At 38.6% G+C, this 144179-nt stretch overlaps 6 protein-coding genes, 4 long non-coding RNA genes and 3 pseudogenes across 15 annotated transcripts; 5 read left to right on the forward strand and 8 right to left on the reverse strand.

The window, feature by feature from the left end:
- Nucleotides 1-13778: 13778 nt before the first annotated feature.
- LOC148915029 (uncharacterized) lies at nucleotides 13779-19396 on the forward strand. Its single transcript, XM_089043383.1, is given in 6 exon segments — nucleotides 13779-14405; nucleotides 14408-16377; nucleotides 16380-17290; nucleotides 17515-17817; nucleotides 17886-18087; nucleotides 18716-19396. Coding segments are annotated over 6 exon segments (4545 nt in total). The 5' UTR covers nucleotides 13779-13927.
- A 6807-nt stretch (nucleotides 19397-26203) lies between these two features.
- MYB60 (myb domain protein 60) lies at nucleotides 26204-27976 on the forward strand. Its single transcript, XM_008242348.3, has 3 exons — nucleotides 26204-26643; nucleotides 26797-26926; nucleotides 27074-27976. Exons 1-3 carry the CDS (start codon nucleotides 26511-26513, stop codon nucleotides 27771-27773), a joined length of 963 nt encoding a protein of 320 aa, XP_008240570.1. The 5' UTR covers nucleotides 26204-26510; the 3' UTR covers nucleotides 27774-27976.
- Nucleotides 27977-31190: 3214 nt separating this feature from the next.
- Nucleotides 31191-38600, reverse strand: LOC103339069 (S-sulfo-L-cysteine synthase (O-acetyl-L-serine-dependent), chloroplastic). Its single transcript, XM_008242347.3, has 10 exons — nucleotides 38389-38600; nucleotides 37792-37901; nucleotides 37350-37407; nucleotides 36871-37134; nucleotides 36617-36754; nucleotides 36040-36091; nucleotides 35879-35928; nucleotides 33217-33276; nucleotides 32972-33052; nucleotides 31191-31556 (listed from the first exon to the last, which is right to left on the reverse strand). The coding sequence occupies exons 2-10, from the start codon at nucleotides 37881-37883 to the stop codon at nucleotides 31467-31469; spliced, it is 885 nt and encodes a 294-aa protein (XP_008240569.3). The 5' UTR covers nucleotides 37884-37901; nucleotides 38389-38600; the 3' UTR covers nucleotides 31191-31466.
- An 11676-nt stretch (nucleotides 38601-50276) lies between these two features.
- Nucleotides 50277-53626, reverse strand: LOC148915030 (uncharacterized). 2 transcript variants are annotated; one of them, XR_016123007.1, is made up of 5 exons: nucleotides 53260-53626; nucleotides 53020-53130; nucleotides 52699-52881; nucleotides 51322-51395; nucleotides 50277-50413 (listed from the first exon to the last, which is right to left on the reverse strand). It is a non-coding gene; the product is annotated as an uncharacterized LOC148915030 (long non-coding RNA). The 2 variants fall into 2 exon arrangements; XR_016123006.1 differs by having other exon boundaries at nucleotides 50279-50735.
- Nucleotides 53627-61955: 8329 nt separating this feature from the next.
- Nucleotides 61956-65539, reverse strand: LOC148915031 (DNA replication licensing factor MCM2-like). Of its 5 annotated transcripts, XM_089043590.1 has the most exons (10): nucleotides 65363-65539; nucleotides 65200-65266; nucleotides 65036-65080; nucleotides 64730-64899; nucleotides 64454-64625; nucleotides 63776-64289; nucleotides 63294-63395; nucleotides 63062-63132; nucleotides 62426-62523; nucleotides 61956-62180 (listed from the first exon to the last, which is right to left on the reverse strand). In XM_089043590.1, the coding sequence occupies exons 4-6, from the start codon at nucleotides 64814-64816 to the stop codon at nucleotides 64138-64140; spliced, it is 411 nt and encodes a 136-aa protein (XP_088899716.1). In that variant the 5' UTR covers nucleotides 64817-64899; nucleotides 65036-65080; nucleotides 65200-65266; nucleotides 65363-65539; the 3' UTR covers nucleotides 61956-62180; nucleotides 62426-62523; nucleotides 63062-63132; nucleotides 63294-63395; nucleotides 63776-64137. The 5 variants fall into 5 exon arrangements, with proteins under 5 accessions (XP_088899716.1, XP_088899717.1, XP_088899719.1 ...); XM_089043591.1 differs by lacking the exon at nucleotides 63062-63132; XM_089043593.1 differs by lacking the exon at nucleotides 62426-62523.
- Nucleotides 65540-74705: 9166 nt separating this feature from the next.
- On the forward strand, nucleotides 74706-75843 carry LOC148915032 (uncharacterized). The gene is made up of 3 exons (XM_089043384.1): nucleotides 74706-75120; nucleotides 75380-75483; nucleotides 75589-75843. Exons 1-3 carry the CDS (start codon nucleotides 74706-74708, stop codon nucleotides 75841-75843), a joined length of 774 nt encoding a protein of 257 aa, XP_088899510.1.
- A 2899-nt stretch (nucleotides 75844-78742) lies between these two features.
- Nucleotides 78743-81208, forward strand: LOC148915033 (uncharacterized). The gene is given in 3 exon segments (XM_089043128.1): nucleotides 78743-79939; nucleotides 79941-80832; nucleotides 80835-81208. Coding segments are annotated over 3 exon segments (2463 nt in total).
- A 276-nt stretch (nucleotides 81209-81484) lies between these two features.
- LOC103322313 (DNA repair protein XRCC3 homolog pseudogene) lies at nucleotides 81485-82366 on the reverse strand (annotated as a pseudogene).
- Nucleotides 82367-84735: 2369 nt separating this feature from the next.
- Nucleotides 84736-85334, forward strand: LOC148915034 (uncharacterized; annotated as a pseudogene).
- Nucleotides 85335-86281: 947 nt separating this feature from the next.
- Nucleotides 86282-87091, reverse strand: LOC103343222 (elongation factor 2 pseudogene; annotated as a pseudogene).
- Nucleotides 87092-87282: 191 nt separating this feature from the next.
- Nucleotides 87283-88234, reverse strand: LOC148915035 (uncharacterized). The gene is made up of 3 exons (XR_016122496.1): nucleotides 87883-88234; nucleotides 87661-87802; nucleotides 87283-87580 (listed from the first exon to the last, which is right to left on the reverse strand). It is a non-coding gene; the product is annotated as an uncharacterized LOC148915035 (long non-coding RNA).
- Nucleotides 88235-88299: 65 nt separating this feature from the next.
- On the reverse strand, nucleotides 88300-88724 carry LOC148915036 (uncharacterized). The gene is made up of 3 exons (XR_016122531.1): nucleotides 88606-88724; nucleotides 88410-88506; nucleotides 88300-88325 (listed from the first exon to the last, which is right to left on the reverse strand). It is a non-coding gene; the product is annotated as an uncharacterized LOC148915036 (long non-coding RNA).
- A 1183-nt stretch (nucleotides 88725-89907) lies between these two features.
- LOC148915037 (uncharacterized) lies at nucleotides 89908-91393 on the reverse strand. The gene is made up of 4 exons (XR_016122821.1): nucleotides 91013-91393; nucleotides 90735-90919; nucleotides 90040-90189; nucleotides 89908-89950 (listed from the first exon to the last, which is right to left on the reverse strand). It is a non-coding gene; the product is annotated as an uncharacterized LOC148915037 (long non-coding RNA).
- Between the last annotated feature and the right edge of the window lie 52786 nt (nucleotides 91394-144179).

Here is a 144179-nt window from a genome sequence, read left to right on the forward strand (position 1 = left end):
TTAGACATAAAAAGGGTAAAGGAACTGGGAGCAAAAGAATTTCATGGTGGTACTGATCCTGCTGAGGCTGATGCTTGGCTTACCGATGTCGAGCGGATATTTGAAGTCCTCCAATGTCCTGATGGAGATAAGGTTCGCTACGCCTTCTTCTTGAAGGGGAATGCATATTATTGGTGGAAGACGGTTCGAAGAGGTTATGTAAACCCTGCTGTCATTAGTTGGGAAGAGTTTCAAGGGCATTCTTTGATCGTTCTATCCGCATACTTACAAGACTACGAAGAAGGCTGAGTTTCTGCATCCGAGGCGTGGTTCCATGTCGTGTTCGAGTATGAGCACAAATTTAATGAGCTGTCTCGGTTTGCACCTGAATTGGTAATTACGAGTATAAGTGCCCGCTTTGAACAGTGTCTGTGGCTCGATATTCAGCAAAGGGTCATCGCTACGACATATCCCACCATGAGAGCCTTGGCCCAAGCAGAGTGGTGGCGAAGGCGATAATCTGGGTGCCGACGTGAGGCGCCGCAGAGGCTCATCTCGGTTTTGGTGGGCCCAATGTGGTCCATCAAAGAGGGGAGGATCTAGCTCGATTCTGAGTAGTGGATGGTCCGGAGGACGGGACCGGTTCCAGAGGGGGTCCGGTTCTCGACCGTTCGGAGCCACCTTGGGACAAATCGGGGCGTAGCCAGGATCCTCAAAGGCCGCCATCAGAACTTGTTATAATCAGGCAGCGAGGACATGTGAGGAAGGATTGCCCGAACCGTGGGCAGCTAGTGGCTCAGTCGAGGGGCGGAGTGACATGTTTTCAATGTGGGCAAGTAGGGCACTATAAGAGTGAGTGTCCCTTCTTGCTGTTGGTGGTAATGCGGAGACTGGGGCCCACTGGGCAAGGCAGCGAGCTCGTAGTCGACACAGAGTGGCGCATCGTCGCTCTGCAGCGGGTTCGTCATCGAGTGGTGGAGTGCAGTCCACTTTTGGGCAGAGGCGGTAGGGGCCGAGGGGTCTGGCCCGACGCTCTACTACGCAAGCCCGGGTATTCTCGATGACACAGCAGGAGGCGCAAGCGACACCCGATGTTATCACTGGTATGATCCCTATTTTTGGTTACCTTGCTCGTGTTTTAATAGATCCCGGGGCCACCCATTCCTTCATCGCCCATAGTTTCTCACCTTATGCCAGTGTTAGACCGACACCCATGGCAGGGAATTTTAGTATCTCGTTGCCTACGGGCGATGTTCTGTTTGCGGACATGGTTTTCACGGATTGTTATGTTCAAGTGGGTGATGCCATGTTGGAAGCTGATTTGATTCCCTTGGAATTAGTTGACCTTGACATTATCTTAGGAATGGATTGGCTGGAAAAGCATCGTGCGTCGGTGGATTGTTTCCGGAAAGAAGTTGTGTTCAAAAGTCCTGGACAACCTGAAGTAATATTCCATGGAGAACGTAGAATTCTCCCATCTTGTTTTATTTCTGCCGTAAGGGCAAAAAAGTTACTCCAGAAGGGTTGTGCGGGATATTTAGCTCATATCATTGATACTCAAGGGTCCACTTTGACTCTGGAAGATATTCCTGTGGTTTGTGAATTTTTAGATGTTTTTCCTGATGATCTTCCTGGTTTGCCCCCCCAGAGAGAAACCGAATTCACTATTGAACTTCTTCCAGGAACGAATCCAATTTATCAAGCCCCTTATCGAATGGCACCAGCAGAATTGCGTGAGTTGAAGACTCAATTGCAGGAGTTGGTGGACCTTGGGTTCATTCGACCTAGTGTCTCCCCTTGGGGTGCACCGGTATTATTTGTAAGGAAAAAGGATGGAAGTATGAGACTTTGTATCGATTACAGGCAATTGAACAAGGTGACAGTGCGTAATCGATATCCTTTGCCTCGAATTGATGACTTGTTCGATCAGTTGAAGGGTGCCAAATATTTTTCTAAGATTGATCTGAGATCGGGATATCATCAACTCAGAGTACGGGAAGATGATATTCCCAAGACAGCATTTAGGACTCGTTATGGTCATTACGAGTTCTTGGTGATGCCTTTCGGATTGACAAATGCACCGGCAGCGTTTATGGATCTCATGAACAGAGTGTTCCGACCTTATTTGGATCGTTTTGTGATTGTATTCATAGACGATATTCTGGTTTATTCCCGCACTTTGGAGGGTCATAAGAAACATCTGCGATTAGTATTGAAGACTTTAAGAAGAAAGAAGCTTTATGCTAAATTTAGTAAATGTCAGTTTTGGTTGGATAGAGTGGAATTCCTTGGACATGTTATATCAGCAGAAGGAATTTATGTGGACCCTCGCAAAGTAGAAGCAGTTGTGAATTGGGTGCAACCCACAAGTGTAACAGAGATACGGAGTTTCCGGGTTAGCGGGTTACTATCGTCGATTTGTAGAAGGGTTTTCTTCGATAGCAGCACCTCTTACTCGGTTAACGAGGAAGGATGTTAAGTTTGATTGGACGGAGGAGTGCGAGCAGAGTTTTCAGGAGCTGAAGAAGCGGTTAACCACCGCACCTGTTCTAGCTCTTCCGGATAACTCGGGGCACTTTGTGATCTATAGTGACGCATCTTTACAAGGCTTGGGATGTGTTCTGATGCAACATGACCGGGTAATTGCTTATGCCTCAAGGCAACTCAAGAAGCATGAGCAGAATTACCCTGTCCATGACTTGGAACTTGCCGCAGTGGTGTTCGCGCTTAAAATCTGGCGGCATTACTTGTATGGTGAGACGTGTCAGATTTTCACTGATCACAAGAGCCTCAAGTACTTTTTCACTCAAAGGGAGTTGAATATGAGACAACGACGTTGGCTGGAATTGATTAAAGATTATGACTGTACGATTGAATATCATCCCGGTCGAGCTAATGTGGTAGCTGATGCACTAAGTAGGAATGTTGGTGGAAGTTTAGCTCATCTCAGAATGGTCTATCTTCCGCTATTGTTAGAACTGCGAAAAGATGGTGTGGAGTTGGAAATGACTCCTCGGGGAGGTATGCTTGCTAGTGTGCAGGTGAGGCCTATTTTGGTTGAGCGGGTGATTGCAGCACAATTGAGAGATCCTAATCTTTGTATGCTAAGGTCGGAAGTAGAGAATGGTACACGGACGGATTATGCAATAAGGAAGGATGGAGCTTTGGTAGCTGGAACTCGTCTTTGTGTACCCAAGCACGATGAAGACTTGAAACGAGAAATCATGGAAGAAGCGCACTGTTCTACTTACTCTATGCATCCGGGAAGTACTAAGATGTATCGGACTTTACGGGAGTACTACTCGTGGCCACATATGAAAGGAGATATTGCTCAGTATGTGAGCAAATGTCTGATTTGTCAACAAGTGAAAGCGGAACGACAGAAACCGTCCGGACTCATGCAACCACTTCCGATCCCTGAATGGAAGTGGGAGTTTATCACAATGGACTTCGTTTTCAAACTCCCACGTACTTCAAAGGGGCATGACGGAATTTGGGTGATTGTTGATCGACTCACCAAGTCCGCCCATTTTCTACCTATAAAAGAAACCTATTCCTTGTCAAGGCTGGCAAAACTCTTTGTAGATGAGGTTGTGAGGTTGCACGGAGCTCCTGTGTCTATTGTGTCGGACAGGGATGCAAGGTTCACATCTCATTTCTGGAAGTGTTTAAATGAGGCTATGGGTACTAAGTTACATTTTAGTACTGCTTTCCACCCACAGACTGATGGACAATCGGAAAGAACCATTCAGACCTTGGAAGACATGTTGAGGTCTTGTATTTTACAACTAAAAGACAGTTGGGATACTCACCTTGCGTTGGTGGAGTTTGCTTATAATAATAGCTATCATTCAAGTATTGAGATGGCTCCGTATGAAGCTCTATATGGAAAAATGTGTAGAACTCCTGTTTGCTGGAATGAAGTAGGTGAAAGGAAGCTGGAAAAGGTAGAAAGTATTCAAGCCACAACTGAGAAGGTGAAAATGATTAAAGAGAAGTTGAAAACCGCACAAGATCGACAGAAGAGTTACGCGGATAACCGATCCAAGGATCTTGAGTTTGCAGTTGGAGATTGGGTGTTCTTGAAGTTATCTCCTTGGAAGGGTGTGATGAGGTTCGGTAAACGCGGGAAGTTAAGCCCTCGTTATATTGGGCCTTATGAGATCACTGAACGCATTGGACCAGTTGCCTATAGACTTGCCTTACCTCCAGAACTATCTCGGATTCATGATGTATTTCATGTATCCATGTTAAGGAAGTACATGCCTGATCCCTCTCATATTTTGGAGCACCAACCTATGGAGTTGAGTGAAGATTTGACGTACGAGGAACAACCTGTACAGATCTTGGATAGGAAAGAGCAGAAGTTGCGCTCCAGATCCATTCCTGTGGTGAAAGTATTGTGGAGAAGTCAAACTGTTGAAGAGGCTACTTGGGAACCCGAGGCGCAAATGCGGGCTGAATATCCTTATCTCTTCAATTAACAGGTATGTAAATTTCGGGGACGAAATTTTTATAAGGGGGGTAGGTTGTAACACCCCGACTCTGTTTAATTTCCAATGCGAATGGTAAAACTAAATTAAAATATGAAATTACGAAACTACCCTTGGGGTAGGGTCTTTCGGTCATTTTCTTGTCCGGAAGGATTTTGGGACCACAAGTGGTTTGGTTGCGTAGGTGGTTCTGAGATGAATTCGTGGACAGGCGGTAGGCTTGAATCGAAGTTATACCGAGGTTTTGGCGATAAAATTTCCTTCGGTGGCAAAACCGTAAATAACTCAAAAAGGGTTTTTGTCAAAATAAAATCAGATTTTCTTTTTTATTTTTCTTTCTCTCTCTCTCTCTCTCTCTCTCTCTCTCTCTCTCCTGCGAAGTTCCTCCCTCCCGCGAGCACACCTCTTCCGATCGGTGCAACCACCGATTCCGGCAACCACCGACCGTGATACCGTGCTAAACAGACCGGCCAGGCCCCACCGTCACACCCCAGCCAAGCTCCGTCGGTAACAGCCGCGAATTTCGCCGAAATTGCAGAAATCCGGTGGTTTTTCCCGATTTTTCAAACCGCTCGTTCTCTCTCATTTCTTCACCAAATTGGACGTATAAGGTATGGATTTCTACCTATTTTCCGTGCTCTAGCTGATGGTTGGATAGGATTGCATTGATTTTGAGCGTAGGAGGTCTGATTTTCGACTTAGGTTTTGGCCGGATTTCGGGATGAAATTCCGGCCACTTCCGGTCAGTTTTTGGGGTGGGCCCAAGAACAAAAGTGACTCCAAATAGGGTGTTACATCTAGGATAGGAGTCTGGGGCTGAGATTTTGAGATTTTCCGGCCAAGCCTAATCGCTTTGGACACCCGCTTGCTGCCAGCGCGTGTGGCGGCGCGTGGGCAAGTGTGGTGGAGCTGTAAATCATTCCAGTGTGATCCTTAGGTTGTCACGAGCGCGTAGGATTTCGCGGATCTCGATTCCGAGGTCGTTTGACAATCGAACCAATTATCGCATATTGGGCGTTATTCGGGTTCGATATGTCCCAACCGTTGGATCGTTTTCAAACTGAAATATGTTCCTCTAGATACCCTTAGGATCGTGTAGGATTCGACGGATCGTAAAACGGAGTCCCGGATACTCCGGAAAGGCTAACCTAGGGTGAGGGTTTCCGTAACCGTCCAATTGGGCGATCGTGAGCGATCTAATCGTCCGTTTCGGACCAAATGTATAGGACGTGTATCCTAGACTTCGTCAAACCTATAGAAACTCCCGGGAAGCTAGGGTTTTATTTTAAAGTTCTGTTTTGAAGCGCTTGACGTTAATCGTATTTTTATATTCTGAATCAGGTACTCACCCAACATACGCAGCAGCGGACCTCTAAGGGTCAAGCTGTGTGGGATTACTTGTGAGTGGACTTTTTCTTTTGAAACTCAGTATGATTTCATTTATGGAATTGTGGCATATAGTTTTGTTTTGTTTATCAAGAAATGTTTATATGCTCGAATGAACGTTTAAGGTTTTTATAAACCTTATTATGATATTTGAATTCCGAGAAAACATATTTGCATGCGTCTATGCATGGGGTACGTGATGGTTGGCATGGACTATGGTAAGGTAACATTTGCTTTGCTGGTTGGAATGCGTTAAGCACTAATTCATGTACCTCCCCTGATCTGATTTTGATTACGGATATTGAGTACTTTTGAAATTATGAGAACTCAGAACATCCTTGAGGGGATGTTGCTGTGGACCCTGGATTTGGGGTAGTCTGCGCGCGTAGGACTGGTATTTCAGCGTACAAGCTTTGACTGTCGGCTGTGCGTGCTGGCTGAGAGTTCGTTCCCCAGTTGGACGGCTCGTTCCCTAGACACATGGTGAATTGAGGAATGGCTCTGCCATGTGGACTAGTCAAACAGTCCCCCGGTTGGATTGTTTCCCTGGTACAAGTAAATATTGGTTATGTTATTATTATTATTATTATTCTATGTATTATTATTATTATTATTCTATTACATCATATATTTAGTAGGTCTATTATTGTATGTTTGTATGAATGTTTATGAGAGTCTAACCTCTCGGAACTCTTAATTTGAGTGGTGGGCTTCGTGAAGTATTATTCACGGATTACGGATTTGAGATCCGGTATAAAGGTGTTAATATCTATGCATGTGTTGTTTATGTTGTTTTGTTACACTTATGGTTTTCTTGCATATAAAATGTGGGGGTTACATTATTTTGTTTTCACTTGAACTAAACTTGGTTTTTTTGTCCACTCACAACTTTCTGCTTTTGCGCCACCAAGAGCCGAGTTTTGCGATTGAGCCGACCGGTGCATTTTGGAATCGAGTCTTCGTAGAGACTCTTGGTACCTTTTCCTTTCAATGACGATATTTGGTTGTATTTTGAATTCTGTAGTTATGCTCAGACGCCATCGAGGGTTTAATTTTGTAAGGCCGGAGGCCTTGTTTGTAAATTATTGTATCGCTCAGAAAGCATGCTGCCAGTTGGTTGTTTTTAATCTGTAAATTTTGAGCAGTTGAATTGGGAAATGTTCAATTTCTGAGGAGACTCTGCCAAATTTTTGGTAGAAAGTCTCGATTTTAGTAGATGGGCCCGGCATCGGATGATGTCAGTAATTAAGGCGGGTCTGCTCTGTGTTCCAAGGAATTTCGACGGGCCGGTCTGTCACAAATGCTTCGGCAGTTTTCATGGATTTAATGAATCGAGTTTTTCGCCTTATCTGGATCAATTTGTGATTGTGTTCATTGATGATATTCTCATTTATTCATCATCTCAAGAAGAGCATGAACAACACTTGTCAATTGTTCTACAGACATTGAGAGAACACGTTATTTGCCAAGCTAATAAGTGTGAATTTTGGTGACAGAAGTGAAATTTTTAGGACATGTTATTTCAAAAGAAGGCATTGCCGTGGATCCTACAAAAGTAGAAGCAGTGTTGAATTGGAGACAGCCGAAAAATGTTCACGAGATTCGAAGTTTTCTTGGTTTAGCTGGCTATTATAGGAAATTTATCAAGGATTTTTCTCAGATAGCTAATCCAATGACCAAATTGACACAAAAAGGAGTTAAGTTTATTTGGGATGATAAATGTGAGGAAGCATTTCAAGAGTTAAAAACTCGATTAACATCAGCACCTGTGTTAATTATACCAGAAAGAGGTGTAAGTTATATAGTGTATACTGATGCATCATTGCATGGTTTAGGATGTGTTTTGATGCAATCTGACAGAGTTGTTGCTTATGCTTCTCGTCAATTGAAATCACATGAGAAAAATTACCCAACACACGATCTAGAACTGGCAGCTATTGTTCATGCATTGAAAGTGTGGAGACATTATCTATATGGAGAACATTTTGAACTCTACTCAGATCATAAGAGTTTGAAGTACTTATTCACTCAGAAGGAGTTGAATTTAAGACAAAGGCGTTGGATGGAATATCTAGAAGACTATGACTTTGATTTACATTATCATCCAGGAAAAGCTAATGTGGTCGCAGATGCTTTAAGTCGAAATCCCCAAAAAGTCATAGCCAGTTTATATGATCAAAGGTGGAAGATGGTAGAATCTCTCTATGATTTTGACTTGTATGTAGGTATGCACCAGGATCACGCATATCTATGTAATTTAGTAACTCACCCCACTTTGATTGGAAAAATAATTGAGGCACAAGAATCTGATTCTATGTCTCAAGACATTCGAACTAAGATTACAATTGGAGAGACACCAGATGGATGGAATGTCCACGCAGACGGTGGATTAAGATATTTGGATAGATTGTATGTACCAGAAATTTCTGATATGAGAAAAGAAGTTTTGAAAGAAGGACATCATTCATTCTATACAATTCATCCTGGAGGAACAAAGATGTATCTTGACCTGAAATGTAACTTTTGGTGTAATGGTATGAAAAGAGATATAGAAAAATTTGTAGCAAAGTGTCTCACATGTCAGCAGGTGAAAGCTGAACATCGAAACCGTCAGGTTCATTACAGCCATTACCAGTAGCAGAGTGGAAATGGGATCATATAACCATGGATTTTGTTACAGGTTTACCTAGGTCTCTAAAGGGACGAGATGCAATATGGGTTATAGTGGATCGTTTGACCAAATCGGCACATTTTTTACCAGTCAAAACAACAGAGTCCACTGAAAACCTTGGAAAGCTTTACGTTCGAGAGATAGTAAGAATACATGGGATCCTGTTTCGATTGTTTCAGATAGAGATTCCAAGTTTACTTCCAAATTTTGGGAAGTTTACAGAAAGCATTGGGTACGCAACTAAATTTTAGTATCAAGCTTTTCATCCCCAAACCGTGGACAGTCAGAGAGAACCATTCAAATTTTAGAGGACATGTTGAGAGCCTGTATTCTAGATTTTGGGGGAAGTTGGGAAGATCATTTGATGTTGGCAGAATTCGCCTACAACAACAGTTATCAATCTAGTATTCAAATGGCACCTTATGAAGCTTTATATGGAAGACCTTGTCGGTCACCTGTATGTTGGACTGAAGTAGGAGAAACTGTGTTACTAGGACCTGATTTAGTACAGGAGACAACTGAAAAAGTTAAACTTATCAAGCAACATCTCTTAACTGCTCAAAGCCGACAAAAGAACTACGCTGACCGAAGAAGGAAACCATTGAGTTTTAATGTGGGGGATTATGTATTTCTTAAAGTCTCACCGCGAAGAGGAGTGAAAAGGTTTGGAAAGACTGGAAAATTAGCACCAAGGTTTATTGGACCCTTTGAAATCATAGAAAGGATTGGTGAAGTAGCTTATAAGCTAGCATTACCACCTCAACTTTCGAATATACATAATATTTTTCATGTTTCTATGCTTCGAAAGTATGAACCTGGTCCAACCCATGTTCTAGATTGGGAAGAGCCCAATTTAGATGAAGAACTGTCATTTGAGGAAAGACCAATACAAATTTTGGATCATAAGGAACAAGTGTTACGTACGAAAATAATATCATTGGTTAAAGTTCTTTGGTTACATGGGAATACAGAAGAAGCTACATGGGAATTAGAAACTGAAATACGTAAGAAGTACCCAGAATTGTTCTCTGATTCCAGTAAGTTTTTAATTCCGAGGACGAAATTTCTTTTAAGGAGGATAGATTGTGAAGATCCGTATTTTAAAAAATATATAAATATATATTGGTTATATTTTTAATTATCTTGGTACATAAATGTAAACATTGTTGTTATAATTTTTTTACTAATTATTATACTACTACAAAAATAACTTATATATATAATTGTTTTGTTTTTAGGTGTTATACTTTTAGATTTTGTTCTTAGTTATTAAAAAAATAGTAGTAATATTAGAAATAAGTTTATGTATTGCTTTTAACTTTATCTCTTCCTTGCCGACCAAGTTGAAGTAGCCTAGATAATTTGTACAAACACACTTTAAGACTCCAAGTGTCATTCTATTGAGATGACTAAGCCTTATTTAGCATGAGGTGTTGGCAATTTGATAAATAGCTATCCTAAACCTGGAGATCAAGTTCCCACGTGGTCATCACCTCTCCACCAATTAGAACAATTTGAAACCTCTTGAGTATTACTATAAATAGGACACTTCCTTTGTTTTTTTGAAAGTAATTTTACCTGCATGAAAGTTCTTACAAAGAGAGAAAAACGTAGAGGGAGAGAGCAGTGAGGAAATTCTTGGAGGAGGTACTTAGCTTGTGTTTTCGTAATTTGGAGCTAGCTTTGGAATCAAGGTAGGGATTTCTTGGGGCCCTTTACAGGGATTGATCTAATTAAATTTCGTGAACTCTATATCATGTGTGATATTGTACATAGGATATTTACGTATTGTGAACTATTTGAATAATGTTGGCATACGGAAATTGGTTGGAGTTCTTGGGTTGAGAAAATAATGGTGGAAAAAGAGGGTAATGGGAATGGTCTTTTGTGTAGTTGAGTCTAACTCTTGGCAGTGTACTGTGTCTCGTGGATCCCACAGTTCACATGGTTTTTATTGGGTGATTCGGGACTGGCGAAAGGGAGTTAGACAAGATGACTAACAAAAGGGGGAATTATGGATGATTAAAATGGGTGTTAGTTCATATAAATGGGCATTCGGGACCAAGTGGTATAAGCATGGTATGGGACGTGCAGGTCTGCTTGTCCAGTTATATGAATTAATGGGATTAGATGAAGAGCATTCATGCATTGTTACTAATAATGTGAAATTTGGCTGCTTGATTATTTGTCACTTAATTTAATTATATCAATTTATAGTAAAAAGGTTTATGTCCCTACTGAGCTGTGGTTTCGCTCACCCCCTAATAGATTTTGCAGGTACCGAACCTGAAATCTAGAGCTTGTGATGATTTTTGGCATGTCTATAGAATGTAACATAGCTTGTGGTTGAATAATGAGCTACTCTTTAAGTGAACTCTCGAGTAGTTCTAACTTGTAAAATAATGTAAAATTTTTATGGTTTTAAACGTTATCATTTCCGCGTTTCTGCTGAATATTTTATGTGAAATATCTATTTTGTTTATTTAAATGTCTTCTTCACATTTTAGTTATAGTTTTTATTAAATTCTATAATTAAGGTGTGAATCACGTCGTAACCCAAGGTTTTGTAAATCCGAGGGTTGGGGTGTGACAGAAAGACAAGAAATAAAGGAAGCTGAATAGTCCAACTTCACTCTATTGGTATTGGCCTCAAACATGATTTATATATATATATATTATATATATAAGAAAGAAAATTTATCAGTACATGTTTATATTTGAAGAGATGACATGCTCGTGCTGCTTTTACAAGTATGGCATATGGCATGATAATATATATTTTATTGTGAAATCTAAAAAGGTAGGAAAGAAAAAAAAGATTTTCTTATCTTTGGCCTCTAATAGAGAGCATGTGGATTGTGGAATCGACATTGGCATAGAAAGTCAGGGCATCTTGTGGGCAGTGCCAAAGATGGAGGCGATGCGAGCAGTGTTCCGGAGAGGACTTGTTCAATTTTGAGTTGAAGCGCATGCGTAGTTTTGTGCAAGATATGGCTATATTGTTCTAGAGTTAGTCAAGTCTCCTCTATTGGCCAGAAAAGATGGCCTCTCCGTATTAGATGCTTGGCTTGTGTTTGGCTTCTTCTTTGTTTTGAAAAAATTTGTTTGGCACGACGCCCCCAAGTATTGTGGGGTTTGCATGTGTAATTTGCTCAATGGCATGAATCATGGATTTGCCAAAGTCTCTAGAGCCCTCTAGCTCTTGTGCTTTAGTCCCTTCCAGCACATGATTCTCATCAAAGCTTAACTAGCATGAATCCCTACACAATATTCCAGCATCAAGGCAGCACGAATTTGATTTCATATACTCAAAAAAGAAAAAGAATAGCCAATTTATGTGGGGCTTTTTTTTATTTATTTGTACAGTTGTGTCTCCAAATGGGCAAATGATGATGGCAGAAGACTTTCTTGATTCCCAATTGTAGACATGTCAGTAAGCTGAGCATAGTGCAACATCGGAGAGAAGAGGTTTATCCCTGGAGATCTGTATACTAGAGAGGCCTAATTCAATTTCGGCTTGAAATGTATGTTCAACTTTGTGCCTGATATAGCTATGTTGTTCTAGAGCTGGCTTTGTTTCCTCTGTTGGCCGGAGAAGATGCTGCATACAGACATCATTCTCACAAATTGAGTATGGTTAATGATCATGCGTGTTAGGCTACAAGATTTATGAAAAATTGTATTATTAGGTGACAACTTTCAATATTTTAGTATTATATATCAACACTATAATAGCAACTCTCGTAAATGTGATGATGCCTTGGGATGATAGTTTTGGCATATAAAACATAGTCATGCTTGATAGGAGCATATTTATGCGACTTTGCTATCTTATTTCTTTGCATTTACTTAGTTAATTCCCATTTATTAGAGTGATTTAGCTTATTTTCGTACTATTGTAGGTCCAAATGGCAAGATTGGCAAGAAAGGGCATTTTGGAGCATTTTAGAGCAGTTTTGGACTTGGAATGGATATCATATGCATGGGCCAAGATGGATGGACGTTTTTGAAGTTCGAATAGGCTAGGAATGTGCTAAAAAGATGGGGAAATTAATTCAAGAATCAGCTTCTGGGAAGTAAAAACCCTAACTGATTTTATTTTATTTTACCTTATCCTAATCCTAATCCTATTCGACCTAAATTCCAGCTGGAAAAGGGGGGGATTAATTTCATATTAGGAAACCTAAAAACCCTAATTTCGTGGGTTTCTATTGGGCCCTATAATGCCTAAAGAAATCTGCCAAATAAAACCCTAATTTCGTGGGTTTCTGCTAGGCCCTTTACCCTAGATCTACCACATATATAAAGGAGGGGTTGCCGCAGGAGAAGGGAGTTCTTTTGGTGCCGTAGCAAGAAAGGAGAAAGGGAGAAGAAGAACTTGGCGCCGGAACCTGCTGCATCCATTGGGTTTTTCAGAGTTCTTCCCTTGATTAGTTCAAATGTTTATTCTAGATTGCTTTTCAATTATTATGAACATGTGTAACTGAATTTCTTCTTAGTTAGAGGTGAATTCGAAGCCATGGACATATGTTTTACATGAATTGATTACTTCCAGTTATGGTTTCATAAAGTATGAATGTGATTTACTTTTCTGTTTTATTGAGGACTTATTCTTGCATGTTTATTAAGGATGCATACTTAGTTTGTATGCAGGGATTTGATGCTAGAATATAAGGGAATTTCACCTAATCGTTATGAACTTATATTCATAAGTAGTAAAAGTCACTAGTCATGATTGCGTTAAGTAAATTCTTGGCAGGAGTATCATGCTTTTCATAGTTACAATTGCCTTGTCAAGGCTTATGATTTTCATAGAACTTAATGATCTTTGATATGTATCTCTATCATGTTGTTCATATAGGGAACTTGATAAGGATAATTTGATTGCGTCGCTGAGTCCAATTCAATGAACTTAGGAAAATCTGAGAGTTAATTAGTGCATTCACAATTAATTTGGGGCTTTGTCATTCATACTTTATAGAAAGAGTAACTGGAGATTGATTTGTGTGCATATGTTCCATGTGTGGAGAAGAATCCTCTAGCTATCCCTTAATCCATATTTCATTCACAACTTAGTTGTTTGCTGCTGTCAGTTTTACTTTAGTCTAAATTGTCCAAATTCCCCCCAATCATTGTTCCCTTAACTTAGTTTCCAGTTTAATAAGTCTAATTTGTGTCGATTAGCATCCCTCCTAATCCCCGGAATAGAACGATCCCTACTTACTCGTACTACGATTGCATAATTTATAGGGTTTAATTTGTGCGTTAGTTATTTCTCACGCCAAATTTTGGCGCCGTTGCCGGGGATTAGCAAAATTGCTAATCTTCCTTTTGTTTTCGTTTTTCTTGTGTTTCTGATTTTGTTTTGTTTTGTTTTCTTTGTTTTAGGTACTAGTTTATGACTCGAAGTTCACACCCTGTTCGTGCACACATATTGGACTTTGACGACGATTTCGAACGAACTTTGAGAAGGAAGAGGAAGCAGCCAGAACTCAATCCCTCTAGTTCTAGTTCCGAACCTGAATCTGAAGCTGAAACGGACTTGGAAGAGGAACAAGACATGGCTGTAGACAATCGAACAATCAAGGAACTTTCAGCCTCTGGATTGGACACTGCAGTCCCTCTTTGCATTCAATACCCTAGGGCAGCTGCAGGTAAGACCGATGAGTTTGAATTGAAGTCGAGTTTGCTACATCACATTCCCAAATACCATGGGTTGTCCATGGAAGATCCAAACAAGCATTTGAAGGAATTTGAAGTAGTATGTTCAAGTATGACACCCATTAACGTGGATGGGAATATTTTGAAGATGAAAGCCTTCCCATTCTCTCTTATGGACAAGGCTAAAGATTGGCTCTATGAACTAGCACTTGGAACCGTACTTCTTGGGAAAGTATGAAGAAAGCATTCTTAGAGAAATTCTTCCCAACTTCAAGAGTCATTCTTTTGAGGAAGAAAATTAGTGGAATTCAACAAGGCCCGGGAGAATCCTTTCCAGGGTACTATGAGCGTTTTAAGACGTTAGTTGCATCCTGCCCACAACATCAAATGAAGGAAGAGCTTTTAATTCAATATTTCTATGAAGGACTACTTCCACTGGAGAGACAAATGCTTGATGCTTCAGCGGGAGGTGCTTTGGTTGACAAAACACCAGTTGCTGCGAAGATCTTAATAGCAAACCGAGCTTTGAATGCACAACAATACGAAGGAGTTGGAGGGAGAGATCATACACGGCCAAGTCCGGTTAATGAGGTAAGTGCTATTTCGGAACTTCAATCTCAAATGGCTAATCTCTCTACTCTTATTTCGCAGGTTGTTGAAGGATCCAAAGTGCAAAGTACAGCCACTTGTAGCGTGTGCTCTATGCATGGACACCCCACTAATCAATGTCCTCAATTAATAGAGAATGGGGGATGGGAAAGTGCCAATGCCGTAGGTTATCAAGGCCAAAATCAACCTAGGTATGACCCATTTTCAAACACCTACAATCCGGGCTGGAGAGATCATCCAAATTTGAAGTGGAGGGAGCCTCAACAACAACAAGGCGGATATAGACAGCCACCTCCAGGGCTCTATCAAAGGCCGTTCGCACCACCACAGCCTCAACCACAAACTGCCCAATCAAATTCAGGTTCGCCATTGGATAATGATCAAATGCTTAAAGTACTAACTTCTTTGACTCAGGGTTTACAAAATCAAGCCAAAGAGATGAGCGAAGTGAAGAAGCAAATTGGGCAGATGGCGGAGTTCATGGGACAGTTTAGAGAAGAAGGCAAACTACCTAGCTCAACCATTGTCAATCCAAAAGGAGGTTTTGAAACGGCTAAAGCTATCATCTTGAGGAGTGGTAAAGAGATTGGAACCAATCCCAAAATGTCCAAACAAAGCCCAAAAGAGAACGAAAAGCTGCTGCTCAAAGAGAAGGAGGTGGACAAAGCCACGGCAAGGGAGGAACAACCCTTGCTGCAGTCCCCCAAAGCTCCTACACAACCAAACTCAGGTAAGGTTGTTCCAAATTCAACTCATTCTAACCCTATCCCACCAAATGTGCCTTTCCCTCGCAGGTTTATGCAATCTAAGAAAGAAGAGAATGAAAAAGACATCTTAGAGACTTTCAGGAAGGTACAAGTCAATATCCCACTTCTTGACGCAATAAAGCAAGTTCCAAGATATGCTAAATTCTTGAAAGAGCTTTGTACAACAAGGAGGAGGATTTCAAACAAAGAAGTGGTAAGGGTAAGTGAGAATGTTTCCGCAGTTTTGCAACGAAAACTGCCACCTAAATGCAAAGATCCAGGTAGTTTCACAATCCCTTGTGTTATTGGTAACACCAAGTTTGAACATGCCATGTTAGATTTAGGTGCTTCCATTAATGTCATGCCATACTCTATTTATGCATCTATGAACTTAGGAGAGCTTAAAAATGATGGCGTTATAATTCAATTAGCCGATCGTTCTAATGCATATCCGAAAGGAGTTTTGGAAGATGTTTTGGTGCAGGTTAACCACTTGATATTTCCAGCAGATTTTTATGTGCTTGAGATGGAGGATTCGGCCCATTCTACACCATTGCCAATCTTACTTGGACGACCTTTCATGAAAACAGCCCGAACCAAGATCGATGTGTTCAAGGGGACGTTGACAATGGAATTTGATGGCAATATCATTGATTTCAATATTTCTGAAGCTATAAGGTACCCTATTGATGATCACTCCTGTTTCTCTATTGATGCATTTGATTCTTTGGCGCAGGAATATCTCGAATCCCTAGATAGGGATGTCCTTGAAACCACCATTGTTCAGGGAATTGAACTCATCAAAAATGGGGCCGAACCTAATCATGAAGAAATTACGAGATGGTGGCTGCCCTTGAGTCACTGCCACAATATGTTGGTAAGTCCCCAATCCCAATCCCAATTCCCGTTTCTACTAACAAGTTGTTACCTTCGGTGATTCAGGCACCCACTCTCGAGCTTAAACCGTTACCGAATCATTTGAAGTATGTCTTCTTGGGAGATAAAGAGACTTTGCCTGTCATAATCTCTTCATCACTCACGGCAGTGGAGGAGGAAAAACTAGTTCGGGTGTTGCAAGAGTACAAAACAGCTATTGGATGGACTTTAGCCGACATCAAGGGACTTAGTCCTACAACATGCATGCATCGCATACTTCTAGAGGAGGGGGCTAAACCAACTCGAGAGGCTCAACGCCGACTCAACCCTCCAATGATGGAAGTTGTGAAAAAGGAGATCATTAAGCTTCTTGATTGTGGGGTCATTTACCCAATTTCGGATAGTCGTTGGGTTTCACCGGTTCAAGTTGTACCAAAGAAATCAGGAGTCACTGTGGTAAAAAATGAAGAGAATGAACTTGTCCCCACTCGTATCCAAACAGGTTGGAGAGTTTGCATTGATTATAGGAAGCTCAACGCCACCACAAGGAAAGATCACTTCCCTTTGCCGTTCATTGATCAAATGCTTGAAAGGTTAGCCGGTCATTCTTTTTATTGCTTTCTTGATGGCTATTCGGGATATAATCAGATTGTTATAGCCCCAGATGACCAAGAAAAGACTACTTTTACTTGTCCGTTTGGTACTTTTGCTTATCGACGAATGCCATTTGGTTTATGTAATGCACCAGCCACCTTTCAAAGATGCATGGTAAGTATCTTTTCCGATTTCGTTGAGAAGATTATTGAGGTTTTCATGGATGATTTTAGTGTCTTTGGTGACTCTTTTGATGGCTGTTTAACTAATCTCACGTTGATATTAAAACGTTGCATTGAAACCAACCTTGTTTTAAATTGAGAAAAATGTCACTTCATGGTAAAACAAGGCATAGTTTTAGGACAAATAGTTTCAGAAAAGGGAATTCAAGTTGATAAATCAAAAATAGGTCTTGTACGCCACTTACCCTTTCCCACTTCAGTGAGAGAGGTTCATTCTTTCCTTGGACATGCAGGATTCTATAGACGTTTTATCAAAGATTTCTCAAGATTTCAACACCCTTGTGCCGACTTCTACGGAAGGATGTGCCGTTTGTGTTCGATGACGAATGTGAGAAGGCGTTCAATCACCTCAAAGAATTGTTAACTTCAGCACCTATCATTGTTCCACCAGATTGGAGCCTTCCGTTCGAGCTTATGTGTGATGCATCAGATTATGCTTTAGGGGCTATTTTGGGACAACGGAAGGACAAGAAGCCACACGTCATCTACTACGCATCCCGAACCTTGAATGATGCTCAATTGAATTACTCCACCACCGAAAAAGAACTTCTTGCTGTTGTGTTTGCTTTAGATAAGTTTCGTTCTTATTTACTTTGTACTAAAGTTATAATTTACTCTGACCATGCAGCTTTGAAGTACTTACTCACAAAGAAAAAGCCAAACCAAGGCTTATTCGCTGGATGCTTCTTCTTCAGGAGTTTGACGTGGAAATTAGGGACAAAAGAGGATGTGAAAATGTAGTGGCTGACCACTTGAGCCGTTTGGTACATGAAGAAGACCTTCTACCTATTCCAGAGGCATTCCCAGATGAACAATTGCTGACCATTGAGGTAAGTGAGCCATGGTATGCTGATATTGTGAATTATATTGTGTCTAAACAAGTTCCAAGCACCATAACTAGGCACCAACGCGATAAACTTAAAAAAATTGCACGGTTTTATGTGTGGGATGACCCTTATTTGTGGAAATATTGCCCTGATCAAATTATTCGTAGATGTGTGCATGATTCTGAGTTTAATTCAATCTTAACCTTCTGTCACACTTATGCATGTGGGGGTCACTTTGGTACACAACGCACAGCACTTAAGGTTTTAGAATGTGGATTTTATTGGCCCACTATCTTTAAGGATGCTAGAATTTTTTGTATGACTTGTGATCGTTGTCAAAGAACGGGCAATATAGGTGCAAAAGATCAAATGCCGCAAACCCCTATCTTTTCTGTTGAGATTTTTGATGTTTGGGGTATTGATTTCATGGGCCCTTTTCCTTCTTCACATGGTTTTAATTATATCTTACTTGCTGTGGATTATGTTTCAAAATGGGTGGAAGCAAAAGCCACCCGTACCAATGATTCCAAAGTGGTTGCAGATTTTATTAAAACTAACATATTTGCAAGATTTGGAATGCCACGAGTACTTATAAGTGATGGGGGCTCTCACTTTTGTAATCGGACCATAGAGGCACTACTTAAGAAGTATAATGTCACGCATAAGGTTTCAACACCTTATCATCCCCAAACAAGTGGACAAGCCGAAGTTTCCAACCGGGAAATCAAGCAGATCTTGGAAAAGACAGTTGGACCAACTCGAAAGGATTGAGCTATGCTTGAATGATGCATTGTGGGCATATCGTACTGCCTACAAAACACCAATTGGAATGTCTCCTTTTCGGCCCATTTATGGGAAACCATGTCATCTTCCAGTTGAGTTGGAGCATCGTGCACATTGGGCAGTCAAGACTTTCAACATGAACATTGATGCCGCTGGACTTCATAGAAAATTTCAATTGAATGAGCTTGAGGAAATTCGGACTGAAGCTTATGAGAACGCTCATATTAACAAGGAGAAAACAAAGGCTGTCCATGACAAGATGATTCGTAGTAAAACGTTTTCTGTGGGGCAGAAAGTGTTACTTTTCAACTCTCGCCTTCGTTTGTTTCCGGGTAAGTTGCGTTCTAAATGGATTGGTCCTTTTGTTGTTACTAATGTTTTTCCCTATGGTGCAGTCCAAATTCAAAGTTTTAAGACGGGACATGAATTCAAAGTGAATGGACACCGTTTGAAGCCATACTATGAGTCTTTTGAGGAGCATGTAGTGGAGGATGTACCCCTCCATGCCATTGGCCCTAGTGAAGCTTAAAGGGAGGTACCGTCCGGCTGGAAGACGTTAAAGCAAGCGCTTCTTGGGAGGCAACCCATGTGTTCAAATAGAAAGACAACGGAATCTCCGGGCTCTACAACCAGATTTGCTCTCTTTTACTCTTCTCTTTATTATTTTTACTTTGCTATGATTGTCTTGTTTGCTAGTTGTCTCTCATTGCTTTCTTGTTTAAAGTTTTCTTTTGAAACATTGAGGACAATGTTTAGTTTAAGTGTGGGGGGGTAAACAGAGTGCTTTTCGTGATTTATTTTCAAAATTCACCACCTATCACTACTAATGTTGTTATTCACTGTTTTAAAAAGTGTTTTCGTGCTTTATTTAAAATTTTTAAAAAAAAAAAACCAAAAGAGTCAAGAGTCGTTTTTGTTGTTTGTTTGTGTCTTAGGGTACCTTCCAACACAATGATGAGGATTTGGTTTTTAATTGCATGACTTTTAAAGAAAGTTACAAACATGGGTGGAAGTCTGATATGCTCTTTGGTTAATACTTAGTTATAGTTGTCAATTACGAATTCACATGTAATCACACACAAAAAAAAAAAAAAGATCATCTGTTTTTGTAACATGCCTGGAAGGAAGGAACTCAAACTAACGCTACAACCCTGAGAGACTTGAGCCTGTTCTTTGTTCGGAGAGTTATTAATCTTGATATTCTTGTTTTCTAAAGTCGTTGCATGATCTCCTTTGGATTAGTGTTGTTCAAAAAAAAAAAACAAAAAAAAAAGAGAGAAAAAAGAAGAAGAAGGGATATGTGAATTTGACCCTAAAGTTGTATAAATCTCCCATTTGTGCTAAAAATTGGGTGCTGCAATCACAAGTTGAATTCCAAGTGTTGATTTCATTGCTCTGTTTACTATTACTTTAAGAACCTTTGTTTATCCTCAACCTTTCTTTGTTAGCCAATACCTTAGCCCCAATACAACCCTTAGACTTCTATCTTGATTGTTATGTGTTTCAATATGTGGAGTTTGAAATTGGTATGAGCTTATGGAATCCCTGGTTCTCGCTTCTAAGTAGTAGCATTCTGTTCATGAGATCATATACACGTTCGTATTAATAATTCCAGAAAGTGCTTTCTTTGTTATAACATATGTGAGTGCTAGTCTACACATTTACATCAATCTTCTCACATATACTTAGTATAGGGAGTGTAGTCAGAAAATCTGTGTGAAAATAGAGAGTATATCGGGTGAGGAATTGAGTGAATTCTCTAAGGCATGTTACCACTTTCAAATGTTGTTTTAATTGATTAAATGTGAGCTAGTGAGTGTTTACTGTGATTAAGTATGAGCTCGAGGGTAAGGATAGCTCAAATCTGTGTGAGTAGTGATTTTTAACATGTCATGTTTCATTGGAAATCCCTGAGGCAATTGTTGGAAGGTTTAGGTTTTGTTTTGTTTTCTTTGTTCGCTAGGGACTAGCAGAAGCTAAGTGTGGGGGAATTTGATAGGAGCATATTTATGCGACTTTGCTATCTTATTTCTTTGCATTTACTTAGTTAATTCCCATTTATTAGAGTGATTTAGCTTATTTTCGTACTATTGTAGGTCCAAATGGCAAGATTGGCAAGAAAGGGCATTTTGGAGCATTTTAGAGCAGTTTTGGACTTGGAATGGATAGCATATGCATGGGCCAAGATGGATGGACGTTTTTGAAGTTCGAATAGGCTAGGAATGTGCTAAAAAGATGGGGAAATTAATTCAAGAATCAGCTTCTGGGAAGTAAAAACCCTAACTGATTTTATTTTATTTTACCTTATCCTAATCCTATTCGACCTAAATTCCAGCTGGAAAAGGGGGGGATTAATCTCATATTAGGAAACCTAAAAACCCTAATTTCGTGGGTTTCTATTGGGCCCTATAATGCCTAAACAAATCTGCCAAATAAAACCCTAATTTCGTGGGTTTTGCTGGGCCCTTTTACCCTAGATCTACCACATATATAAAGGAGGGGTTGCCGCAGGAGAAGGGAGTTCTTTTCGTGCAGTAGTAAGAAAGGAGAAAGGGAGAAGAAGAACTTGCACCGGAACCTGCTGCATCCATTGGGTTTTTCAGAGTTCTTCCCTTGATTAGTTCAAATGTTTATTCTAGATTGCTTTTCAATTATTATGAACATGTGTAATTGAATTTCTTCTTAGTTAGAGGTGAATTCGAAGCCATGGACATATGTTTTACATGAATTGATTACTTCCAGTTATGGTTTCATAAAGTATGAATGTGATTTACTTTTCTGTTTTATTGAGGACTTATTCTTGCATGTTTATTAAGGATGCATACTTAGTTTGTATGCAGGGATTTGATGCTAGAATATAAGGGAATTTCACCTAATCGTTATGAACTTATATTCATAAGTAGTAAAAGTCACTAGTCATGATTGTGTTAAGTAAATTCTTGGCAGGAGTATCATGCTTTTCATAGTTACAATTGCCTTGTCAAGGCTTATGATTTTCATAGAACTTAATGATCTTTGATATGTATCTCTATCATGCTGTTCATATAGGGAACTTGATAAGGATAATTTGATTGCGTCGTTGAGTCCAATTCAATGAACTTAGGAAAATCTGAGAGTTAATTAGTGCATTCACAATTAATTTGGGGCTTTGTCATTCATACTTTATAGAAAGAGTAATCTGGAGATCGATTTGTGTGCATATGTTCCATGTGTGGGAAGAATCCTCTAGCTATCCCTTAATCCATATTTCATTCACAACTTAGTTGTTTGTCAGTTTTACTTTATTCTAAATCGCCCAAATTCCCCCCAATCATTGTTCCCTTAGCTTATAGTTCCCAGTTTAATAAGTCTAATTTGTGTTGATTAGCATCCCTCCTAATCCCCGGAATAGAACGATCCCTACTTACTCGTACTACGATTGCATAATTTATAGGGTTTAATTTGTGCGTTAGTTATTTCTTACGCCAATGCTTTATTAGAATGGCATACTTTAGGCAGACATCAGATGGTATGATGCATAGATAGAGTAATAAAGTGATGTGATTATTTGACGCACACACTAAACAAGATAATGATACAATATAATAATGGAAGTGACAAGTAAAATAATGGTAGTGGAAATAATAAGAAAATGATGCAAGCTGGTGCACCATATAATGCATCAGACTATAATAATAACAACTAATAAATCAATCCTTTTGACTTGGGCAAACCAACCCATGTGCTTTTGTCTATACTTAAGACAATTCAATGAAACATGAATTTTATGAATATATTAAAACAATAAACAATTATATATGCCATATTGAGATTCATGAGACAAAAAATCTTATCTTGGTGAAGCCATTCATAGAGATGAGGCTGAGAGCATTGAGCAAGTGTTCCTTCTAACTTTCTCATCGTATTTACACAACTCTTAGATAGGTGAGGGCTACTATGAAGGTGATTTATGGCGATGGCCAAATTTGCTGATGATGTTTCATGGTGGAGAGGTGAACGGCAGGGCTAGCCTCAGTCTGTGAATGGATGTTGAGCTCAACCTTCTTCTGCTCAAGTTTTTATTTCTTTTCTCTACTTCGTATGCTCTGTTTCTCTCAAGTTTGAAAAAAAATTCTTTGATTTTGCATTAAATTTGCTTGGCACGAAGCCCCCAAGTCATTTGGATTTGGGGACGGTTTTGCTTTGGTGTCTCTGGTACCTCAGTGGCACAAATGCTCGATTTGCCTCAACCTCAGGAGTCCTCTCCCAAGATTTCATTTAGCTTGAGAATATAGATCTAAGAAACAGGAAAAGAGATAATGTTACCAACTTTTTTTTTTGGGTTGTTCTACAGAGCATATGGCTAAGAAAAAAAGAAACAAAGGAGAAAACAGTCTTATCTTTGGTATATTGCATCGACGTGACTTAAAACTTGTGTGGAGAAGCTGCTGTAAGAGTAATAGCCTAGTCGCCATTTACGTTGGGGTCTTTTTCGTCCAAAGGCTTATCCGTGCTTTGTTGATTCTTGGATTGACATAGAGTAATGAATGAAGACTTCGTTGCTCCTTTGTATGAGTTAGCGAGAACTAGGCCCAAAGTATCCCAAAGGAGAAGCAAGTCCCGAGGGAGTACTTTGTTCTTCTTCCAGTGGCTGCGTGCTTTGTGTTGATGTTTCCGGCAGCTCGACGAAGAGCTGAAGATGACTTGCTGATGTTGATATGAGATTATATGGGCTTGGCATGGGAGCTTGGAGTGTGGGAGCTAAAGACCCACAAGTTTAGCAAATGAGAATGCATGTGCTTGGCTTGGTGTTGGATATATTTGAGTTTGGTGTTGATGTGTGTGGCTATAGCTATGGGGATTTAAGAGTTTTAAGAGAAGGAGGATGGAAGGAAAAGCTTGAGGTTTGAAGGCTATGGTGTTTAAAGCTTGGAAGGAATGAAAAGCTTGGAGTTATGCTTGGTGAGGCTTTATGGAGAAGATGATGGATTTCAAGGGTGAGAAAGTAGAAGACATGGTTGTGATGGCCGAGGAATGACTGTGAAGGCTACTGGAATACTTGCAATAGCTAAGGAAAGGTGAGTTCTCATGGTTGCTTTGAGAAGCTTGCAGCAGCCAAGAGGGGTTAATGGTTGGGATGCTTGCAGAATGAGCGAGGAGTGTTGGCTGAAGAAAAATTGGTGTCATTTTCTGGAGCCATGAATGCCAATTTATAGAGGGTGAGGGTTTCCTTTTATTTCTAATAGGTAAAGGGAGGTACTGGAACCAACCTATTTTCAGTGGTTAAAAGGGAGCATTGGGGCATACTATTTTCTAGCATGTAAATCTAGGTACCATAAACTGATTATTTCCTATGGGTAAAAGGAAGCATTGGAAACTGCTTGTTTCCAGTGGGTAATAGGAAGTGCTGGAAAATGCTTGTTTTCAACGGGTAAAGCTAGGTATTTAGAAAATGACTATTTCATATGGGTAAAAGGAAGTGCTTGAAAAATATTTCATTTGCTCACCCACATTGGAGAACTCTAAGTAATGGGCTTGGACTTTGGTGCTCCCAAGTAGCTAGCCCAAAGTCTCCATTATCTAAGAGTTTCTGTGGGCCTTGTGGACCTCCGTAACATTCCACACCACAATTCCTCATGCAAGGCCCATAAACCACATGACTTGGGTTCATGTGAGTTTGATAGGTGATCGACATGGGAAAAATGTATTATTAGTTTGGCATGGCATGTACGCTATTTCTATATTTATTTAATGAATTAAATCCCAAAATACAGTTTGGATTAACACATGACCGACATTATATATTATATCGGGCTTTAAATGTCTTTGGGCTTCCCGTGACTTTTTTGGGCCTCAACAAAGGGTAAGTTGGTAATTTGGGCTTGACATTTTTCAGGTGTTGGGTGAGCATAGGGTTCGTCATGAGTTCCAAAAGGGAACTCGGGGCAGGTCTTGTCATTGTTGGGCTTCAAAAGTGTTGGGCCTATGCGTGGCTTCAAAAGGCTTCCATTGCCAGCTACACTAGACGGTGCACACTATATGTTCTTAATCAATGTATGATTAGGTGTCGATCTCTTTCGTGGGTTTGTTCAGAGGTAGAATTTGTCAATTTAGCTATCTTTTTGTCCATGTGTAATTATGTCTTTGAAAATGTGAAATCTTTCTCCCACATGTACGTAAGTGAAACAAAATTATAGGTACTACATTTATGTTCATAGCTATGTTATATATAATACTTACAGATACGAATGTAGCCACAACTATGTACTGACGAATATAAATCTTTTTAAAAATATGACTTTTTTGTTGCTCCGAATCTCCTTAAAATTCATCTCACTTTGTGATGTCCTTTTTTTTGCAGCTTTATCTTGGTGTTGTTTGGGTTCTTTTCGCTGATATGTGGGTTTTGTGTGTTTTTTTATAGGTTCTTGTGTAGCTGCGGGTTTCCCCTCAATTTTGGGTTTCGACAATAGTGTTACTGTTTTCGTAGTGGTGACGGCGACGACTCTACTTTTTGTCATCTCGGTTGGTTTTGCAGTTTTTTTGGGTTGTAATAATTACATCAACTCTTTTATGAGTTTGGTGTTTTGTTTGTAGTTGAGTTTGTACTTGTATTTTTACTTGTGAGAGCTCAAAAGTTGTAGTTGTTTTGGTAGTTTTGGGCACTGCTATCGATGTCTGATTTGTTTAGGGTTGCGGTTTTCTTGCCAAAATTTGTTTGGCTTTATACCACTATTAGTGGATATATACCTTGTGGTGTATTTCTTTGTATCTGAAATAACCTTGCATGGTTACTGTGTTTCCACATTTGTATCAACCCTTTTTATGTAGTTTATGCCCTTATGGACTGATGGTCTTTGTGCCTAAGTTATGAATACAATTATCGCTTACTCTAAAAAATATATATATATGATTACAGGTACATCTTTATACCTAGGTATAAATTCAAAACAGTGTATTAATCAAAGTACTAAAATCAAATTTAACCGAACGACTCAATTTTAATGACGAAAAAAAGCATATGTATTATTAGGTACACAATCTGATATTGTAATAAAATAAATAAATAAATAAAAATAAGAAGAAAGTGAAGATGCTTAATTAGCGGGTATCTATGGAATTACGAGGGTCTATGGAGATAAAAATATGATTTTAAAATATTTTTTGCAGTGGGTAGAAAGTCATTTTAGCTGTGTACTATTGGGAAAGCATTCTTAAGGAATTCATTTAATAATTTAGTGTGTGTTTTTCATATAAACAAAAGATCATTAGCCACCTAAACAATCATGTTAACCACAAATAGGAGGTTCACAAGAAGAGAAATAAAGGGCACGAATGTGAAGTTCTATTTCTGGTGATGTGCCGAAGTGGCACGTGACGATCGATGTAGAAGAGAGAAAGATGGAAAGATATTCGATCGACTTCCATTGATCCCTTTCTGACGTTGGTTTCTAGAGAAAGATTGACAATATTATTAAAGTCAGAGTTAATAAAAAGTCCAGATGACTCAGCGAGGTAGATGATCAATGGGTGTGAAAAAGTTCCTTCCTTTAAGAGACCATGTATATAAAGCCCTCACATGCTCATAACAGTATTTGAAATTAAGTGTGAGGTCATTTTGGATTGGAAGAGAAGGCAGAAGAGAGAGAGAGAGAGAGAGAGAGATGGGAAGGCCTCCTTGCTGTGAGAAGGTTGGCATCAAGAAGGGTCCATGGACCCCTGAGGAGGACATCATCCTTGTCTCTTACATCCAAGAACACGGTCCGGGCAATTGGAGATCAGTTCCCACAAACACTGGTAATTAAGCAACAGCTTAAATTACTTAATTTTATTTATTTAATTTGTATTTCTCATAAATCCAATATGGTATGTATATATATATTGCAGTGGATATATGTCATGAATTAATATTTGGTGGTTTCTTGTTTAATTTTGCTGCAAAATATATAGGGTTGTTGAGGTGCAGCAAAAGTTGCAGGCTCAGATGGACTAACTACCTCAGACCTGGAATCAAGAGAGGGAACTTCACACCTCATGAAGAAGGGATGATCATTCATTTGCAAGCTTTACTGGGTAACAAGTAATTCATCTTCAAAACTTACTGATTAATATTATTTCTTTTCTATATATTATGAACTTTTTAAAATAAAATTGTCTGTGTATTATTAATTCTTATAGATGTGAATTAATTTGGTGAATTTAATTAATATATTATTGGTTTAAACAGATGGGCGGCCATAGCTTCCTACCTCCCACAGAGAACTGACAATGACATAAAGAACTACTGGAACACCCACTTGAAGAAGAAGCTGAAGAAATTTCAATCAGCTCTAGACCCTCACATGGCATCAGACTCAACCACAAGTACCAGTCATCAGTTAAATATTGTATCAAGGAGGAGTTTGAGTGAAGGGAGCTTAGATAATATGGCAAGTCATGCCTCCTCAGTTACTCTGAAGAACAACCAATCCTCCACATATGCCTCGAGCACCGCAAACATTTCGCGACTCCTGGAAGGTTGGATGAGATCCTCCCCAACCCAGAAGACACTGTCTAACACTAACCACCTCAAACTCAATGCATCTGATGATCTTCAGGATCAAGAAACACCTGCTGGAAATCTAGTATCTCGTCACGAAGAGTTGGAATCGATTTTGTCGTATGAGAACTTGAACAATGTTGCTTCATGGGACAGGTCCACTTGTGATTCTACTCAGTCTGATAATAAGTTGAACCCTCGATGTGATTCTATTCATGATGATGATCTTGTGCCTGATCGTGATCAGAAGAACAAGCAAATTATTAGATGTGAGAGCAGTACAAGTGCTCCTCCATTATCATTTCTTGAGAAGTGGCTGTTGGATGAAAGTGCTGGACAAGTAGACGATGATCAGATGATGGAATTGTCTCCGATGTCCTCGGTTTGAGCTACCTAAAACAAAACAAAAACCAACAAAGAAGGGTGCTTATTGATCTCTTTTGTGCTGAGGTTTCAACAAGTCTGGAATCTCTATGCTGATAATTGTAACTTTTTTTTTCTTCTCTTTCTGAATGGATTAAGGAAGTTGATCATCATTTCTCCCTAGTGTGTGAAATTAAGGAACTATAATCAGCTGATTAACTATGCTAATTGTCATCCCAAATGCCTTCATACAAACCAATTTTATTAGGATGCAGTCCAACAATAACAAAATTTGAGTTTTAAATCCTATATTTTAAATGGAAATTAGAATGTATTTATACATAAAAAAAACTCATTTATTGGGGGCCCTTCTTCATGGTAGCTGGAGGCTGGTGCTAAAATATTGTTTGCCTAAGTACATACACATGTACAAAGGTAATCAATTATTGACTAAGTATATTGACATCTAGGTAGGCATGTAGACTGGTTTTCAAGTTTGGAAGTCATAAGTTATGAGAGAGAGAGAGAGAGAGAGAGAGAGAGAGAGAGAGAGAGAGAGAGAGAGAGAGAGAGAGAGATTGAGAGAGAGAAGGAGATGAATTCAAAGTGTTACCAATCTTTTTGTTCTATGTTTGATTGTGTACTATTTATGTTAATTAATAATTATGAACTTGGAAGAAACAATTAGCTAGAGATATCGGGGAAAGGAATAATAGCCATATAAGTAAATGGGATTTGCGTCACGAAAGTCATGCAACCAAATGAGGTAAATGGTTGCCTCAAAAACCCTACTTTTGGGGGAAAACGAGGGCAAAACATGTGAGCATATTCACCTTTCGGTGTGAGAAGCTGTGATCTTATGGCTTCCAAGCCTACCATGCAAATTGAAAAGCTAAGTTTTCACAGGACATATAGAAGGGTTTGACTGTCATGCCTGTGCCTTTACAGACACAACAAGAAATCACAAAACGCCACCTTCCTATTGTGGTCCCTTAGTTTCACAATAATTCATAAAAAAATGAATAATAACGATGAAAAATAAAACGGCACGCTGTGGTTCGTAGTGGCCAACCAAACATGAGGTGCACCATTAATTATGGACTCCCAATAAACGAAAATATGAGTCTTTATTACATCCAATAGGACAATTATTTCAAATGCTAGATAACCGACCTTTATCTCCCAACTTACCTAAATGTTGTCTTACAATCTTTTAGCTCATTTAAGGCCCTTTAATCTTTCAATTATTTAGCACACTAGCGCATCACCACCTTACACTTGTGTTAAGAGCACTTCCAGCGGCAAGGGCTAACAAGCACTTCCAGGCAAAGGGAAGCCCGGGCTGGAGAGGGCCTAGGCGGACGCCCCAAAGGCGCAAGGGCAAGTCCGTAAGGCGTGGAGCCTACCAACTGGGCAAGCCCATAGGCAAATCCAGCCCGTCTTTCTGACAAGTGATGTAATGATGTCGATGAGCCAATTGAAATAATTACAAATTGAAAAAAAAAAAGGGGAGGAAAAACCAAAAAATTCAGATTTTTATTTTTATTTTTAATAAATATCTAGCCATATTCTTTACTTCCCACACCAAAACACTAAACCTAAACCCTATCAAAATTAATCGTTTATGTATAAAAAAAATTAATAATAATTTAAAGTGAATAGTATTTGCCATTTGTCATGGCAATTGGTGAAAACACACTTTGCCTTTTGCAAGGATTGGTACTATTCATATGAATAGTAGTAGCTCTTGCCTCCCCTTGCCATTTTCCATGACAAATTGGTGAAAGTGTTCTAAGGAGTTTAAAATAAAATAAACAGGGTGAATAGTGCCTCCCCTTGCCCTTTTTTATGACAAATGAGTGAAAGTGCTCTAAGGAGTTTAAAATAAAACAAAAAATGGCACACACAAAAACACTATTTGTTATGATTATGTTCCTTTGAGAATCTAAACCATAAGCCCACACATGAGCCAACGCATGGCCCAATCCAATTTGTACTCAAAGGATGACCAAGACTTTAATTATTTTTAGTATAATAGATTGGAGGAGGGAGGTTTACACAAATATTCATTGGATGTCTGGGGTTTCAAATGTCTGCCTGCATAGGTGGAAGAGGAAGAACTCAACCAACTGAGGAGAGGGACGTCCTCATAGACTATATTGAAGAGTAAGGAAAGGGCTTTTCCATGACAATGAGGTCTATACCCCACTTCCGACCCTTTTTTTTTTTTTTGGGAACAAGGATGACCAAGACTTATTACAAGTTCTTTCTAGACTTCCAAGGATGACCAAGACTTATTACAACTTCTTTCTAAACTTCCAATGTGGGACTAACTTATTAGTTCTGCTCTATGTAACAACATGGGAGATAAATTTTTGTAAAGAACTTGAAACACAACACTTTATTGTAAATATGGGTTTATAATAAGAATACGTCGTGTCCGAGAACAAATCTTTCATAGTGGTGGTGATGTCGATGAAGCCCATGCACAAAACCACAAGATAAATGACTGCCTAGACCTAGAGGACTCGGATATGGCCTATGAAGTACTCTCCAACAGTTTAATCTATGGTTCATCCATGATGTTATTGTTCAACAATTTTTTAAAAATCGCTATATTTATTTTATTTGATTACTGCTACAGAATCTAGTGCACACTCCTTTTTAGAGACAAAGGAAAGCCCAGATGCTTCACTGATGAAGGCCACATTGGGGGAAATGAGCAGAAAGAGGTGAAGAGACTTGGCTAAAGAAGAAAAAGCAGGAAGACCATATGCTAGGGTTTCTAAGGTAAAGAAGAGCTTCCAGCGCCTATAAAATAAACCAAAGGATTTCCTAAAGAACCAACTCAAAGCAGGACGAGCAAGCACATATATTGTAAGTATTGGAGACATTAGAGGTTCAGAACCAAATAAAAAGCTGCTTTGGCCTATGTCACAAGAAGAAGATTACTAGATACATATGTTTTAAGAGTTATTTACAATAAAAAACCTTGAGGTTATTGGTGTTTTCACAAAACCCTTCAAGTTCCAGAAATTACACAAACATCCCCTGATGTCTCAAATTATTTTCACAAAACCCCTCCTGTTAATTTTTCACCTAAACAAACAATTTTCCTCTAATGACAATGTCAACCTCATTTGAAGAAATTTTTTTATAAAGAAATTATCAATTTTTTCAACGGAAAATAAAAGAAAGGGGTTATGTGAAAACAAAACCTCAGGTGGTTAGTGTAATTTATGTAACCTAAAAGGGTTTTATGAAAACACCAGAAACCTCTTTGGTGTCAATGTAGATAGCTATGTTTTAACTTAAGCCTCCAGATTAACTACATAATTCTCACCCTACAGATTAAAGTAGAAACTAACGTAAAGTTTTCACATGGACAATACTAGATCATATGGCACCCAATGTATTATTGATATGGTCTAACTCCAGTAGATGATCAATGGCCATTTGTATAAATAGAAACAATGCAGGATACAGAAACAAAATATGTATCCTACATCAGAATGAAAGTCAAATTACATAAATGCTGCCTCTGCAACATATGAGGCCAAGCAACCTATCTAGGGGGAAAAAAAGGGTTTAATTTTCCAATTTGATGATATATATATATATATATACCTTTTTTTTCAGAAACGTGGTGGTTTCTGATTGCTTCATAAAATGTTAGGTGTCAATCTTTTGGATGATACATTGTCTGGAATAGTTATGTTTATCTTCCTCGCATCTTCTGAACCTCTTCATGTATTGATTGGAAAAGTACAGTGGGAATATACCGCTCACCAAAGCTTGGAAATATGACCTATAAGTTCAAAGAAAAAAAAAATTAATAGAAAGAATGCAGTACAAGATTAGATTGTATATCCCAACAGAAGTGCCACCTATAACATATTGAGGCAAAGTCAATCAACACAATACTGTTTGGAATGGTATAAAATGTAATTTGTCAACTTATTAATTCAATGAGCAGATGCATGCGCACCCGCAGGTGTGGCGGTACTATTGTAAAAACACATTGGACAGTAAAGATGGTATTTAAAATAAAATCAAAAGAAAGATATCTAGAACATAACATCTACTACACAAATTGGAATTATGTACGGATGACTTACCCAGCAACATGAATCTCCATTAAATAACGGAGAAACAGAGAACTGAGAATCAGAGATCAGTGAAATTTGTAAAAGAAATCAATGATGCTTAGCTATGCTCTTGTTCATGATAATAGGATAAAATGTCAACAATAATGAATCAAATACAAATAGTATGCTAACAGATTTGTGAACCTGTAGGGCGTACCAATCTTGGCAATGAGTTTGATATGAAGGATCTTGGTCCCTACATTATTCTTTTGATGTTTATGTATGTCACTGACATACATTTAGCTTTGATTTGTTTGAGGAAGGGTGACAAGGAAATATTCGGATAATTCATATTTGTGCCCACAGATAAGTTTGTAGATACATGCACTAAAGGGCAACATCTACATGGCCTTTTTTCTAACAGCCTTAAATGTTACCCAATTAAACTAAGCTAAACTAAATTAAGAGCCCAGTATTCAGCCAATAGACAGTGTATTATTACCAAAGTCAGATTAAACAACAAAATGTTGTTAGTGAACTGTAATTAGTTAGATGTTGTTAGGACGTAGGAGGGTTATTTATCTCAGCTCTTGTATTTAAGAGAAAACACTCTGTTTCAGCATTATTATGAATGAAATACGTTGTCAAACACAGCAAGAGTTCTTTTTAGCTTCTTACTTTGCAATACAAAAGAATTCTATCAGGAATTAGCTGTCACTTCGTCATAAGATTGGACCAAGGCATCTAATCTGAATCAGCCCCACGACCAAGACATATAATCTGATCCAGGATTGTGTAAACGAAGCATTTCATTTGCGATTTGCTTCAGAAAAGTTTTCTTATGCAACAAATGCATTTCATGATCGCATTATCTTGATTAAACTACATCCTACACCCTTCAAGACAATTTTTTATTATCAATTAAATGATTCTGCATCAGTTTCTTATTTCTTATAATTTGACCAACACTTTGGATCCAGGTAAAATGCTTTAGCTATGAAGCTATCTACTGCTTTGCTACAATTTGCATGACAAACTAAAGATGCTAAAAGCACACATTAAAGCTAGTCAAATCGTATAAATAATCATTATAGGGAAGAATAAAATGAGAAACAAAACCAAAAAAGAACCTCACCGTGATTAGTTTTCCAGTATTTTCAGGCCTTCTTGCTAAACTTATTGCAGCAGCTGCAGCAGCTCCTGATGAAATACCAACCTACCGACAAGTATTTGCATATTGAATTATCAAAATCACCTTGAATTAGGATAGAATTACAGAAAGTGGAATGAATTTCTAAGTTAAATAGCTAATAAATTATAGCAGAAGTTGGAATCTGTTGCTTATAAAGTGCTCCATGTCAAAGAATACTTGCAAATTACCAGTAAACCTTCCTCCAATGCTAGTCTCCTTGCCATTTCAACAGCTTCATCATTAGTAACCTAGATTTGAAAAAGAAAAAAATATATATATCATATAGTTAATTTTGAACTGAATGTACAAGTGAAAAGCAACCCACCCCAAAAAAAGGACAAAAAGGAAGGCGGCATGTAGACAATTAAGAGGCTGATTGACATAGCAAATCTCAAATACTCATCCAGTAATACCTTATGACGCAGTATTTGTTGGGAGAGAAAAAAAGAAAACAATATGAATGGGATAGACAGGATCAGAGAGAGGAAGAGAGGAGAAAAAAAAAAGAGGAAAGGGGAGTGGAGATAAAACAAGAGGGAGGCTAGGGTTAGGGTTTCTAATTCAATATTCCTAATCAAGTCTGTCTTCAATGAGTAGTGACATATGCCGAGATTTTACACTGAAGAAATTCAACAGTGTAGCACCGAAACACCTCCAAGTGAAGGCCACCCTTACTCTTGACCTATCTGAAATCATGTTTGTGATCCAGGAGGTTTTCCAACAAAAACTACTCAGTGAATCTCATGACCTTATGACCATATGATTGCTTCCCCTTTCCAAGGTTACTAACCAACACACTCACCCCCATCAATAGGTCCTTAAGTCATCTAGGCTCATTCCATACATCTGCTCTGCTAAGTTTGCTTCCTACATTGGTAGCAAGTGGTGAAATATAATGCCAAGACCAATTTCTGGTCTTTCTTAAACAAGCAAACCTATATACAAGCATAACGCCCAGGAGAAGAACTCATTTCCAGTGCAGGGTCACCCTTCCCTTACTTTTTGGCATTGTGTATACTATGAGCACCGCTTAACCAAAACCTATTCCCTTACCTGGTGCTACATGGCAAACCTGCATCACAAAGCCCCAAGGTCTAGCATCAATTCCATTGTACTCATTTTGACCACACAAACTTATTTGTATTTTCGGTTTCCCCAAATTCCATGTAATTTCCTCTCAAGAGAATTCCACATCAGGAGTATAAAGATTTGATGAGCAATATATAACATCTTTGGCCCTTCTGCCCATCTCAAAATGGGTTTAGGTTGGACGCACTAATTCTGTCATAGTATCAAAGCAGGCAATCCATGTGTCCAGCCAACAAGCACACACGGTACAGTCACCAACACATGAGGGGGCGCGTAGAAACAATCACACATCGAGAATTCGAGTCTTACACAGTACTGTAGAAGACTTGAGCCTCTCCACCAACTTCTAATTGTTTTTTTTTTTTTTTGGGTTTAGATGCTCTAACTCTATAACTACCCAAACTCCTAATTACGAGCCCCATCAAAATGAGAAATTTTTTTTTTTTAAGGGCTAAAAACACCCAATTAACCTCTACCTCCCTGACTAACTGCCACCACAGCCTCAATGCATACATAACCAATTTGTGTTTACAATAATGTCACTCAATAACAAAAGGTATCTACTCACTCGTCATGCCAGCGCATCCCAAGTCCAAGCACACTCCACATGCTAGTGCTCTCCACATGGATATTCACAAGATTGTCACTCAATAATAAAAGGGTTCTAAACACTTCCCACACTGAGATGCATCTCAGATCTCATCTTGGTTCTTGTCTTGCTGGTATCTCATCTCATGTTTGTCTCGTTGAGATCTCTTTTTGATTCCCATCTCAGTTCTATCTGTTGTAGCAAGCTGAGAGTCACTGATATCTACCCTACAACTTCATGGGGAGTTTTGTTTTGTAGGCTTATTATTAGTCATACAGTTTAATGGCGGATTATTAGGCATTTAGCTTAAATAAGTCTGTTAGCTTATATTGAGGTATAATTGTTGAATTAGCTTAATTTGAGGATAATTGTCTGATTCCCTTAATTGAAGGCTAATCTTCAGGGCAGACTTATGTCTTTGTGTCCTATATCAAGACCAATGTAGTTTGTTGTTAAAATAATGAAATACAATGATCTTCCTCGCTTATTTTTTGAGCTTATTTACAACAGGCTTCTTGGATGCCCTGCATCACCACCCTTCATTTGGCAGCTGGCATATTTAGTATCTCACTCATATTATGTTCTCAGACATTTTATTTGAAATTATTTGTTTGTGTAAAGGCTTGTATTGTGTTTTTTATTGTCAAATTGCAATAAAATTATGTTTCTTTTTCACAATAAAAATAAAAATTTGTTTGTGTAAATATGCTTAATTTTTAGCTTATTTTAGACCTGCTCTGGTAGTATCCCATGAGTCTTATTTCAATGCTTTTATTAATTTTCAGTCATTGTAATTTGTAGGTCAGAATTAGTGTCCAAAAGTATTTTAGCAATTTTAATGTAAGCCACTATTTAGCTATGGGTTAAAGAAAATGATGATTTATTTATTGACTAAAAGTAGAAAATTGTTCAACTTTTATGCACCCAAGAGCTCTTTTCTGGGGTCCAATAACTTTAAAACCCACCAAACCAGCCATCTTTATACTCTAAACCTACCAATTATTGTAACACCATTAAAATGCTAGTAAACGCTCAATTTCTCAAACCATTAGACAAAAAAAGAACTAGTTAAAAACCCAAGATGACAAACCCATGTGCATTGTCCTATTCCAAGAGACGATAAGAAAACAATAACACTAATAAAACCTAAGAGACAATGCAAATCAATTTACCTTGATGACCTCATCAAGCAAATTAACATCCAAAATACTTGGCACATAACCTGCATGAAGAACTCACATAAATTTGTCAGTACAGGCATATCATATTCTTGAAAAAGGAATTGCAACAGAAAATTGATGTATTAAAGAATGAAGAGCAACAGTGCTTTCACCTGGATTTTCTCCAGAGATCACACTCCTCTCTGCAGGTTCCACACCTACTACCTGGATAACCAAATTACAAAACATGCAGCTTTCCAGAGTTACAAACTCAATAATCCATAAAACTGCAGTGACACTAATTTCCACTAATCAAGCCATGTAAGAGCAACCACTCAGACACCCCACCAGATATAGATCTAGTAACAAGCTTGAAATCTCTAATGACACTAAGTTCTCCAACTGCAATAATATTGCAAAGCAATAAACTTTAAAACAGAAAAAGGAAAAAATAATAAGTTCATAGTCACAGCCATTGGAAGTGCTATGCCATTCTAAGGCCTATGTACAATGGTATATTCCAAAAAAAAAAATATAGATATATCACATGAATGATATAGAACTCTTAAATGAATGTCTATTAACATTACAATCTGAACTTTAAAGTCAAATCCATAACATTCTGTTTCAATTTGAAAGGGACACATAAATATCATTGAGATGAGCAATCATGAAATAATTCATTAATCTAGACGTCGGTGGAAGATACATGTAACTTGCAATGAATTACTATACATTATGAAGCCTGACCTTTATCTCATTGTTCATCGCTTTCAGGTAACGCCCAGTGCCTGTAACAGTACCACCAGTTCCAATAGCAGCAACAAATATGTCAACACTGCCCATGGTATCCTCCCATATTTCTGGCCCAGTAGTATCGAAATGTATCTGTGATTCATCATTTGAATCGTCACTATAATATAATACTATAAGATATAATATACGAAGATTAGGATAACCAATAGCAGTTAGTCAAGTCTTCCTGGAGAGAAAACAGAAACAACCTTCGCATTGGCGGTATTATCAAACTGTTGAAGCATATATGAATTTGGTGTTCTCAGAACAATCTCTCCAGCTTTATCTAAAGCTCCTTTCAAACCTTTTTCTGGATCTGTCAAAACAACCTCTGCCCCAAACGCACGTAAAAGAATCCTCCTTTCGAGATTTATGGATGCAGGCATGGTGACTATAAGTTTATACCCTTTAGTTGCAGCAACAAAAGCAATACCAAGTCCTGTATTTCCACTAGTTGGTTCAACTAATACACTCTGCATAGTTACAGAAAGAACATACAACTCTTTTATATAACAGAAGTATGCAACAAACAACCTCCCCTCACCCCCCAAATAAAAGGAAAAATAAAAAACACGGCTTTCACCAACTATAACATCTTACTCCATGTGACTTGCAAAAGCATCTTAGATGACAAGGTGATATATTGATCTACACAGTAAATTTTTCATATAATGACTAATCAGCTCACCTTTCCAGGAGATATTAATCCACTATTCTCAGCATTAGATATCATGCTACATCCAATTCTGAAATTTTAATCAGCAAATATAACATGAGCATCTGCAATGTTTCTCCATTCAACAAGCACAAAGGTTAATGAAATGGAAATCATAGTGGTATGGTAATTATTACTGGTCAGCAAAGATACTTAGTTCCATTAAAAATACATTACTTCAAACTTAAAGCGAGTATGAAGAAATTAATGATACTTCTTTAAATTTTGAGTACTACCACATGGGCCAATTATGTCTTAAAGTTTCATCAATAGGATGATTCCATTTACCTGATGAATCTTCTACAATCAGGATGGCAAACAAAGATTAAGAAGTAATTCTGGTAAATAACGGTAACAACATCTAGTAAGATCCATAATATGGGGTAAAATGACAATTCATCAGTAAGCAAGTTACCTATCCTTGACACTTCGGCACGGTTCCATAGATTCAAGCTTTGCTGCAATATTTGCCACACAACCTCCGGTAACTTTATTGAGGTATACCATTGGTGTACTTCCAATCAACTATATCAGTTTATCAGCAAAATTCCAGTCAACAAAAACTTATGACAATAAAAACCACTATGCACATAAATTGCAGTGATTAAAACAAGATTATATATTGTAATGAAATGTGTAAAGTGACCACATCCAACAACTACGTTGATACAAATTCAAAACCCACCTACTTATCATTACTTTCTCACAATATTAAACCCAAAAACACATCAATACACACACACACACACACACACACACACACACACACACACACACACACACACATATATATATGTGTGTGTGTGTGTGTGTGTACATATTACAAGAGATTCAACATAGAGAATTTTCGTCTAATTTTTTTCCGACCAACCAACCAGTGCAGTGCCAAAAATTGAAGATATGCCTTGTTGAAATCTTAGCATTAAGGAAGATTATTCAGATAGAAATTCAACAAATGTGCGTTGAAAAGTACGCTATAACAAAAGAACAAACCAGCGGCATAGAGCAGAACCTGGGTTACGTCCTCAGCGATATTGACAGTGTCGAGGTCTTCTCTGGTGGTGTAAACAGAGGAGGCTTTGGCAAACACGAGAGGGTATCGCTGGGTGAATTGTCTTCTGAGCAGAGCTCCATTAGTGGATGAGATGGAGCTGGAAACCTTGAAGGTTCCGAAACGGTGTCGTTTGGAGGGAAATGAAAAGGGATGAGGAGAGGAAGAAGCAGAGGAGCTGATAATATAGCCATTGGTTAAGAAAAGGTTTTTGCGGGGTTTTAGATGGGGATTTCATGTACACGGTGGGGGCGAGTTAGCGCTTTTGCGCTTCCTTTATAAATTAATTTTTTTTTATTCATTAAATAAACTTCAATGGTACAATTAAAGACATCAACAAAACATTTAAAATACCAATTTCAAGATGATAACAAACTAACATGCTAAAAGCAAAACAAAGGCAGACAAAAACGGCACTAAAACTACTAGTTCACATCACCACAACTAGTTCACATCACTAAAACTTCTTCAGTGACGCTTCTTCCTCCTCCCCTCTCCATGGAATTTTCCTTTAGAACTCACAAAGGGAAAGAACAGCTAGGGTTTGGGAGATGCGCCCTTCCTTTCCTTTGTTTGCCACAAATGCATCCGGAGCAAATTGAAGGGGTTTCTTTGGGTTAAATTTTTGGATTGGCTTGGCATAGTATAAGCTGGATAAGACTTGTCCTGCATTTGGTGTAATATCGGAAGGTGGACAACGAAAATGGTACTATCTTGTGTTTGGTGTCTGCTTGGACTGGGACTAAATTTTTTAAAATTTTCTTTGGGGTGATATAAGATTTTAATTAGAAACTATTTTTACTATAATTCCAAGGTCAAAAATTAGTATTAAATTTTCCAAAATTTTGGGTAACATGTCTATATTTTGATAACATTTCTCAAATGTGAAAGCTCAACTTCCCTAGCACAAATTGCCAAACCATCACTGGGTAATTGCAAACACAAAATGCAATTGTCATCACAGTTTGCGAAAACCAACTATATATTTGTCAATTGCGGAACCACTAGCCACATGACCTCTACCCTTGGTTTTATGCATCTTTTCTTCCTTCAAACATGGTGAGATATCATCCCAACATCATAGCAAGCCAATTTCACAACATATACAACAATTGGGAGACCCATAAATTTTTCTGTGGATGTGCAATTTTAGAAGACTAAAAGGTTTTTAAAAAAATTGACAACCAAATATCCTTATAATTTAAACAATACCAATGCTATTCATAATTCATAGAAACAAAATAGCATTACAATTAACCTCCAATTGTTACCGTCAGTTGATGAAGAAAAAAAAATGCAACATGTTTCAAATTTTTTTTTCTTGATTAAATATGAATTACATTTGAACTTACTTTGAAAGCTTGATCAATACAAAACTTTCTTCCTTGACACGAGACTTGATTGATGAATCAGTTTTTATAAAAGACTTGGAGTTCTCTCAAAATAAAAATAGAAGGAAAAACACAGACCTGGTGATGATGATGCAAAAAAAGCTAGTGCATCCATAATAGGCTCCCTAAACCACCTCTGTAGCTAAAATTTAGAGAGGAATTGAAAAAACTCACCTCCAACCATGCTCCCTATCCAGCTCCTAAAATAGGGAGACCTCTAGGAGCTCCTAAATTTGAGGAAAGAGAAAAAACTCCTAGTGACTCCCTATAATTAAATGCTACTATATTTTATTATTATTTTAAACATTTATTTAATGATGTCTTTAATTTTATCATTTTTTATGCATTATATTGTTGCAAAACACAAACACCTTTCTTTTTTCGCTGTAGGTGTTTTGCAAAGCACGATCACTTTTTTTTTTTATTAATAAAATTCTTTTTGCTGTAGATATTTTGCAACACACAAACACATTTAAAAATATAAAAAAAAAATCTTTTCCTTGTAGTTATTTTGCAAAACGCAAACACTTTTTATATATATAATTCTTTTCATATGATTTCTTATTTTGACAGCCAATTCTTTCAAAGCAGAAAATCATGGAATATCAAAATTGAATAAAATTATTTTGTAATATTCATTATTTGAATATGAAAATTTTATTGTAAAAATCAGGAATTAAATTATTAAAAAAGAAGTAAGGCATTTATGACAATTAGAAGTAAAGCATTTTTGACTCTCCAAATTAGGAAGTATGGTTGGAGTTTAATTTTTTTAGAGAGCTCCTAAAATAGCTTTTTTGTAATTTTAGCTAAATTTTAGCTAAGAAATAACATGATTGTGTATGCTTATATGAATGTTCTAATCCTTTATAAGGAATTGGTGGTGGGGACGTAAGGGACCATTTCTTATATAAAGAAAAAATAAAAAACAAAGTCTCTTTGTTTGACCAAAAAAACAAGGAAAATATCATTATTGCTGAAGGAACTCCTTCCATCTACAATGCGGTTACAATTTTTTTTCCCCTGGTCCAAAACGACAATGTTTTGGCTAGGGGTTTTGTTTTTTTTTTAAAAAAAAAGTACATATGAGCGTAGTGCACAACGAACATCGCAGGGTTGTGCAGCAAAAGAGGGTTCAAAGTGAACTTTTGTCGAACAGGTGGCATGCGCATCTGCCTTAGCGAAGGGGCAACATTTCGGCACCTACAATGCTTGCTTCAGACAGTGAAGATGTAGGTGCACTTCCTTGCGCCAACATGCAATTGCCATCATAGTTTGCGAAAACCAACTATCTATTTGTCAATTGCCGAACCACTAGCCACATGACCTCTATCCTTGGTTTTATGCATCCATTCTTCCTTCAAACATGGTGAGACAAGCTCCAAACCATCCCAACATCATAGCAAGCCAATTTTCACAACATATACAACATAAAGTTCTACTTAATTCATGGTAAATATCCAACACACAATTCACAAAATAAGATGATCAGTATATACAACACCAAGTTCACAAAATAAAATGATTAATGGTTTATATCTAACCACGTTCACAAAATAAGATTACCCATAGTGGATTTCCAGCACCAAAATTACAAAAGAAAGTACACATGTTAGTGTTCACAAACTAAGACAAGTTACCATGACCATATGTAGTTTGTGACACAATTGTCATCCATAACGAAGATACCATAGAAGCACTGTCATCCTCTAGCATGGTCATTGAGAAATTTTGAACACTGCCACAGTTTATGGTTTCTCCAAAATGAGAGTCAATGCATCAATTTGATCCATAGGAGAAAGACCCGTGTCCTTGAGGGCAATGTCACTACAATCTTCATTACCTTTCACTATTGCATCAATTACCATTTGCATTCTGTTTTCCAGATTCTTCAAATAATTTTCCCAATGCATGTACTATGTTGTCAGTTCCATCACTTGAATTTTTGTTCCTCTTTCGTCTTTCTTTCACTATTTTCAAAATGACTGCCACCTTGGGACATGGGGGATTCATTCTCAGCTACAATGTCACTTGGATTGACCTCATTATGGCTTTGCTCCCCCATTATCTCTATTGGGACCTCTGATCCTTTTCCAATAGCACAGTCATTGCAAGATGGAATTAAAAATACATACTACTGGTCTCTCCAGACAGGAAAAATCTACTACCAATAGTGCAGTTCTTAACATGATGTGTGAGTACATGTAAGAACACACACACTTGCTCCTCCAAAGACAACAAAACCATCATTTTTTACCATTCCATCTTGGTCAACTAAATCGCATAATAGACCAAAAAGTCCTTCTATCCATTCTAAGTTCGTTGACACATTTTATATCACTATTTCCTTTTATACTATCAAGATAACACAAACGAGTCTCAAGTCTAACCAATGAACGATTATTCAAAGAGCGCCTTTGAATATGTCTCCTTCTCAATTTAAGCATCATCAACACAAAAATAGTGCAAGCACAAATTGTCTCTAAGTGCCACAACTCCAACAATAAGATCAACAAAATCTTTCTTCGATCCATATCTAATAATTGTTATACAAACAAAACAGTCTTGGTTTAGCTAGTTGTGATATTAAAATAAAATGTACATATAAAACACAAAAATAAAACCAAAGACAAAACCCATAACATTCATACAATCCAATTAATATGCTCAGATAAATTTCATAAAAAACCTACACTAAACAATAACCCACAGCAAAGAACCTATAGAAAAATCGAAAGAACTACAGAAAAATGAGTAGAAAAACTTAAAAAAGACAAACTTCACATTGCTAACAATAAAGGCTATAAAGCCTGAAGGCATGAGGCAAAAACGAAATATGTCAAAGTTCTGTTTTGGTCATAAGGTATCAGCTATTTGAGTCAAAAAAGACACCAAAGCTTTGACATATTTCTTTTCTTCATGCGTCCCTAATACCTCTTCCCCAATGCTCTCCCTTTCACTACAAAAGCAAAACAATGACCCCATTTCTATCCACATTAAAAACCCCAATTTTTTTTCTTTCTAAAAACCTTGTACACTTTTGTTATTCCAAGTCTCCTATATATATATATATTAAATCTTCTATGTAAGAAGCATTTTTACTTTGTTTTCTAACCTATTTACCATAAAAATTTCACCTAATGGAAAATTTCGAATTCTTCACATAACCCAATCCTTGAACTAGCAAATCTAGCCATTATCATATGAAAAAAAAGAGGCTAAAAACCTAAAAATAAAAACAGAGAAAAATCTCAAAACATCTGTAGAAAAAATTCATACCAAAGTAGAGAGAAGAGAAAGATTGAGTACAATATTCAATCAAGTAGAGAGAAGAGGAAGATTCAGATATAGAGAGAGTGGTGACTGGAAACTCGCTTTTGTTCGCTTGGGAGCATACTACCTTGATTTGTTTTTCAATTTTAGGATGAAAATTCCTCCTTGGCCGCACAACAGGTTTTTTACCAAGCTCAATATTCAAAGTATGACTTATGGAGATACCAAGGCTCCTTCTCTTCACTTGTTAATTGAACACTGATGGAGATGGGTCTTGGGGCAGAGGGATCTTCACTCAAATCAATTGTTTCCAGCTGCTCAGCTACCGCTGTTGATCCATCTTGCATGTGTCTATGTGTTGTCATTGGCTCTTGGAAAGCACAAGGCGTGGATGCCTTGTCATCTGGATCCTTATGGCTGTTCGCTTGCATTGCTTCTCCTCCATATTGGGGTTGTTGAGGCCCAAAATATTCACGGTTCGGCCCAAATAAATTCTCGGCCCAATGCTGCTTTACCAAGAAGAAACCCGATTTGGGCATGCGAAAGTTCATCATATGCGCTTGCACACATGCCACGCCAAACGACACGCCACGCTAAGCAAGGAATTATCATTCCGCACCTAATCACGCCACAAGCTTAAGTGGGCCCCAAGCCACTCAAATACCCGGGGCTTGCTTGAGTGGGTTGTGGTATGGATGGTAATAAATTGTCATGAGGCCCATTGATGGACCAAGAAGTGGAGGTTCCGGGTTACTTGGGAGCCTCGGAACCCAAGCCCATTTCTTAGGCCCAAACATGTGGGTGAGCACAAAAGAGAAAGTAGCCCAACCAAAATAGCCCATTACTCCAACCAAAATAGCCCATCACTTCAACCAAACTAGCCCAATACTTGATGAAGTTAGCCCATGTACTTGATAAACCAACTTATTGTCATAGAAGGCCCAAGCAACCCAAAAAAATATATATGCAAATCTTCAGCACCTAGCTGAAAACAAAAGCCACGTTGAAAGCCAAAATATCCATGTGTGAAAGTCACTGGAAAGCTCCAGCACATGGGAGAAACAAGTTTCAAGCAAAAACTTCCAAATGACCAAGGGATATTGGAGCGCAGATCACTATTTGAACCAGCATGCATACCCATTCCTTCCCTCATCAGACCTAGCCTTGGAAAATGAGAGAAAAGAAGGAAGAAAGATGGCTGAAAATAGAAGTCCGAAACAGCCGCAGGAAAGGGGGCTTTGAGCTCCTAAAAATCCCTGATTTTATGCAAATGGGTAGAGTGGATTTCACCAAAAAGGGATGATTGAAGAGATGAAGGGAGAAAGGAAGGAAAAGCTTAGCCAAAATGGGTAGAAGCCATTAGGTTTTCTTGGAAAATATCAGCTTCCAGCGGCTATAAATTAGGGCCTCTTCTACCCAACAAAAATCATCCACAACTAGAGAGCAAGCTTCCTCTCATACTTGCAAAAACCAGCAATTTCGTGCACTGTTCATCTTCCTCCATTTTCTTCTTCTGACAAGCTGCCAGAAGAACATAGTTCTTCCCTTTTCTCTTCCTAGCCACATATGCTTGAAAACCTCTTCTTCCTCACCTTAAACACTCCCTTTTCTTCCTAGGAAGCCATATTTCCTTTTTGGTGCTCAACTCATGCTAATTTTGCTCCCATGCCACAAGCCCCTCATGCCAAACTCAAAAGTTTATCCGTAAGCATGAAGAAATTACCTGTAAGCTGCCATTATTTTGGTTGGTGAAGATAACCAAAATACTTCCTAAGGCTCTACTGCCTTTTCGAGGGGCAATTTCTTCTATTTTGCCGTTTACGGCAGTCAGCCCGTAGTAGCTGCGGAAGAAAAAGCCCCTACATAAATTGGCGACTCTGCTGGGGATTAAGCCACTATCTGCACCAATGCCTCCAAAGAAGAAGACCAGAAGCAGTAAACCGGAGGAAATAAAGAGATAAGAGCATTCCCTCTTTCTTTTTCTTTTTCCTTTCGTTGGCTATCTACTTTGTAGAACAAACATAATACAGATTACTCACATGCTCCCTTTGCTTGTGTCTTAGATCTCCATTCTCAAGCAAAACAAGATCTTGTAAGAGGACTGGGGGCTTCAGCCAACGTGCAAGCCATCGACCACCGTCGTCAATTGTTGAGGCTAGCTCTGCGTTCACCTCTCCGCCATGATACATCATCAGCAAGTCTGGCCATCACCGTAAATCACCTTCATAGCAGCCTTCACCTCTCTAGAGTTGTGAAAACACGGTGAGAGAGGGAGAAGGAACACTTGCTCAATGCTCTCAGCCTCATCTCTGCGAATGGCTTCACCAAGATAAGATTTTTATTATCATGCCTTGTTGATCTCAATATAGTATATATATATTTGTTTGTTGTTTTAAGATATCCATAAAATTTATGTTTCATTGAACAATCTCAAGCATAGACAAAAGCATGTGCATTCAAGTCCAAAAAAAAAAGATTGATTGATTAGTTGTTATTCATATGGTGCACCAGCTTGCATCATTTTCTTGTTATGTATTAAACCACCTTTCAATTTTGCATCTCCAGCAAAATTTCTCAGGGCCTTATTCCACGCACTATTCACTTATCTTACTTCTTATCATTTCGTATCGATCCACCTTTGTGTTAATCAATCCAAGTTACACATTGCAATGTAGATGCCAACTATGCATGCTCAGTACTAAAATCATACCTGCCCAGCATGCTTATGTCAATTATGTTAGTCATTTGCAAGCTACAATGCTTATATTATTTTTATGCTTTGGTCATGCAGCATTATATCGGTCATGTGCAAGGGACCCAAGCCTCCAAACAACAAACAAGAAAACAAATGCTCTCATGTTTCCTACCCAACATCTCAACACACTGTCATTATCATCTATTCCTTAGAAAAATCTCTCTCTATACTTCCAGTCATAGAAGTTCAAGCACAACTAAAAGAGCCGCTGGAAGGGTGGAAGAAGAACAGAGCCGGTCAAAATCCAAACACCACTGCTGGAAGAGTCGCTGCCAGAAGCACATGCTACCACCGAATCAAGCCAAACTGTCACCGTTGAAACAAAGGGATATCCCAAGTTCATCATGCCATGCGATAACCCAAACAAATACTAAGAAGGCCATGTTGCAAGAGTTTTTGTAGCCTGTGCCCATCAAATCCTTTTCTGATGATTATGGTGCACTTGGGGGCTGAGGAAGGAATTCATTGCAATCACCACAGCAGTGATTCCAAAACCCCAAATGAGCTTAAAAATCCATTATTACCAAAACCACTATTCCCAGACCAAAAATCTCCTTGAAATCCCAATTATGTTACTATGATCTCCAAGTTCGCCATCACTTGTTGTTGTAACCCAACACATTTGCTGTAGTGACCGCATACAAAGCTCAAGCTTCAATAGCCAAGTCCAAGCTTTTGGTTCCTAAAACATGTTCACAACAGCCGCAACAAACAATACCTAAGTTGCCATAACTGATATGCTCCAACACCTCAAGCACTTTCTAAGCCTTGACCATTCCAATGACCAAGTTTAGGAGTCAAAACCAAAAGGCTATCGGGATGTCTCAATTGCCACAATTCCATAATCAAGCATCATCCAGCCCCGAGCCTTAGTCAAGAAATCCAAGCACTATGCTTTACTCAAGAAGGAAAACATCTCAATTCATGGCAAATGAAAGGAAAATATTGTGAAGGTAGTGCTATGATACTGCTGGAAGAACCTAAATGCTGTCAAGATGAAGTTTATTTTACCAAGCAATTAGAATTTTTGAAGCGATGTCAAGCTTTCAAGAAAAGGGGTGCTGGAAGCGTATTTTCCTATATTCATCCATTCTTCACCTGCAACATCCACCACTGCTTGCCATACTCTAAGGAAGATCTTACACGCCGAGATACATGACAAAACTCTAAGAGGCAAGCTATTGACAAGGACCCCTTGCCAAAACAAAGGGGAAAGTAGATGGCTACTGTCATTACGTGCTTTGATGACTTGCTCGACGACGACGTATTGTGCCACCTGTGGAAGAATGACCCAAAGCCACCGGAGGCTATGTGGGAACCTTGTGGAAATATGAAGAAGGCCAACTGGAGCAAATATTCAAAATCTGCAAGCTATAACACCCCATGGCTACTTGCTAATTGATGGGAGAATGGTTCCAGCAGTGAAGTATTCACGTTGGACATGCTGGAAGAAAGCCACTCGGAGGCTTCATTTGGTCATCAAGATTATCAAGAAGCAGCTGTTGTAACCTCTCATAACTTCACAGAGGTTGAAGAAAGTACAATGGGTTAGGAGCTGCAAATCACTCTTTGATTAGTTTGGTTATGAGCTGCAGGCAAGCAAAGCAGCAACTGTGGCTCTGTCAAATATCTCTACAGAGCATGGCATCCTAGTACAACACATGCCAAATATATGCCAACCTAAGCCACAAGCTTTCATACTATTGCAAGTCATGCACGCTCCTTGGCCCTTTCATACTTGGGGGCTTAATTTGATGGGGGTATTTATCAATGCAAAATGGCTTAAAGCCTTACTACTGAGTTGCTTTTGCACCTATCCTTTTGTTTTTGGCTTTTCAAATTTATTTCAAAGATGAACTCCTTTTGTGTTTTCACCATATGTTTTCACAACTTTGGTAGAATGCACCACCATTATTGCATGCCAGGGCATAAAACGATATTTGCAAGGAGAATGGAGTATTTTGGAAGAAGAAAAAAAAAAGCCTCTAGAATTCTTTTCTTACTTTTATCTTCTTCTGTTTTGCAAAATGTGTTCTTTGAAAAGAAAAAGAAAATAGACAATAGCAAACTTCCCTTTTAAAAGCTAAGCCTTTTAGCAGTAACCATGCCAAGCAAAGTCACTTGGATGGGGTCCCGAACCATCAACAAGCATCAAGCCTAAGCAAAATGATGTGGGGTATGCAAAGTCAAGCTATTACAAAGAAACGGGCAGTAAAAGTGTATTTTGAGGCGCTGGAATAACGAAACCGTTGACTCCCAATCGGAATGCTCAAAAAAATTCACAACATCCGGCAATTCTTACAAGAGCCTTCGTGGAAATCATGCATACAGTGGCATGACCCTTTTTAAGGCACGGAAAGAGGGTGCATTTTAGGCCAAATGAGTAGACAAGCCTTGCAAAAGTTTTAAAGAGCAATGCATCGAAGATTTAGCTTAAAGGTCCTGTCAAAATTTTGGGCAGCATATACCTTATTTTTAAGGCTTGCCAACTCATCAGAAAATTTCAAGAAGTTCACAAGAGCAAGTTCTCCCAACCAAGCAATATATATATAAGATGTACGAATTACAACATGCCTCAAGCATTCAGAAATTAATGCAAGTTCCAGTGGTTCAGTAGTACATTACAAAGTCATAATGACATAGTCGTTAGATTATCTGAAAAGTACACAGCCATCGCAAAAACAAGGTTACACATGCTGGAGATTAGTACATCCTATGGTATCAAGAAAGATGGAAGCTGTGCACCAAGCCAACTGACCCTAAGCCAAAGAAAACAACCTGCCAAATAAAAGGAGGCAGCACATCTGGAAGATGCAAGGCGCGCCGGCAACTATGTCGTATGTTTTGAGAAGAGGATGAGTAGGAGGCAAGACTGCCGGAAGGTGCAGGCGCGTGCAGCTATGTTGGATGTTCCGAGAAGAGGAGAAGTAGAAGGCAGCACGCTGGAAGATGCAAGGCAGCGCCGGCAGCTATGTCGCATGTTCGAGAAGAGAATGAGTAGGAGGCAGACGCTGGAAGGTGCAGGCAATGCCGCAGCTATGTTGGATGTTCCGAGAAAAGGATGAGTATGAGGCAGCACTGCTAGAAGGAGCAGGGCATTGTCTACCCCTGCATCGGATGTCCCAAGAACATAGGGGCTATGGGAATCATGCCGCCATGCGCTATTGCTAAAGCCAAGGGGAACACCTGCACATGCAGACAATCTTGGGAAAAGTCACAGAGGAGGAATTTCCCGAACCATAATGATACAAACGCAGCAAGACGACACTGGCTCTTCGCCTACTTCAACATCTTCACAAGCATTCTTGAGCAATGGAGGGGCCTTCCCCTCTTCAATTTATCATCCGTTGAATAAAGGTGGCCACTAATAATTGACGACGGGTTAGTGGATGCCATGGCAGGTCTTGACAACCGATGAATCCCTGCAAGAATTGCCAACAAAGAATACGCTGAAAAAACGGCAAAGCATAAAGCTAGTTCTCTGTGTTAAAGCCAAGCAATCTCCACACTAGCATGCAAGCCATATGAACTTTACAAGCCAAGCAAAGCAAGCTATCTCATGCCAAGCGAAATGCATAAACAAAAAAAATATTTTTGAAGCATCATGCAATCTATTACTCGAGCTCATGATAAGCAAATTTCTCATTCCATGCTCAATCAATCATTCCAGCAGACCCTTTTTCACAAAGCAAGTGCTACAAACTGAGCACTATTTACCTCATAGTAACCTTTTTCACAAAAACGAAATACCTACGAGTTACACAGCATCCTTGCAGACCCATCATACACATGTTTATGTCTATCCCTATAAAGCCAAAAAAATAAACAGTTACCCATGACCAAATTCTAAGCTCATAAAAAATAAAAATAAAAAGAAACCAATGGTGCTTTTCTCAAAGCTTTCAATAGCCTCTAATCCTATGCATTAATCATACGATTACAAGCATGCGCTCGTGATGCATATAGTTCAACAACAAAAAAGCGGGTCAAGAACGCAGCACAGGCAAAATATACGCCAAGCAGGGCAAGTCAAACTCAGGCCAAAGGAAACACTTAAGCAAATACCCAAGCATCATACAATTTATCCATGGCAAGCGAAATTTTCAAGCAATTCCCATGACAAGCAAATTCTTCCTCAAAATGCAAAAGGATTCAAGCATTGCAGAGCATGCACTCTATCAATTTCTATTTCCACAACATGGGAGAAAAGTCCAAATTTATTCAAGCATGCGAAAAACAAGCCTAGGCCAAGATATCAGTCTATATCTATTCCTACAGAGTTAAAAAGAAGGACCTGAGATTCCAGTGAACGAGCCCAACAAGCCCCTCGATAGATTCAAGAAATTGCAAAAGGAAAGGGCATACCTTGTCAATCACCTCAAAGGACGACCTCAAATGCACCAAGAAAGAAGGGAGGTTGGTCTTTGGAAGAAGGGCGTAGGTGCCGGGAGAAGGACTTTGGCACCATCATTATTTTCAGGCATACTTAAGAATTGGTCTTTCTGAAGATGGATACTTCGGCAACTAATACTTGCAAGAACTTCTTCTCATGGCCATATGACAACTCCTGAAAAATCACAAGCTTTATTCATGCAATTGCACTACAGCAAAATTTAAAGCTTTTCAAACAAAACATCATGCGAAAGGCTTATGAGGCTTAAGAGAATCCATCATAGCAAACAGCACATGCAAACTCCAAATGACTTGGGGGCTTCATGTCAAGCAAAAGAGAGAGACAAGAATCCTGAAGCTGTTGTAAATTTCAATTTTCCTCTTGGAGGAAAGCAAACTGTTTGTTACTTATCTGGAGGAAAACAAGCTGTATGAATCTCTTCCAGCAACTCGCTTAGCCTTTTCCTTCTCATCTTTAGTCTACTTCTTTCAAAAATCTTCTTTGAAGCAAGTTGCAAAAAAAAAAATAAATAAATAAATAAAAAAAATTTTACAAGCAGGCCTCTACTTTGTTTCTCGACCCTGAGTAAGCCAAAGAGAATATAACCCAACTCGTCAACCAATTGCTGACCGCAACAAGCTGACTTGAGGGCTTCATGCCAAGCAAATTCAAGGAAGGACACCGTGTCATCCAAACAAGCAAACCCATCTACCTTTTTTGCCACACAGTATAAATCATCTCTTTGATTACAACAAGCCTAGATAATCTTGCATTATGGTGAGAAACAGTTTTCTATTTCCCCTTTTTGAAACAAGCCAAGTTACATTCTTCCAACTCCTACTCTACAAGCAAAGAATTTTTGGCGCTTGCCTTATTTCAAATCTTCTTAGCCCCTGTTTCAAACATCATGCTAGTAAAATTTATCCCACAGCAACAGTTCAACAAACTCATCACATCTTTGGAAGAAAACTCAAAATGGCCTCAAGAACTAGCTTGTTCTCTTTCTCACCCAAAGTCCCTCCGATCAAGCAATTCGAATCTTTCATAAACCTTCATATTGCAAGTCAAGATGAAAAACTCACCTTTATTCTATCAAGATCCCAGCAAATCAGTAAGAAGATGGCATTCCTCATGCTTTGGAACCTCTCAATCAAGCCTGAAAAAGAAACAAGGGAGTACGTTGGCCAGATCAGGTGCCGGAAGGAACTAGTAAACAGAAAGGGGGTGCCGGAAGTAGAATCGCTATTAAAGCATAATGTTTTCCAAAGACAAGTTGCAAAGACCAAGACTCACTTTCATGCTATCAAATTAGACTTCTCATGCTTTATCATGCTGTCGAGCTTTTAAAACAAGAGAATATGTTAGCCAAAATCAGACGCCTGGAAAGGTACTCATACACAAACGGATGTGCCGGAAGCATAATTTTCTCAAAGTGCAAGCAAACTCATCTATCAAGCATTTGACAAAATTCACAAGGTGTGATACCAATTCACATACCAAGAAATTTCATTTCATTCAAGCATTCCAAGCAATTCGGGCATTTCAAGCAAATTGAAGAACTCATGCTCTTGCGACAATACCATTCCACTTCATGCTCTCACGACAATATTGCTCAAGAACATGCTCTAGCAATACTCAGATCAGCACTCAATACCAACAGAAAGGACATGCTAAATTCCCAAGCAAAAGCAACATGCCAAGCAAAACTTATACACAAGCTTTCCAACCATCCTAGCTAGAATATCCCACCTTTAGAAAATCACTATAAATCAAGCTTACAACCAACAAATCCCAGACTTTCCAGATTAGAACTAGACATATCAAGCTTCATTTTCCCAAAATTTCGTTGCATTTCGAGCTAGGGAAGCATGTCAAACAGATTTCTAAGACAGCCCACACAGCAGAAACTGTACAGCTCTAGCACCTTAACCCTTACTTTGAAATTCCACCGAAAATTTATTTTTTCTTCAAGTGATGCAAGACCAATTCCAACATAACCATTGAGAAGTCCATTTTTATGTCTCAAAAGCTCCAACTCAGATTCGAAAAGAAACATTTCAAAAGTTCAAAAAGCAGTCGGCAAGCTACTTTGAGATATTTTGACAAACACTTGGCATGCATACCCAAGTGAGCTTGTATAACTCTTGTTTATCACCAAGCTAGAATCCTAAATCAAAAGCTCAACCTTAGAATTCAATTTCTAGTTCACAAATTCTGGGAAATACAGAGGAACTCAAGCATTCAAGCATAGAAGACAAGCATGCAACAAAGGCATCAACATCAACTCATGAACATGCTTTAGAAAAATGGAGGTAGAGAGCACTAGAATGGGTGGATGATCCTCAATTTTGGATATGTTATAGACAACATAATTTGCAGCAAATTTTGTGAAGCAAACGCAATCATACGAGTATCATAAGTTAAAGACACATGCAGAAGAAAAATCTGCAAAAACTCACCAGCCATGGATGAATGCAGAAGTTGCAAACCAGCTTTGAGGTATCAGAAAATTTCAAAAAATTCTGAAAATTTTACTGGCTATAGTACTCGAGCAGATGAACAACTTTGATTGAGGAAGTTTTCTGATCCGAGCTTCCAAAATATGACTTATGTACTGATGCACAATACCCACGGGTTTGGGTCTTGAAGAAGAAGAAGAAAGAAGAGAATGAGAGAAAATCAGAAAATAAAGCACATCATGCCAAGTTCAGCCTTTTTATATACAAAAAAGAGGTCAGAGCAAGATTAAAGTAAGAAGAGGAAAAGGTAGAAACCCATACCAACAGTTTTGTTCACACGGAAATTGGCACCCTTCCAGCAACTCAAGCAAATCAAAGAAAAGGGAATCCCAGAAGATTAGTGCGAGCCCTTCCATGTAAGCACTCACGTTGCTGCAATAACAAAATAGGTCAAAAGAGGGTTTGATGCTTGACAATCAAAACAAAGGGCAATATTCACGGATGAAGGGAACCCAGCAAATTCCTCAATAAATCCAAGAGAAAGCTAGAGAAGGGACATACCTTGCTAAAATCCCAACGGGTGACTTTGAATATACCAAGAAGGGAGTGAAATTGAGAATCATAGAGGAAAACCCGCACAAAAAGGTCCCTTCTAGCAACGGCAGAAGGGCTTCTTCGAAGGGAGAAGGGCTGAAGGGGTTGAAATCGACTTGGGCTCTTTTCCCAGCGGTTGGAGGCAGATGTTTTCCACTTGATCTTACTCTCTCACTCAGTTTTGAGCTGGGGGAACAAGGGAAAACGAAGAGAAGAAAAGTAGGAAGAAGTTGGATCTGGTGCAAGAAAAGGGAAGAGAAAGAAAGAAAATAATAAAAAAGAAAGGAAGAAGGCGTTTGGCATTGGGAAACTGCAAATAACCGCTGGGGCCAATTATGACACGTCGTCATTTTGCACGCAGGAAGAAGAGAAGTTCTCTACAAATACAAATCTGATTTTTTGGGTCGGGTTTAATTATTCGGCCCATTCCAGCACCTGTCCTGTTTCAAATATCCTTCCAGCACCTGCCATGTTTTTAAACATCCTTCCAGCACATGCCCTATTTCAAGCATTCTTCCAATATCTAGCCATAATGTCGCACGATATCACCTTCATTGAAGTTTTGTCCTATAAATTCAAAGTGTTCGGAGGCTGGTGCTGTAAAATCAAACACAATGGTGAATCCAAGCTTATTGCATCCGCAACTCTAAGATTGGATCCCCACTATCCACTAGCACGTCCGGCTACTGTCAAATGACATCCACCATGCTAAATGTCCCAAAAGCCATATTAAACCATGCTACCTTAGCCAAAACCAAGCATCCAAGCATGCAAGCCAAAATCAAGCATACATGCCAATGCTAAGCATCAAGCCAAATACCAAATATACAAGTCAAAGCAAATCATGCAAGCCAAAATCAAGAATACATAACTAATATTAGATACACAAGTCAATGCAACTCTTGCAAACCACAATCATGCAAAATCAAGCCTCTCTAGTCACTCAAGCAAATAAATCATGCGAGCTAAGTAGTTATCTTGAGCTAATCCACCAAGCATTTTCTTCTATATCATGCCACAAAATAAGGTCAACTCTTGGTAACTCTAGTAAGTGACCTCCAAAATTACAGTGTCTAGGAAAGTTCTTCAAGGCAATACCCTCGGTGTTTAAGAAGGATTGGGTTTTAAGCGGGACCATTGTGACCTCTCCAACCTTCCCGGAAAAGACCTGGCTGTAATTTTAGAGACTCTCAACATGTTATCCTTGAGTTGCTCCTAAACCCATGCCATGCCATGCCACGGTAATTTATTTTGGGCTGAAAATTGATTATTCGGACCATTTCAATACACATTCATGGCCCCAATAATCAAGGGGGCTAATGTTGAGGCCCAAAATATTCACGGTTCGGCCCAAATAAATTCTCGGCCCAATGCTGCTTTACCAAGAAGAAACCCGATTTGGGCATGCGAAAGTTCATCATATGCGCTTGCACACATGCCACGCCAAACGACACGCCACGCTAAGCAAGGAATTATCATTCCGCACCTAATCACGCCACAAGCTTAAGTGGGCCCCAAGCCACTCAAATACCCGGGGCTTGCTTGAGTGGGTTGTGGTATGGATGGTAATAAATTGTCATGAGGCCCATTGATGGACCAAGAAGTGGAGGTTCCGGGTTACTTGGGAGCCTCGAAATCCAAGCCCATTTCTTAGGCCCAAATATGTGGGTGAGCACAAAAGAGAAAGTAGCCCAACCAAAATAGCCCATTACTCCAACCAAAATAGCCCATCACTTCAACCAAACTAGCCCAATACTTGATGAAGTTAGCCCATGTACTTGATAAACCAACTTATTGTCCTAGAAGGCCCAAGCAACCCAAAAAAATATATCTGCAAATCTTCAGCACCTAGCTGAAAACAAAAGCCACGTTGAAAGCCAAAATATCCATGTGTGAAAGCTGCTGGAAAGCTCCAGCACATGGGAGAAACAAGTTTCAAGCAAAAACTTCCAAATGACCAAGGGATATTGGAGCGCAGATCACTATTTGAACCAGCATGCATACCCATTCCTCCCTCATCAGACCTAGCCTTGGAAAATGAGAGAAAAGAAGGAAGAAAGATGGCTGAAAATAGAAGTCAAACACCGCAGGAAAGGGGCTTTGAGCTCCTAAAAAATCCCTGATTTTATGCAAATGGGTAGAGTGGATTTCACCAAAAAGGGATAATTGAAGAGATGAAGGGAGAAAGGAAGGAAAAGCTTAGCCAAAATGGGTAGAAGCCATTAGGTTTTCTTGGAAAATATCAGCTTCCAACGGCTATAAATTAGGGCCTCTTCAACCCAAGAAAAATCATCCACAACTAGAGAGCAAGCTTCCTCTCATACTTGCAAAAACCAGCAATTTCGTGCACTGTTCATCTTCCTCCATTTTCTTCTTCTGACAAGCTGCCAGAAGAACATAGTTCTTCCCTTTTCTCTTCCTAGCCACATATGCTTGAAAACCTCTTCTTCCTCACCTTAAACACTCCCTTTTCTCCCTAGGAAGCCATATTTCCTTTTTGGTGCTCAACTCATGCTAATTTTGCTCCCATGCCACAAGCCCCTCATGCCAAACTCAAAAGTTTATCTGTAAGCATGAAGAAATTACCTGTAAGCTGCCATTATTTTGGTTGGTGAAGATAACCAAAATACTTCCTAAGGCTCTACTGCCTTTTCGAGGTATTTTGGGGCTTAATTTTCGAACTCAGGCTCAAGGGGCAATTTCTTCTATTTTGCCCTTTACGGCAGTCAGGCCCGTAGTAGCTGCCGGAAGAAAAAGCCCCTGAGGCTTTCCAGAGACAGTTAAGCCCCAATCCCGTCATAAGCGATATATTGTGCGCCCATCTGGCAGCGTCACCTTTGAGCATTGGGGATGGTCGTAGGCATGGTTGTTGACCTCCGAGTGCCTTTTTCTTTCTCAATCAACAGTGGTGATGAGCTCCTCGTTGGTTAGATCACAAATTTCAATCCATGAAGGAAGATAGGTCCCGAAATCCTTGGATGGTTTGCTTCTAGCGCATGTGCATTCGGTGTAAAATTTTACCTCGAAGTAGTGAGCTTCGTTTTTGTTGAACAGTGCTTGGTTTCCAGGTATGCGGAATGGCCTCAGCCCAATCCTTCCCTTCACGCATTGATGGTAAATAGAGACTACAAGTTTATGCTTGTTGAGCCATGGCCTTCCAAGCAAAGCATGGTAAGCCACATTCACATCTACCACGTAAAACTTGGTAAGTGACCGGATTGGCCCCACCTTCAAGTTTACTTGCATGTGTCGGACCATGATCTTACTCTTATTCCCGAAATCGCTGATGCTTGTTTGAGATTGCACGATTTTGGATAATGGAATACCAGTTGCTATAAGCACAGACAGAGGTAGTATATTGACAGAGGAGCCCGTGTCTACCAAAGCTCTTCTTATAAACACATCGTTGATTTGTCCCTCCAAATAAAGTGGCCTCCTATGGGTATGGAACTTCCATTCCTTGTCTGTGAAGACGATAGCATTGTCATTTCCTAAAAATGACCTTTGTAGTTGAGCGGTGAAGCAATGAGGATCGGATTCTGCAGAGATGTTCATGAGAGCTACAGCAGCTACTTCTCTAGCTTGAGGCCTAAAGCCAAGTTGGTCAAAGAGGGACTTGAATTTCGGGTTTCTTTAGAAGACATGCGAAGCTGTGGGCCCCTGTTTCATACTTAAATATCGTTCCATCGCACCTGTTTCAGCCTCTGTAAGGTTATGAAATGTTATAGCAGCTATTTCATGCTATCCCATTGAAGACCCCGAGTAGCATTCTTCCAGCATGTCCAGGACAAAAACTTCATTGCCTGAGTCATCACCCCATCCATCAGCGAGCGGCCATGGCATGTTGTAGCTTGCATGCTTCAAATATTTACACCAATATGCCTTCTCCATGTTTCCGTAAGGTTCCCACATAGCTTCCAACGGCTTTGGGTCATTCCTCCACGGGTGGCACAATTCGTCATCATCAAGCAAATCATCGGAACATGTAATGACAGCAGCTACCTCTTTTTCCCTTCGTTTTGGCAAGGGGTCTTTATCTATTGTTTGCTTCCTAGAGGGAAGTTCAAGGACTCCCTCATGTATTTTAGCATGTAAAATCCTCCTTAGACTCTGACAGGCAGTAGTTAGATGGTTCGTCATCTATGGCTAATGCTTGGTATGTCTCCTTCTTATCGCTCCTCCAAGTCCTCGCTGGTTTGATAGACATGCTCGTCTTTCTTACGCTTCCAGGGGAAAATTGACTGATGCCAATATTTTCCAAGTACATTCTATAGTCTGCTACAATGTTGCTGATGCAAATCTCAACAAGTGCCTCTTCATCCTTTTCGTCATAGCAATCGAGAGCCAAGTCCCGGAACCTTCTCACAAAGTCGACGGGATCCTCCCCTTGCTTTTGGCGAGTGTTATTGAGCTGCGTGGTGGTAACCCTCTCCTCGTGCTGAAAATATTTTTTACAAAACCTGCTCGCCAAATCATCCCGAAACGCATAGAGCCTGGTGCCAATGTGGTGTACCATGTATAAGCCCGATCAGTGAGACTCTTTGAGAATTCTCGGAGTCGAAGATTATAATCACCGACATGTGGCCCCAAAGCATCAAGGAATCGGTTGACATGTTCCTTTGGGCTTCCTTTCCTCCCATCGAAAATAACAAAGGTTGGTGTTTCGTAACCTTTGGGATAGGGCTGCTGGAGTGAGCTTGCTGGTACGGTGGCTGAGGAAGATACTTCCAATCTTCCTGACTTCAGCTTAGTTTCTTTTCTAGCATGGCAATGACATCTTCGTGAGTGACAAATGATGGCTCCTTTTGTTCAGAACTTTTTCTGGCAGGGACAGGCTCCTTCAGGAAGCCTATCGTTTTCTTCACTCGGCTTAGCAATCAAACTTTTCAGCTCTTTGATTGTTTCTGCCATTTTCTTCTGAGTCTCTCCCATAGCATGGATGGCTGCAACAACGTCTGTGAGGGTGAAAGCTCCCTCACTATGACGTTCTTCTTCTCTTGAGGAGGCATGTTGCCTTGATTCCGAGTCACCATGGTTTGGCCCGTCTTGAGAGGTCATGTTGTTGCTTCTGGCTTTCTTCCTTGGAGGCATCAGTAAAATGGCAGCTTGGTCCCCAGCAGAGTCGCCAATTTATGTAGGGGTTTTTGTTCCAGACTGATGAATGGGCGGGCTGCTGTAAGAAGACAATGAGCAAAATCCCCCAAATGCCTGAGTTCGAAACCAAGCTCCCAAGAGAGTTTTTAGAAAATCTGATGAGATTTTAAAAGAACACTCTCAGGATCACTTTACTAACACCCAAATAAGCATGATGATTTCACTAATGACTTAGCCTGAGGAGCATGTGGCATGGGAGCTAAGCTTTCACGAGTTTAGCAATTTGAGAGAGAGAGAGAGAGAACAACATGAGTTTCTTGCAGAGGATAAAATCTAAACTGGGAACGAAGAAAAAATTAGCAAGATTTTATCTCAAGGAAAGAAGAAAACAACGAAGAAAGAGGATTGGGTGGCTTGAGTAGATTCCAGGTTGCTTGACAAAGCTTGGTCAGGCTCTGGTTTCTTACAGAGGAAATATTAACACGATTCCTATCCTAAGGGAGAAGAAGGATGAACGAAAGAAAGGTTTGGGTGGCTTGAGTAGATTCCAGGTTGCTTGACAAGGCTTGGTCAGGCTCTGGATGGTTGATTTTTCTGGGTAGCAAAAGTCTCCTTTTATAGGCATTAAGAGCTCTAATTTTGTCTGGTCTTCCTCTTCCTTTTTCATTGGCAGCTCCTACTTAGCCCTATTTTGATGAATTTCTCCATCTAAGGAGCATGGGTAAGGAACCCTTTATGGTTCCAATGGTTTGACGCAGCTGGGCTTTCCCATGAAGGGAAGGCGCCACCTGCGTTCCTTATGTTTTCTCCAAGGCAGAGCTTACAGAGGAAAAGAGGAGAGATGAAGCCTTTTGTCCGATGGACACTTCTCTCACCCCCATGGATTTCCTCTGGTCTTGCCATAGCTCCCTTGTGACCATTGTTTGGAGTTCAAATGGGAATAGGACTTGACGCCAGATTTTTGCAAGTTGCTGGGCTTGGGCTTGTACATATGGTATTGGGTCCTCTGGCTTTGTTGCTTCTATCGTTTGACAAGCTTTCGTCAAGCTGCTGGAAAGGTTTTCTTTTTTTTAATTCTATTGATGTGGGCTGGGCTAAATATCTTAGTAGGTTCTTTGGTGTCTTCCTAGAGCATGGGTCAATTTTTCTCCTCTCTCTCATGCTAACCCATATGCTTGGGTTCTAGGAACGGGCTTGAGTTCCAAAGCCCCCAAGTGGCTTTGAAACCTACGTTCCTTGAACCCTCAATGGGCCCCGTGATTGCTTGTTTCCTTCCACACCACAACCTTCTCAGTAAGCCCCGGTTAATTTTGTGGCTTGGGCCCACTTAGGCTTGTAGCGTGGTTAGGTGTGAGATAACGATTTTGTGCTTGGCATGGCATGTTGCTTGGCATGTTTTAATTTTATCGTCCTTGGGAAGGACTGCGATGTTTAAGTTTGGCATGGGCTTGTAGAGCCGGTATATTTTATCTCAACCCCTAGCATGGCTAATTTATTTAGCATGGCACGTGAACTACAACTCGCATGTGGTGGGTTCTCGTGTACTCCGCTTTACGCTTTTCCTTAGTAGAGTGTCGTTTTGGGTTGATAATTTATTCAGGCCCAACCATGGATTTTTTGGGCCTCAACAGATATATAAGATGGTTTGTACAAAAGTAAAATAAATGATAGTAACTAAACCATACAAACCATCGTGGTATTTAAATACAAAGGACAGTTCCTTGAAACAATCGACGTAGTAAATGAATGAAGACGACAATAAATAAACACCATCATTGTGTACAATTTCAAACATCACAAAGCAAAAAAATTGTCGTCTAATAGAATTGGAGATAAAAACAATTGCACAGAGAGAGAGAGAGAGAGAGAGAGAGAGAGAGTGTGTGTGTGTGTGTGTGTGAATGAGTGAAGATAACTTGTAAAACAAGTAAAATAAAACAGTCATCTAAGTCAACCATCTAAACCGTTATGGTATTTCATTCACAACGACGGTTTCATGACAATACTGACATACTATGAAATTTCAAACGACAATAAGAATTCAATCTGTCGTGATGGTTAGTTTGCTTTTCCTGATGAACAACTCCCTGTTCCCTACTTATCTCTTCAGAAATTGTAGTTTGCTTATCCCTTGGAAATGATACCTGCTTTGAAGCAGACTTTTCTTTGTATATAGAAAGGGACTTTGATCTTCTTCCTTTACTGTAAAGACCGGAGAAATTTTCCTGTTTAAGACATGCCTTCATTAATTCCCCATCAACTCTAGTTGAAAATTTTCACTTTTCAAAGTCAGGTAGTCACGTGGGTTTTCTTTGTGAATAGACTTTTTAGCAATCTGCTAACTTTGTACTCTGGGATTGAGATCAATGGTGAGTTTTTAGAAGCTGGGCCCAATCAAATTCTTTTTAGAATTTCATCGACCTGTTTGGTGATGAATTTCTATTTAATTGGCAATTTCATTGACTTACTTTGTGTTTTTTACACCTTTGCCACTTTGTAAAAGACATGGGTCTCTTTTGTTTGGTTTGGGCTGCTTTTCTGGAATCAAGGCCCATTCTTTTGTCTTCTGTTTTGTGGGCTTTTGTAAAAATGGGCTGTCGTGCAGAGCGTTGGCCCAAACATAAGGAGAACTCGGTGGTTGCCAAAAATTGACATGGGCTTTTTGATTTTGGACTAGGCGTGCCGAATTAAGCCCAAACAGTAGCTTGCTTTGTTAAACATTAGATTTTTGGGACTTTACTCTTGAGGCAGTGTTGGAAGTTTGAGCATGCTAGGATCAAAATTGGGAATTAATTAGCTGAATTGTTTCAACATATATTCCTTCTCAGCTTGTAGCAATTCCTTAGTTCTGGCCTCCATCTTCAAACTCTCTTCTCTAACAGCCTCTAGTACACTTTCCTTCAGTTTATCGGCAAACTTTATTATGTGGTGTTTGGATAAATTGAAGTATTGACTAGGGGAAACCTCGGCTCCTAAACCTCTGACTCTCCCACCATGCTCGAGGGTTCCCAAAGCCAAAGTCAATACATCATTACTTCTAGAAACTATCAGAGTGTCATTAGAGACTTTTTTTAAACAAAATTCATCATAAAAGAGAGAGTGTGTGTGTTAGTGAGTGAAGATAGCTTGTAAAACAGATAAAATAAAAACGACCCTAAATCAAAAATCTAAACCGTTGTGGTATTTCACTAAAGACGACGGTTTCTTGACAAAACTGGCATAGTATGAAATTTCAAACGGCTGTAAATTAATACCGTCTTTGTGTAGAAATTCTAACGTCGGCAGGCGAAAAAACCGTCATATAATGCAAACGCAGAGATTAAAAAAGTTCATAGAAAATTAGCATTCTTTACCAGAAATAGAGTTAAAACCAATTGCACAGAGAGAGAGAGAGAGAGAGAGAGAGAGAGTAAATGAAGATGGCTTGTAAAACATTTAAAATAAAACGACTTACTCAAAAATAAAAATTGTCGTGGTAATTCACTATAGAACTAATTTAAATTCCTCTTTGTATTTATTGATAACAATTATCATAGTTAACCACTGAACCGAATTTGGAACAGATGCAATTGAATAAGTCCTTATTTAAAACAAAACTCTTTACACCAAAATATAGTAATTGAAGCTAGTATTGCAACCATTAAAAAAGGAAACGAAAAAACAAAAACTTCATGACAATTAAATTAAGATCATGAAATCCTTTTAGCTACTGCTTGTAGATGAACCTCCTCCTGCAGCAATTTTATGCTCTCTTGCTACTATCTTCTTTGGAAGCCTCATGCAGCAAATCGGATCTGCATTTACCCACCAAAAAAAAGAAGAAGAGAGACTAAAACAACTAAAAAGCTTAATATGAAGCCAGATATTAAGAATGCTAAAACAATCCATCAAAACAATAGACTTATGTTTCAGAATAAGTCTATCGCAGAGTGTCATTATGGATTTGTTATTATCAGCTGCGAAAAAAGGCAATTATGTCACTCGAAACAAAAAACAAAACTGCTTGAAGAAGTCATGATCGGTGCTTATGTTGACTCACCATGATGCTTCCCTTTTGTTATGCTTTCATGTTACTTTTGAACTCCCCCCAACTCTGATCCTCATTTTGCTTTTAAGTCTCGTATAAAAAATAATCCCCTGAGAAAAAAAGAAGAAGAAAAAATCAAAGCATAATCTTATTCGTAACATAAAAAATAGAAGTTGATGCCTGAACTGGACAATTTACATCAATATGAAACTGAATCTGGATCTAGAATGACCTGGACACTTAACAAAAATAAACATAAAGAAAGAAGAAACTATCAACAAATAACAAATGTAAACCAACACCCAATTCCAGTCAGAAACAACCCAAAAGTATCCCAAAGGGTGATTTGTTTGCTTTCTTTTTCCTTTGTCACCTGCGTCTTCCAGAAAGACAAAAATATAAATAGTGGATTCTCACTAACACATGAACGTAGAGAAAAAAAGCCATGGCTTTGTTAGGCACATTTGGACGCCCAAATTATCAGCAGAAAACAGAACACCTAGTTATAGTAGAGCCAATATTAAAAAGTCTAATTTGGGGGACAACTTTTGAGAGAACCCAATAGGAAAAAATCATCTTCCAACTAAATTAATGTATGCTGATTGGAAACTTAAAATACAAAACATAACGAAATGAAGAATCATTAACCTTAAATATAGTTTCCTCTGCTACTTATGGACCCCTTATGCGTCAGAGAGAGAGGTGAGAGGCGATTCCATCTGTTGAGATAAAATTCCAAAGACTTTTTAATTTCATAAGTCAAACACATAAATAATTACCAACACAAACACAAACATGAACACAGACCTAGACCCTAACCAAAGTTTCAGTCAATCAAACATAAATTAGGGATAGCTTTGTATGAGAGAGAGATTCGTACCATTTAAAGAGGTGATACTCTGCAGATTGAAGATTATTAAATAGAAAGCATGGAACCGGAGTCATTGAAGCAATTCTGGACTTCGAGTTCTTGAACTAATGACTGGATCCCAAAAAGTGAAGAAGAAAATAAGAGCGTAAAAAAACTGAAAGGAACTGGTGCCCCATACAGATTAAAACGAAAGAGAGAGAAATGGTTATCAGATAACTAAAACTAAAAATTGTTTTTTTCATATGATCCCTTTTCTCAGAAACCATACAATAATATAAAGGCGGCCAAAAACATAATACTGGAGTAACAAAAACTGGAAGAAAAATAAAAACCATTTTCAACCTTTTCTAGCATAATTGAGGTGCAATATTAATTATGAGTTCCCATAACAGCCTCCACAGCATTCAATGTTAATTCCCTTTCTTCTCTTCAGATTTTTTCCAGCCAAAAAGAAAACTGAAGGCAAATGTATGTAAATTTGTAAAACTCACCTGCTCAATATTGACACTGAACGGTCCTTTCGATTGGCATTCAGGGCAAGAACCAACTTTAACTTCTGAATAAGAGTTCTGAAGGAATGGCCCCAAAATTGCCCCACATTTATTGCAATCGTACTTTACTTGTTGCAATTGAGGAAAGACCCCAGAGTGTAGGGTCACAACGCCTCCAATACGAATCATGGTATTCAAATGGATCTGCCCGCACACCATAAGAGCAGGATGACATTTACACCTCAAAGGAAAAAGGTAGGAAAGATGTAGGGAAAAAAAAAATCTCCACAACACTGAATGTTGCAAATCTGATTGTAAACAGGTAAGTTGGTTATCCTAACATAGATCTTTTGATGGATATGTTAGTACTTGGGGTGTAAACTAAACACCACATTCTTGGCAATATCTTTCACGACTTCCAAGACAGACTGGGGAGCATCAGCCAACCAAATGGCAATATTGGGATGAGTACCGATGAATTGCTTGTAATCAATCTCCAGACTACACTTATTGGCTACAAAATGCAATAGTGAATTGATTCAAAATTCAAATTAAAGATCCGAGGAATTATGTAGCTTGCAGCTTGCTGCTTGCACAACACATTGAGATAAAAAGTACAAATGGCCAATGTACAGTTAACAGAGCATAAGAGCCAGTTAAATAAAGCTAAGCCCTTACCTAATACCATCTCATTAATGAGGCGCACATATTCAATGTCATTCACATAGGTGAGCAAAAATTCTTTGAACTTCTTGGCTATAAATCTTTGCACTGCATCTCTAGTAACCCACTCCCTGAGTGTTCCCTGAACACGATACATCTCAAACTCGGCTTCTTGGTCATCATCATCCTGCACATGAAATTCATGTAAAATGAGAAAAGCTTGAAGAAATTTACTCAAGAAGTTCATATAAAAGGTCATCCAAGTCAGAAGCATGATCTGTATAACTAAACCTCATAGCCATCATCATCAGTCTGGTCAGTCATTGGGGCATCTCCTCTGGAGTTTCCGCGCTGTGATCTTCCCGGTGAACTCTGCATTCCATCATTATCGTCGTAGATTCTTGGACGCCTGAAATCAGCCCTCGCCCTTTTTGAAGGCCTTTAGTAGTCATCATCAGTATCTGCAACCAAAATGCCAACAGAATCAACATACACTAACATCATCATCATACAATCTAATACAGCTATTATCAGTATCTTGCAAATACTGAAAATCCACAAAAAAAGAAAAAACGAAATGAGCATACAAAATCATAACATAATTTTCTTGACTCTCTCATACACTGCAACATCTTACAAATACTGAAAATTCGCAAAAAGAAAACGAAAATAAGCACACAAAATCATACCATAATTTTATACCAATTTTCTGGAATAAACACAGGCAAAGAGAAAATCAGCCACACAAAGACATGAACTACCAGATTGATGAGCAGACTGGGGGTTCCAATATTGATTGTTCCAGTTCTTTTCCTTCAATCTTCCTCCCTGTAACAACAAACCAAACTCAATTTATGATTTACTTCTCAATTTTCGACATCACAAATGACGAAACGAACCTAGAAAAAAAAAAAAACCTCAAACCTTTTTCTGCAGTGAGTAGATGAGGATTCTTGCTTTGCGAAACATGGGAGGGAAGGAAATGCGTTTCCAAGTTTGAGGGCCATGGTGGGTTTTGGACGGTTTCAGTTTTGCTTTCATCCTATATCAATAGAACGTGCCAGAAGAAACTGATAAGAAGAGCAACTGCTATGAAGTGGGGTCTGTACCTTTTTAATTTTTTTTTAAATCTGCGTAATTCTTCTCTTACAATTATACCCTGTTTTAATTAAAATCGGTGCATTTTAAAAGTTTAGTTCACCAAGGGTATTTTCGGATTTTTGAATGTTTCATCATTCTCTATATATATAGATTATCTTTGACACGCTGCATGCAAGAGGCTTTCTTTAAGGAGTTTCACTAAAACACCCAAAATGTTGAAATTATAAAAACCCAAACACTATTTAAACATATAAACATACTCAAAACCCATCATTACACACACTCAAAACCCATTTATAAACACACCCAAAAAGTTGACTTTGGAGTTGATTTTGGGTGTGTTTCTATGTTTAAATAGTGCTTTGGTTTTTTTATAAATACATGTCTAGGATTGGGTTTATTTATAAATTTGTATTCTTTTAATCACGCGAGCTACGTGACTTACAAAGTTTCAGTAAATATTTTTTCGCAATTGTATTTATATAAATTTCCGTTTCAACAGTTTCATATTTTAATCGTGCGCGTGTAATAAATCGTCGTCTTAAAAATTTTATCGCCCGTATTTTTCTAGACGTCCATCTTAGCAGTTCACACACGCTATAAAAGAAAAAAAGAAACTGCTAAAATTGATGTTTAGAAAAATACGGGCTATAAAGGAAATTTTTTAATACGACGATTTATCGCACATGCACGATTAAAATATGAAACTGTTGAAACGGACATCTATATAAATACAATTGTGAAAAAATATTCACGAAACTTTGTAAGTCGCGCGTAGCGCGCGTGATTAAAAGAAAGCCTCTCGCACACACAAAAGCGTGTGCAAAGAGACTAGTCTAATGAGCTTTAGGAGCTAGGGGGATTCTTCGTGTTTTTTTTTTTTGAATTTTCTGTTTGGTGGAATTGAAAATTTTCCTTGTTTTTCCCCATAGTTTGAAATACCTTTTATCAGCTTGGGTAAAACGCTTTTTCCTGTTTTTTATTTTTAGTTTGAATTGTCCTTGAAAGTTCTTTTTTTCAATAATTTGGTAACATATGTGTGTATTGTATTCATTGATAACCTTTATAAAAATAAACTATTATCATAGTTGATCATATTGAAAAGAATTTAAAACAAAGGCAAGAACTAATTTAAATTCCTCTTTGTATTTATTGATAACAATTATCATAGTTAACCATTGAACCGAATTTGGAATAGATGTAATTGAATAAGTTTTTATTTAAAACAAAACTCGTTACACCAAAACATAGTAATTGAAGCTAGTATTGCAACCATTGAAAAAGGAAAAGAACAAACAAAAAATTCATGACAATTAAAATCCTTTTAGCTACTGCTTGTACATTGCGGTTCGGTAACCGCAAATTTTTACTCAAATCGCAAACCGACCGACTATTTGCGGTTTGGTGATTTTTGAAACCGCAAACCGACCGCGTTTTGCGGTTTATCGCATTGCGGTAAACCGCAAAATGCGGTCGGTTACCGCGAATTAGCAGTTTAAAACCGCGAGTTCTCAAGCATTCACAAAAATATAAATTCACAACCTAAATAAATAAATACACAACCTCAATTTCTTAAACATATATAAATTCACAATCTCTTCAACTTCTCAAGCATTCACAACCTAAGAAAATTAAAGTTATAATTCCAAGCATTCTAATTAAAGTTAAACTTCTCAAGCATTCCAATTCCAAATCATTTAAAAAGGAAAATGCAAAGTAAAATGAATTAAAGTTACAACAAAAAAGAAAAATCCAATTCAAAGTTAATTAAAGTTACAAACTAAAAGGAAAATGCAATGCACCAATGTTACAAACTAAAGTTACAAACTCAAGTGTTGGTGGTGAGTGGATTGAAGAACCTCGTTGTGTTGTTTGAGCACCAATGTTATCTACAAATAAAACAATATAGTTTAGTACATTTTATTATAAGAAGAAGCATAAATAACATTAGCATAAATAAACTAATTACTTACAAGTTGTCATATGTTCCATTTTCTTGTAAAATTCAACTTCATCATTCGTGTGGCTATACTTTGCGGTTTGCGGTAACCGCAAGTTTTGAAAATCAAATACCGCAACCGCAACCGCAAATGCGGTTCGGTTCTTAATACCGCAAATGCGGTTCGGTTTACCGCGATTGCGGTTTCATTGCGGTAAATTGTCGGTTGGTTTTTGCGGTTTTTCGGTTTTTCGGTTTAAAATGCCACCCCTAACATAAACCTCCTCCTCCAGCAATTTTATGCTCTCCTGCTACTATATTCTTTGGTAGCCTCATGCAGCAAATTGGATCTGCATTTACAAAAACAAAACAAAAACAAAACAAAAGAAGACAAAAACAACTAAAAAGCTTAATATGAAGCAAGATATTAAGAATACTAAAACAATCCATCAAAACAATAGAATTACGTTTCGGAATAAGTCCATCGCAGCGTGTCATTATAGGTGTGTTATTATCAGCTTCACCACGCCCTTCAAATACTAAAACAGATTAGCCCTTCAAGTGTTTGGTTTATTCAAAGCCACAGAGTAATTGCCACCACAGCAAATTATGTCCCTTCTAGCATCCATATGAAATAACCTAATAGAAACATTGAGAAATCGCCCAATTAGTACATAGAAACACAGAATTTAAAGCTAGAAACATAGTTTCTTTTGCATCACGACACCTTCACCTAAAGCGAACACACAGCCACACAATTGTTTAAAAGTAAATTTAGGTTTTAGCATAGCCAAAATACCCACACCTCCATCTGCATCTCCACCACTCTATCACCCTAAACACTGAAACCACAATAAAATGCATTCTACCAAACGAAAAATGAAACCCATTAAAAAATGCCATAAACAAAACATTCCCAATGATTACAGGCATTGGGAATCCACAACCCCATCTGCATTAGCTGCTGATGGAATGTGAACTTCAAAAACTTCGAAACGTATTGTTATAAACTTGTACATTGGCATAAGACCCTTTCATACGAAACAATAAATGGTAATAATAAATAAATAAATCTATTCCAAAACTAAAATCAGAAATTCATAACAATGCAAATGTAAAATTAGAGGGATTGCACAAAGCGACCTTATCTAAACTCAGAAAACCTAATTCCAGCAGCTGAACTGAAATTGGGATTCGATATACAGAAGCAATTGAATTACTGAAAGCGAAAAAAGACAATTATGTCACTCAAAACAAAAAACAAAAAAACAAAGGTATGAATAAGGTACCTTTGGACTTGTCCACGAAGAAGAGCGACTTTGGTTCACTGCTCGAAGAAGTCATGATCGGTGCTTATGTTGACTCACCATGATGCTTCCCTTTTGTTTTGCTTTCATGTTCTTGAACTCCCTCCAACTCTGTTCCTCATTTTTCTTTTAATTCCTGTATAAAAAATAATCCCTTGAGAAAAAAAGAAGAAGAAAAAATCAAAGCATAATCTTATTCGTAACATAAAAAATAGAAGTTGATGCCTGAACTGGACACTTTACATCAATATGAAACTCAATCTGGATCTAGAATGACCTGGACACTTAACAAAAAATTAACATAAAGAAAGAAGAAACTAATAGTGATAGTGTAAACAAATAACAAATGTAAACTAACACCCAATTCCGGTCAGAAACAACCCAAAAGTATCCCAAAGGGTGATTTGTTTGCTTTATTTTTCCTTCATCACCTTCGTCTTCCAGAAAGACAAAAATAGAAATCGTGGATTCTCACTAACACATGGACGTAGAGAAATAAAGCCATGGCTTTGTTAGGCACATTTGGACGCCCAAATTATCAGCCGAAAACAGAACACCTAGTTACAGTAGAACCAAATTTTAGTTCTTTTTGATTTCCTATGATGCTATACAACGATTTTAACTAGAAAACCAATCATAATGCTTTATTAATGAATATATACACTCAAAAATAGTTTCTTTCATAAAACTTGAAGATTCAATAGTTATTACATAGTTAACCAATCTTTATTCTACAACAAACATGATTCCTAACAAGACCTACGTACTCCTAATCTAAGCATTCCTCATCCAAACATACAAATGATGCACAATTGAAGTCTCCTCCATCATCCCTGTAAGTAAATCAAAATGACAAAGAGAGAAAAAAAGCTAAGACTATAAACATAAAAAATTAGGTGGAAGAGAAATTTTATCATTGGTCCATATTTCCATAGAAAACTTGTAAAATGAGCATAAAAAAGACCATCGAGAACCTACAAAAGGAAAAATATATAAATAAAATGATGGTGAAAAGAGAAGGTAACAAATTTTGAGATACGACTCACATAGAAAACCTGCAAAAGAAAAAGTTATAAATCTGCAAGCTTCCTCCTCATCTCCTGATAATCAAATCAGAAAATCTAAAAAGAAACTAGAAATATAAAAAAATATGTAAACAAACCAGACAAATCAAGAGAGACAAAAATCTGAAATTAGGGAGACAAAGAACATACCAAAAACGCAAAGAGACTAATCCAGAATTCACTAGCAAGATATAGAAGGGTATTGAGAGATTAGGTGACTTTCAAATCAAACCTTTCAACTAGCTTTGATTCTCAAATACAGAACCTCCCTCTACATCTTATGGATCTGCGAAGACCTCAATCTCTCAACTCCTTCATTGATATCAATTTTTTGATGATTTTGTAGAGAGTTTCATGAGGGTGTTTAGAGAGTGCATGAGGGTTTTAAGGAGGGAGAGATAAGGTTTTCAGAGACGGGGGAAAATCTGAAAATTTGTGGAGTGCGAATTCACTTAAGTAGCCTTTTTTTAGCGTGTTTTAAAAGATGACGCTTGTTAATGAGAGATAAGGTTTTCAAAGACGGGTGAAAATTTGAAAAATTGTCGAGCGCGAATTCACTTAAGCGGCCATTTTTTAGCATGTTTTAAAATACGATGCTTTTAAAAAAAAGATAGTCATCCTTACATATAATAGACGACATTTAAAAAAAAAAATCGTCATCTTTACATAAAATAGACCACCTTTTTAAAAAAAAAAACCGTCATATTTACTTTATAATAGACGACCCTTTTTTTTAAAACAACCATCATCTTTACTTCATAATAGATGACCATTTTTTAAACAAACCATCATCTTTACATATAATAGACGACCTTTTTTTAAATAAAAAAACCGTCATATTTACTTCATAATAGACGACATTTTTTTTTTAAAACAGTCATCATCTTTACATTTAATAGACGACCCTTTTTAAAAAAAAAAAACGTCATCTGTACTTCATAATAGACGACTTTTTTTTAAACAAATCATCATCTTTACATATAATAGACGACCCTTTTTAAAACAAAACCATCATCTTTACTTCATAATAGACGACCGTTTTTTAAACAAACCATCATCTTTACATTTAATAGACGACCCTTTTTTTTTAAAAAAAACGTCATCTTTACTTCATAATAGACGACCTTTTTTTTAAAACAACTGTCATCTTTACTTCATAATAGACGATCATTTTTTAAACAAACCATTATCTTTACATATAATAGACGACCCTTTTTTTAAAAACACCGTCATCTTTACTTCATAATAGACGACCCTTTTTTTAAACAAACCATCATCTTTACATTTAATAGACGACCTTTTTTTAAATAAAAATCGTCATCTTTACTTCATAATAGACGACCCTTTTTTTAAAACAACTGTCATCTTTACTTCATAATGGATGATCCTTTTTTAAACAAACCATCATCTTTACATATAATAGACGACCATTTTAAAAAAAAACCGTCATCTTTACTTCATAATAGACGACCCTTTTTTAAACAAACCATCATCTTTACATTTAATAGACGACCCTTTTTAAAAATAAAAAACCGTCATCTTTACTTCATAATAGACGACCCTTTTTTTAAAACAACCGTCATCTTTACTTCATAATAGACGACCCTTTTTTAAATAAACCACCATCTTTACATATAATAGACGACCTTTTTTTTAAAAACACCGTCATCTTTACTTCATAATAGACGACCCTTTTTTAAACAAACCATCATCTTTACATTTAATAGACGACCCTTTCTTAAAAAAAACCGTCATCTTTATTTCATAATAGACGACCCTTTTTTTAAAACAACTGTCATCTTTACTTCATAATAGATGACCCTTTTTTAAACAAACCATCATCTTTACATATAATAGACGACCTTTTTAAAAAAACCTTCCTCTTTACTTCATAATAGACGACTCGTTTTTAAACAAACCATCATCTTTACATTTAATATATGACCATTTTTTTAAAAAAAAACCGTCATCTTTACATATAATAGACGACAGTTTTTTCAAAACAACCATGTCTTTACCAAAAAAAGGACACTTGATTTTTAAAAGACGACGTTTGTCATACCTGCTGTCGTTGTTTTTTAGTCAGATTTTAACTCTGAAGAAAACCTTTTAATAATATGACGCTTTTTTATTTGTGTGCGTCGTTATAAAAAAATATTCAACAAGTATCTCCGTTTTTTAGTTGTTTAAGTCACTTATCCACGACGGTTTTTTGTTACCGTCGTCTTTTAAAACACAACGACGGTTTTTTCTTCTACCGTCGTCTTTTTCTGGTCATCTTTTCACTTTTTGTAGTAGTGATGGTTTCCCGATCCTTCTTCTCAATGTCTTCTTTGAATATATACTCCAATTCTCTTGCATATTCTTCATTCATTGCCTTCTCGTCCACATCTTTTTTCATGTCTAACTCAATTCTCATGTTGCCGTTCCTTGCAATTTGCTCCAAAATTTTGCAGTATCATTGTTGGAAGTACTCCCCTCTTTACCTTCACCGCCATTCGACCAATAGGCCTCGATTCCTTTTGAATTGGTGAGTCTTGACTCATCTGGGAATCCAAAGGCGAATCCGATGCCGTTGAATCATGGAGTAGCATCTCGTTCAACACAACGGTCGGACCAGTGGGAATAATTCTGAATCGTGTACAATTTTTCACCACCTCCCAACATTATTTATGGTTGAAAGATTTTCTGCCTTGGCCAATGGCATCGAACCACATTTGTGCTTGTATAATTTATTAAAAAAAAATTGGAAATGCAAGAAACATGAAAATAAAAAAATTAAAAAAATTAGGACATTGAATTTAATAAAACGGAAATTACAAATAATTTACCTGATTGCTAAGATTTTTGCCGCTTCGACGGTTGCCCCTCGCTTTTGCCAACGCATCGCTCTATTTCTCCAACTCTTTATTCAAAATTTCCACCTACTAGCCAATGCTATTTTCGTACAAGTCAAACCTAATCTTTCACAAAATTCGGCATGAGGTTGCAACTGCTCTTAGGAATAGTGGCTAGTTGCATCAGGTTTTTGTATATATAAATTTAAAGAAAATTAGGTATTAGACATAATTAACTTTACTAATTAGTATGTAAGACATTGGGTATTTTGGTTTGGGTTTTAATACCTAAGAAAGAATTGCTATTTTAGATTAGGCCAAAAAAGAGGCCTAGATTCGTTGGGCCAGCTTAAAAATAAAACTGAAAAGACAATTCTACCCTTCTTCTTAAAAAGCCTGGCCCATCTTTAAACCTAACAAACTAAATGACTATTTTACCCATGACTGTTTAAACTACGCGCGATTTGGTCTTGGTTTCTATTTCGTTTTCCTTCGGCTTTGAGGTTTTGGAGCTCTAGTTCTCATTCTGCCATTGGTGCTTCAATTTGCTGGTAGGTTTTCGTTCATTTTTCTTCTTTTTTCTGCTACGCTTTCGTTCGATTTGCATGCGAAATGAGGGTTAGTTTTGGGTGATTTCTGTTCTCCTTAGTCCGAGTATTTTGAGCTCAATTTTATTGCACGATTTTGTGGCGCGATCTTGTGGTGTTCAATGCTAAACCCTCTCTTCTTCGTTTTGTGATCAGATTTGATTTTGAGCTGCTATTTGGTCATGGGGATTTTTTGCAGTCCTATGTGTGAGGTATGAGTACTTTAAAACCTGTTTTTGTTTATATCGACTTATATGTTTTTAGAATTTTGTTTTAGTACTTTTGTCTTAGTTTTCTTTTGGTTTCTATGAGAAGTTTTTTTATTTTCTGTCATAAACGGCATATATTTGTTTCAGTTTTTTAGCAGAAACTGCATTGCAGTTTTTGGTTTCATAAACTGCATTGGAAGTGTTTGGCAATGTTACAACTGCGGATGGACTTGAATTTGTTTAGATTTTCTGTCATAAAATGCATCTGTTTGTTTGAGTTTTTAGCATAAACTGCAATGCAGTTTCTGGTTTCATAAACTTCATTACAAGTGTATGGCAATGTTGCAACAGCTCATGGCTTTCTTTTGGTTTCTATTCAAATTTGAGGATATGTTTTCTCATAAAGTGCACTGCTATTTCCGTTTATTTCAGTTTTTGACTAGAAACTACTCATCTACATTATTTACTGATTTGAATTGTTTTCTGTTTTTTTTGTTGTTGTTGTTGTTGTTGTTTTGGTTGCATTGTCAAGGCTAATGGAGGTTTCTATCCCAAGTGCACATATAATTCAGAAACCATTATGTTTTCAGTTTCATCAAAGTCATCCATGGTTGATGTTTCGAACACTTTGTGTCTAAGGTTTAGAGGTTTGCAGTTGGGCAGTTTCACATTACGGTATTCGCTACCCAGTTATCCGAGTTGTTTACTAGAAACAGATAGTGATTTGGACATGATGAAGACATATTTGTCGATATCAAATGCGAAGAGTGTGGATATTTTAGTGAAGGATTAATGTGGGAGCAGTGAATATAGTGGTGAATTTTGTGTAAATAAGGAGTTGATAGCATGTGAAAAGGGCGAGCCATCGTGTTCTAGTACTGTCAAAGACAAATGAATTTTTGGGCAGGTCAAAGAGAGCAAGTACGAAGCTTTTGTTGTTGAATGAGTGGGAGACGTATATACATCACGTAGGGCAGAAGTTTGATGGTGGTGCAGAGGAGTTACGGTTGAAATTGTGCAAGTACGCTCTTGAAGTAGGATTTAATTTTTTATGTGCCAGCAATGACAAGAAGAGGGTGATTGCTGTTTTTTCGAATAAGAAATTGGAGGGTTGTAGCTGGCATGTTTAAGCTTCTCATTGTGAAGCTACTGGCTGTTTTGTAATTCGGACGTTAAATAATGTGCATACATGTGCGGGTCGGATACGGGAATCAAAGAGTAAGATGATGAGGTCTCGTGTGGTGTCCTCTCTCTTTGTGGACAAAATTCGTGCAAAACCAGAGCTGAAGCCAATTGAGATTATACATGAGTTCAAAGATTATTATGGTATAGACATTTCATACTACCATGCATGGTTTGGCAAAGAGTTAGCTAAATTGGACGTTCACGGTGATGAGTCGAAGTCCTTCAACAAGTTAGTGTGCTATGTAGATGTCGTAAAGGAAACTAACCCTAGTTCTCTATGTGTTCTTGAATGTGAAGCTGGAATTAACCGCTTTAGACGGTTTTTTGTGTCGTTTCGTGGTTGCATTGCTGGATTTCAATATTGCATACCCTTGTTGTTCATTGATGCTACGTTTTTGAAGAGCAAGTACAAGGGACAGCTTCTCTGTGCTTACGGAAAGAATGGGAATCAAGGTATGGTTATTGTAATGTATTGCAGATTTCATTTATTGTAGTTTCTTATTTCATAATTCAATTTTCTTAATAATTTTTGCAAGTTTGTGGGAATGTTGCAACTGCTCATGAACTTAAATGTGTTTTAAACTTAGTTTTAGTACTTTGATCATGGATTTGTCTTTTGGTTTCCTTTCAAATTTGAGCATATTTGATTTCATAAACTGCACTGCAGTTTCCGTTTGTTGGTTATACTTGTGCTTTTGGTTTTGTTTTGTAGGGTTTTATCCTCTAGCTTTTGTAGTTGTTGATTCTGAGACAGAGGAGAATTGGACTTGGTTTCTTCAACATTTGGCTGTTATATTGCTACCAATGGGGAGAGTGGTAACCTTTTTCTTGGACCACAGTCAAGGTTAGTTAAATGCAATGGGGTTTGTGTTTCCTGGATGGCCTCATTCTTACTGTTACTATCACCTCAAACAAAATTAGATATCGAAGTACCCGAAGTCAGTTCATGGGAAACTGCTCAAAGACCATGTTATCAATTTATGTAGTAGATGCGCATATGCTGTAACGGAGGAAGAGTTTAAGGTAGCAATGGACGAGTTGGTGATTCTTGGGAGTTCAAAAGTGAAGACATTTATATCTTATTTGTCTAGAGATCACTATGCCAACACATTTTTCAAAGGAATGCGTTATGAGGTGATGTCAAACAACAGTTTAGCTAAGTCGTTTAATAATTAGGTTGGTGTGTTTTGAGATTTGCTGGTGCTACCTTTGATAGAAGGGATTCGACAAAAATTGATGGTATTGAATTCTCAACGATGAATTGAAGCCGAGAAGTGGACAACAATTTTGTGTATAGAGATGGAAACTAGATTGTGGGAAAAGGTGGAGGTTAGTAGGACTTGGGCAACTCGTCGCTCTAGTTGTACTATTTTTGAAGTATTTGCTGATTATTCTGTGATGGTTTTCCTTGCACGCATGTGGTGGCTACAATTCTAGCAAAGAAATATTCAGTTTATGATTACGTGAAGTGTTACTACAGGTCTGACTTCTTTTGAAAAGCCTATGAGAGTCCTATTTTTCCTATTGCAAATATTGGGAAAGGCTTGGGCAGCAACGGTTCTACAACTAGAGTTGTGCTTCTGCCAATTACAAATAGGCTAGCCAGAAGACCACCAACAAAGAGGATAAAAGCTTTTGGTGAATTTACAAGGCCATTGAAATGCAGTCGGTGCAGTGTTACTGGGCACAACCGGAAGACTTGCAAGGTGGTGATATGAACATTCTTTCTCAGATGATTGCTTATGTTAGATATGATTTAGTGAATGTATATTCAGTTTCTGCATTGCAATTTTTGCAAACACTGCATTGCAATTTTTAGTTGCTTTTAATTGGCTACACAACTTCTAATTCGATATTATGATTATTTTTTGAAGTTAATGAAAATTATACAATTGTTTCATCAGTGGATATTCGTTTTTAACTGCCATTCAATGCTTGTTTTCAATTTTGAGCAAATTTTGTTTCATAAACTACACTGCAATTTCCGTTTGTTTGTTGCAGTTTTTGACCATAAACTGCAGTGAAGTTTCTTGTTCCATAATTCAATTTCAAAATAATTTTTGCTAGTCTATGGGAAAGTTATAACTACTCATCTAATTTTTGCCTTTTGGTTTTCACTTCACATTTGAGCATATGTTTTTGCATACATTGCATTGCAGTTTATGTTTGTTGCAGTTTTTAACCACAAAATTTAGTGCAGTTTTTTGTCTCATAATTCAATTTTAGAATAATTTTTGCAAGTATATTGAAATGTTACAACTGCTAACCTACTTAAATGTGTTTTGAACAAAGTTTTAGTACTTTGATTATGACTTTGGCTTTTGGGTTCTTTTCACATTTTTTGAGCAGATTTTTTTACATAATTGCACAACAATTTTCATTTGTTGCAGTATTTGACCAAAAAATTCAGTGCAGTTTGTTGTTTCCTTTTCGTTTTGTTGCATCCTATTCCAAGATTATATTACAATTTAGATGTATAAGAAATATGTTCTCATATACCATAACTAGAAATATTTACAAACATCCACAAGAATTAATATACATATTGTCTTGAGTTAACAAAAGGCAAATCACTAGAGACGATTAATTACATTGTCTGTGGTGTAGGAGTTTTGTGACGTATTGAGCTCGATATTCATTCATGAAATTCTTGTCTACACTTTTTGGAATAGATTGTCCTTGTGCTATTTTATCCATCTAGAACATGACGAACATGCCACAATCCAACCTGCAAATGAATACTAGATTAGTTTTTGGTATTGAATGATTTCAAACAGTAATGAATAGTTGAGTAAACACAATTCTTACGAAGATGAACTTTGTTGAGCACATTCTGTGTCATCCTTAAATGGAAACTGATATGGATTTTGCAAAATCCAATTGAGAGTGAGTTCTTCATTCGGGGACAAATCTTCCTGTACAGGTGTATGGGGCCTTCCTTTTGCTTCACAAGTTTTGGTATTTTTCTAGTTTCTAAGAACGCTTGTGTTTGAGGTCTGATCTATCCTAGCCACCCTTCAACAATATTAACCTGTTTAAAGAAGAATAAAAAAAAGAGAATTTTTTGTTAAAATAGGTACTTTTTGGTCTTTGGCCTTATGTTAATTAGATGAAATTGTATTCCTATCTTCCAAATTAGTAAAGTATTTTGCGTTTTAAAACTACGGAAATGACCCTCACTACCACCCCTTTGTTAATATTAACTAAAAATACCACCCCTTCCCAATTTTTGTAAAACTACAACCTATAAATATAAAATTATTGTCCACTTATTGCTGATTTATCACAAGTTCATAAATTTTGGTCTCTCTCAGCGCTCTCTCTCTCTCTCTCTCTCTCTCTCTCTCTCTCTCTCTCTCTCTCTCTGTGGCACAGCTCTGTTTCTCTTTGGTATAGGTCTATCGCAGCTCTCTGTCTCTCTTGGCTCTCTCTCTCTGTAGCACAACTCTCTGTCTCTGTCTTTGCTCTCTTTCTCATACCGCAGCTTTTTCTCTCTCTAGCTTCGTTATGTCTCTTTCTCCCCATATTCGGTCTTGCTCTCTGTTTGGAATCGCGAACCCCTCCCTTTAGGTATGTCTTCTGAATAGCCTTGCAACCGTGAAGTGTAGTGGATTGCCGACCTCGAAAAGGTAGGGTTGATGGTTATTTTCTTTTAATATCAGTGGGATTATGTGAAATGGGTTACATTTTGATCGTTTGGGTCTGTGTGAAATTGGTTTTGGCTTTAATTGCTTTGGGTTAGGTTTTGTTGAATATCCATGCTCATTCATCTGGGTTTGTACCAATTGCACTTAGATTGGTCTGGATATGTGAATCTTGAAACTTGGGATTTTCTATTTGATGTAGTAGATCTGTATAGTGTGATTCTGATGTGTTACACCAGTGTTCCTCTTATTTTAATGTCGTATTGTTGTTATGTTGCTATTATATTGCCATTATATTGCTGTTATATTGCCATTATATTGCTGTTATATTGCCATTATATTGCGGTTATATTGCTGTTATATTGCTAATGTATTGCATGGTTATTGTGGTTATATTGTGTTAATGAACTGTTGTTTTGTCATGGTCAGAAATGGAGACAATTGTTATTCTCGTGTGCTACAATGGAAAATGGGTTATCTCGAAGAAGATGTGCAAATACGAAGGGGGTGACTCAAAAGGCATAATAGTTCCATGGACCATCAAATTTGCTGAACTGTTGGACCGTGTGCATCAGATTGGTAATACAAACAGCAGGGAAGACAAGGTTTGCTTAAAATTCTCAGTTTTGGTGGCCTCGAATGAGTGGAAGCACATAAAGATTGAGGATGATGATGATGTCAATTTTTTTATGAAGTACAATTCTGAGGTAACACCTTCAAAACTAGCTCCCTTACTCGTGAGTATAGAAGATAAAGGGCTCACAAATGATGTAGTTGATAGTATGCATATCACGACAAATAGTAGTCAGATGGGTCGTTCTTCAGTTGCCATTGTTGAAAGCAATGAAGTAAGTTGGAATAATACAAATGGCACTGATGTGGGAGGTGGAGTAAGGACAGATGTTATGGATATGATTGATTTTAGCGAGGTGGAGGACATGCATGGTGGTGATAATGGTACTGAAAGAAATGAAGTGTCAGTGTACTCTGCCCCTCCTATTTTGGGCTGCTTGAACACATCTGCCCAACTGCCAATAATGCGTTTAGGAGGAGAATCTGAACCCATTCGTGAACATTATTGGAATCGAATAGGTGAACAGAACCGGTACAATGAAGCCAATGTAAATGATGGAGAAGCATATTTGGATAGCGGGTGTTCGCAAAGTGATTGGAATTCGAAAATTACAGTTGGGCAAATTTTTGAAAGTAAGAAAGCATTGTTGACGGAGTTACAGTTGACGGCAATAAGAGGCCACTTTGAATTTAAGGTGCAAATCTCCTGCAGAAAGAGGTTGCTTGTGGTTTGTTGTCAACGTCCATGCCTATGGCGGGTCCGAGCATCGAGATTTGGAGAATACAGCTTCATGATTGTGAGGTGTACAACTGTCCATGAATGCGATTTGAAGTTCATAAGTGACAACCATCGTCAAGCAACCGCAGCACTTGTAGCCACTTCATGTAAAAGGAAGTTGAAGGATTCTCGGACAATATACACACCAAGTGACATTATGAGAGATGTGAAACACAACTTTGGTTTAAGAATCCATTATTCGAAAGCTTGGAAAGCAAGGGAGTTAGCTCTATTGTCCATTAGAGGATCAGCGGAGGAGGCATATTATATTCTTCCAGACTTATTGCTATGAATTGGAGCGTATGAATCTCGGCACAAAAACACACATCCAAACTGATGAGAACAATCACTTTGTGTATTTATTTATGGCGGTTGGCACATGTATTAGAGGGTTTTGTTCTTCCATGCGCCCAGTGATAGCTGTGGATGCCACTCATTTAAAATCCAAGTACAAGGGTGTTATGTTTGTAGCAAATGCATTCGATGGTAATCGAAATATATATCCTCTTGCTTTTGGGATCGGGGATTTGGAGACGGATGCATCATGGCATTGGTTTTTCACTAAACTTCATGAAGCCATTGGTGAGTGTCCCAATCTTGTTATTATTTCTGATCGAAATGTTAGCATACAGAATGTGTGGAACAAAGTTTTTCCAACTGCGCAACATGGCATATGCTTTTATCATATGAAGGGGAACATGAAACGCACTTGCAAGTTGAAAAAGCGTGATCCAATACTTATGCACTTTGAGCAGGCTGCGAAATCTTATTCCATTGCTGAATTTCATTGTCATTTTCGCAAGATCAAGCGAAAGGAACATGTTGCTAAATATCTTGAAGAGGCAGGGTTACATAAGTGGTCTAGAGCTCACATGGATGGACGCCGCTACAATGTAATGACAACAAATATTGCGGAGTCAATCAACTCAGTCCTTAGGTTTGCAAGGACACTGCCAGTGGTTTATTTGATAGGGGAAATTATGAATCTCCTTGTCAAATGGTTCACCGAACGTCGTGCCTTGGCTTTGAAGTGTACAACAACATTGTGCCCCAATTTTGGAGAGAAGAAATTGAGGAACAGGTTGGAGGATGCTGCAAGGATGAATGTGGTTAAAGTAAATAATGCACAGTTTAATGTTTTGGACGGTGATATGGATGGCCTCGTAGATTTGTGAACAACACTTGCAGTTGTAGAAAGTTTCAGCTTGAGCAGCTGCCTTGCAAGCATGTAGTTGCAGTTTGCCGCTTCTTGAAAGTAAATGTATACTCAAAGGCTTCTCGGTATTACACTCGGAAAACCTGGATGGATGCTTATTCGGATAGCATCTACCCAATACAGCCTCACGGAATGTGGGATATTCCTGAAGATGTTCGAAGTCGAGTTGTGCTGCCTCCCATTGCAAGGGTCATGCCAGGCAGACGAAAGAAGTTAAGAATTCCCTCGCAAGGAGAGGGCACCATTAGAAGAAAGTGCTCAAGGTGTGGTTCCGCAGGCCACAATAAAAGTACCTGTAAAAACACTATTCCATTGCGCAATGTATCTTAAACAATATGATTTCTCTTGCTTTGGTAGGTCCTGTAAACTTTACTTTTATTTGTGGTGGTTTCGTGTTATGTTGAATGGGAATTCTTTTACATTTGCATAATTTGGGTTGCATTGCTCTGACATCTGTATTTGCGTCAGATTGCCATTATATTGTACTTTTATTGTCCTGGTATTACTTCAGTTGCTATTATAATTTGAGTGCGAAATTAAAGAGCACTGGAATGTAATTCCAAATGGATCCAAAACATTAAAGTTCTTAGAATTCTGTATTACACATTACCGTGATACTCCGACTATACCTTCTTTTGTGATTACAAATTCGGCCGATGCATAGGCCAGATGTGGGGCAAATACAAGGTGAAATGTCCTATGTGTTTGACTACATATCGTTGTTGAAGGAGCATTACGAATGTTAACCCCAATAGATTGCTCATGTCTTGCCAAGAACACTCTTGAATTTATGCAATGTGCCCAAGCCAGTCCCAAAGCTAGATTCACCCGTCTACCTGATGTGTCCAGGGACTCCAAGTTTCCCAACCTCACCCCATTCACTCTATCACGTGGCCCAATAAAATCCACCATTTGGTTGGTGACAACCACCGCCAACCCAAACTTATTTGCTAAACTCTTCAATGTCCCAGATATGTTGAAGAACATTTCAGACTGCCGTTTGAAATCTGCCGGGGTTGTCTGATACTGTGATCGGAACAATGCAGCAATGGAGTCAATGACAATGAGTTTCACTGGTAGGCAAGTGTGATCAATGCTAATAAATGCTTCTAGGTCTCCAAGGACATGGATGAGTTGTTGAGCATCATGAACACCACAAACATATATGTCCTCCAATGGCTCCAACCTTATTATGTTGGGGTACGATGCATGATAAAGGTTGCCTAGTTGTTGCAATCGATGAAATTAGAAGCTGAATTCTGTGAATATATAGACGGAGGAGCCCCCTAGTCCGCCATGTAAGGGTGAGAGCTGACCTCGTAGCGTAAGTTGGAGACAAAGCTGCGTCTTTCGGGAACCACTCTCCCTTACCAATTCTGTTCTGGAGTTGCAGGGTATCCTACCCCCCAAGCAGTCATCTAGTATTGGGCATCCAATGGATAATTTAGGGGTTGAAAGAGGAAGGAGCATGAGGTTTTGGGGTGTCATGTTTCTGTAATTTAGGGGGGGATGTGATGGTGCTACAAGGCATGCATTATATATATAGAGTTCATTTTGAAGGTCTGTAATGTAGGCCATATGTCTTTTAAGGGATGTATAATTCATTCTTTTTCCAGGTTGTAATTAATTTATGTTTTTGTATTTTTGTATTTTTTGGACCAAATACTTTTAAAAACATTCTGATGCAGTACGTACTGTAATATGATCATATTGTAACCCTATCACTACTCTATTGCACACTTATTGACATAATATTGCCACTATATGCATGTTTATTGTATAGTTATTGCTGCTATATCGCCACTCAACTGGACATCGATAAACTGTATACGCACAAATACAAAAAGAGGCATCATCATTCCATAAATTCCTATTTCCAAACTTACATAATACAACAACAGGCCACCCCATCGTTACATATTACAAAAAGAGGCGACGTCATAGTTCCATTTCCCTGCTATTGACAAATTCGAAGTTGCATACTCTTCAAGTGCGGCGACCACGACCCATGAAATTCATGACCCCGCCACAGTGATGTTGGCCCAGTTTCCTGCTGGATCCACTATTTTTGCAAACTTACGAAATAGTTCGAATCCTCTTTCCACTTCTTCTTGCTTCAACTTGGTCATTTCTTCTTATTCCTTGAATACCATAATTGCAGTGGCAGGGGCAATTTCAATTTTTCCTTTCATTGCCTTTATATGTAGGAGATGTATGCTGGCATGATAACGAGAGCGGTGTGCGGTTTTATGACACCCCATCTAGCTTGGCCCTCCACAATTTTTGAAACTATGTCTGCATGGAGCTTTTTCCAAAACATGGTATTGCCTCGACATTGCTGCATGCCATGGACCAAGTCTGCAGTGAGTGAATTGGGTGACTCACCTTCTGTTTCAGTCTTCCCTCCTTCAGTAATTGAAAGCGTTGGGTTTGGTGTGAGGTTATGGTCCATGGTCTTCGATATTTATTGTAGGCTGGTGGACGACTTAATTGGAAATAAAGGCGTCTACTTCATCTGGGAGTGAAATCTGTGGGGAAGGTAATGGCTGCAGATTAATGTAGCAGGCTTTAATGACACTGGAGATCGAGAGAGTTATTGGCGGGAGAGATGAGGGGGAGTACTTGGCGGGAGGGATTGGCGGGAGTCTTAGGCGGGATAGTATTGGGCGGGAGTTATTACCCAGTTGCTTATATGCCTTTTTTGTAATATATTTCTATTTAGGATGTTCCGAACTTGGTAATTTTCCCATTATGTAATTCAAATCAGGGATTTGCCTATTTGCCTAATTGACCAACTCATTCAAATTGACCAATATGGTAATTGTCTTATTTCTCATTTCAGCAATCTCATTTCGTTTCCATTTTTCCATTTTTCATATTTTCCTATTTTCCATGTGTCATCCAAATTTTCATTATTTTTGCCTATTTTTCCTATTTCCTATTTTAGTATTTTGCAATTTCCCAAGTTTCCTTTTATACTATTTCCAGTTTTCCAATTTTTCAATGTTCCTATTTTCCCATTATGTAATTCAAAAAAGTTGCATACTTTGCATAATTCAGAAAGTAATTAAAATTGTCCAATATGGTAATTGTTTTATTTCTCATTTCCACAATTTCAATTCGTTTCCAATTTGCCTATTTTCCAAGTGTTCTTTTTTCCTAATTCCTATTTCGAATTTTCGAATTTTCCTTTTTTCCAATTTTCATGTTTTCATCCTTTCCTTTTTTTCCTTTTTCCTATGTTCCAAGTTTCCTTTCGTTCAATTTCCAATTTTCCAATTTTCCAACGGTCTTTATTTTCCAATTACCCAATTTTCGAAGTGTCGTTTTTGGCTTTTTCCAAATTTCCAAGTGTCCTTTTATCCTATTTCCTAGTTTCCTGTTTCCAATTTTCCTTTTTTCCTATTTCCACTTTTCCAATTTTCCAAGTTTCCTTATGTCCCATTTTCCAAGTTTCCACTTTTGCTAATTTGCTATTTTGCTATGTTCCAATTTTCTTTTCTGAAATTCACAATAAATGCTTAGTTACATAGTCCTATTTTGGGTTCAAATCCACAATTTCCTATTTCCTATTAAGTTTGCTTTTATCCGTTTGTCAGCCCATTTTATTGTTGTTAATGTAATGCTCTACTGCTGTAAATTACAGCCAACGAGTTAATGGTCTAGTTTGCAATCCCATCAATTCATTGCACCACATAAATACCCAATATACTTCATATCAATTCCTCCATATAACTCAACCTTCCTATAAATAATTGCAACTTAGGCAACTTCTTCAACCTCAGAGAGGTAATGAGTCGTACTCAAATGCAAACTTTCAGTCTCCAGTTGTGAATTGTTCCCATCAATAGTTCAAGATGTCGGATGTACGCCCTCCAAACGAGCATGGCAGTTTCCCGGGGAACCCCCATGGCATGTGCCATTCCCATCTCCACCTCCGACTCCCAATCATGATCCCACTTCATCTGGAAGTGAGGCTGAGAGCAATGATCCGCTTGACAAAATCTCTGCCGTCAAGCACGACCTCCAATATTTGTCTAAGGCAACAGATTGGTGGGAGACTAAATGTGATATTCATGGCCAAGTTATGGGCAACTTGGCCAACAAGTTGAACAAAGCATATGCTGGAGAAGTGAAGCAAACTCTAAAAGCAAACAGTCGGAGCAAAGAGTTAGAGTCGTTGAAGTTGCAATTGGAAGAGAGAAAGAAAAATGCCGTCGAACAATTCACAAAATCTGAAGAATATAACCATGAAATGGTTGAATGTTTCAACAACGGCTTCAAAATGTTCCGAGATTATGCTTCGGTCATCTCACCAGACTACAATTGGAGTGAAATTGATGTAGCTGGTGTGTGGCAGGTGCTGAATGTGGGTGGTGAGGGAATGGCTCATCATAGCCTCGTGCATGCAACGAGGAGAAAGCACAAAGACATGGATCTTTTCATGGACCTGTAGTAAGGGTGAGTGCTGCTGTAGTTCATGTCAACCGAGTACATGGATCTTTTGGTGCCTTTGTTTTTCCTTTGCGGAATAGGATTGTTAAGGTTCGGAGGCGATTTGGTTTGCATGTGTAAAATGTAGTCTGTAATGGATGTGTGTGTATTGTATGTAGATTCACTTAATATTGCTGTTATATTGCATGTATATTGCTTCATATTGCCTTTGTATTGTATACATAGTGTATGTATATTGCCATCCTATATGAAGTATATTGTGATCATATGACTATGGTATTGTACTTATATTGCTCTAATATTGCCTCTACAGAAGTATATTGGCCTCATATTGCTATTACATCGTATGTCAATGGCAATTGGTCTAATAACAGTCTCCACTTCGTTCAAATACAATAGAAAAGAAAATCCATTCAAGCTTGGCCAATGGAATGCACAATAACCCTTTTACATGTCCTTCCAACACCTGTGTTTTGCCTGCTTTAGGGTCGTCGGAGGAGACCAAATTGCCATTGTGCAATTCGAGGGGGCAGTCAATTTGGAATGGTGCCATAAACATGTTTTCTTCCCCCGACTTTAAATAAATGAACTTTAGTTTAATTACTTGTAAGCTCCAGCTAGGTCCTTCTGTTTTCTCTTCTTCCTCTTCTTCTTCTCATGACTCTTAAGAGGCAGTTTGATGTAAAGAAATCCTAAGATTTCCATGTGATGCACAGGCAATTGGAATAAATAAAATATAACAAATAAAGGGATCAGTCATTAGTGGTTACATTTAATCTCATCTATGACAAATGTAAGAAGATAAAAACAAATTGTTTGTCAAGTCTCATCGGATGGCAGCGTAGAACTCTAGCTCCATGCGGAATTTGACAGAAGAAAACTTATTCCCACGTCATTCATATTTGTAACCACTTTGCTTCTTCTCCGAGGAGGAAACAAATAAAATAATAATAATAATAATAATAATAATAAACGGTGTGATTTAAATCTTCTGAGCACGCACAAAACGTTACTACTGCCATAGGATGGTGACTACAACAACAGGGTTGGTGCAAACCTTAAACGAAAACAAAAAACTGAAAACCCCTAATAGGCAGTGCAATGGAACTACTGTCTCAAACTAACTCCGTCCTCCAATTGTTGGATATAATCAAACAAATTACTCACAGTTTCTCCGCAAACTCGGATAGTGCGGTCATTTGCTCCTTCAAACCCTTCCTCTTACGGATATCTGTCACAAGCTGTGAAGCCTGGGATCCAGCTTCCAATGGATCAGACATCATCATCTCCCAATGATCACAGACACATTATGGGAAGGCCTGCCCTGAAGTCGAAGCCCTCATTGACCAGAGAACCCAAAACATTCAATGACGGGGAGGTATGCCTTCATATTGTAGAGTGGGGTACCAGGCCTCTGCATTTCCTGAAACACGTGACCACGTTTCTGATTAAGAACACCGTAGATACCACTAAGAGTCTGCTCTGGAGCTTGGATTTCAACAAGATATACAGGTTCAAGGAGCCTTGGCTTGGCAGTGAGTTGGGAAGCATAGATGAGTGTCCTAGCAGTGGGAATGACCTGACCACCTCCTCTGTGGATGGCAGCAGCATGAAGAACCACATCACAGACTTCAAAGCAAATACCCCTCATGTTTTCTGTAGCTCATAATGAATGAGCAAGCAAAACAGGAATAAACACAAATCCATCAATTTTTTCAGCAACAAGACACAAGCTCCTAAATAAATAAACTAACTCATAAAAACCCTAGTTGACCAAATGCATAACAAAAATTAAAAACGCATACACAAATAACACGAAATACAAATGTTTTGCGAGTTCCACTAGCAAGCAGAGTAAAAAGTAAGAAAAGCGATGCACAGTATTACGATCAAGTCAGAGAATGAACCATTCTTAAGCATCCATACACAGGAACTATAAAAAGCATCCAAAACCAGCAACTATAAAAGCATCCATTAACAGCAACTATAACAGCATCCATAAAGAGCAACTACAAAAGCATCCATAAACAGCAACTATATTTACATATGGAGGTGTTCAAAATAGTTAACCTTCAAAATCGAAACAGTGTGTATGCCATGTAAGGCAATTAGCCACTGCTTCTATATTGTACAATATTACACCTCGCAATACTAACAAAACCAACTAGCTCTAGCAAAAAGGCAGGATTACGAGCCAAAGTAGGGCCAGCAAAGCTTCCACGTCTACATCTTCATACAAAGGAGTTCCTGACATAAATAACGAGCAAAGTGAATTCCCAAGTCATAAGTCGTCACTGAGGTCAATTCACACAGATTAAGACATGTACCTCATAAATATGCCTCCCCTCTCAAACCCTCTATTGCAAGCTTCAGTCGGTAATATTTGATCTTCGACGGGTCAATTTTATGCACCGAAAGCCCAGCCTGAGATGCTCGATGAATTGAGCGGTCATGATTCCGCAAGACGTACTGTGAGGCCAATAAGTTGGGAAATGACAACTGCATTTATATAAAATTTTGAAAAAATTAACTAAATTCACAATTCTTACCCATCTCGTTGTTGTGGCACACCTCCAATGATGCAAACTGAGAATGGCGTAAACCTCGACATCTGCAGCCCCTTTTGCTTCACCTCTTCAACCTCAGATTCTTCATAAAACTTTATATTGTACAGCACTCGTGCAAGCGTATCGCTGACAAGTTGCGAAGTGTAACCAGCTTCGAAGGTTTGGTATATTCAACATATGAGTCATACACAGTTGCAGTATGTCGGACGAAATCAATTTCGATTGCAACCCAATGGGACTCTCGAAGATTATATGGAAAATAGACTTTGCGGACTTTTTTCCAAGATTGGGCATACCCGTGTTGCCACGTACCATGCACAAAGTGATGTACATTCTTCAGACTTGTTGGTGGAAGGTCACAGTGTTTAGCGCTGCCTTCTTCGATCCACGTGTCTTGCGATCGCTTTTAACGGCTCTAGAAATTGCTGCAGACGTTGAAATGAAACCATATTACATAATGACAACCGAAAGCAAATGAAGCAGTGAATGTAACATGGTAAAAAGTGTACCTGCAAGGCATAATCTGCCGTTGTCCAGTCGGTTCCAAATAGCAACGGATGAGAGAGTTGCCGTTTGCGGAATAAGAAAGGTTGCCATTTCCAGGTGCTGAAAGTTGACATATAATATGAGCACATTTTCAGACAATTGTACACTTAAAAAAGGAGAGAAAACAATTGAATAAAGTAGAGATTTGTGTATTCTTACCCTTGAGCTAATCCATGCCGTTTCATCGATGAGTTTATAGAAAAAATCAGCGCCCACGGAAAATGCTTCAAGCTGCACCTGCACACTAGAAAAGGCAAACTTGCAACGGTTACGTTTGGGTGATCTCATAATTCGACTTTGTTGTGACAAATATTGGATGCATATTAATACGGCCGATTGGATTTGAAGGTCAAGAATCTGAACCGATATCTTTTTCCAAGCAGTGCAAAAATCTATTACTGCCTTCACATCTTCAATGGGCAGCGGTTTTGATGGATCAAAAGATGGCGGGGTTGCAGGCGCATCCGACACACTCATTGTCCTCTTCTTCCTCAAAGGATCAGTAAATGGACTTAACAATGTCCGGGCGCTGTCTACACCCTTTACCTTCCACTTCTTTTTTCAACACTTCAACTACCTTCTTCATCGGTAGCCATACTAATTGTAGGTATACTTTGAGGATTCATCGGAGCTGCCGATGGCTGCTATCAACTATTTTCCAATCTTCTAACAAAAACATAAGCCTTTGGCGATTTCGTCACACCCGCCACATCTTGGGGTAGCGACTTCGGATTGTGCATGCACTTGCTTCATGCACTTGTAAGTCGGAACTAGAGTGACCATGGCTGCGGAAGGTTCGGCTCCATCACCTTTGGGGACTTGTGTTTCCATTACTGCTGGTTTTGTAGGCGGACTGACATTGTCATGTAATGGCGACAAGTCATTGTCTCCTCCTTCATTCATACGAGGAGTACCAAGGTCCTCACATCCTTCCCAAGCTTCTTTCACCCCACCATCTTGTTTTCGCAGCTGCTCTATTTCCACCTTAAAATAATGCTCCATTGAAGCCAGTGTGTTGCGGAAATCCTCGACACACTTTTTATTTCTTTCAACTTTGGATGACTCCTTCCGTACCGTTTCTTCCAACTCATCCACTCTGTTGCGAAGGGCTCGATTTGAACTGGCAACTTTGGCGAAGTCATCCTTCATCCTTTGAAAGTCACGCTTCAAAGTGCGTAACTCAGTGGACGCCATTTAACCCTGCATTCAGTTAGAATGCAAGTGTTACAATATTTCCAAAATATATCGGAACAAAACAGCAGTTAATTTCCTATTGTATTATGACATATATATTGAAAAATAGGTAATGCTTGCCTTAGAAGACGACGGAAGGCTTGCAGTTTCTTCAATGTCCTCATCTTTTTCTTCTACTGAGGCAGACGTGCTTTGGTTTTTTGTTCATCATAAACAAGCGAACAAGTTCTTGATGTTGTCAACACTGTCACCCCAAGTCCAATACATTGCTACTTCTCAATTACGGATGGCGAATAAGTTGCACATCAACCTGCAATTTACGCAGACAATAGACATATCAGTAAACTGATTATATTAGATTTTCATATGCCTAAGATTATCATTACAAACTGAACTAACCTCACGGTTCTCGAATACTTGGCTCATTAGCTCATAAAAACGCGGCAAAGTGTTGCTCCTCCAATGTAGTATACGAGGGATGTAGGCATTATGTTCGTGCACCACCAAATGTAGTGCAGCCAACGCTGGAAATACCTCATAAGCCCAAATCTGGTTTGAGGAAGAAAAGCCTTAGAGATCACATGCTATAAGCTTAAATAGGGCATGAAAAGCCAAACATACAATAAAGAGAAATAATTAGCATGTTTTAATTGCAGTCTAAACCTTGCCCTATGATTGACAAAAGTTCAAAGAAATACAGGCATCTAGAGATGCATAGAGACTAAAAGTGGTTCGGGCCACATTAGTCATTAGTCTAAGAGCATTCAACACAAATCAGGAAAAAATTGATTTCCTAATATCCAATATCCCCCCTTACTAAAACAAAAACTGTTCATTTAAATATATATGTATATTTTTTTAAATCAAACTCAATATTCATTGTCATCAGATTCCAGAATGCATGAAACGAAAATTTGGAAGTGCAGATTTTCAACAGAAAAAAAAAAAAAAAAAAAAAGACTGAAAGCGCAGATACAACAAAATGGAACAAAATCCCATAGAGATAACAATATTCACTAAAAAAATTCATATAACAATTATTTATTATTTGAAAACCAAAACAAAAAGAATCATAAGGTTGAAACTTATAGTACCTCTTGTTTTCCGAAACCGCCCAATCCAAAACGCTCTCCTGATGCCATAAATAACAACATATCTTTTTGGAAAAGAAGTTGGAGGTTGTTGGTTGCATATATAAGAGCAAAGCCCTTACAAATGGTTAACATCATCATCAATCAAAATCTGACTCTTCCCTTAAATTTCTGCTAACCCACTGGAACTGCAAGAAACACGACGTCAATATGTTTCACTTCCTTCCAGCATGAAACGTTAAAAACTAAAGAAAAAGACATGTATTGCAACATAAAACTACCTGAATTTCTTTTTCCGGTTGGAGTTTCCCGACTTGATGTATGAGACGAAGATAATTTGGGATTCTTCAAGTTTTTAAGCCAGAAAGATTATCCAAAAATTAGAAAAGGAAAGTGTATGATGGAAGCAGATGGGTGGGTGTGTGGATGGTGAACAAACAAAGTTATTGTGCTGTTTGTGAAGGGGGGCGTGGCCTTTGATTTCTTCAAGGTCATTATATTGAGTCACGTGAATCTCTGAAAAGATGTTTCAATTTTCAATGGACTGGTCGGTGGTCTGTGGTGCTCGAGAGACGCGAGTGCTTGCCAGCTTTCTCTGACTGCTTTCACTTCTCTGCTATTTCTTGTCTTCTTCAGTATTGAAGTGCATAGTGGAATAGTATACCACTCCAATTTATACGTACGTAAAAGTTATAAGAGTAGCTAATAGAAATGTCCACGTTATTATTATATTTTAACATAAACCCAATCATTCTTTAACTCCTATTTAAAAACGTTGTCATAAGGACAAATAAAGGGGCTTTACCATATAAGGACAAATAGGAGGACATTAAGACAAAATTGTTCAGCCCCTAAAAAATTAGACAACCTAGTCCAGTCATTGTTCGACATTGACATGAAATAACTTTTATGTTCTTTCGAGTGACGTTGAGCAACTCTCGTATTCTTATCAATGATAGCGTAAGAGTTATTTCATGTCACTATCAAACAATGACTAGACATGTTTCTCCAATTTTTTAAGGGCTTGACCATTTTAACATTTTGTCTTGTGTGAAGTACTCTTTTTTATATAATCATTTTATGTTAAATAAACAAACTAAACTGAATAAACAAAACATTAACTAATAAATGAACTAAATAAAGGCCCAGCCAATTAGAAAGAGTAATACATGTCCCAAAAACAAAAATATTTATACTACTAAAATGTATGCGAACTGGATATTTGTTGGAGCTAGAAACTCCCGTAAGGTTTTCCATATCTTTTGTGAGTTTGCCTTTTCATATAATTAATAAATAGAGTTATATTTAAATTAAGATATTATGAGACTTTTATTCAGATAATCATTAAATGAAATAATTGTTACAGGAGGTGGATATATCCATTATCTCCATGTTTTGGCTAACAATTGTCTCTTAATAGGAGAGTCAGTTGTAAAGCAACTTGTATAAAAGGCTTGGTCTTTGCTCTCATATACAAACGTTCATATTCTATATGCTTGTCCTATTGTAAGCCTTGATATTTTGGAATACTTAGAGGAGAAGATCATCTTGTATATCTGATTATGGCTAATTCAAGTAAGTCTTATTTCTAATTGTTCTATTGTTTAATTGTCAAATTTGTGTTAAGGTGTGGTTTAAGTGCTAAATTGGTTCAAGATTATTTTGCATATAGTAAACGTCTACAACTCCATCTCGCAGCTGTAGCCTTGCGACTCTCTTGATAAGGGTGGCATGGTCCGGTCCAAATCGTTTCCATCTTACATTGGAATCGAAAGCGATACTATTTAATCGGTGTGATCTGGTCCAGCTTTTGGTGAAAAAATTATGAAACGGCCGATTCAATTTAAACCAATTTCGATGCGGTTTTCGTCTTTTCAATTTTGAACCTGATTTTTTTAAAATTTTTTTTTACAAATTCCAACTAAAATTTTATTTTTTGGTTCACAAAGATCCAATTTCATGCAAAGAGAGATGATTGGGCCTAGAAAAGAAAGGTGCTTTGAAGTTGGGCTTGGAAACCGGTTTGAATCAATTCGGTCCGGTTTGTTGACTTTTTAGTCAACATTGGTTTTTTTCCAATTTTTTTCCATCTGGTGCGGCTTGGTTTTCCAATTTTCAGCTCTAGATGCCCACCCCCACTCTTTAGTTCGTGCCGCTTTTTTCTCTCCTACTTAGTCGACTTTTTTTTCTTTTAGAGGAAAAGGGATTTCATTCATAATTCAATAGATTCATACAAAGATTAGAATGAGAATAGTGACCTCGTTAAAACTTTCCTAGGAAAACCACATGGGAAAAACCTCAGGGTAGGAAAGAGTATTACTCATGCCACGGGCTAACAAAAAAGTCTAAAACATAACCAAACAAAAAACCACTACAATAAATAGAACCAACTACCACACTACTAAAAAACCAACAAAAGAGACCCAGCAAAGATTGGTTTAGGTGCGGTGGATCTGCAAAGATGGGATTATAGGCCACTTCCATCCCTTGTTTGTGTTGTGGTTTCAAACGGTCTTCCTAGTCTAGGGGAGGCCCCGAGCATAGGTGGGTAATGCGGTCGTCTACAGTCGTCAATTTCTTTCATCACAATTTAACAATAGCAAAGATCTAATTTAGAAGCATGCACTGTTGGTGAATCATATAAGGACACAATGTAGAGGTCCAAAAAACTTCCATATATTTCTTGGTCTTGCAACATATTTCCCTGAAAAATTCTATATATTTCTTTGATTTTTGTAAAACGCTCATGTATATATCTGTGATTTTGGTTTTCAAACGTACCTTGAAAAAACGATCACATAATCAGTTTGATATGTATAGGACCGAATGACACTAATAAGTAATAACCATCAAGATACGTGATTAATTTATTATCTAATTTAGAAGACACTAAAAATTGAATCAAAAACTTGGGGAACTCATCAACATTGTATTTTAACTTTTATACTTCTTATAAAACTCTCATGTATTTATGTGATTTTGGTCTTGCAACGTACTGCTTTGGAAAACAATCACATATTCTATGATCTTATTAAAAAATAATTAGGGTTTAAACTGATATGTTTATTCTTCTCTCAAGGAGGAATATATATACTACATACAGAGTGGGTACAAATAGCAAATATGTACAAAATCTCCTAATTCTACTCAAATTAGATAATTACAATAAACTATAAATTCTATTCCTAAGAGGAACATATTCTATTCCTAATAGGAATGTTGACTCACGTCAACACTCCCCCTCAAGTTGGTGCATAGATATCGGTAATGCCTAACTTGTCAAGTGAGTCTTCAAATCAGCGCTTTGACACGGCATGGGTCAGCATATCTGCAAGCTGCTATGAAGAAGGCACAAAAGGTATAGAAATTAACTTATGCTCCAGCTTCTCCTTAATGAAATGCCGATCAACTTCTACATGCTTAGTTCAATCATGTTGCACTAGATTGTTAGCAATTTCAAATGCAGACTGATTATCACAGTAGAGCTTTGTAGCAGCATCCGGTCTAAACCCAATTTCAGCAAGTAACCACCTCAACCACAGTATTTCACAAACTCCTTGGGCAATCCCTCTGTATTCAGACTCTGTAGAGGACCGAGATACAACGTTTTGCTTCTTGCTACGCCATGTAACTAGGTTACCACCAACAAATGTGAAGTAACCTGATGTAGAACGTCTATCTGTAATATTTCCTGCATAATCTGCGTCAGTGTAACCTTCTAGATCCAAGTGGCCATTTTTCTTAAATAATAAACCTCTCTCAGGAGCAGACTTTAAGTAACTCAAAATACGCATCACAGCAGCCATATGATCATCACTAGGGGAATGCATAAATTGGCTAGCAATGCTTACCACATATGCAATATCAGGGCGTGTCAATGATAAATAAATCAATCAACCAACCTTTGGTATCTTTTTTGTTAGTTGGGACCTGATCCACATAAGTACCAAATTTATGATTCTCAACAATAGGTGTATTAGCTGGTTTACAGTCAAGCATTCCAGTATCTGGTAACAGGTCCATGACATACTTCCTTTGTGAAAGAAATAAGCCATGTTTAGATCGAGTGACTTCCACCCCTAGAAAATATTTCAGAATGCCCAAATATTTCATCTCAAATTCAGATGCTAAACGCTTCTACAGTTCCTCGATTTTTGCAGTATCATCAACAATCACAATTATATCATTAACATAAATAATCAATAAAGTCACCTTACCAGCCATATGTTTAATGAATAGACTATGATCAGTATTGGCCTGTTGGTAACCAAACTTCTTCATAGCTGTAGTAAATCTGCCAAACCATGCTCAAGGAAACTGCTTTAACCCGTACAACGCCTTTTTAATTTGCACACGTTCCCTGTGTCACTGGTAACGCTATACCCTGGTGGAAGACTCATGTATACACTTCTTCTTCTAGTTCACCATGTAAGAATGCATTTTTACATCAAATTGCCTCAAGGTCCAATCCAAGTTTATTGCTAAGGACAACAAAACTCTGACAATATTCATCTTAGCCATAGGTGCAAAAATATCATGATAATCAACTTTATATTTCTGAGTAAACCCCTTAGCTACTAATCTTGCCTTGTACCTCTCCACAGTACCATCTACATTATATTTAACTGTAAACACACATCTGCATCCTACAGGCTCCATTCCCTTTGGTAGATCAACAATGTCCCATGTATTATTATTCTACAATGCCTCCATTTCAACATTCATAGCTTCAACCCACTTTGAATCATTAAATGCCTCCTCAACACGGGTTGAAATTTTAATACTATCCATTCTTGCCACAAAAGCTTTGCACTTAGGACATAACATGTGATTAGACACATAATGGGCAATAGCATATCTTGCTTTGCCTTATGGTGAGTAACGATCAGGTGGAACCCCACAGTTCCGTCTAGGTGGTAAAAAATAAGAATTATCAGCAGTATGAATAGAAGCACTTACCTAAGGATAATCCAGGGGAGCTTGATTGGGTACTATTAGAGAAGTTTCATGGGGGGCAATCGGTTCAGTCACATCAGTTAAAATAGCAGGTTCAATGGGTGTAGCAAGTTCAGCTAGTGTAGCAGGTTCGACCGGTGTATCAAGTTCAACAAGTTTGGTCGGTTCTTCCTTTTGTATCAAACTATCCAATACTACCCCCCCTTGTAAATCTAGCCAGTTATGTCTTTCATCCTCAATAAAGGTAAAATCCATAGAGACATAAAGACATCTGGCTACATGATGCATCAGTAGCCTTTCTGATGATGAGAGAAACCCAAAAAGACACAGCGGAGATCACAGGGGTCTAGCTTACTCCTCTGATTTTGATAGAGGTGAACATAGACGACACAACCAAACACATTTGGAGACAAAGTCAACATAGAAGAGGCAGAGAGATGATGGGTCAGTACCTACATAGGAGTTTGGAAATCCAAAACTCGTGAAGGTAAACGATTAAAGAGATAGACTGCATAGGTAACAACATCGATCCAGAACTATTTTGGAACTGACGCACCAAGCAGCAGAGCACGGACAACAACAAGGATCTGCCCATTTTTACGTTCAGCAACCCCATTTTGTTGTGGTGTTTGAAAGAAAGTAGTCTCATGGAGTACACCCTTAGTGTGAAAACAATGGGATAACGCCGAATTAACAAATTCTCCACCATTATTTGATCAAAAAACCTTGATAGGAAGCACAAATTGGGTCAGAATCATCTGATAAAAACGCTGAAAAATTTCAACTATATCACTTTTATTTTTCACCACATCATACAAATGCAATCATCTACAAATAATACAAACCAGCAAACTCTTAAGGCTGTAGAAACAGGGGAAGGTCCCGGACATCAGAATGAACTAAATCAAATGGCATTAGCCATTTATTACAGCTTGGAAGGTAGGATACTCGATGACTCTTAGCTAAAATACAAGTCTGACATTGGAAAGCAGACTCGTTGACACCACTAAATAATGCAGGAAGCAAATGTTGTAAATATCCAAAGGAGACATGACTAAATCGGCAATGTAGCAACCAAATCCGGCAATACTGAAGTTTCGGCGCTACCAGCACGAAGAACCCGACTAGTTGCCGCATCATCCACATAATAAAGCCCTCCATTTTTAGTACCACGACCAAAGATCTCCCGAGTCTGGATATCCTGTAGTAAGACAAAAGAAGGATATATAAGTACAACGCAGTTTAACTGCTTATTAACTTGCGGCACAGATAATAAATTACTAAACAAAGATGGAACTAGTAACACTTTGTCCAATGGTAAAGTAGGTGTTGGAACCAGCCCCCGTGACAGGAGCAGCAACATTATTAGCGAGTCGAACATAATCACGATGAGGCGGAAGAGTAGTAGAGAATAAGGCAGAATTATACGTTATATGGTCAGTAGCTCCTGAATCAATAATCCAACCTATATCGCGGGTATCATGGGCATGGAAAGCCTTGCCAAATTTACCTGGAGGCTGAGGTGTTGGAGTGCTTTAGACCACGATCAAAGTCGGAGGAGGAGTAGCGAAGGGGGCCATGCCCGGTGGTGATGTCGACCACAGTAGGGGCAACAACCACATGAGTTTTGCTGTCCGATTGTTCCCTTTTAAACGCCTTCACTCCTTCTCCCAATCTGGTACCCCATGCAATGCCAACAGGTGTCGATTGTATGTCTCTTTTCACCACAGTGATCACACTTCAGTTTATTTTTTTGGGTATAAGTCGAGGCAAGAAGGCGGAATAGCAAAAGAGCCGGACCACTGAAGTCGAGAAACCAAAGCAATGTTTTTGGAAGCAAGCACAACAGTGGGTTCCCCAATCTTGGTGTCGAATCCAAGCATAGTAATCTGGCGTTGAGCCTCTCGACGAACCATAAAAAATACATTTTCGATACTTGGAACTTTATCACTCCGTAGAATATCAATGCGGACCTTGTCATAAGTATCGTCAAGGCCAGCCAAAAAGTCATACACGCGATGCCATGACAGCATCCTGAAAAGTCTTCATATCATCAACACACTTCATCTGAAATGGACTTCTCTTATCCAATTCAAGCCAGATTGCCTTAAGTTTGGCAAAATAGGTAGAGACATGACGACCCTCTTGCTTGAGACGGGTAGCCTGGCACCGCAGTTCATAGAGCTGAGATATGTCAGAGCCATTAGAAAAATTTGATTAACAACATCCCAAATTTCCTTAGCAGTAGGTAGAGTATGAAACATATTCAACAAACTAGGTTCCATAGTTCACAGCATCCAACTTTTCACAACAGCATAAGCAATTTTCCGCATTCCAAATTTTGGGTCTTTGGAATCAGGGGCATCAATGTCGCCAGTCAGGTAACGCAATTTGCCTTGTGTAGTACCATAGAGTTCGATCATCGAAGCCCATACCTCATAGTTGGATCCATTCAATTTGAATCCCATAGGTAGGTTGGTGGACGATTCGGTATGAACTGTAACAATAGGAGTAGAAGAAGAAGATTTAGTGATATTTGACACGGTGATAGATGGCATTCGGTGGCGACAACGATAGTAAGAGATATAAGATGACACAAGCTTAGGTGTATAGGCTAGGTGAAGCAGAAATATGTATTTTTAGGATTAGGGTTTTGATGTTGTAGAGATGGATCGAAACCCGCTCTGATACCAACTCAAAAATAATTAGGGTTTAAACTGATATTTTTATTCTTCTCTCAAGGAGGAATATATATACTATATACTGGTGAGTCTCCTATATACACCAATTGGTGAAATATACCAGTTGTGGACCTGGCTACTTCAATTCCTAGAAAGTACTTCAGATCACCTAAATCCTTCATCTCAAATTCCTAAGACAAATACTTTTGTAGTTTCAGTTGCTCTCCTGTGTCGTTTCCAGTTACGACTGTGTCATCGACATAAACAATCAATGCAGTAAGTCTTCTTCCATCACGATTCAAGAATAAAGTGTGGTCTGCATTACTCTGTATATATCCAAAATTCTTCATGAATTTAGTGAATCTGCCAAACCATGCCCTGGGGTATTGCTTTAACTCGTATAATGACTTTCTGAGCTTGCAAACTTGACTCTCCTTGTCAGGAGCTAAGTTACATCCTGATGGTAAGTCCATATATACTTTTTCTAACAAGTCTCCATGTAACAATGCATTTTTTACATCAAACTGATGTAATGGCCAATCGAGATTTGCTGCTAGAGACAAAAGGACTCTAATAGTTTTAATCTTGGCTATTGGGGCAAAGGTCTCTTGGTAGTCTATCTCATATCTTTGTGTGTACCCCTTCGCCACTAATCTAGCTTTATATCTTTCAATGGATTCATCTGCTTTGAGTTTCACAGTATAAATCCACCTGCATCCCACTGTCTTCTTTCCATGAGGTAATGGCACGAGTTCCCATGTGCCATTCTTCTGGATAGCTTGCACTTCTTCATTCATTGCTTCTTTCCATTTTGGGTCTTCCAGTGCTTCACTTACACTATTGGGAACATGTGTGTCGGCCAACAGTTTCACAAAGTGTACCCGTGACTCTGATAATCTGTTGATGGATACATAATTGTTGATGAGATATTTTCCTTTGGCATTAAGATCTGCTTCGTAGTGTACTGGAGGTTTGCCACGGTTCTTCCGTTTTGGAATCTGATATGTTGGCTCAGTGCCTTCAAATCAAATTATCATCGATTATTTTATTAATGTTATCGTTTCAGGACAAGATGTTACCTGAATGACATTCTCAGGTGATTGGTGTGGTACTAGTGAAGAAGTCTTGAGTGGGCAAAATCTCATCGATTTCCTCTTTTGAATTGGACAAGGAGATGATGATTAAGTTGAGGCTGGTTTTCTGTTGGTCATTTTTGGCGAGTCATAAGCAATCGGTCGTTATCACCTGTGACCGGTCAATTTCAGCAAAGTCATTGGCGGTCGTTTTGAGCAAAGTCATTGGTAACCGGTCACTTTTAGGCTAGGACGATTCTGGAGGAAAAAAATCAATAATTTGATAAGTGTTGGTGTCGTAATGCTCCTCATGTGCTGTTGAAAAATATGTGTCGTTTTCTCGGAACACAACATCCATAGAAGTATAGACTTTCTGACTAGGAGGATGATAACACATGTATCCTTTCTGATGAGGTGCATAGCCAACGAAAACACAATTTTCAGCTAGGGGATCCAATTTGCTTTGTTGGTGATCATGTAAGTGGACAAATACAACACAACCAAAAATCCGGGGTTCCAGGTTTGGGGTGGGAGGTGTTTGGATATGGTGGTGAAGTGTTTGAAGTGGTGTTTGAAAATTTTGGATACTAGAGGGAATCCGATTGATAAGGTATGTTGCAGAGACGACGACTTAGCCCCAAAATGATCGTGGCATATTGGCACCAAAGAGAGAGGAACAAATAACTTCCAATACGTGTATGTTCTTTCTTTCAGCCACCCCATTCTGTTGGGGAGTGTAAGGGCATGAGCTTTGATGTATGTTGTCATGATCTTGTAAGAACTGGTTAAGATCATGGTTAAGAAATTCTCTGCCATTGTCAGAATGAAGCACCTGAATTCTGGCATGAAACTGAGTCTCCACCATTTGATAAAACTGTTGAAACCTGGAAATGACTTCCCCTTTTTTTTTGAGAATGGAAACCTAAGTCATGCATGTGCAATCATCTATAAACGTAACAAACCATCGTGCCTTTGCCGGAGTGGTAATTTTAGCAAGTCCCCAAGTATCAGAATGAACAAGGGAAAACGAAACCAAACTCTGATTTGAACTTAATCGGAACGGGACACGATGACTCTTAGCCAATTCACACGTATCATACTGGAAGTTGGAAACATCAAGACTGAAAAATAATGATGTAAACAACTTCTTAAGATAACCAAACGAGGCATGCCTAAGACGTTTATGCCATAACCAAATTTTGTATATCTCCCTCTCAGGACGAGTTCCACTGGTTGTGAAAGCTTGACCACCCTTGACCTCATTATCCGGTGCCCAGTCCAAGTAATAAAGTTTGTCTTCTCGAGTACCACAACCAATCATCGTTCCTGTGAGGATGTCCTGAAAAACATAATGTTTCGGCCAAAATGTTACAGTACACCCCAAAATAATAGTAAGTTGTGCAACAGATAACAAGTTATGGTCCAAAGATAGAACAAGTAATACAGAATCCAGATGTAGGGAAGTAGAGAGAGATAGAGAGCCCTCCCTAACCACAAGGGAGGGGGTACTATTAGCATTAGACACCACCGACGGGGTGGATGATTTGAGATTAATAAGTTGGCCATGATCAAATGTCATGTGATCCGTAGCGCATGAGTCGATAATCCATGTGGAGTTTTTGGAGGACGTATGAAAAGTAGAAGCTTTGGTGGTGGTGACAGAAGCGAAGTCCAGTAGCCGGGCAGAGGATTGACTGCATGCTTCGTGAGTATGCAACAAGATGGAGAATCGTAGGGGTTCCTGACATCGCAGTGGAAGTAAGATGTGATATGAGAAGGTGAGGAATTTGATGTACGAATTTGATGTAGGAATTGGATTTAAGAGGTATGTGTATAAGATTTGAGGGTATGTGTTCAGGGATTTGGATAACAGGATTTGAGGACTTTAGATTTGAGGGATTTGGATTTGGGGAAAATTATGAGGAATTTGATTTAGGGTTTTGGATTTGAATATGAGAAATTTGAGATAAGGGTTTAGAGACAACCTAGGATCGATTGCTCTGACACCATGCTAAAATATGAATATGGTTTGAATGTATTAGGTTGAATTATATACTTCTCCATAAGGAGGTATATATAGGAGTTTACATGAGTGCTTTACAAGGAAATAGATACAATAATCAATTAGGATAGTATCTCCTAATTATACAAAGATTTTTCAACTAAATAAAATGGGAAAGTAAATCCCTTAATTAATCAAGGAAATAAATCTCCTTGATTAATTAGGAGACTCATGTCAACAGTCTAGAGTAATTTAGGATTTAGATTAGTTTATAATTCACAACAACTTGAGAATTAATTCCGTCTTTGTGGGAACGACCTTGTACTTGCCTTCGCCATATTGCATTAACCTTGTGTGCTTGCAAGTTTATTTCTTGAATTTAACTATCTAATTTTCAGGTAGTATAATTATACATCAAGTTTTTGGCGCCGTTGCCGGGGACTGAGTTTAATGTTTTGTGTTGTGTGATTTTAGCTTTACTTTGGTCGTTATTTCAGTAACTTGTCGTCCTTTAATCTTTGTGTTATCGTTTTACTTTGTTGTATTTCTTTGATTTATTTTCTTTTATTATTTGTTTCTTTATTTTCCGGCATCACCTATTATTAACTATCTCTTTTGGTTCATTGTCTGTAGGTTGCTCTCAACTATTTGTGTGCTCTGTGTGTTAGTTAATGGCCAGCACAAGATCCCAAGGTCAAGAATTAGTGCCCTTTGATCCTGAGATAGAAAAAATGTTCCAAAAGCTTTGTCGCGTCAACCAACCAGCGTTTGCTACTGATCTAGAGTTTGACACGGAGTCAATGGCAGCCAACACTAAGCCCTTGAAAGAGTATTCACAGCCCACAATCTTAGAAAAGCCTTCATGTATCACATTTCCTGAGGAGTGTTTCAAAACTTTTGATAGAGTTGCTACCAACTCTATGCAATGGGGAGATAACAGATTCACAAGGAAGACTAGTGTGCACATTGTCAAAACAAATCCTGGAGTTGCTTCAGCATCTCAAGTATCCAACTTGGAAAAGAAGCTTGAAATTTTCATGCAATCAATGACCAGATTTGTTTCTCTTTCCTTTGTGTGTGCTATTTGCTCTGATAGTTCTTATCCAACTAGTAGTTGCCCTTTGAGTGATCTTACGTAGGAACAAGCTAATCAAATAAATTCCTTTCAGAAGCCACGACATGATCCCTACTCCAAAACATATAACCCAAGATGGAAGAAGCACCCCAACTTCTCATGGATCAACAACAATCTGTCTGAGTAGGGCATTTATCCCTCAGCAGAAACCTACCAATCCGAATAAACCAAGAGAACCAACTTTGACGAAGATTATGACTAAGTTTATTCAACTTAACAACAAATAAACAATAACCTTCAAGCTGGTTATCAAAATTGTCATGTTGCAATTCAGAAATTAGAAGTCTAAGTAAGCTAGATTGCAAACATAGTTAATGAGAGGGAGACAGGAAAGTTACTTAGCCAACCTGAAGTAAATCCAAGAGGCTAGGAGCACATTAAGGCCATAAAAACATTGAGGAGTGGCATGTGGCTAGACCTAAAGATGTTTCTAAGGTTGAAATAGAGGGAAAACAAGCCGCTGAAATTGAGTTAGAGGTGGAGGAAATAACCACACTTCAGCCACAACGAATGTTAGAGAGGTCCCTACAACAGCTATTGAGTTTACCAAAGAACCTATAGTGGCTACCTATTCCAAGAAGCGAATATATGTGCCTCTCGTTCCTTTTCCTCAAAGACTATAGAAGCACAAGAGATATCAACAAACACTGGATATTCTGGAATTGTTTAGAAAGGTTTAAATAAATATTCCATTGTTGGACGCAGTGAAGCAAATCCCAGCTTGTGCGAAGTTCCACAAGGATGTTTGCACAAACAAGCAAAAGTTTGCTACACATGAGAAAGTGATGTTGTCTGAGGAATGCATTGCAGTTCTCCTTAAGAAATTGCCACCAAAACTTAAGGATCCAGGGAGTTTTACAATTTCTTGCAGTATTGGAAATTTACATATTGAAAAGGGTTTAATTGATTTGGGTGCAAAGTATTAACTTAATGCCTTATTCTGTATTTCAGCAGCTAGGCATTGGAGATATTAAACCAAATTTTGTGAGCTTGCAACTGGCTGATAGGTCTATCAAATATCCACTTGGAATCGTTGATGATACTAATCAAAGTGGATCAATTTGTGTTGCCAATGGATTTTATCATCCTTGACATGGAGGAAGATAGAGAAGTTCCCATCATTATGGGACGTCCTTTTATGGCTACTGTTGGCACCATCATTGATGTGAAGAAAGGTTTATTGACCATGACTGTACAAGGCCAAACTGTTGAGTTCAAGGTGTTTGAAGCCATTAAGAAGCCTGTGGAGATGAATGAGTGTTTGTGTAGATACCGTTGATACAAATGCCCACACCACTTTCCTAGCTAATGTCAACGAGGATGAACTTCTCACATGCATAGCCAAACCGGAGCTAAGGTAGGGTTAAGGGAGAGGGGTGGAGGAGTTGACATGTTTAATTATTTTATTTTTATTAAGAGATAACAGAGTTAGAGTAGGAATAACTGTATTAAAGTAGGGTAAGTAAGAGTAGGAATAACTCTATTAAAGTAGGGTTAAGTGAGATGTCAGGTATCAAAAAATTAAGGAAAGGACAGGGAATGACAGACAAAAACATGAGAAGAATAATTACTTTATCCAAGTTGCTGACTTGGCACCATCTGGTTGGGAAATCTCACTAGGGTGGTGATTTTATGATCATTTTAGAATAAGCACGTCCTAATTAAAACTTAAAAATATCTGAATTTTTTGGAGGATTCTACATCAACCAGTCTTAACTACCTCATCAACTAGTCTTAACTACCACTCAAGTCCAATTTCATCAATAATTATGAGATCACTTTCTGTTTTGTTGATTTCATCAACTTACTTTCCTGTAATGGTATTATAGAGACATTCTCCAATAAGTATTTAAGTGAAGGATTAGTTACATCTGATCTCGATTGTTGGATTGCATCTAATAAACTATCAACACATTTAATGAATGCAATCTAACAGCTAAGATTAGAAGTATATAACCAATCCTTAACATAAAATACTTATTGGAGAATCTTCCTGATATTATATAGGCCAGCTTATATATCCTAACCCATTCATTGCAATAAATTAATATATTTTAGTTTTAGGATTCACAGCAACTTGCTCTTGGCTGTGATTTTTTATCTTTATTAAATTTATTGTGACAAGCATTTGAATTGAAGTATAAAGTAACATTTTTTAGTTTTTTTTTTTTTGGCCGAAAACATTTTTTAGTTAGTAGGTGGTTTTTCTTAAATTTATCGTGACAAACATTTAAGGTAATTTAAAAGCTATTAGTATCCATTAAATCTGGTTCCTCCTAATAATACAAATCCAAATGTTAGGTTAAAATAATTGAGATTCGAATTTGTCCTAGCGGCCCCACTTGACAATATCAAATCTCATATCTGTCATCTATTATCTATGTAACTTACGAGGAATAGCCAGCGATGTCTACGAAGAATGGTCATCTATTATCAATACTGCTTTCATCTTATTTTGCAACCATCAAACGCCCCTTAGCCTTTTTGTTTCCAGTTTTGAACCATCCAAGACAACCAACCCTATATACCGCCAGCGATGTCTGCGAGTAAGATTGAAGCCAAGAGTCCGGCGGCAATACTAGCCATTGGTACGACAAACCCAGCCAACTGTTACTACCAACAAGATTATCCCGATTTCCTATTCCGAGTCACCAATAACGACCATATGACATAATTGAAAGACAAGTTCAAGCGCATATGTAAGTGGTACACTTTGTACAACACGTATATGCATGCATAAAATTAATGTATTAATTCATACTAATGAATAAAATTATATAATGCACTAAGTGATTTATGATTTATTAATCGGCGGAGCATCCAGATTTGGGACCTCTTCCAAATATCATGCAATAAGTTAACCCATCTGAAAATGACAACGTTGGGAGAAATATATTTAGTTATCCTATACAATCACGTGGTGCAGCTAATCCATGTGTTATAATATGAGTTGATAAGAAAGTTAATATTTCATGAACACATGATACATTATTATTATGAGTTTTTCTATTTAAACTCCACATTTTTCTTTGTTTGCCTCAATACTTAAATCATTAAGCTCTTAAGTTGAATTATTGTATAAAAAGACAAAAAAAGTCATCCAACTTAATATTTAACCCTAGTATACACACACACCACCACTCTTCATATTAAGTTTTAGGAAAACACAAACTCCTATACACCCTACTGCCAGATTACTTTTCTCTTTCAATCCAAAAAACCTACTACACTCTCATCTTCTCTTCACAAACCCCAAGTACGGTATGCAAATAGTGGCTTATGGGTTGTCAATTGATCGAGTTATGTAATGTGAGATTATTTCTTGGGTTGTCAATTAAGCTCTTAAGTTTTATTTCTGTTTGTTATCAATGCATCGTTTCTCTTCAAAAATAAAAAAAATTAAAAATTGAAGAACATATTGCATATAACATCATTGAGTAATATTATATTGTTTGATCATAATATGTTTTTATGAAGTCCAAAATATATATATATATATTTATATATATAGTCCCCTTCTATTGAGGGACACCTTTTAGGGTTCCCTGCAAATTTTTTTTCAACGATCCAAACCATAAATTTTTAAAGTCTACATTCATAGATCATCCTTGCAAAAAATTAGACAAATCGGAAACCGTTTCGACATCAAATTGTGTCCTACAAAATTAATGAACACGGTGCTTCAAGAAAGTACTAAAATTTCAATATTTCAATTGAGTGGTCAAATGATATCGAATTCGAGTGAGTTTTTATAAAGATGATCTTTAAATGAATATTAAAAAATAGAAGGTTTGGATTAGTGACAAATAATGCAGAGTGGGCACTACAGGGGTGTCCCTCAAATATGCTTATTTGAGGGATCCTTCAGCCGAAGCTCACTCTGTGTGTGTGTGTATATATATATATCTATATCTATATCTATATATTGAATAGTTGACAACAGTGTTTTTATCTCTTTAAGAAGTGTGGGGTGTGGGGTTGATGAGTTTTTTATTTTTATTTTGTCTGCTGGATGTGTATTTAGTTTGGGAAGATAGTGGGGTTTTCTTAGAAATTGTAAAAATTTGAATTACAAGTTAGAGTGAACTTTTAATATGGAGTGAACAAAGAGAAGTGCATGGTTTAAATAGAAAAACTTTATTATTATTGATAAATAGATTAGATATACATGTTATAACATGAGTGAAATAACACCGTTAAAAGGCAATAACAAAATACCTCTAGTGGTAGACCAATCTATTTCTGCTTCTGTGGCTTGGCCTGGCTAGTCTCCTTATGTTGAATCCGATACTGGTCACGATCAATTCAAGCTCATCGGAGAAAAACCGCCACAACGGTCTTGGTGCCCTCAGCCGTATGAGTCACCTAACATGCAAATGAATGCAATATGAATACAAAGATAAATCACCAAGATAATCTTACTCTTGATGATTTATCCTTCTGGAAAATAAAGCACAACAACTTTCTTTCATGTATATGAAAACTTAACAAATACTCTAGTCGTTGAAAGTTGTTGAACGAATGAAAACCAAGCCTTACTTTTTATAATGGTTTTCAAAATTGGAAACAAGATCAATTAGTTCCTAATCAACACATTAATTTTCCAAACTAGAAAGTAATTTATAAAATAAATTAAACTTTCTTAAAATAAAAATTCTTCTGAATTAAAATGTTAATCAGATTGTGAGTTTGAAATAACGCTTGAAATATCACAATCAGGATGCATGGTTGAATGAAGAATTTACCTTAGTGATCATTGGTTGACATATAAGCCTTCAAAGCATATCTTGGAATTTTGACAGCCGCCATCACAACTAATTTACCATCTCTACTTAGTCTAATTTGTCTCTAGGAAATGCCAATCACAAAATCAATACTAACAAAGACACAAAAGGTAATTTCGTAATTTCACTGTGCTCTAAGACAAAAAAGGGGGTCAAGAACAGTAAAACAGGGGCAATTAATTCCTTTCACTATGCTTAGAGCACTTCCACCTATTTGCCATGGCAAAGGGCAAGAGGAGGTAAGGGCTGTTACTATTCATGTGAATAGTGATAGCCCTTGCAAAAGGTAAGGTGTGTTTCCACTCATTGCCATGACAAAGGGCAAATACTATTCACTTTTTTTTTTTAATAAACCTAAACAATTAATTTGGAGAAGATTTTTGGTTCCCACGTGTCAATATTTATTATAAAATTCATATATCATAATTCGAATGAATTTTTTTGGATAAAATTTTCGAATATGATTCTCGGTTGCCATGTGTCAACATTTATTATAAAATACAAATCTCAAATTTCAGATAAGATTTTAGGATAAGATTCTCGGGTGCCATGTGTCAATATTTATTATAAAATACAAATCTTAGATTTTAGATAAGATTTTCACCCTATAAAATTGCGCGACGTGTCATCTCTACCAGAGGCTCAACTCATACCTCTCACACCAGATCTTCTCTATCCTTTCATTTCTTAGATTTTAGATTTCATACTCCACTCTCAATATCAGACATGAGGAGATGCTTGGAGAGGCAAGTGCGAGACATTAAAGAAAGTAGGCGTAGACGAGCTGAAGAAAAAAGGGTGTAGCAAGAAATGATGAACAAGTTGTCATGACAATGGGTATGCTCGAATATCAAGTCAAGGCCGCAAACATGGTTCACAAGTCCATCGTGGCTCGAACGTGGACAGACATAGGCATTCTGGGGGCAAGAATCTTTTGGAAGACTACTTTATCCAAAATTATGTGCACTATAATGTTGATTTTCGAGGGCGATATAGAATGCAACCCCATTTGTTCAATAAAGTTATGCATGATGTTTGCAATTACGATGCATACTTCGTTCAGAAGTGTGATGTTGATGGGGTTTTGGGGCTTCTTCCGAAGCAAAAGCTTACAACTATTAAATGATTGCTGGCGTGTGGTGCATTTGCTGATCAAGTGGATGAGATTACTAGGATGGGGAAGTCTACTATTCTAGAATGCTTGGTCAGATTCTGTGATACAATCGAAACTCTCTACACTAGGGACTACCTTCGCAAACGTACGCATAGGGACCTCCAAAGGCTTCTACAAAAAATCTCAAGGTTTTCCAAGCATCATAGGAAGCATCGACTGTATGCACTTGTAATGGAAGAATTGTCGAACTGCCTGACAATGGGAATAGGAAAGGGCAAAAAAGTATCATTCTCGAAGTCGTTGCTAGATTCGATAAATGGGTTTGGAATGCCTTTTTCGGAGTTGCCAGATCTTAAAACAACTTGAACGTGCTGGGTCAATCCCTGGTATTCAATGATGTCTTGAGAGGTGAAGCCCCGAATATCACCTATGAAATCAACAATACCGTATACTAGAATGGGTATTATTTAGTAGACGGCATCTACCCGAAGTGGACCACATTTGTCAAATCAATTCCGCATCCCCCATCGGAGAAGGAAAAATTATTTTCTGGCCATCAAGAGGGTTATAGGAAAGATGTCGAAAGGTGTTTTGGTATCTTCCAAGCTTGGTGGGCAATTATTAGGCGTGCTGCGCATACGTTTGATGAGGAGGTGCTGTGGAGCATTATGATGACGTGCATCATCCTCCATAACATGATTGTGGAGGATGAGTATGATTACGATGCTCCAGACGTGTTCGAACCTGATTCCATGAACACAGTTGTGACAAGAATTTATGAAAAGCCTATGGGAGCAAATGGACATCCATTGGAGCATGAACCGTTGGTTAGGGACGGTAGTTTCATGAACTGTATGATGGATCGATATACAGAGATGCAATTGTCTTATATTCATGAACGAAGTCAAGTTGACTTGATAGAGCACTTATGGGCAGTGAGAGGCAATGATGGTGAATGAAGTGAAGTGCTTTGTTTTTAATTTTGCTTTGTATTGATGTATGCTTTGTTTGTGTTTTGTTTTGAATTTTGCTTTGGTTTTTTTTTTTTTTTTAAACTATGCTTTGGTTGTGGTTTTTTTTTTTAATTATGTTTTGTTTGATGTATGCAATGTGTTGAATAAAAAGGTATTTTATTGAATGATTTCCTTATTCACCCAAAAAAAAAAAATGCAAGACAACTAATTAAGAAAAACTACTAATTAAATAAAAGACAAGAATTACAACTACTTTAATACAAAACAAGCAATACAATTAAATAAAAGGCAAGCAAACTAACTTAATAGTTTTGATCATTTAACCAATCAGTGTAGCTAGGTCCATCGTCACGGAAAAGTCTTCTTCTCATAATATCCCTTCATTCTAGCTTCCAAATTGTTTTGTTTCAAGGGACATATGGCTTGTATCCACAGCCATGGTTTCCCGATCCTTCTTCTCAATGTCTTGTTTGTGTATATACTCCATTTCTCCTGCATATTCTTCATTCATTGCCTTCTCGTCCGCATCTTTTGTCATGCCTAACTCAATTCTCATGTTGCCATTCCTTGCAATTTGCTCCAAAATTTTTGCAGTATCATTGCTGGAAGTACTCCCCTCTTTGACTTCCCCTCCATTTGACCAATAGGCCTCGGCTCCTTTTGAATTGGTGAGTCTTGACTCATCTGGGAATCCAAAGGCGAATCTGATGTCGTTGAATCATGGAGTAGCGTCTTGTTCAACACAACAGTCGGACCAGTGGGAATAATTCTGAATCGTGAAGAATTTTTCACCACCTCCCAACGTTATTTATGGTTGAAATTTTTTCTGCCTTGGCCAATGGCACCGAACCACATTTGTGCTTGCATAATCTATTACAAAAAATATTGGAAATGCAAGAAACATGAAGAAAAAAAAAGGATATTAAATTTAATAAAACAGAAATTACAAATAATTTATCTCAATGCTAAGATTTTTGCTGCTTCGATGGTTGTCCCTCGCTTTTGCCAACGCATCTCTCCATTTCCCCAACTCTTTATTCAAAAAAATTCACCTACTAGCCAATGCCATTTTCGTACGAGTCGAACCCGATCTTTCACAAAATTTGGCATGAGGTTGCAACTGCTTTTAGGAATAGTGGCTAGTTGCATCAGGTTTTAGTATATATAAATTTAAAGAAAATTAGGTATTAGACATAATTAAATTTACTAATTAGTATTTTAGACATTAGTTGGTTTGGGTTTTAATACCTAGGAAAGAATTGCTATTTTAGATTAGGACAAAGAGGAGGCCCAGATTCGTTGGGCCAGCTTAAAAATAAAAAGCGAAAATACAATTCCACCCTTCTTCTCAAAAAGCCTGGCCCATCTTTAAACCTAACAAACTAAATGACTATTTTACCCCTGACTGTTTAAACTACGTGCGATTTGGTCTTGGTTTCTCTTTTGTTTTCCTTTGGCTTTGAGGTTTTTGAGCTCTGGTTCTCGTTCTGCCATTGGAGCTTCAATTTGCTGGTAGGTTTTCGTTCATTTTTCTGCTAGGTTTTCATTCGATTTGCATGAACGAGGGTCAGTTTTGGGTGATTTCTGCTCTCCTTAGTTCGAGTATTTCGAGCTCAATTTTATTGCACGATTTTGTGGCGCGATCTTGTGGCGTTCAATGCTAAACCCTATCTTCTTTATTTTGTGATCAGATTTGATTTTGAGCCGCTATTTTGTTGTAGGGATTTTTGGCAGTCCTAGGTGTGAGGTATGAGTACTTTAAAACCTGTTTTCGTTTATATCGAATTATATGTTTTTAGAATTTAGTTTTAGTACTTTTATCTTAGTTTCCTTTTGGTTTCTATTTGAAGTTTTTTTATTTTCTATCATAAACGGCATCTATTTGTTTCAGTTTTTAGCAGAAAATGCATTGCAGTTTCTGGTTTCATAAATTGCATTGGAAGTGTTTGGCAATGTTACAACTGCGGATGGACTTGAATTTGTTTAGATTTTCTGTCATAAAATGCATCTGTTTGTTTAAGTTTTTAGTAGAAACTGCTGGTTTCATAAACTTCATTGGAAGTGTATGGCATGTTACAACTGCTCATAGCTTTCTTTTGGTTTCTATTCAAATTTGATGATATGTTTTCTCATAAAGTGCACTTTGTTTCCGTTTATTTCAATTTTTGACTAGAAACTGCTCATCTACATTATTTACTGATTTGAATTGTTTTATGTTTGTTGTTGTTGTTTTGTTTGCATTGTCAAGGCTAATGGAGGTTTGTATCATAGCCAAGTGCACATATAAGTCGGAAACCATTATGTTTTTAGTTTCATCAAAGTCATCCTTGGTTGATGCTTTGAAGACTTTGTGTCTAAGCTTTAGGGGTTTGCAGTTGCGTAGTTTCACATCACGGTATTCGCTGCCCGGTTATCCGAGTTGTTTACTAGAAACAGATAGTGATTTGGACATGATGAGGACATATTTGTCGATATCAAATGCGAAGAGTGTGGATATTTTAGTGAAGGATTTATGCGGGAGCAGTGAATATAGTGGTGATTTTTGTGTAAATAAGGAGTTGATAGCATGTGAAAAGGGCGAGCCATCGTGTTCTAGTACTGTCAAAGACAAAAATGAATTTTTGGGTAGGTCAAAGAGAGCAATTACTAAGCATTTGTTGTCGAATGAGTGGGAGACGTATATACATCACGTGGGGCAGAAGTCCTGACAGTGGTGCAGAGGAGTTCCAGTTGAAATTGTGCAAGTACGATCTTGAATTAGGATTTAATTTTTATGTGCCAGCAATGACAAGAAGCGGTGATTGTTGTTTTTTCGAATAAGAAATTGGAGGGTTGTAGCTGGCATGTTTAAGCTTCTCAGAAGCTACCGCTGTTTTGTAATTCGGATGTTAAATAATGTGCATACATGTGCGAGTCAGATACGGGAATCAAAGAGTTAGATGATGAGGTCTCGTGTGGTGTCCTCTCTCTTTGTGGACAAAATTCGTGCAAAACCAGAGCTGAAACCAGTTGAGATTATATACGAGTTCAAAGATTATTGTGGTATAGACATTTCATACTACCATGCATGGTTTGGCAAAGAGTTAGCTAAATTGGACATTCACGGTGATGAGTCGAAGTCCATCAACGAGTTAGTGTGGTATGTAAACGCCGTAAAGGAAACTAACCCGGTTCTCTCTGTGTTCTTAAATGTGAAGCTTGAATTAACCGCTTTAGACGGTTTTTTGTGTCGTTTCGTGGTTGCATTCACTACAACACAAAAACCCTTCTATGATGTCCTGATTTGCGTCATAGAAGGCATTTAAGGACGCGAATCAAGCGTCGTTATCGCGATCGTAGAAAGGGGGTCATGGAAACTTTTAAAACACGACGTCTGTTCTACGCCATGGAATAGGGTTTCAATGACACAGATAGCGTGTCATGAAAACTTTTTTAAAACATGACATCTATACTACGTCATGGAATGAGATTTGAATGACGCGAATGGCGCGTCGTGGAGACTTTTTCCAAACACGACATCTGCTCCACTTCATGGAATGGGGTTTCAATGACGCGGATATCGTGTCGTGGAAACATTTCCAAAACATGACGTCTATTCCGCGTCATGGAATGTGGTTTCAATGACACAGTTTAGACGTTGTTGAAATTCTTTAAAAACAATTTAAAAATAAAAATTCTTAATATATATATATATATTCCATCATTGTAATTATGCAAAAAGAAATTAGTATATATAAAAAAATAAAGACACAAAGGCAAAGTGCTTTAAATTATATTTCTATTACTCAAAATGATTCTAGTACATCATGAGAAGTTTAATGAAAATAAATTGTCATTAGTACATTTAAATTAACTAAGAAGTACATAACTTCATTCGTCTCTCTTCTCGTCAACGAGGAAATGATTCAGACATTGAAGAATACGAGGTACGGGGTGATAGTAGACTATCCTCCTTCAATCTTCTACCATCTGCATTTGTTTGGGAGACACGTTCACTTCCAGCAAGTTGACTTCAAAACACTTCACAGACCCTGAATTCTCCCAGAGTGCTTTCAATGGTCTAGAAAAAAAAATCGTTAAGTAGTTATAAGCCCTCTCAATCGCTTTCTCCTCAGTAGTATATATACTGTTTGAAAATGAAAATCATGGTTTGATAAAGAACTACATAATGCCATCAATGCTTAGCTGGAAATGTATCATCTCAGTGCACGATTAATACCTATTACTATCATAAAGAATGACAATATCTGCAATAGCAAAATTAATACCAAGTTCAGAGCTCTGATAGAAACAGTGGAAGCAATGGCTTAAGTGTTTTTGGTGAACAAAACATGAAATAACAGAACATGAAATACAATATTATACGCTTGAAGTCAATAATAGAACATGAAATACTTGACTACCATTGACAGCTATAACAACCTCAAATATAAGAGATTCGACATCTTCCTCATCTATGACTCTAAGATCACAATTTCAGCAGCCTCGCTGCCAATTTTTGAACTTCCTAACATTTCCAAAGCAACAATATTTCAAATCAGCCCATTCTTTGTCCATTGCTAAAGTGAACAACTTGTTAAGATAAAGTATATATCAAGCCAATATAAGATTATTAGATGGATAAAAGTAGCAATTGACTTAATCAGAAACTTAGAGGTGCAAGTAAGCAGGGCATAAGAGTCAAGGGTTAAAGCGTATAATGTGTCAAGATAAAATGGAAACAATAAGAAATAGAAAGTAATTGTGAAAGTAAAATAAAGTAGATTATAACTCAATTGGACATGTCTTTGAACCATAGCTGCATCAGTAATATATATGTCAGATCCACAAAACATTCATAGGCATCTGACTATCCAAACAGAAAGATAACAAAAGCAATATGTCTGTATTAGGAGAGATGCAGTTGAATGACTCGAGGCTAATTGAAAAACAGGGATGATGATAAAATCCTATGGCATATGGTCAACTTGTGTAACTCATATAATTCACTTGGTTTGAAGCCTTACCAGCCATCAATTGGACCAAAACAACTCAATGTGAAGCTAAGAAGCGTAGTTATTACCGCCTTTCTGAACATGCCCTCAAACTTCCTTTGAAATTATGTCTTTGTTCGACCTGAAAAGTGAGCCAAGCACCCATCATGGAAAATTTTGGTCCCTGTGATTAATTTATTGGACTTAGATAAAATTTTGAAAAGAAAAAAAAAATTGAAATGTGGAATCAATCAGATAAAGAAGTTGAGGAGCAGCTTCTGCTCCACCAACATTGGCTCGTGTATGAAGAAAGCTAACAAGTTGCTGTGGTAGGTTTTCGTTCATTTTTCTATTTTCTTTTTTCTGCTAGGTTTTCGTTCGATTTGCATGCGGAATGAGGGTTAGTTTTGGGTGATTTTTGTTCTCCTTAGTTCGAGTATTTCGAGCTCAATTTTATTGCACGATTTTGTGGCGCGATCTTGTGGCATTCAATGCTAAACCCTATCTTCTTCATTTTGTGATCAGATTTGATTTTGAGCTGCTATTTGGTTGTAGGGATTTTTGGCAGTCCTAAGTGTGAGGTACGAGTACTTTAAAACCTGTTTTCGTTTATATCGACTTATATGTTTTTAGAATTTAGTTTTAGTACTTTTATCTTAGTTTCCTTCTGGTTTTTATTCAAAGTTTTTTTATTTTCTATCATAAACGGCATCTATTTGTTTTAATTTTTTAGCAGAAACTACAGTTTCTAGTTTCATAAACTGCATTGGAAGTGTTTGGCAATGTTACAATCATGATGGACTTGAATTTGTTTAGATTTTGTCATAAAATGTATCTGTTTGTTTAAATTATTAGCAGAAACTGCCGGTTTCATAAACTTCATTGGAAGTGTATGGCATTTTACAACTGCTCATGGCTTTCTTTTGGTTTCTATTCAAATTTGAGGATACGTTTTCTCATAAAGTGCACTCCTGTCTTCGTTTATTTCAGTTTTTGACTAGAAATTGCTCATCTACATTATTTACTGATTTGAATTGTTTTCTGTTTGTTGTTGTTGTTGTTGTTTTGTTTGCATTGTCAATGCCAATAGAGGTTTGTATCATAGCCAAGTGCACATATAAGTCGGAAACCATTATGTTTTCAGTTTCATCAAAGTCATCCATGGTTGATGTTTCGAAGACTTTGTGTCTAAGGTTTAGGGGTTTGCAATTGGGTAGTTTCACATTGCGGTATTCGCTGCCCGGTTATCCGAGTTGTTTACTAGAAACAGATAGTGATTTGGACATGATGAGGACATATTTGTCGATATCAAATGCGAAGAGTGTGGATATTTTAGTGAAGGATTTATGTGGGAGTAGTGAATATAGTGGTGCTTTTTGTGTAAATAAGGAGTTGATAGCATGTGAAAAGGGTGAGTCATCAGAAACTGCATCACAAAGACATGAAATGAATTTTTGGGCAGGTCAAAGAGAGCAAGTACTAAGCCTTTGTTGTCGAATGAGTGGGAGACGTATATACATCACATAGGACAGAAGTTTGATGGTGGTGCAGAGGAGTTCCGGTTGAAATTGTGCAAGTACGCTCTTGAAGTAGGATTCAATTTTTTATGTGCCAGAATGACAAAAAGCGGGTGATTGTTGTTTTTTCGAATAAGAAATTGGAGGGTTGTAGCTGGCATGTTTAAGCTTCTTGTTGTGAAGCTACTGGTTGTTTTGCAATTTGGACGTTAAATAATGTGCATACATGTGCAGGTCGGATACGGGAATCAAAGAGTAAGATGATGTGGTCTCGTGTGGTGTCCTCTCTCTTTGTGGACAAAATTCGTGCAAAACCAGAGCTGAAGCCAGTTGAGATTATACACGAGTTCAAAGATTATTATGGTATAGACATTTCATACTGCCATGCATGGTTTGCCAAAGAGTTGGCTAAATTGGACGTTCACGGTGATGAGTCGAAGTCCATCAACGAGGTAGTGTGGTATGTCGATGCCGTAAAGGAAACTAACCCTGGTTCTCTCTGTGTTCTTGAATGTGAAGCTGGAATTAACCGCTTTAGACTGTTTTTTGTGTCGTTTCGTGGTTGCATTTGCTGGATTTCAATATTGCATACCCTTGTTGTTCATTGATGCTACGTTTTTGAAGAACAAGTACAAGGGACAACTTCTCTGTGCTTCCTGAAAGAATGGGAATCAAGGTATGGTTACTGTATTGTATTGCAGATTTCATTTGTTGCAGTTTTTTAGTAGATACTGCAGTGCAGTTTCTTGTTTCATAATTCAATTTTCTTAATAATTTTTGCAAGTTTGTGGGTATGTTGCAACTACTCATGAACTTAAATGTGTTTTAAACTTAGTTTTAGTACTTTGATCATGGATTTGCCTTTTGGTTTCCTTTCAAATTTGGGCATATTTGATTTCAAAATGCACTGCAATTTCCTTTTGTTGCTTATACTTGTGCTTTTGGTTTTGTTTTGCAGGGTTTTATCCTCTAGCTTTTGGAGTTGTTGATTCTGAGACAAAGGAGAATTGGACTTGGTTTCTTTAACATTTGGCTGCTATATTGCTATCGATGGGGAGAGTGGTAACCTTTTTCTCGGACTGCAATCAAGGTTGGTTAAATGCAATGGGGTTTGTGTTTCCTGGATGGCCTCATTCTTCAGCATTACTATCACCTCAAACAGAATTTGATATCGAAGTACCCGAAGTCAAGTTATGGGAAACTGCTCCAAGACCGTGTTATCAATTTATTTAGTTGATGCGCATATGCTGTAACGGAGGAAGAGTTTAAGGTAGCAATGGACGAGTTGGTGATTCTTGGGAGTTCGAAAGTGAAGACATTTATATATGATTTTTCTAGAGATCACTATGCCAACGCATTTTTCAAAGGAATGCGTTATGGGGTGATGTCAAACAACAGTTTAGCCGAGTTGTTTAATAATTAGGTTGGTGTGTTTTGAGATTTGTCGGTGCTACCTTTGATAGAAGGGATTCAACAAAAATTGATGGTATTGAATTCTCACTGATGAATTGAAGCTGAGAAGTGGACAACAATTTTGTGTCCGGAGATGAAAACTAGATTGTGGGAAAACGTGGAGGTTGGTAGGACTTGGGCAACTCGTCGTTTTAGTTGTACTGTTTTTGAAGTATTTGCTGATTATTCTGTGATGGTTGATCTCGAGCAAAGGACATGTTCTTGTCGTCTTTGGCAAATTGATGGTTTTCCTTGCACGCATGCGGTGGCTGCAATTCTAGCAAAGAAAGATTCAGTTTATGATTACGTGAAGTGTTACTACAGGTCTGACTTCTTTTGAAAAGCCTATGAGAGTCCTATTTTTCTTATTCCAGATATTGGGAAAGGCTTAGGCAGCAACAATTCTGCCACTAGAGTTGTGCTTCCACCAATTACAAATAGGTCAGCCAGACGACCACCAACAAAGAGGATCAAAGCTTTTGGTGAATTTATAGGGCCATTAAAATGCAGTTGGGTGCAAGGTTATGGGCACAACCGGAAGACTTGCAAGGCGGTGATATGAACATTCTTTCTCAGTTGACGATTGCTTATGTTAGATATGATTTAGTGAATGTATAGTCAATTTCTGCATTGCAGTTTTTAGTTGCTTTTAATTGGCTACATAACTTCTAATTGGACATTGTGAGTATTTTTTGAAGTTAATGAAAATTATACAATTGTTTCATCAGTGGATATTCGTTTTTAATCTGCCATTCAACGCTCGTTTTCAATTTTGAGCAGATTTTGTTTCTTAAACTACACCGCACTTCCGCTTGTTTGTTGCGTTTTTGAACATAAACTGCAGTGAAGTTTCTTGTTCAATAATTCAATTTCAAAATATTTTTTGCTAGTCTATGGGAATGTTATAAGGAAGCTTTAGTAATATATCCAAAATAGGGGCTGAAATTATAAAAAAAACCCCACATGAAATGCACTTTAGAAACACACCAAAAAATCATTTATTACATAATAAGTGAGTGTTGAAGTTCCTATAAATTACATGACTACCATTGATTAACTTAAAACAAGCCCACACAAAAAACTCAAAAAAAAAAAAAAAAAAACCCAAATCAAGCCTAGCAAGCCTGAAGTGCATTGTTAATACCATATCATAGAAGTACATTGTTAATACCATGTCATAGAAATACATTGTTAATACCATTTCATACCAAGAAAAAAACTCAAAAAAGCCCAGCAAGACATCCGATATCCTTTGCCGAAACCACCTCCAATTGTCCACAATTTCACCCAAAAGAATAGTAAAGGCAAAAGAAAATATCTCTACAAGAAAAAAAAAAGTATACTGTTAATACCATGTCATAGAACTATATTCATATTAAAAATCACTTTATGCATATTTTAAACTTTAAGTGCATAGCTGTATATAGAGCAAAATATAGAGCATGGTTTTGTTTGGGCCTAAAATTGACACACCCAATAAAATGAGGCCCGAATAAGGCTGCAAAAATCAAAGCAATTTGGCCTTCGAGAAACAGAAGATGGAGGCCCAAAATCTAGAAAAGCCCAGCCCAATTCGCCGAATAAAGCAGTGATATTACCCTACAGACCTGTATGATGGATCCAATCCATTCCTCCACCGCAAGAGGAAGGAGAGGCAGAGGGGGAAACTACCCTTATGCTAACAATGACAGGAATAGGCTGGGAGCAAATCAAGGAACCACCAGTGTCCGAAGAACCGAGGAACACAGGAAGAAGTTCGCCTTAGGCCATATAGGCGTAACCCGAATTAATTATGCCCGGCGAGCAGGCAAAATATCCTCCTGTAATGCTTTAAATGACGTGGGGGCATTGCAAAGGACGATTAGGAAATGATGGAGCCTGAGGCCGGGGAGGAGAGAGACCCACCTACTGTAAAGCCATATCCACCTTACATTGATCGATACCCTTGTCCCCGGTTTTAAAGTGCCGAACTTCACTTTATTCAACGGAGAGGATCTCCATGCTTCATCATCGAGCACATAGATAGATTTTCTGTCCAATGCATAGCCATAGAGAATAACCCACGTTAAAGCTAAGACTTTTCGAATTCTCTCTCCGACAAGCTTTCACTTGGTACACCAATCTGCCAAAGAAATTCCATTCGACTTGGGAACAAATGGAGAGTGTCTTCCATGACTACTATTACAGGATCCAGCCGAAGTCACCATCAGTGACCTTGCCGCCCTCAAACAGAGTGAAGATGAACCTGCCCAAGACTTTATAAACAGGTTCAGGAAGCTCAAAATGAAGTGCCGAATCCCCATGGAAGAAAGACACTTCATCCAAATGGCTCAGGCTGCCCTCAAAATTTCTCTAAGAAAAGATTTGATAGGATCTTTGTCTTAGAGATCCGCAGAATCCGGATAAAGCGCCCAAGTACGAGGAATCACTGCTCAGGGAGGAACAGCAGAAGAGAAACTCTTCCAAAGGCACGTATTATAAATCCCCTTCTTCCTCAATACATATGATTGAAGTAGAGTCAGAAGAAGATACAGAAGGATCGGAGGAGAGAGAGGTTGTAGTTGCAAAATGACAAAATTAAAACATCCCATCAGTTGTAAAACTCTTACAAAGCCTCCAAGAGATCAGAAGCCCCCAACATTCACAAGAGGGTTTGTTCCAAACAAACCAATGCAGAACAAGGTGTATTCCTTTGATCTGACCAAGGTAGATGCTTTGCTTGATGAAATATTCTGCAGAAAGCAATAGAGGCACCCACAGAATGCCCAAACCAGAAGAACTCAAGGGCGGGACAGTATTGCAGATGACACAATTCTTGGAATCATTCTACCAATAGTTGTGTCGTTTTCAGAGATGTCATACAGAAGGATATGGCCGGGAAGGCTGAAGCTGGCGAAAAACCTCCATCCGTCACCACAGACCCTTTTCCCCGCCACAAGTTAACATGGTCAACCTAAATTGGCGGAATGAAAGAAGGGCAAACCAGCCTCAGAGGCTAGCTCAGTAAAGCAGAATAGTTTCAAAAGAGACTATGGAGACCAAAAGCAACCATTTCAGTTTGGAGTAGTGCTCATGAGCGTGTGCAAGTGTAAGTTGGAAGTAGTCTGGAAAAGCGAGGCTGCCACTCCAAGTGTTTTTGACCGGATTGGGACCACGTCCCATGATAGAGCCAGACAGAGAAACTACCCCAGGCTTGTCCAATCCAGCAAAAGAATGACTAAGTAGCTCAAGGATAAAATATCAATAAAAATGCCCTAAGTGAGAAACCTTTGGTGGCCATCATTGAAGCAGGTGGTATTCATCGAGAAGAATGGCAGACCAACAATGGAGCTAACAAGAACTCAAAGAAGGAGGGTTGAGACGATCGCACATTCCTCAATAACAAGAACAACGCAGTGCTTCCAGAGACCAATTCGCCAAAGGGAAAGAGCTGAAGTACTTCCCTAGCAGAACAAGCAATCTCTCAACCACAGAGGTTGTGCGAAAGCAGAATCCTCGGAGAGCCTTCTATCCATCCTACCTTCATCTCGGAGATCTACCAAAACTCCACAAGCACGGAGGAAAAAGCACCGGCCTATTAAGGGAGAAGGGCAAGAAAGGCTGGGTGAGGAGTATGAAGAGGAAGCATTTGGATTATGAACCATCTGCGAGATGACGGGAATCGCTCCTCGGAGCAGGAAGAGCCCTGGGAGAATGGGCGGAGGAATACGGTGGAGAACAGATGGATTATGGCGGAGAGTTGGATCACGGCGGAGGCCTTTGGTGCGAGGTGGAGGACTTGATTGCGTCTTGACCTAGGCATCAATATGGTGTTCATTCTGCGAGAAAAGTTACAGGCCGTGAGAGGGACGAGAAAAGCACTTTGGACAGAGATGTATTTTCCCAAGAGAGTTTTGAATGCAGGTTGGCGAAGTAGAAGAGATGCAGAGCAAAGCAAGCGAGCAATCGGAGCCAGAAGGAACTACCAACAAGGTGGCTGCGGTCGACTTTGCTTCTCAAACCAACCAAAGAAATGGCAAACCACCTCGGACCGTTGTTTATAGCAAACTTTGGGGTGTTCCTATCCCCAAAATTATGGTAGATGGAGGTGCAACCATCAACATACGCCTCCTGGAATCTTTGAGCAAAATGGGCGAGCGAGAAGAGATTTAATTCAACCAGCTTGGCCGTCACCAATTTTGCGGGCATCACCAAAACCCTTGGGATCACTGGATGTGGATGTTTTAGTAGGAAGCAAGAAGCTGAAGATTGCATTCTTTGTGGTAGATACTACTTCTACCACTTACAATGCCTGCTTGCAGAGACTGGATTCATCAGAGTCTATGTGTTCCTTCCACTCTTCATCAACAGTTAGCTTTATGGAATGAAGAAGGCTACATGGAGATAGTAGAGGCCGATCCATTGCCATTTCTACCTTCTGCCATGTGTTGTGAGGCAAGGTACTATCATGATGACTTTGGTCCTTTCACCTTTTTTGGAGTCAACCAGAACGGCCGCCCCCATGGTGTCACGGCCCAGAGGCTTATTGAAGAAGGTCTAACCAAGTATGGGTTTTGGGGCCATGTTTTGTATGCAGCGGATCTAGATCCTTCATCAATTTGGTCAAAGGCCTCCACCCCTCATCAGCTCGATTGATAGGCTGCGGATCTTGATCTCTCCATTGCCTCTTCCCTTTGCCTTGGACTTTATCTTGCCTACTGAGGTGAGGCTTTTCCAACTTGTCGGCTAGGCATCTAGGTCCATGGCGGAGTCTACCCGGCTCAAATTGACAAAGAGGTAGTGGCAGATGAACTGCAAGGAATGAATAGAGCATCTGTAGAAGAAACATAAGTCAAAACAAAGCGAAATAGAAAAGAAGAAGACAAAAAGTACAAAAACACTTACCGCAACAATCGGGGTGCAGGGGTGGTCCTCACCGCCTTAAGGTCCCAGTTTTTAGTATTTCTACATAAAGATTTGATGGTTAGAGAAACAAAGGCAGGACAAAACTACATAAGGCGGGAAAAGCGAGTAAGGAGCAGAACTCACCATAAAGCTAAGAGCAGCTGACCACTTTTACTACGGTTTGAGCGGCAACCACTTATTACCGCTGCTCCTCGAGCTCGATCCGGATTGCTCCGCCTAGTCCTCGATTGCTGGAGTAGCGATGAGAGCGTTACGCCTCTGGATCATCAAAAAGGGCCACATCTGAGTTAGTTAGCCCTGTCCCTATATCTTCCTTGCTTCCAAGCCAAGGCAATGCTCTCGCTATCACCTCAGCAGAATTTCCTCCTACGGATGCATAGAAAGTCGAGCAGAAGAAATAAAGTGCAGCAAAAAGAATCTGCCAAATAAATAAGACTCACCTCTTCTTCCACTGTCTTGGCCTTCTCTTGAGGCCTCTCTCCTACTTCTTCTAGCTCTTCCGGCTCCTTCTCTTGCTCCCGAAAGCCTCTCTCGGATCATCATCAGTGCGAAGTGGTGGTAGGAACTGCCTAGTTCCCTCAAGGGCCACATATTCTTCTACAATCTTCTTTCTAAGTCTTTTTGACTTAGTAGGGAAGAGAGGACTTCCAGCTGCTGAGAACAGAAAATGAGCCTTAAAATTATGGCATAACGAATTATGAAGAACTCAAAGAAAGAAGCATCAAAGTATACGGAGTCACAGTTGGCGGTTTCTTTTCTTTTTCTTCTAACGGGAGAAGTGGCCTTGTGAGTGCATTCTACGATCTTCTTCTTCTTCTTCTTCTCTTCTCCATCACAGAAAGGCAGCTCGAGATCCCAGCGATAATAACGAGAATTAACTATCACGAGAAAACAAAGTCAAGAGTCAATCCGGCAAAGGGTGATAGGAGAAGTTGAACAAACATCAAAACTTACCAAACACCTCTCCACTGCAGGGCGAGGTTGGCTACCAATATTCTTTGTCAAGAGGATCGATTACACGAATAAAAGATTAGCATCATCAGAAAGCGAGAATGGGCAACAGCAGACAATTGAGAAATTACATACGTAACTTGCATATTGATGTCTTTAATGGTCGGCACCATGAATTTGTGAGTCTCCTCGTACTGCATGGGCCAGTCCGGTTGTCCCAACCCTTAAAGAGAACACGAAGTGCGGTACTAGAAGCGGGCGGATCGAATCGGCCTTCCACCAAGCATCAAACTCAGTGAAGCTGCGAGAATTCGGTTCCATGAAGGATAAAGGGCATCTGTATTGTTAATCTTATTCACTTTGCAAACTTGGCATCTTTGTGGACCTCAAGTCATCGCATCCCTCCAAGAAGAGCCCGATTGCGGCTACAGTATGACAGGGGTATGAGTTGAGGGCAGCCATTGCCTTGCAGTTGGGATGGTAAACTTACACCAAATGATAATTTGGAGGCTTTCCTCCTCCGTGAGGCGAGATCTGCAGGTAAGGTCACACTCGGGAACTTCTTCACGAAATCAGTTCAGCATATTCTTCTTGGCTCCTTCTCAAGCGAGCGGTGTCCATGTTGAAACCAAGGATAGGTTCTCGATCACCATTTGCCGCGCTGCGAACCTCTTGGTACAATGCACGAAGATCGCATCGGTACTCATCAATTGACCTCTTGGGGACACGCCGACAACGGTGGTGACGCGAACTGATCGCCTTAGGCGAACTATGCGGAAACCTCAATTTAGGAAAATAGACACTGCAGCGGATCGAATCATCTAGAAGGCACGGGAAGCGAGATTTAGCGGATACTCAGGTGGCGTATATGCGGTTCTTGAATAGATGAGCGAGCGTGGGCCCGAGTCCAACATCGGTGTGATTATGCAAAGCCACGCGGATGTCTATACTCAAGCGAGCTGTAGAAGAGCGATTAAGGCGGAATAAACTGTTATTAATCTGAAAGCGACATATCTTGCTTGGTCCTTGTCCTTCGACTTTGAATTTTACGAGATAATTGGAGAAGGAGCAATTACAGTTGATCGGTGGAGAAATGTTGAATGGCTTGGCTAGCTTCATTGGTCTTTCTTCTGTGATAATCACAGCAGACATCAACAGTCTTCCATGAGGCCTAAAACCAAAAATCGAGCCATATCCGGTGAGTTGGAGCCATGGGGCCTATCTGAAAGTCGAAAGTATTCTTGGCGGAATTCGAGAAACACGAGGCGGCGACAAGCAAGTTCTCATCTCTGTTGATAGATTGCACAGACGAAGTATGGCGTCATAAATTCGGCTGTTTCTAGTAGCCTAAATCGGGAAGAAGCACATTGTCAATCAATGACAGCCACTTGATTGGACTGTTTCTCACTTCACTAGATGGGAGCAGGCGGCTCAAGTTCTTGCTAACCCAAGAATGAGAACCCAGGCAGAAGAACTCTCGAAACATAGAGGGGCCTCAGCATCCTTCTTCATCAGCTCCGCCATCTCGGGAGGAACGGGACCAAACCAGTGAGGCCCCAGCACCAAGGTATTTTCAAACAAATGGAGGACATTTTCGTCTAGGTTTTTCTGGGCAAAAGGATGGAGCTTGCTCCTAACCTCTATCGCATGCTTATCAATCCCAGCCCCAGTAATGTAATCTAGAAGAACTGGAATAGAGGAAGATTGAGCACGGATTTGGGGAAGACATTTCTCGAATTGTTTTTCTAAAAGGAAGGTTTGACAGGAAGGGCAAGGCAGGATCGAGCGAAAGGGAGCTATCGAAAGAAAGAAAGCTCAAGAGGAATGGAGTCTAAAAGTACTAGGTTTTCGGGTGAACAAGAACAGTGGTTTTTAAATTTCTTTTAGAAGCCGGAAGCGTGGAAAAGAGAAGGCGATGTGGAAGACAAAGCATCACTGATATTGACTAGCTAATAAAGGGCTAGTAACTAAAAGCCACTTCACGAGCACTAGCTTAGTGGGAAGCATGGCAGGCGATGGGATAGCGGAGGAATTTACCAGCGCCAATTTAATGGCCATGTCATTTAAGTGCGAAACCGTTCCAAAACGATTGAGACTTAAGAGGCATTGTTTGGGCCTAAAAATTGACACACCAGTAAAATGAGGCTCAGAATAAGGCTGCAAAAAATCAAAGCAATTTGGTCTTGAAAGAGGGAAGATGGAAGCCCAAAAATCTAGAAAAGCCCATAAAGCTTATCAAAGCAAACAAAACTAAACCGGGCCTCACAGGCCGTTGTGATAAAAGGGAAGCGAAAACAAACCCACGTGACATCTCTGGGATAAAGGAAAGTCAACAATGGCAATTGTCATAGAAGAAGTGATTGAAAAGTTTGTGACATCAAAGCATTCTGAAAAAACTGAAAAAACTTGAAGATCAAAATCCCTCTTACATATACATATTCAGAGATTTTTTTCTTCTATTTTTCTGAGAAGGTAATTCTCCCAAAGAGATAAGCAAGCTACAATCTCGAGAGAATGATAAGCGAGGAAAGCGGTGTCAGAAAAGAAGTCAAAACTAACCATCACGGATGAAATCTCACAAGGGGCAGATGAAACGGATGAAATCCTATTTTCTTTCTTTCCATTAAAAAAGAAAAAAAGGAGATATCTTTTTGCCGCCCAATATTAAACAGAATCACCCTACTCCAGAAGACTATAAATACAAAGAAAGAGTGAACAAGGAAAGACAACTAAAAATTCAACATCCAATCAAACAAAAATCTTACACAAGGAAACCATCAGTCAAATAGACAACTCAAAATCAACCAACAAGCCCACTTGAATTTCAAGTGAAACCAGCTTCAGATCAGAATTCCCAAGGCTCGGACTTAAGATTTAAGTCATTCAAAACGTGATCTCTCTCGTTACAAATTTGGTTCAGCAAAAAAAAAAACCAAGACAGGTAGAGCTTGAGAGCTTTCTCCAAATATGGAAAACCTCAACAAGATTCACAGCGATCTCTAGCCCAAGTCTAAAAATGATCACTTCTACCGTGCAGGTGAAAACCGCGATTGCCCACTCAAAAGCTTCACAAAAGTTTAAGGTACATTGAAGCTCTGCAGAATCAACCTTTGGTATCGATTCTGATTGAAACCTAGCAGTCAAAGTTGTCAACGGTCCAGTCCAGCCTGCATTTCTAGTCCGGCCGGATCAGAACCTTCCATCTCAGCGAAATGGAGTTCCAAATTGTCTCTTCATCTCTCTCTAGCATGAGCATTTATGTTATATTTTTGTAAAAGCAACTCGCCTAAAAGCAGTTTAAATCCCATCAACCATTCGGAGAACAACCTCTTTATACTGAGATAAATTGTTAAAGTTCTCACTAGTCTGAGGCAAGAAAAAAACTTACTTGGGAGATATTCCTCACCCAAATTCACAATCGCTTGTTTGCAGAAATCAGTAACTTGGGACGCAAGTTATCCATTCCAAACTAAGTCTGCTATAATTTTATTACTAGCAGTGGCACGCTCGCACACCAAACAAAGCTGACTTGTTGACCACTCTATGGTTCTCAAGGCAGTGGGGAACTTTGCCCTTCCATCATAGGAGTAACGCAAAACGGGTGAACAGGTTTATCACTGAAAATCTGTTAATAATATGTTATAGAAGTATGCTGCTAATATTATGTCATAAAACTATCTTCCTAGTAAAAGTCACATTATGCATATCATAAACTTCAAGTGCACAACTATATATAGAGTAAAATATGGAGCATGGTTTATTACTGAAAATCTGTTAATATTATGTCATAGAAGTACACTATTAATAATATGTTATAAAAATCCTCAATTGCAAGGTCTGAACAGTATGACAACTGTTTATACCACTTACTGGAAGTTAACAACTGCATCATTTCATTTGCCAAGATCATTGCCATCATTTCAATTGCAAGGTACGATAAAGAATCCAAACATTACCAAACATCAAAACCAAGTCAACACTAAATAGTGTTTTGCACATTAAAATCACAAAGAACCTAGATCACCTATAATCTAAATCCAAGAACAGTAATTATCAAATTTCTTTTCTTTTGTTCAATTTATTTTAGAAAAGAAAATGAAGATGTAGTGGCAATATGCCACACCAACAATACAAATATATAGTTTAAGTTCTTGTATGCAAAATCATTGTTAGCTAACTCATAGTGGAAAATTGGAAGGAAAAAAGCATACACTCTCTGCCTTTCTCCTTAATAATATTACAAACTCATGAGGATCTTTTGGCCACTAACCTATTCACATCATCATCAATTTATCAATTTGGACAAATTGGACAGAAAAAATAGTAATTCCTTTTGGTAATCCTTCAACTTTACAAGTAAATGTAAATCCATTTTATAATTCCAGTTTGATACAGCTGTTTCCCAACTCTAATCCCACTTCTTCCAGTGGAGACAACATAATGAGAGTAAGTTTTTAATATTGTACTGCTATGTTCTATCCAATTTGTTTCCTTTTCTATTGACACTGCAATTTCTTCTTTATGTTATATATATATATATATATATATATATATATATATATATATGAGACAGAGAAGGGCTACAATGAGATGAAACAAATCCTATGACCTATACAAACAAGTGGTCTACCATGCTGCCAAAAGCCAGAGCATAATTAGAGAAGAAATTGCAATTGTTACCCATATATATATGACAAAGAAGGGCTACAATGAGATGAAACAAATCCTATGACCTATACAAACAAGTGGTCTAAGATGCTGCCAATAGCAGAGCATAATTAGAGAAGAAGTTGCAATTGTTACCCAACTCAGGTACGCCAATGCAACTGCCATATGGTATTTTTGGCATTCCTCTCCAAAATTGTAGTGGCTCAAGTCACTAAAGTACAACACAGTTATGCTAGCTGAGGTAGAAGCTACAGCAAGAGATAATGTTGTTGTAACACTATTGGAAAAGGAATCAGGTAGCTAATTGCTTCAATGACTTGCAGACCCATTGAAGCAATCAGGTAGCTACAAAATGAGCTTTGCCTTATACAAATATTACAATTTTTTTTTCAAGGCAAGAAATGGCATGTGATGCATCAAGGATGCTGAAATATTCCTCATAAGCCTACATAATATGGTTACACAAAATTGAACTTAGATGGCAATTAGCTCACAAACATTAGATAGCATACACAGATAGAGCCAAACAAGTCAGCAACAGTGAGAAAAACAAGCATAATGAATTCTAAATCACTAATTCCAATTATTATATCATTCTAAAAGAGCCAAAAACTGGCCAATCTTTAAGCGATAAATCGAGTTCCAAAACTCAAAAATCGATCCTAATCAATCCAACCATCAACTAGAACACGTTGAGAGGATGAGAAAGCATGCCTAGATCGAAGAAAATGGTGGTCGGAATCGCTGGAATGAGCGATGGAAATTTTGGGTAAAAGCCGTTGGTTTTCTCGATATTCCAGCGACAGGAGGCAGTGGCTGAGGTGATGGAGGGGTGGGGTAGGAAGAGGAAGGTGGGCGGTCGTTTTAGGACCAATCCAGACTCAAATAGTGGCCGGAGGTGGCGGCGATGGCCCAAAAACCATCGGCTGCATAGTTTGGGGGAGGGTGGGCTGTGTCAAGCGAAGGAGAGGGCTCAGGGAGAGAGAGAGAGAGAGAGAGAGAAAAAATCTGACTTTTATAACTGAACTTCTAAATATTTACGGTTGTGCCACTGGGCTTCCGTTGATCATAACTTTTTCGTTACAACTCCAATTTGAGTCCACTATGTGTTTACGGACTCAGATCGATGCGATCTATGTCATGGTGCCATTCATTTCCCCAAAATCTTACCGGGTTAAAAAGTTACCAAAATGACCATATCCCCGAGGGCAAATTGTAATTTTATAATTAAATAACTCAAATAAATAATTAAACATTGGATAGGGATGTTACAACTTTGGTTGACCATCAAGTTGACATAATTCCTTATATATTTGAATTGTAACATATAAGAAAATCATTTCCCTTGGCTTATTTTATGCATTCAACTGCTTTTAGTCATTCGGCCCCATAGCACATATTACATTTAAGCTGAGCAACCTTTCCATGCTTGATTTTCTCAAGGCCATTCATTCTTCCTTCATTTTGACTGAAGTATTGCACATATTACATTTCATTTTCTGCATATTCTTGGCCTTCTTCTTTTAGTGAGTCATTTTTTTGTTGTCCTTTTGATTCTAATTAGCAATGGTCTTGTTCTAGGGTTGGGTTGGACTTTGGATTTGGGTTTGAGTCTGGATAATTTCTTGCCTATTGTTGTTCTGATTAGCCATAAAATAAGCTAAAGCTTCTAGTTTCGAGTGTGTGAGAGTGAGAAAATATGACCATGCCACTAAATAAACAGGTACAAGAATGAAAGAGGGAAATTTAGTAAATTATTGTCTTGCTAATATATTTTGGTTTTATATTACGCGTTAAAAAACAAGTATGGGGCTATCGTTTCAAAATATAAAAATTAAAAACAAACATAGAACGCTGGAAAACCCAAATTGACACTGTAAAAGTCTAGTTTGCCACAAGAAAAACTCCAATTTCAAGCCATTTTCGATCACTTTCAGCTGTCGACCAAATTATGAACTTGCTCATCTCACTTAGCTAAATGTTTTGATATAGCCCTAGAGTGGTGATTTGGACTTTTTTTGTCGCCAAAAAATAACTCAATCCACCTGCCGTTATTAGCATTGCATGGGTTGCATAGTGGGGCCACATTTTATCTTAAAATTATCCCCACGTCATCTTGAGCACGATGGTATGCTCAAACATGCGAGATTCCATTATTTGATCGACAATCGGGGAACGATCGAACCATCGGATCGATCCCATTGTCGGAAATGTTGGTCCCCATATCACTAGTAGTCCGTAGGAACTTATGAATCTAGAATCGAGGTCCGAATCTCTCGGATTGATGATTCTAGGGTTAAGTTTGTCAATCGTCGAATATTGTGTGATCAATGATTATCTAACCATTGGATCATAGGGACTTTTGTATCAGACATCGGAGATTGTATGCACTGTAGGCCTAGTTGACCTAGATGGTTGGCCTCATCGGCTCGATTGACCGGATGTCTTCCAACACCTTCTTGGTCTTGGAGAACAGATGAGTTCTAATGTTTTGTTTTAGGATTCACACACTTTGAGTTCCAAGAACTAGGGTTTCAATTTAAAGTTCAATTTGTTTGATCTTTAATCTAATCATTGTATTCTCTCAAAATAGGTACTTAGGATCCACATAATCCCAAGAAGGACCCACTCAAGGTTGAGCAGTGTTGGACCTTCCATGAGTGGAATTTTTGTTTCAAATTTGTGTTTCAAACCCAGGATCAGAACGCTGGAGTGTTGTAAAGACTATGTTAAAGTACCTCTGGAGGACCAAGGATATGTTACTAGTCTATGGAGGAAACCCATAATTACTGGTGGAAGGATATACAAACTCAGATTTCAAATTTGATGTTGATGATCAAAAATCCACTTCTGGATATGTGTTCACATTGAATGGGGGGGCAATCAGTTGGAGAGGTTGCAAGTAGAGCACCACTGCGGACTCCACAAGCAGGCAGTACATAGCTGCTTAAAGCGAGCAAAGGAAGCAATTTGGATGAAGAAGTTCATTACTGAACTTGGAGTGGTTCCAAGCATTGAGTCACCAGTCATTTTATACTGTGACAACAATGGGGCTATAGCACAAGCCAAGGAACCAAGGTCTCAACAAAGAACCAAGCACATTCAGAGGCACTATCAATTAATCAGGGAATATGTTGCTGATAGAGATATTAGCGTGCTCAAGGTGGCTTCAGCAGACAACATAGCAGATCCACTCACAAAGCCTATGAGTCAGCTTCAGCTGAACCGACACATGGAGAAGATGAGTATTAGATACATGTCAGATTGGCTTTAAAGTGCAAGTGAGAGATTATTAAAAATATGCCCTTAAAGCCAACTAATTATGTAATGGTTAGAGCTAAGGACATCTTTGATAAAAGACATATTATGTTATCAATGGGCAAGAAAGGTTGTTATATACATTAAATCATCCTATATTATCTTTCAATATGTAGAACAACCACAGTCCAAGGAATACACAAGTGGATATGAGAGCTATGTAATGAGATTGCATACATGGAGACTTTTCATCATCCCTAAATCCTGAATATGTTCCTAGTCATAGGAATATTGATTGGGCGTCAATATTCTTCAAAGACCAGTATACACAGTATCATCTCTATATGTAGGGAATGGCAAGGTCTCAAGTCATTAAGTGTGGAGACACATCAATATGTGTGTAGGTGCTTGTAGAAAAACAAGTACACTGAACACGATCCGACACATGAGTTATAACATGGAAGTCTTTACTCATAAGTCAAGCTGGAACTCATAAATTGCAATAGTGCAAACTAATCCTTAGACCTGAGCATCATAGATGTTTTGTGGTTATGTTTTTAATCTTTGAGGGCATTATATGGTCATGCTGAATTAAGCATAACCTAAAGGTGCTCATTAGGATTCTCAATAGAATCATGGAAGCCAATGAATGTACAATAAGGAATCTCTGCTCTCAGTAAAGGAAAGAGAATACTCCAAGATATGATTGGTCAAATCTCTGCACAGAGTAGTGGATTGACAATCGGATTCCATGATCTAATAATGTGAATAAGGATTATTGACATAATAGAATGATTCACTTGCACGGTCGTTACAATTTGAATAGGTTCTTCACAACGTCTCATTTAGCTTGGATAATCGTGACTTGCTGCTAGGTGACAACCATGGTTTGTGGATGTCCTAAAAGGTTTCAATTAACCTTTATTAATAGGAAGAATTAAATTGTGAAATTTAATTCGTATATCATCTATGAGGAGTTGAGTCAACCCAGTACCTTACTAAAGGGAACCTACGGATATGCACACCCAAAGAATGTGATTAGAGGTACAAATGAGGAGAAATGAAATGAGGAGATACAAGTTAATGGTTGATAATCAAAAGTCAAAGTCAACGGTCAAAAGTCAATATGTTGGTGGAGCAATTGACCAAAGTCAAATAGTTCGAGCTGGTCAATTAAGTAAGACTATACTTATAATTTAATAGTTAAATTATAATTAAAAGATTAATTATGGATTTAATATTGACATATAAAAATATTGGATAAGGCTTTTAAATATGATTTAAAAGAAAGGGACAAAATAGCCCAAAAGGCTATTGGGCCCAAGGGATAAGTTGCATAAGATGACATGACCCATGGACCAAATGGAGCCCCAAATACCCACCCAATTTCCTTTTGTGTTGTCCCATATAAGCTAAGTGTTGGAGAAAACCTAGCTAGGGTTTTTGTATTCCTACTTTGGCTGATGAGTGATCATCTTTGTATCTCATCTTCTATAAACCAAAAATTGGTTCAATCAAGAAGTAGACTAGCATCCATACTTCTTGATTTCCTTCTCTTCATCTCTAGGAGCATTTGGTGTGGTGAGGTAAAGGACTCCAATCTTGGAGCCTTAAGGTGAAGGAGTCAAAATCAAGAGAAACAAAAGGCCTTTCCAACAAAGGTGTTCATTATTGAGAAATCAGGAAAATGTCATATAGGGTAAAGATCTATTCCCTTTTTGCCTTTCTATTTGTGTTCAAAGGGACTAGGCTAAGATACTTGGTTTAAAATGAAAAAGGTTTAGCTCAACTAGTATAAACAAAATGAATCCACCATTTAGAATGTTTTTGTTGTATGTGTTGTGGCTAAAGTTCATTTCCTAAGCATTAGATGCATGTTTCCTTCAACAACGAGCTAGGTTAATAATAGAGATTATGATCATGCTCCAATGAATCACATGAGACCATAGATTAATAAAGGGAGAATTAAAAGGGAGTTTTAATTCACAATCAATTAATAAAGGGTTTTTGATCGCCCACTACCACGCCGATTAGAACCTAATGGATCGCACACCGATAAGGTTAGATAAAAGGAAATAAATATGATGTGTATAGACTTATTAATTTAATGAAGAGTGAATTAATTAAGTTAATGCGGGAAAACAGTAGTTTGGGCCTTAACTATAAAATCGGGTTCAAGGCCCATTGGGCTTGGGTTAGTTAAGACATGTGGGCATAGTAGGATGACCACATAAGCCCAAGAGGCCCAATGAAGATCCCAAGGTTGGTTTACCTAGAGGGAGACTTTGGTCTCCTTCTTATGGGTCTATATAAGTGAATTTTGTCACTGAGAAAATTAGGATTTTTTGAGCTAGTTTCAAGAGAAGAGTTAGAACACCATTTTGCTCCTCCCACCTAGCCAAAACCGGCCACCCTAGGAAGTGAGAACTAGCATTTTTTTCCTTCCTAGGTTGCATCATATCCTCCATCTTCCTTGGTGTGGAAAATTTAGAGATCACCTTCATTGGTAATTTGGTGAATCTAGAAGGCCTTCCATAAGGTGATCAACATAAAGGATGTCAACCTTGAGTAGTGCTTCAAGGGTAAAATTTCTATTCTCTTTTTTCTTATTCTGGAATGTCTAGGAGTGGAACAATCTACCACAAGCCTCAAGATACTTGGGGTTAGTTATATTATAGCTCAAAGATTAAATTTTAAAGCTTTTGATGCCTTAGGTTAATTGTAACCTTATCTTTGTGACTAAATATACCTAGGATTTAATGTCTCCTTCGGTAGCTTGATGAGATCCGTGAATCCACATTGAGCCATCTTCTCGGTGCACTTTGCTACTCCTTTTGTAGGATTTCTTGTTATCATGTATGTTACACCTCATTGTTGTTGTAAACTAAATCTAATTACTTAAGTTACTATGATATTGCCCATGTTAGGGTTAGATAGAAAGCCTGAGGCCTATAGAATTGTTTCTGAATGTGTGTGCCTTTATCTTGTGTCTGGTGGAGGTTGGGAATTATATGCTTGTTTTTATTTGGGAAGTGCTCCAGTTTTAGGGGAGACTACCAAATTTTCAGTATAAGTTGAAGTCCTTTTTGGTTTGTAACAAGGTTAAGGGCATATTAGTAAAGTGGGCCTAACATCTGCGAGATGTCAGATAGGCACATGGGTCATCACAAATGCTAAGGGGGCAATCCCTAGTGGGTCCTGTCATAGAATACCTTTGGTCCAATCAAATCAAAATGAGGATGTAAACAATCTAACTAAATCACTTTAGGTAACACTTGTTTTGAACATGTTAGGTAGCTTAGAGCACTTCCACTTATTTGCCATGGCAAAAGGAAAGGGGAGTTACTATTAACGTGAATAGTGCCCGCCTTAGCAATTTTTTTGATACATTCCCACCCATTGTCAGGGCAACCCAAGGGAAACCACTAATCACAAAAGATATGAGGAGAGGAATTTGTATGGATTTTGGTGTGGGAAGTGGAGAACATGACTAGGTATTTATATAATAAAAAATTCTAAGTTTTTTGGTATTTTTTCCTTTGTGTTTTAATTTTTTTGGTATTTACATTGGCCGATGATGTCACACTGATGCCAGCATGACGATAACTTACTAAGGCAAGTCTTGCCTTTGGGCTTGTCCAGTTTCATGGGGCCCACTTCTTGCCATGGAAATTTTCCTTGGTGGGGGTTGTTTTTGGAGCCTAGGCCCTATTTTTTTATGGCAAAATGGGATGGGTGGAAGTACTTTTAATGGCAAGGCTTTGGGTAGAAGTATAAGAAAACGAATTAGGTAGGGATGTGCCTCTCAAAGGCCTCGCATGGTGCTGATTCCCAGCTATCAGAAACCAACACCCTGATAAACAAAGCAATGAAGAACACACAAAGATCACTCTCATACAACCTTTGTCTTCTAGAACAACAAATCAAGAGCACACAACACAACACTTAAGAATAAGTTCTTGGAAGAGAGGAGGAAACAAGCTAAGCTTCATCACTACTGTACACTTGTCAATATCTCCATCTTTCCAGTAACAAACTTTAGCTAGATATTTCCATTTCAAGTGTATATATGTAGACAACTGTACAGTCTCATAATTATTGAATATACAATTTCAATCCTTATAAAACCTAAATTTCTCCTCCTTCTTGCTTTTCTTTCATGGTATCACGAGCCTCCCACCTCACGGTATTCTAATTCTATGGCCTCCCTTACTTCCTCTCCCTCTACTGAGGTTTCTCCTTCTCCCTCTTCCTCCTCTTCCTCTTACTCTGCCATTCCTCCTACTCACATTGCTATGCTCCTTCCCATTAAACTTACTTCCGACAACTATATCCTTTGGAAATCTCTTCTTATTCCTATTCTCCAGAACTCGTCTCTCTATGGTCTTCTTGATGGCTCTGAAACCTGCCCTTCACCCACACTTTCCCTTAACTAGCCAAATCCAGCTTATGCAGAGTGGATTATCAAAGATTGTACCTGTAAGATTTGGCTTCATGTTGCCTTATCTAACTCTGTTCTTCCGTACACTGTGGGCTGCACCTCCGCCAAACTCTCTGGGATAATCTTAAGAAACGATTTGCTGCCATCACTCGCTCCCACATTCTTCAACTCAAGGGCCAACTTCAAGCTCTGAGAAAGGGATTTGATTCCATGATGCAGTATCTCGAACGCATCAAATCTCTTATTGATGGCCTTGCTGCCGTAGGTGCCCCTCTCGACGACCTTGATCTTATAGCCTATATCCTTCGCGGCTTACCTCCTGCTCATGATTCCTTTGGCACCTCCATTCGCGTTTGTGCAGACCCTATTGACCCAGATACACTTCACGGCTTATTGGTTAGTGAAGAAATTGAAATCCTCCAATGACCTAGCCCCCAATGATTCGTCTTCCTCTTTTCAGGCTTTTTACACCACCACACCCTCCATGCCCACTTCTTTTCATACCAAACCCAAAGGCCCATCTTCTCAAAGTTTTCCTCCAAAATCACCCCTTCTCCCTACTCCTTCCTTCTCTTCTCCTCGGCCCAACACCACCACTACCTCTCAACACAACCCCTTATTCCCACATTCACGCTACCCCCAAGACTATAAAGACCGCTGCCAAATCTGCAACAAACTCAACCACACTGCTGTCCAATGTCGTCACCGCTCCAACTATGCTTACCAAGGTCACTCTCCTCCGCAACAATTTTCTGCCATGATTGCTACTCACCTTCCACCACCGCCATCTTCCTCCAACTCTCTCTAGTATGCTCACACCGGTGCCACCAACCATATCACTCATGACCTCAACAACCTATCTCTCAAATCTTCCTATCCTGGCACTGACAAAGTGATTGTTGGCAATGGTGAAGGTTTGGATATCACCAATACTGGCAGCTCTCTCGTATCTGCTTCTAATTCCGAATTTCAACTCCACAACATACTTCATGTTCCACATATTTCTCAGAATCTTTTATCTATTCATTGATTTGTTTATGATAATAAGTGCATACTAATTTTTACTCCTTTTGAATGTCTTATGAAGGACATAGCAACAGGGAAGCTCCTATATCTTGGCCCTACTGAAGGTCACCTCTACCCCATCAACCCTTCTCAAGTTCAACATGTTTCACCTACTGCTCTTCTCAGTACCAAAGCCTCTGCTTCCTTCTGGCATAAATGATTAGGCCACCCCTCTGCTCAGACCGTCCAACATCTTTTATCCACTCGTTCTCTTCCTCTTCAAGGCCCATCCATCACCAACTGTGTCTGCGTTGATTGTCAGTTAGGCAAAAGTCACAAGTTGCCCTTTAATAAATCCATCTGTAGTTCTTCTTTTCCATTAGAATTAATTCACATCGACATTTGGGGCCCTGCTCCTGTATCTTCTGTATCTGGCAATAGATATTATATCATATTTATTTATGACTTCTCCCGTTTCACTTGGTTATCTCCTCTTCAATATAAATCTCAGGCATACTCTCCACTTTTCAGCAATTTAAATTATTAGTTGAAAAATAGTTTGACCACAAAATCAAAGCACTTCCGTGCGATGACGATGGTGAATACACCGGAATTCAATTCCGACAATTTCTTACCAGTCATGGGATTGTTTCACAGTTCACATGTCCACATACACCCCAACGAAATGGCATGTCCGAACGTAAACACTGCCATAAAATTGAGCTCACTCAAACCCTATTTGCGCAATCTTCTCTGCCCATCAAATACTGGGTTGAGGTTGCTCAAACATCTGTTTATCTCATTAATCGCTTACCATCTTCATCTTTGCAGAAACTAAGTCCCCTCCAGAAGTTATTTCACTGCACACTAGACTACGCCTTTCTCAAAGTCTATGGATGTGCTTGCTTTCCATGGCTCTAGCCTTACTCTCCCAACAAGCTGGAATTCCGCAACAAAGCATGTGTCTTTCTTGGCTATGGTGCCAATCAAAAAGGGTATTGTTGCCTTGATCTCGTCTCCGGCCGAGTTTATACCTCTCGCCATGTGGTGTTTGATGAAAATAGTTTTCCCTTTACACAGAAAGCCTCACTCTCACCCTCCTCGTCCTCACCACCACAGCCTACCAACACACCAACTTATCTTTCATTCCTTCCTTTAACCCAGACTCTTCCATCTCATTTACCAATTCCCTCTCCCCCAGTTTCCTCCTCCTCATCTTCCTCTAATTCCAGCTCTCATCATATTCCTTCCACATCCTCTACGCAAGACTCACCCTTGCCACCACCACCACCACCACCTCCTTCTCCCCCACTTATTCCCACTCATCCAACGCAAACCCGCTCCAAATCAGGCATTACCAAGCCTAGACACCCTTTTCCCATCGCTTTATTTGCTTCCCCTCCAACTCCATCAATCCCTACAACTTATAAACAAGCAACCAAAGATCCTCACTGGCTTCAGGCAATGCATGATGAGCTTACTGCCTTACAACGAACTCACACATGGACTCTAGTTCCTCCTCACTCTGCTCAAAATCTAGTTGGCTCCAAGTGGGTTTTTCGGATCAAACAACATGCGGATGGCTCCATTGAAAGGTATAAGGCTCGCCTTGTTGCCAAGGGCTTCAATCAACTTGAAGGTATCGACTACACTGAGACCTTCAGTCTCGTTGCACAACCTGTTACCATCTGTATCCTATTATCCATTGCAGTACCAAATAATTGGCATATTTCTCAACTTGATGTTACTAACGCCTTCCTACATGGCCATCTTACTGAGGAGGTATTCATGACACAACCACCTGGGTTCGAGGATCCGCAAAAGCCAAATTAGGTCTGTAAATTACACCGTTCTCTCTATGGTCTTAAACAGGCCCCACGTGCCTGGTACGAAGAATTACATGATGCTCTTCTTTCCTTGGGTTTTCAAACATCTGCTGCAGACACGTCACTCTTCCTCAAAATCGATAATTCTGCTATGTTCATCCTTGTTTATGTTGATGACATTGTTCTCACAGGCAACAACCCCTCTTATTGCACTCAGTTGATCTCATAGCTTGGTTCTCAATTTGCAATCAAGGATTTAGGCCCTCTTCACTTGTTCTTGGGTATCGAAGTGCATAGAATTGCCTCTAGCCTTTTTCTTAGCCAAACAAAGTACACCACTGATCTTCTTTCCAAAACCAACATGCTTGATGCCAAACCATTTCCCTCTCCAGCAAACAAAAAAAAATTGGCTTCGGACTCTGGTTGAACTTCTCTCCAATCCCACTTCCTACAGATCTATTGTTGGCGCTCTTCAATACTTAACTTGGACTCGCCTTGATATCTCATATTCAGTCAACCAAGTCTGCCAACTTCTCCATGCTCCTACCACAACTCACCTCACTACTGTCAAGCGAATCCTTCGATATCTCAAACCCACTCCAGATTATGGTCTACCAATTCATAAAGGCAAGCCTCATCTCACTACTTTTTGTGATGCTGATTGGGCTGGCGATCCTAATGATCGTCGGTCCACTACTGGGTCCTGCATATTCCTCAGTGCTAATCTCATCACTTGGTCTGCAAAAAAGCAAACCACTATGGATCGCTCATCAACTGAAGCTGAATATCGTCCACTGGCCACAACAACTGCTGATGTCTTGTGGATCTGTTCTCTCTTAAAAGAACTCTATGTCTTCTTGAATCGTCCACCATTATTTCATTGCAACAACATCTCAGCCATTGCACTCGCTGCCAACCCCATTTTTCACACCCGGACAAAGCACATTGAAGTGGACTATCACTTTATTTGAAATTTAGTGACCTCTAGAGCCATTGCCATTCAACATCTTCCCTCTCATTCAGAAATTGCTGACATTTTTACAAAGGGCCTCCCTGCTGAACGCTTCCTCACCCTTCGATCCAAGCTCATTACTCGTAAGCTCATTACTCTTCACCCTCGTCTTCGCTTGAGGGGGAATGATAAACAGAGCAATGAAGAACACACAAAGATCACTCTCATACAGCCTATGTCGTCTAGAACAACAAATCAAGAGCACACAACAAAGAATAGAATTGAGCACAGAAGACTTATACCTGGAATAAGTTCTAGAAAGAGAGGAAGAAACAGCTAAGCTTCATCACTACTGTACACTTTTCAATATCTCCATCTTTCCTGTAACAAACTTTAGTCTAGATATTTCCATTTCAAGTGTATATATATAGACAACTGTACAGTCTCATAATTATTGAATATACAATTTCAATCGTTACAAAACCTAAATTTCTCCTCCTTCTTGCTTTTCTTTCACACCCACCAATGCCTACAAGCCTTTTGTTAAGCTCAACACCCTAGTAAAAACATGCCCATGCTCATCGGCATGTAGGCGATTAATTGAGTCTAACCCCTTAGTGCAGAGCTCTTCACTATTGACATCTTTATGTACAGTGCACGAAATGTTCATAGCTCGACACCCCTTCTTTGGCAACATCAAATGCCGTGATTGTACCTAGCAGGGTAATCTAAAATTTTGGGTTGAATTGGTCTGACCCATACCTAATCTGCGCCAATAGTTTCTGCACTGATGGCCTCAGCCGAAGGCCGTGCCAAGCGTCAATAATAAACACATCCTCGCCATCAGGATTGCTTAGCTTTTAGCGAAGGAATATGCATGGTTACCAATGATGGAATGTCATACTCTACTCTTATTTTGGCCAACTCTTATTCCATAAGTATATTCGGCACCAAGTGGTCAACATTGAACACTAGGCCAATTGGTTGCGTCATCGGTATCCTTTCCTTTTCTGTCACGACTCTCATGAACCCTTCTCCCGGATAAGACGTCGAGACCTCGACTACTTGACCACCACGATCGGATGTAGAGGCCTCTACATAGTGGCATGTGTCAGCTGCCCGAGTTGAACTTGATGGATGTGGTGGAGTGCTCCCAGCATCGGCATCGGCACCTTCATAAATGGTAGCATGCTTATCTTTCGAAGATTCCCCATCGAATGCAATAGGATTATCCACATACTCTGACTTGCTCTCTGACATCTACAAACAGAAACGAAAGGAAGATAAATGCCATGCATGAATCAAACTACTGATCCTAATGCATTAAAGACTTTGCTCTTATACAGTACCCAACATTCATATATGACTACGAATGTTCATGCAAAACTGCGAACAAATCATGCACTTCGATTCATAAGTAAATGAGCAGAGATCGCAAACCTTGTTTTACACGGTGGTTCCGATCATCGGAAAAAGCCTCTCGCAGGAATCGCCTACTCGCTGTAAATTACTCACCGGAAATCGCCTATCTCAAGCTCAAGTTTCGGTCTCAAACACCAAGTGTTCCCTTAGGCATAACCCTTCACCTTTTATACTGAAGCCCTAGCATCGGGAAGCGAAATGGAGAAATAATTATGGCAGCACTTCTCCGACACGTATCCACTCCTAGCATTCATTACCACCACATGCTTGCACGGAAGCCTAGGCATCATGATAAGTGAAGATTCTTATCCCAACAAACTAATCCCAACAAACTAACCCCAACAAATTTAAGAAGTACTTCACGATTCAAGAGCCCATTCCAATTGACAACGCATGTCAAATGATAGGGGCTCAGGGTTAAGTTTACCTCAGCCTCCTAGCAATTCATCCTTGCATGCCGAACGGCAGGAGCTCAAGGTAGAGTTCACCGCCCTCCCCTAATTGTTCATCCTTGCAAACTGAACAACAGGCGCGTAGGATTGAGTACCTTTCTTCTTAGCAACGTCTCGGCCGAAGACTTGGGGGACAATGGGACTATCATCGGCAATTACAAAGAACTGGCTAAAATCTCTATATCGAGGTTTAGGTCAGGATGTTGAAGACACGTACAAGTCCCCAACCAAGAAGTCCCTTCTCAATCGAAAACTTGGGGGACTAGTGTTTGTACCAGATCTGACCGGCCTCTCATACCATAACACATGGTAAAGACCTAACACCAGGCAAGGCCTATGCTGGCCAGCCTAGCCTCGCGATCGATTGGTGCCATCGACACCTATGACTGATTGCGCACTAGCCGCCTATTCTCGCAGGCTTGCAAATCAACGGTCGGCAGGTGCCCTTGGCACCCCATGTTGAGTCGACCTCCCAAAAGGTATCTTGTAGGAATCTCTCGGGTCCCTCACTCGTATATTCACTAGGACACATGGCAACCTCCTAAGGTACCCCCACGTGTCCCACATCGAAAGTTCACACCAAGAGGACACCCCAAAACCTCTATAAATAGAGCCTATTGCCCCTAGGGTACAAGGTAATAGCCATTCGACAATTATGCCCTTACTTTGTTAGTAGCTAACTCCTCTTTCTTTTGGCTAACTTTTAGCATCGGAGGGTCTTCGGCCAGTATCACACGTGTGCCTTAGGTCTTACATATTGCTCTTCACACACACACACTCTCTCTCTCTCTCTCTCTCTCTCTCTCTCTCTCTTTGTAGATAATCCTTAGCCTGCCGAAGGGAAGTGCTTACCGAAGGCAGATTAAATCACACCTCATCCTTAAGTTTGGGCCCACTACTTATCATCTATTTTTTAGTACAAACAAATAATTTTCAAGAACTCCTTAAGAGTTTACTATTGTTTGTCTTTAGGTATTATATTTCTTAGAAAAATTAGGTATTAGACATAACAATTTTTACTAATTAGGATTTGAGACATAAAGTATTTCTTTTTGGGTTTTAATACATAGTTTTCAAATTTTGTTTTGAATTTGGCCAATGAGGAAGCCCAGATTCACTAGGTCTGTCTAAATTAGAAAAGTAAAATAAAATTTTACCTTTTTTTGTTGAAAAGCCGTGCAAAAATCAGATTTCATCCTCTCTCTCTCTCTCTCTCTCTCTCTCTCAATTGGAAAACAGAGCAGCCACATTCCCAGTTTCAAGGCAACTTTCTATCACCGTAACAACATTATTTCGTCGTCATTCCTTCACGAAAGTTGCTCGTCATCATTCCTCTTTCATCTTCCCAAAATACTCGACTCAAATAGCCGGCGTTCATGGACAATTTTGGCTGGAACAGTCTAGTAGTCACTCCCTGCTGTAAACCTAATTTCATGACGACTTTCCATCGCCGTAACGACCTTAACTAATCTTTGTTCCTTTAAGAAATTGCTTGCCATCACCTTCTCTATCATCTCCCAAAATACCTAACCCAAAAAGCTAGAGTCCATTTTGGCTAGAACAATCCAGCAGTCGCGACTGCAGCAAACCCAATTTTACAGCTACTTTCCATCGTCGTAACAACCTTATCTTGATGTCATTCCTTCACGAAAGTTGCTCGCCATCACCTTTTCTATCATCTCCCAAAAATAGCCAAAGTTCAAGGCCAATTTTGGCTGGAACATTCTAGCAATATGGGCCTGTCGTAAACCCAATTTCACAGCTACTTTTCATCGCTGTAACGACCTTATCTTGCTGTCATTCCCTCACGAAAGTTGCTTGCCATCACTTTTTATTTCATCTCCCAAAATAATCGACCCAAACAGCCAGAGTTCGGGGCCAATTTTGGCTGGAGCGATCCAAGATTTTCATTTGTTGATTGCAGTTTCCGTTTCTGCATTGTAGTTTCCATTTTGATCGGTGGTTGATATGCAAAGTGTTGGGGTTTCATTTGGATTGGGAAGGGAGTTTGCATTGTGTGAGCCTGCATTGTAGAATTTGGACTTTTTTGAACAGTGTTTGCCTGTTTGTGAAGAGAGAGAGTATGTGTGTGTGTGTGTATGTGTGTTGATGGACAACTAGGGATTGGATGCTGAGGAGTTAAAGTTGTGATGCTACTCAGGCAGTACTACTAGGTTTTGCCGTAGTCGGAAGGAGGGGAGTCTTCGACATTTGCATTGGTGGTGACGTATTTTTAGTTGATCTCTCTAGTATTGGTTTCATTATTATCGTTTTTTTTCGTATGTCTTTTCATTTTGCATTTTGTTATTGAACCACGCATTTTGATTGGCTAAGGAAAACAACATTGATTTCATTACCATTATCCCAACTCTTTAGTTTAGGTGAACAAGAACATGAAATTTTGACATGAAGCAGCATTCTTATACTCAATCAAGTTCTCGAAGATGAAGGGCGATCTTCAACGACACCAAATCTTCTTCTTCTTTTTTTTTTGGGAAATTGCATTGCAGACAATAGAAAGCGCATTGCAGCAGCGCATTGCGAAAACAAAAACATGAATAACCTATTTTACATTCTAGGCGATCTTCGGTTTGATTGTCACTCTCCCAACATGTCTTGAATAAAAAAAATAATGTTTTGTTTTGTTTTGTTTAACTCTAGAACTGAGCATTTTGCCCAAACTCATTGATTTCCATTTACGTATTGCAGTTTCGTTTCTGCATTCTGATTTCCGTTTAGCACTTTCATTATGGTTTTACCATTTTGGTTCCTCACTTATTAATATATTTATTTTTCCTCATACTCTGGAGTGTAGTTTTTGTTTCTATGAAATTAGTTTTTTATTAGTTTTTTTTTTTTGCATTTTTTTTGTTTACATCATTGATATCTACATTGTTTTTGTTTTAA

The sequence above is a fragment of the Prunus mume genome, linkage group LG8 (assembly GCF_029339155.1).
Source record: "Prunus mume cultivar Tortuosa linkage group LG8, ASM2933915v1, whole genome shotgun sequence".
Lineage (NCBI taxonomy): Eukaryota > Viridiplantae > Streptophyta > Magnoliopsida > Rosales > Rosaceae > Prunus > Prunus mume.

Excerpts from the sequence above, each read along its gene's own strand:
- LOC148915032 (XM_089043384.1), top strand. The coding sequence starts at position 74,706 with ATGATGAGGTCTCGTGTGGTGTCCTCTCTCTTTGTGGACAAAATTCGT. Across the intron at positions 75,121-75,379 it reads CGGAAAGAATGGGAATCAAG|GGTTTTATCCTCTAGCTTTT; the intron begins GTATGGTTATTG and ends TTTGTTTTGTAG. Across the intron at positions 75,484-75,588 it reads TGCTACCAATGGGGAGAGTG|ATATCGAAGTACCCGAAGTC; the intron begins GTAACCTTTTTC and ends AAACAAAATTAG.
- LOC148915031 (XM_089043591.1), bottom strand. The coding sequence starts at position 64,816 with ATGCAGAGTTCACCGGGAAGATCACAGCGCGGAAACTCCAGAGGAGAT. Across the intron at positions 64,626-64,729 it reads CTGATGATGATGGCTATGAG|GATGATGATGACCAAGAAGC; the intron begins GTTTAGTTATAC and ends TTTCATGTGCAG. Across the intron at positions 64,290-64,453 it reads CATTAATGAGATGGTATTAG|CCAATAAGTGTAGTCTGGAG; the intron begins GTAAGGGCTTAG and ends TGCATTTTGTAG.
- LOC103339069 (XM_008242347.3), bottom strand. The coding sequence starts at position 37,883 with ATGGTATACCTCAATAAAGTTACCGGAGGTTGTGTGGCAAATATTGCA. Across the intron at positions 36,092-36,616 it reads CGATGAACAATGAGATAAAG|GTAGTAGGTGTGGAACCTGC; the intron begins GTCAGGCTTCAT and ends TTGGTTATCCAG. Across the intron at positions 35,929-36,039 it reads GATCTCTGGAGAAAATCCAG|GTTATGTGCCAAGTATTTTG; the intron begins GTGAAAGCACTG and ends TTCTTCATGCAG.
- MYB60 (XM_008242348.3), top strand. The coding sequence starts at position 26,511 with ATGGGAAGGCCTCCTTGCTGTGAGAAGGTTGGCATCAAGAAGGGTCCA. Across the intron at positions 26,644-26,796 it reads ATCAGTTCCCACAAACACTG|GGTTGTTGAGGTGCAGCAAA; the intron begins GTAATTAAGCAA and ends CAAAATATATAG. Across the intron at positions 26,927-27,073 it reads CAAGCTTTACTGGGTAACAA|ATGGGCGGCCATAGCTTCCT; the intron begins GTAATTCATCTT and ends TGGTTTAAACAG.